General features: G+C 45.3%; 1 protein-coding gene across 2 annotated transcripts; it reads right to left on the bottom strand.

The window, feature by feature from the left end:
* Positions 1 to 7,166: 7,166 nt before the first annotated feature.
* Positions 7,167 to 50,799, bottom strand: ECE1 (endothelin converting enzyme 1). Of its 2 annotated transcripts, XM_075605877.1 has the most exons (19): positions 50,638 to 50,799; positions 37,041 to 37,127; positions 29,648 to 29,789; positions 29,027 to 29,236; positions 21,899 to 22,023; positions 20,938 to 21,084; positions 19,754 to 19,819; positions 19,368 to 19,556; positions 18,890 to 19,032; positions 18,683 to 18,797; positions 16,525 to 16,635; positions 16,189 to 16,287; positions 15,200 to 15,277; positions 13,648 to 13,751; positions 11,491 to 11,601; positions 10,979 to 11,046; positions 10,660 to 10,850; positions 9,594 to 9,689; positions 7,167 to 9,100 (listed from the first exon to the last, which is right to left on the bottom strand). In XM_075605877.1, exons 1-19 carry the CDS (start codon positions 50,638 to 50,640, stop codon positions 8,924 to 8,926), a joined length of 2,262 nt encoding a protein of 753 aa, XP_075461992.1. In that variant the 5' UTR covers positions 50,641 to 50,799; the 3' UTR covers positions 7,167 to 8,923. The 2 variants fall into 2 exon arrangements, with proteins under 2 accessions (XP_075461992.1, XP_075461991.1); XM_075605876.1 differs by lacking the exon at positions 50,638 to 50,799 and having other exon boundaries at positions 37,041 to 37,184.
* Positions 50,800 to 107,991: the final 57,192 nt, after the last annotated feature.

Here is a 107,991-nt window from a genome sequence, read left to right as displayed (position 1 = left end):
CGGCGAATCTGTATCCTGCGGAGGTACGGGAACACGGACGCGGCTCACAGGGGGGGGGGTACTTGGCGGCTCACTGGGGGGAGGGGAGGGTGTACTCGGCTCACTGTGGGGGGGGGGGGGAGAGGGTGTGCTCGGGGTTGTTTGGTGGCTCACTAAAGGGGTGCTCGACGGCTCATGGGGGAGGGAGTTGCGCGTGTTCGGCAGCTCACTAGGAGTGGGGGCAAGAGTGTGTGCTCGGCGGCTCACTCAGCGGGAGTTGCTTGGTGGCTCACTCGGTGGGGGTGTTTGGCAGCTCATGGGTGTGTGTGTGTATGTGTATGTGTGTGTTCCTCCTGCTGCTGGACGCTGGCAAAATTCAGTGGCTGTGGATGTTGCTGATGTGGTAGGTGCCGCTAAAGAAGTTTCACTTCAATAAATGTGGGCGGGGTTGCTGCCTTAAAGCATCATCTATCCTTCTGAGGGTTAGAGGATTCTTTCTTTTTTTTTTAATGACTTCTTAGAACTGCGAAGCCCTCTCCATCCTCCTTCAGGCAGCAACCGATTTCCTGGTGAATAGGGAATTCAAAATGGCGACCAGTTCCCTAATCCCTGCAATGATTGGGTGCCATGGACTGACGTTCCTGGGGCGTATGCCCTTATGAAAAAGCCAGTTTAAAAGGTAAAATTAAATTTAAAAAAAACTTCTGTTTCTGTTTTTATACGTTTACACACAACAACTTATTTAACAAAAGTGAACGTGCTATCTGAAATGCCCCATTGCATGCCTTGGAAATACAACAGCTATCAACATTGTTGAATAGGCAGCATGGAGCTGTTTGTAGATGTGACAGACTGTATTGGAATGACATAGCTGTCAAGGTCAAAGGATTTCCACAACACTTGCCAAGCCTGTACTAACATTAGTCCCATACTATGTTAGCTGAGAATCACGCCTACAGAGTACTCTGCCCACTGCAGATGCACTTCCCTATATGCTTGACCACCATGCACTATAAACCAAAGCCCATTCAAGCATTTCCCCCTGGCTCTTGAATTGAAATAAGATGTGCTTTTCCCCTCATATATACTTATGTTTGATGCACTCTTCCTTATTTTGCATTGTATCCACATAATTATCAAAGCAAATCCCAGCAGCAATTCTCTATTCTCATTCATATTACTATTGTAAGATAAACCGGTTTGCATTTGTAGGGTGATGGGTTGAAATTGAGTGGCAAAAACATCAGAAAATGACATTTTAGTTATTGCAAATTGTTAACCTATAATTCCCATGGTCTTGTCCCATACTCTCTCTGTGAAGCTTTGCATACGTGACTGTCCCCCTATAAACTAAAAATAATAAAACAAAATAAAAACACTCAACATTACTGAACGAAACACACTCACTAAATAAACATGAATATATATATATTTTTATTATTAAAAAAATAATAATAATGGTTCTGTAACAACGATTTAATGAAAAACAAATCCACGAGTCTTGTTGTCTGAAGACCGAATTCATGGGGCAGAGAAACTAGTCGCAGATGTGAAAAGGCCCCTACTGAAAAGTAAAAGGTTACAAGAAACCCAATACCACCCCATTCCCAGCTGCCTGTAGGATCCCATGTGGGCTCGCTCTGTTCCATCCCACCACATTCCTGTGCTTTTTGTTCCCCGTCTAACCAGATCAAAAGCAGATGTGGGATTGGGGAGCTGAAATGAATCCACTCCCTGCCTGCAGCACCAGAAGTGAGTCAGCCTTGAGCCCTCACTCCGGAAAAGGCAAAAGGCTGCAGAATATTAATAACCAGCTGCACAGGTTACAGACAGGACCGGGTTTAGGGCCTTCTTCAAAATAAGGGGTGATGCTACCCTGCTCAGGACATGAATCTCAATACTAATAGACCCCCTAAGTGTACAAACAGGCGGTTAAAGATTAATACGGTTGCATTAGCAGCAGGGGATGGATAATTAGACCAAATTACCAAGCATGGGTTATTAAGTAGTTCCTAAGTGAATGTCTTGTGAATCTCCCTGCTCACAAAAAAAAAATGACTGTGCTCCAGTCTAATAAAGTTATTGAATGATCCACAAAGACCCGTGTGTCACAAATAATTATTCCATTCAATGAATTAGTCTTCACAAGCAAGGAAATACAAGCCATACCATTGGAGGGCATTATATCCTCAGAGAATCTAGAAGCACTTTTGTCTTTTTGTCCTCCTTTCAGTTACCCTTAGTTGTGATCACACAGGGCATATTCCACTTTTAAAAGGAACAGAAGTCACTTTCGTGTATAAAAAAAATATGTTTAAAACCAAAAAAAGTTACCAAAAAGCCACAGTTTGCCATGATAACATCAAGAGACATTCAGTAGTTTAAAAAATATGGCACATCAGAGGTTAATTTTAGTTGTAGGTTGCCGTAAAAATACATGTATTGTTCTTATGGCCGGTCAAACCACTGACCAGGCCTAGTTTTATGTTTTTCCATAGACTCAGCTTATCTGGGGTCAATGCCTTGTTTTTCATATTTTCTTTAGTAAACAGGGACCAAAGACCCTGCAAATGACTATTTGATAATTTTTTGGTGGTGGAAGTAAAGTTAAAATATATACTGTGACGGATTGATGGTAAATATTACACATTTGAGGATGCCCGCGGGGAGATAAATATGTCAGCTGGATAGCTGTGTGTATTAACCCTTGTCACATATACAAGTCACATGCTCACAGGTATGCGTTTGTGACAATAATTTAGTAATTTTTGTATATTTGAGTCAGACAGTTGTGCCGTTTTAAACATATTTGGAAGAGGCACAGATGTTGTATGGGACTTCTCTTATTCATGCAGTTGTAGATAAGGGATGCAATAGGTGCACATCTCATACGGTACTTGATGGCAAGATTCTTCATGAGGGTTAATTCTGTGAATTCCAGAACACACTGTAACTACGAGAGACACTTTCCTGTGGTTGTGTGGGCACATCTCCTTGAAATGGAGCAGTTGGGACGTTCATCAAGAAGCAAGCTTCCCAGATGTTGGAAAGCTGTGCCCTTTGGCAGGGGTAGTCTTGGTCTACCCGATTGTTCGGATGTTGTAACAAACCGTCTGACGAGGAACCGTCGGGGGCCACAAAAGCCATGCTTAATCATGGTTCGGCTGTGGGAAATTTCTGCCTTCTATCTTATGGCAAAAAAAGTGGCGATTTTCAGTCTTGGTCTTCCTCTGAGTAGAAACGTTCTTTGACATCTTCTGGGTAGGGAAGACTATTTTTGAGGATACTTAATTGAGAATGAGATCTTTAGTCAGTATGTACTGAAAATGTTTTGGGTTATTTTTTCTTTTGTAGCCAGAAAGATAGTTTACATTATTTAACTACTCCTTATGCTCTTCTATGCCTAAGGCTGCAAAGATCCCTTTAATTCATTTATCAATAACTTCCACATTAAAACTGCTTGGATCTTCCTTATGTTTACCCACATCAGACAATGAGAGGTACTGATCAGACAGACTTCCTCTTCCAAATCCTTGGAAGAAACGTCCAACTCTGATTAGACATGAATAGAAAAAAAGGGGGGGGGGGGAGAAAAAAACCACAAAAACTCAGTGTAGTATAAAAATTGTGGCAAGATACACATACAACAAGATTAGTTAAAATAAGCATTGGTGGTATAAAAACCAGAGGAATTCTCCACAATTGAACAGACCCTCACACTGGCACCCGGTCAGGAACACCATGGAAGTCAGAGGTAAGTTGCTGAAACCACGATCCCAGGAGCAGTGATGGACAACGGTCTTCTCATGGAAACACCTGTTGTCCAGGCCGGGTAAAAGTTGCTGCAACACACCTCTAAAAAGTGCTCCACTCAAACCTCAGGCAACCTGCCCCCCCGGGACACACGCCGATGACGTCACCGCCAAAACCAATCCATAAAATGTTACACAAACAAACTGGGACTTGTCCTTGGTATTAAAGTTCCAGAGAAGCGCTGCAATATTAGGGGATGTTCTAAGTGTCCAAAACCTGACACTTTGTTACTATATGTAACTTTGGACATCCCTAATATTGCAACGCTTCTCTGGCACTTGAATACCAAAGACCGGTCCCAGTTTGTTATGTAACATTTCCTGGATTGTTTATCTGGCGGTGACGTCAGTGTGTGTCCCAAGGCAGGTTGCCCGAGGTGGGGTCCTCAAGCTCCCCCAACTGGTCAGGTTTTTAGGATATGCCCACTTCAGCACAGGTGGCTCAGAGATTGATCCACCTGTGCTGAAGCAGAGATATTCTGAAAAACTGGTCTGCTTGGGGGAGGTGGGCCTGTGGATTGGAGTAGAGCAATCACTTACCTCTCTGGCTGTTAGAGTGGCATTTGCAGTGTCTTTCCCTGGCCTGGACTACAGCGGTTTGCCCGAGAAGAGCGTTGTCCATCACGGCTCCCGAGATCGCAGTTTCAGCCACTTACCTCCGACTTCCATGGTGTTCCTGACCGGGTGCCAGCGTGAATTTTGGAGAATTCATCCGAACTGTTTTTATACCACCAATGCTTGTTTTAACTAATCTTGTTGTACGTGCATTTTACCACAATTTGTACAGTCCCAATATAATTTCTAAGGCTGCGTCCATAGGTGGAGCCGCGCGGACGCTGATGCTCACCTGATCAAGCATGAGCGATTTTATGCACATGCAGGCGAGCCAGCGTCCGCGATCGGGAGGCAGGGCAGTGATGTCGCTGGGCCAATAGCTCGCGACGCACCAACGTCACGGCACCGTGACGTTGACGCTACTTCGCGCTGATTGGATGTTTTCAACCGACAGCGCGCTGAAGAACAGCTTTGGCTGTCGGCTGAAAAATCCAACTCCAGAGCACAACTGCGGACGCTCGCGTGAGCCCCCTCTAAAGACATCCTCATTGAGGATGCCGGGGCTCAGCGCTGCTTGTCCATCTATGGACGCAGCCAAATGCTACACGAAGTGCACATTTCTTGTATTGCTCCCATGATTATTGAACAGCAGCAGACTAATTTCCCCAAGGAAGAAGGTTTTTCAACCAAATTACTTTATATTTTAACCATTTGAATTATTATAATAATTCCTCATTTATTTGCACCATTTTGTGCTTGTCACTTCATATTTGCACTACCCTTATACTTTGCTATATCCTTATAATTCTGCATTTAGTGTGCATCACTGTTTTTCCTTTTTAGTCAGATCATCATGTCTGAATCTATTAAATATCAAAATAAAAAACCATTTCCAAAAACGGGCACTCCAGTGGAGCCAATAAAACACGTGAAACTAAACAGTCGGCCTTCACACGGTCCACTCAAGACCAGAAACACAGGCCAAAATGTAGATTTTGTAATTTTTTGCTTCAAATGTGCAGTAGTGCCATAGTACCTGTTTTCGGACATTGAAATACGCTGTTAAAATTCTCAATTTGAAAATAATAATGGATTACATTTCCCGAGTGCTCTTTCAAAACCATACACGGGTCTTTTAGTTGCCATCTTGACTCATTTCTTGTCAACGTTCACATTTACTATGTTAGAAACTTTTACAAAAAGTGAAGAATTCAACCATTTAAGATGAGCCTTGCTTTAAGGCCAGCTCCCTTAGGCCTTGCCCCCGCTGCATGCTACAGCGTTCGCTGCGCTCACGAGAGCCCTCCCCGTAATGGCGCCGGGCCCGCTGCGAGGGGGGGCCGCAGCGCTCGCGCGAGAGCTACTCAAACTCGCGTCGAGCGGCTAGGCACGCCCCCCGGCGGTTCAGCCAATGAGGGCGAACCTGCCGGGTGACGTCATGGCCGCGCCCCCGTCACTCCTCCGCCGCGCCCCCATCACGCCCCGCCTGTCTCTGCTCCTGCAGTGAGCTGCAGACCGGGGAATCGCCGGAACGCGCAGCCAAAAGCGCGGGCACGCATTAAAGCACCGTGACCGGGGCCTTAGCCTTATGCTCACTCGACAACTTGTTAGAGGATCCAGGAGGCAGTTTTGCATTGCAATTTAAGCAACTCCGTTTTGCCGTACACGTCTTGTGTCTGTCCTCAACAGCTAGAGATTCTGGTTCGTTGCCAGAAAGAGGGAGGACTTCCCATGCATTTATCCACTCAACATTACACAAACAAAAAAAAAACCTCATCCCAGAAACCAGGCAGCTATTAAAAGAGTAGCCATGGCAGTCTCATTTCAGAGCCAAATGGGAACAGCTGAAACTAAATGAAATCTATTTTCTAAAGCAACCTGTGAGCAGCACCGATTGCCGCTCTTCCACCTTGTGACGAGCCTGTTCAGCTGTGCTTTATTCCCGACACGTTTGTTGACCTGGCAACATAAAGACACTTGGTGATTTGATCTCTACCATTGAACAGCTTCATGGAATTACCGCCTGTTGATTTGCAGGCCAGTCATTTAGCACCTTGCTTCTTTCTCCACTGAAAACAGACGATTGCTGGAGACCAAAGTGCTGCCAATATTGCACCCGTCTAGAAGCTGCGTGTTATGCTTTTGAACATTTTGCTAGCAGAGGAGACTACACCATAGCCAACACAAATCATCCATTCGTCAGGCGCGCAGTGACTATTGTTTGGGTGGTGGTGCTGTACATACAAAATCAGTAACATACGTTTCCATAATGTAAAAATGTATGAACCCAGGAGGGGCTGTAGCACCCCCCACACCCTTAATTCCAGCCCCCATAAAGACACCTTTAGAAGGAAGGAAGGAAACAAGGTTGGCGTTACAAGATTGTTGGCTCATTGGAGCAGGGCCGTCCTTACCTTCTGTACCTGTTATTTTATTGTTGTCTTCCTCCCACTGTACTGCAAAATATATCAACTCAATACAATAAATTGCCTACACTAGTGGTTTCTCTTTGGGAGGTTACATGGATCCGCACGGTATAAGATAAGGATAACACTGGCCAGCAGCACTTTTAATAGGAAAGCTTTCATTTGCAAACATCTGCTCTAATATCCACCACAAGTGCGGTCAGATGCTGAACCCTACAAACCAAAAGGAGGCAACATACCAAAGAAAGAAGACTAGCTCAACCAGTCCCAATGAAATGAGAATCAATGGCAGCATGTCCAAGGTATTGTCAGCAGCGAGTGTGTTGGGGTGTTATCACCGGCGGAGCAGGCTGGTTCACGGAGCGGATGCACGATAAATTAGGGACACCATGTACACAGTGAAGGGCTTGCAATTTATTGGGCATCACACTCTGAATACAAGATAGCGTGGCCAACATGTCTCATTCCCATCGATCTTTCCTCAGGGCGTCACATGCAGAAATGAGAAATAGATGTGTAGAATGCAATGCACAAGTAATGGCTTTATTGATGTAATCATTTGTGCCCATCATTTTCCCTGCAAAGTCCAGACAGAGTTTTAATACAAAAACAAACTATTGGCAATACACACTGGTTCCACTATGACAGCCATAACAAATTAGAGCCCTTTTATTTAATGAAAGTGATGTACTGTAGTTTTTTTTTGTCCTGGATACATAAAAAAGTGGAGCTGTGATCTACATTGATTTTTTTGTAATTTTTTTTGCATTTTTAAATACGTGGAAATGGTGTCAGACTTATTCGGCACATTTTTACCCTTTAGTTAGTTACCAGAAAAGCCTTCAATGCATGGTTTTGGAGGCCTACCTAGTAGCAAAAGGGTCAACTTGATATTTTCCCTTCATCCTTTCTCCCTTTACAGCGGTCAGACATATATATATAAAAAAAAAAATCCCATTCCAAATCTGAGACATCCAGACGTGGTATAAATATTTACAAAAAAAATTAAAAATATCGCACACATTTATATACACATGTATAGAATATATACATTAATACAAACCACAGCAGGAGAGAGAACTCGGTTTGGGCACAAGTGAGGAGTATATTTCACAGGGTCTCTTTCTCGGGAGATGCCCAGAGCTGCAAGAACAGCCGAAGAAAAACGCGAGGGCCAGCGCCATGTTAGCAGAGAGTTTTGGGAAAAAAGGCGAGTTCCCTCTCTGTCCCCTCTGTGAGGAAAGACCAGAATACAGAAACTGTAGAAATATTGAAGTCGAGTGCCTTACTCTCAGCGGTGGATTTAAAAATCGGCCGCCCCTGGGCGCTTACATGTGTCGGCCGCCTTCTTGTTGCCGCCCTACTGCTCCTTTAGAATCCCAGCGCCAAACAGTGCTGCGGACGTCAACGGGATGGCGCATGGTGTCGCGTTGCCATGGTAATGTGACGTCATGCCACCATGTTACCATGGCGACAAGACGCCGCATGATGTCATGTTGGGACGTCCGCGGTTTCATTTGACGCTGCGGTTCCAAAGGAGATGGGAGCGCTGCAGCTTTACCCCATGTAAGGGCCTTCCCATTAGGTCCGATAGTCCCGAGCGTGCGGCAAATGCACAAAATTTCGCCGCCCTAGGCCCAATGGGAAATCCACTACTACTTACACTGGCCTATCCCTTCAATATGTACACATGTGAATACACCGGTACAAACACAGACCCATATTTACCAAGCAGTACTATTCTAAAAAACACACCCTATGGCCAGAAGACCCCTCACAGCACATACAAGAGAAAGTCCTGCAAGGCGTGTTCCCGCAGTGGAAGGTGTCTTACCGCCGTTATTCTGCAAGTAAACAGGACTCACAAAGAAATTAAGCATTGAAACTGTGTACAAAGAGGATTGTCTAAAGACTAGTGCACCAAGTTGCTTTTCACTTACAAAAAAAAAGGCTAAAAAAGTTACTGCAGCTATCCTGTAGCAGAGATCATCACTGCAGTCATCTTTTACACCCCCCCCCCACAATTGTCTGTATTTGGAGGGGTGTTGGCATGCTGCCTTGTCCCACCCTGCTACTCTCAGTGGTTACACCTATGCACACCCCCCCTTCTGCTCCTCCGACCCCGTCCCGATGGCTGCAGATGGGGGGGTTTCACCAGACTTCACACTTGCGCTGCGGGTTCATGGGTGAGCCCAGGGGACACTGGAAGTGCCGGGAGAAGTCTTTAGAGTTGGAGACGGAGCCGATGACGCGGAAGCGGGACGGGCTGTGCGGGTCGGTGATGAGACCTTCGTGCGAGCTCTCCGCGGTGCGGGCCGAGCACCACACCTGCAAAAAAAAAAAGGGGGAGGAGGAGAGGAAAAGCTCAGTGGTAATGTAATGTAGCTCTGCATTAAGCCGAGGCAACGAAAACATGAAGTGCTGAGCATCTTGCAGGGAAGAGGGAGAGAGATTAGTCTTAGTCCTTCCACCAGAACAGGCTTATCTCCCTCCCGTCACATTCTTAGGGCACAAATAAGTGTCGTGAGCTTTACGATCATTAAAAAATAAAGTTCGCACGATGTGAGAACCAAAAGCAAGAAGTCTATTAGTTTGAAGAACTACACAGCTACTTTGCTGTATACAGTCACGTTGATTGTATTCTGACGTGCCGTCTGCGGTATTGTTATATTCATATCTTTGAGTTTCGTGGTTATATCCCCACTCACCAAATTTTTTTTATTTTTTTGCCATTAAAAGCGGAAAAGAAAAAAAAAAGGTAGACAAAAATAAACAAAATAAAAACACAATAGGGTAAATAAGGCGCTTTTCCTTTATGTACCTGTGCAAAGCCCACAAAGAAAAGCTGGTTGTTGGAAAGTCCGAGTGTCGGCAGAATCTGCTCCTCGCCGTTGCTCTTCACCCAGTTCTGGTACGCCTGTGGGAGGAGGGGAAGAACAGAGGGTGAGGCTTTGGCTTCCTTTACACCAGGGGTGGCCAACTCCAGTCCTCAAGGGCCACCAAAAAGTCAGGTTTTCAGCATATCCCTGCTTCAACATAGATGAGCCACCTGTGCTGAAGCAGGGATTTCCTGAAAACCTGACCTGTTGGTGGCCCTTGAAAACTGGAGTTGGCCACTCCTGGATACACCATCTACAGTCATCAAGCAAAACCACTTGTGGTAGGAGTCACTTTGGGGACATCTAGCAGATTGCTTTGGAAAAACGTTATTTAAATATGTACCCTAAATAAATGAAATCCGCATTGCCGACTTCAGTTATTTTTGATGGACTATTATGGGCTGGAAAAAAAAACCCCACTATTCTATTACACGTGAAAATCCAACCTGGAAAGATGTTTAGCAACAAGCTTCATCAAAACGCCAATATGATCATTGCATGTACCAGGCATTTTCATGCCAAGAGATGCAGATTTTAAAAAAAAAAAAGAAGAAGAGAAAGAAAATTACTTCATAATTTTAATACAAAAAATGTCTATATTCAGATGCTCCCAATATTTAACAAAGCCAGGTTCTCAGCGCCCCCCGCCCCCTTTTCAGGGGAACCACAACGAAGCCACTCTTTGAGGCTATCCACTTTATACCAAAAAAAACAAAAAAGTAATCGGTGTGTCTTTTCAGATTGGTCAAGTCCTTGATCATTTGTAAAAAAAAAAAACCTGGTCTAGCTGAAGTTACCAGGTCAAGTGGAAGAAAACTCCCTAGTCTAGAGCTTTAGGGAAATCCCCCCAAAAAGGGAGATCAAAAGGGACTGCTCATTTGCACATCCACCCCCAGAATCCTAATTTTTGCCATTTAAAGCTCGTATGATATTATGAGATTTTGAGACAGTTGCGGGGATTATATCAAATGTGGATGGAGTCCCATGTGGACGCAACTGGAGACTTACCCGATACGCAGCCTTTAATCCTCCATTGTCGGCAATGTTCTCTCCCAGGGTGTGCTTGCCATTCACCGACTCGCCATTCACAGTGTAGTTCTCATATTGCTCCATCATGCATTCCGTCTGCTTCTTGAAGGCCTCCACTGAGGAGTTGTTCCACCAGGGGCGTAGGTTCCCATCTTTGTCGTACTCCCGACCTGCAGAGGAAAGGAGGCAAAGAAGCAAAAACATCAAAACAACAACCACCCCCCACCAAAAGGAGAAGAGCAGCATAAAAGTGAAAAGAAACCCAAAATGAGAAGGTTTCCACTTCTAAGGAACATACCTTGATCATCAAAGGCGTGGGTCAATTCATGCCCCATCACAACACCAATCCCACCGAAATTCAATGACCTGATGTAGACAGTGGTTTGCTCAGTAACTAAAAAGTAATAAGCACTCAACTACAGTCTTAAGTGATTGTATTCAAGGCCATTGCATAGCATCTTCCCATGCTAGAAAGTATCACAGTACAAGCAAATAACGATACAAATCCACTCCCTGCAAAATACCCCTAAAAGAAAAAAAAAGTAGTGTGTATGAAATGACCCTCATTCATCCTCATCACATACTGCATCGGAAAAAATGTTTTTGCTAGAAATATTGGTGTGAAAACATTTTGCCCCCTAACTGCTTCGCCATGAGTCACAGAATATTGGAATATTGCCTGTGTGTGCAAATTAATGTGAACAGTCTTAATTTATGGTTTTGTTTGCTCAAAGCATCAAATGACATTGAAAAGTTTGTTACAGGTTTACGTGCGTATGTGTCGTCAAAAATATAGAGCGAGGATCTTACGTGGGGAAGGTGCTGGTGTAGAATGGAGCCTGCAGGATGCCTGCAGGGAACACAATCTCATTCTTGGTGGGAGAATAATAAGCATTCACTGTTGGAGGCGTCATACTCCACCTGAATGGGCAAGTGAAATAAAAATAGATAGAACTGTAGCACAGAGCATGTAAAAGTAAGTGCCCCCCGTTACCTTTACACTCGCATGGTTTCAAATGTCTCAAGTCCGGCTGCTGGTTTTAACATTCTATACCAGGGGTGGCCATATCCAGTCCTCAACAGGTCACGTTTTCAGGTTATCCCTGCTTCAGCACAGGTGGCTCAATAAGGATTGAGCCATCTGTGCTGAAGCAGTGATGGCTTTAAAACTGGACTTCTTGGTGGTCCTTGAGGCTTGTGTTAGCCACTTATGTTCTATAAATTTCTTCAAATAAAAGCCCACAAGATACAAACTAACATTGTGAATTGCTGCAGTATAAAAATAAACCAAAAACAGTTTAAAAAAATTAAAATAAACTATAACCTTTATAGTGCCCGGATTCAGCAGTTCCAGGGTGCCAAAGTACCTTTGGGCCATGTGATCTCTCCTGCAGAAATCACATGACACAACCAGGCCTGTTGGCGGGAGATCTACTTCCATTTCCATCAGGCTGGCCTGATCACACCCTACAATAAGAAGCGCGAGCGCCCAACGTAGCAGCTGTGCCATTAGGGCTCTAACAATGGGGTCATGGAAATCGCACTTTTAAAGCATCATATGTCTGTGGTATTGCTGAACTACAGGCAAAAAAGTTCCGCAATTAAAAATTATCCTTTTGCCGACACCCCTCATCTTACCAAGCAATTTGCATTAAGATTCATGTAATAATTGAGAGAATAAACCTAAATACCAAATCACCCCTACATTCTACAATTGTAATTGAGTTTAGAATTGGCGTCATAAATGTTTCTATAACAAATAACTTTCGAAACTGGCCTTGGAAAGATATGGGGCTAAAGTCGAAGCAGGAAAATATATATTTTGTAAACATTGTGACATCAAAAGTTGGTGTATACGTTTGCGAGTTCCCCGTTTACTTGGGAGGGTGCTGGTATTTTGCTCAGATTCTAAAACCTCGTTCAAGAGTCGGACTGACACCTTAACGAAATGTCGTTATTTGCGATGCTCGGATTTCGATCCCGCAAACCTTCCCATCCTAACCAAACAATACCTAAAAGAACAGTGTGTTCTATAAGGAACTGTGCAGTTCATTCCAAGGCACCATTCCAAGGCAGCTGCTTTAAAAATTCTTCAGGTGTGATTATGCCAGGTACCCGCCCGCACACTTGTAAAGTGCTTTACTGCTATGTAAAGTGCTTTACTGCTATGTGACAAGTCAGATCAGAAGCACGCACAACGTCTGGATTTGCACTCTGCAATATGTTGTTGTCTTTTTCAATAAAGAGGTTGAAACGGGGCAGTCAAATACTGTCCTGTATTTCCGCCTTACAAAAAAAAACCTGAACTTAAATGCCAAAGTACGAGTAATGCAGTCATCCTCCACAGAGGGGCGTCAGAGCAACACCGCTTGCAAACATGCACAAACCTGTGAATGGTTTCTTAAGAGAACATAAACAAGCATGCAGTGTGTGTTTTTACAGGTATCTGGGATTCTCAACAGCTTGCAAAAACAACCTAAATATATTATCCTTTACTGTCAGGCCTGACTGCCTGCAACGTGCAGTGTGGCATTATTTACATGCATGTCTGACACAAAGAAAATGATAAAAAAAAAATTGTGTTAAAGGAAGATACCTCCCTACTCCTCCTTACGGCAGGCAGGCCAGGGAAGGGATACTTTGCAGCACATACCATGTAAAAGTGTAGTTAGGTCTAAAAACACACAGTACTGCAAGTACCAGGTCACTTTTGGTGGCAACTAATCTCCTTGTGCAAAAACCCGTAAACCAAATCAGTGTGTAGATTACAAGTTGTTGGGGTCAGGGATCTCTGCAGTTTACTTGTTAGATCCAGCGGTTTTGTATTTTGGTCTGTATGCAAATGTCTTGTTCAAGACAATGATTAATCACGCCCATTGTTTTTCTGTATATCAGAACTGTGGTGCATACGTGTTGCCCTATTTTAGAAATAAGGCAAAAAACAAAAAAAAAGTCTTGTGGCCCTACTGGTCTTTGTTGGGGGCCTTGCGCAGCTGGTCGGCCGTCACTCTGGCGGAGAAGTTGTAAAACATCATGACGTTCTTGAAGTAGAGATCAGATGTCACTTCGTACTGGGAAAAAATAATAATACAGGCAGCGTCAGCCACTCGGATCAACAGTGAGAAGGTGTACACACACACACACACACACACACACACACACACACACACACACACACACACACACACACACACACACACACACACACACACACACACACACACACACACACACACACACACACACACACACACACACACACACACACACACACACACACACACACACACACACACAGCTGTGAAAAGGTTCTGCCGATTCCACAATATTCCGCAAGACAACAAGGTCATCTTATCAGAGAAGGCGCCCTTGCAGAACGGCTACATGCATAAACAAGAGCCATGCCGGCAGCCCCAGCATGAGGGCAGAGAGAACATTCTCAGAACCACCACGTGTCGGGAGTTGTAGAAGCAACAAAGATGAAAGCTCCTTTCTGCAAAAAGCTTGAAGCCACGATTCCCATTGCCCCAAGCAGTGAATTTTCAGGCATGAACACGCTTTCACAAGCCAAGGAAGTTTGAATTGTTCTTTGTTCCATGCATCCGCTATACTCTCTTTAGCAGTTGCTACCATGTAGCTGAATACAGATAGATGAGTCAAATGCCTTTATTTCATTTGTCAAACTCTATGCCAGATGTGGCCAACTCCAGTGCTCAAGGGCCACCAGCATGGCAGGTTGTCAAGATATCCGTGCTTAAGCACAGATGGCTATCAGAGGCTCAGTCACCTTTGCTGAATCAGGGACTGAAGCAGGGATATCCTAAAAACAGCCACCTGTTGGTGGCCCTTGAGGTTTGGGAGTTGGCCGCCCCTGGTCTTTTATGGCCTAATTTTTAACACTCCCGGGAATCTCATGAGCAAAAAACCCTTTTGATTTATGTAAGAAGGAACCATAAAGGGAAGTGTGGGGGTCTTACAAGGACCCTGGTTTTGTCATTAACAATGATCTATTCTGACACACACACGCGCACTTTACTATAGACCCTGCTCAACAACACAGGCCTCCGTCTTGTTAAATAAAGAATGACCCAGTACCCCCCCCACCCCCATTCACAAATCTCATGCTCTAGGTCAGGGGAGCTTAACTCCAGTCCTCAAGCCCACTATACAGGTCAGGTTCTCAGGATATCCCAGCTTCAGCACAGGTGGCTCGGAGGCTCAGTCTTAGACCGAGCCACCTGTGCTGAAGCTGGGATATCTTGAAAACCTGACCTGTTGGAAGGGGCTTGAGGACTGGAGTTGAGAACCCCCTGCTCTAGGTAAGATCATCAGACAAAGTAACAACTGCCTGCACATCCAAGAGACCCCATATACTATGTGTCTGTCCTCTGCATCCCTCATGCCTGGTTACTGTTACACCCCCTCCCCCAACCTTACACGCCGATTATATACAGCACTAGATGGTTTGAGGGCAGCCATTTTGAATTAAACCCCCATAAGCATTACTCCCCAGACTTACATCACTGAACACTTTGTCCAGCTCCTTTGGGTCCATGATGAAGTTGGGGTACCCGATCATATCGTAAATTGCTTCGGCCTGGAGCAGAGATATGAAGTAAACACGATTAACATGGCCGCTGCCTCACCCACTGCTCATTTGCAATACGAAGCGCTGCCCTTATGTGGGGCGCTGTACATGGTATTCTACAGGAGCAGTTAATGTAACAAGTGAGGAAGCAGACGTCTTCAACGCTGGGAGATTCATGCCGCCTCGTACACAGAACACTCCGAGCGGAGACCATTACTACTTCAGACAGATGTCACATGCACGGAGTGTGCACCGGTCATCCTCAAACCATGAGCCGCCAACGTGGAAAGCGACGCGAACGCAGACGCTCCCCAACCTGGCCACAGAAGCAAATGCTTCAGGGTTAGCCAAGACTGACAATAGTTAAAGAGAATGCATTTAAAGCAGGTGAATGTGACATTTCTACGTGGTCCCAAAGAAATAAAGTGCTGCTAGGATTTCACCTCAGAGATGACGGCATGTATGGCGGTCATGCACAGCTATACTCATTTTGGAACATCGATGTACTATAATCAAGCTAAACTTTACATTGTTTCCACTACAAAGTTCTGACAAGTCTCCTTTATGGTCAGCAACTAAGGCTTTCTGTCAAACAATCTCACAACAAAGAGGATAAGTGGGCACTGTATGCAGGAGTTGTGTGGCCCTCAGATATTGCTAAAGGAAATTGCTCTGGTGGCAACCCAACCCAGTGTCCCCCCCTGCTGAAACACCCAACCCTCTCCATCTTTTTAGACCCCAACAGTGATTAAGACACCCAAACATTTCCAAGAGAGTTTGGGGTCTTTCGGTCTCCACCTGAGACCAAGTAAGTTTGCACTGTCCCTTGCAAGATTCCTCCGTTATCTCAGGAGTCACCACAGCAGAGGGATGTGTTCACATGCCATGATCTCGGTTGGGTGGTAAGTGGAGAGGCTCACCTTCTCTCTGGCTGCCTTTCGTGTGTCCTCATCCATCCAGTGCAGGCTGGTCAGGCTCTCCTCAAAGGCAGTCTTTATCTCCCGGATCATTTGCAATGCCTGGGAAAACAGAAAATGGGAAGAGGAGTAGTTACCGTGACACCCAAAAGTATAAAAAAAAAAAGGGGGGGGGGGCAGATTATAGGGTGTGTAAATACCAACAACTCAAAAAAAAACCCCTTTCAAATATTTTTACAATCCAAATCCTATAAAAGAAACACTATACTAAATACAATAATTTGATTGGAAGGGTGGCCATGCAGACTTCCCAAAGGACCGAGGAAGAACCTCACTTACCCTCGTCTTACTGTCCTCAGCAAAAGTTGCCTTCACAAACATGGCCCCCAGTGCAAAGCCGAGGTTATTATCTGTGTCAGTGATGCAGAACTTCCAGCGTGGGAGACAGGTCTGAGGGGTGAGAGAGAGAGCGATGTAACAGAGACGCCAGCTCTGCAGAAAAGGCTTTAACAATCCCCACTGGCGGTACTCTACTCTCCCTTAACCCCCACAGTGCAGGGGCGCTGGCCTACTTCCTTCGTCAACTCTCAACAAGCCAATGCCCCAATTAATCTCCATGAGAGAGAGAGACACCGGTAACTTTAACCACTAGAGCACGGGTGGCCAAATCCAATCCTCAAGGGCCACCTACAGGTCAGGTTAAGGATATCCCTGCTTCAGCACAGGTGGTTCAATCAGGGGCCCAGTCAGAATGATTGAGCCACCTGTGTTGAAGCAGGGATATCCTTAAAACCCGACGTGGCCCTTGAGGACTGGAGTTGGCCACCCGTGCTCTAGAAGGGCAGGCTAGATACTTTCCATAAAACCATTGCACGTCATGTCAAGGAGCAATCCACTCCAACTACCCTTTTTTTTTTGTTGCGCCCGCCCCGTGTGCCGGCTCCAGAGCACGCGCCCGCCGCCCCCCCCCCCCAGTAACCTGTCAAATTACGCCGAGGGTCACATGACCCCACAGCATCATTTGACGCGCGTTTCCATGACCACGCGCTGTCGTGGCGACGTGACCAGAAGCTGGCTGACAGGTTGCAGAGACCTTGTGTGGTCCCCCGGCCCTCGGAGGGGTGGGGATTGGGGAGGAGAGAGAGCGCGGGCGGTCCTCCCAAGAAACATCTCGCGCCCCCCAGTTTGCGCACCGCTACCCTAGAGAGCTCAACCGCACTATCTTCAGCTCCTGGGACCACCTTGTTCCCAAAATACTTACTGGTTAAGTTACCTGTTTTACTTCCTAATTTCTAAAGGGGATTTAAAAAAGGGCCATCATCCTATAGGAAGCAACAACTGATGTTCCAGCTTCCTATTGGCCAGAGTTTTGGCAGCCATTTTGTTTCCCCACACATTTTAAACCTATAACTTCACCAGTAATTATGTCGGGAACCAGAGGGGGTCCCCAGAGCTGAAGGTAGTGGCATTTGGCTCAGGCAGACATCTGGTTCACACCGTGTAAACAGGAAATGGGGTGTTAAAAAAAAACTGTGCTCCTTTAAGAAAAGGTTGGCATACCCTTCTAGGTTGACCTACAAAGCATCAATCTGTTTCCCAATGTAATGAGCAAAACCAGCAACACTAATCTTCAGTGTTAAGAGGTTTATGCCAAAAAAAAGTCATACTCCGCAGTGCAGCACCTCTATATGTAGTTCACCCCCACATTATCCAGCAGAGTTTGCCAATGGGACATTGAGAGTGGCTTTTTTGAGTACTCATGAAATGAACAGTAGGAGAGGGTGATGTATGGGTGAGCGATAGCCCTTTGCATTTGCTGCTTTCACAATAAACTGTTTGTACAGTTAGTCTAGGGGCAATCTTTAGAAACGGAAAGCGGTACATTTATGAGAAGTGGGCTTAAAAAACCCCCCCAAAAAAACAACATCAGAGGAGGATTAGAATCTCACGCATATTGCATCGCAGCAAGGAAAAAATGTGCATTTTAAAGGAAAGAAAAACAGTCTGAACACAAAGCTCCTCTAATTGAGACATCAGCTTGGTTTCCTGTAATTCAATGTCTGCCACAGTATCAGGGCAGATAAGGGCCATTTCTTTCTGGCATTCTGGGGGAGGGAGACAGGCAGGACTGAAGCGGTGGGGGGGGATGGGGGGCTGGAAGCCTGGAGTAAAGTCACAATGCCCAGGTCTACAAAACCATTTCCTGCGCGTGTTAAAAGCAACCGCTTCCGCTGCAGGCACACAACTCTTGGCGGCCCTGCCACCCACTCTCAAGCCTCTCCAACATGAGCTTTCTACTTCCCATGCCTACTGCACACAGGTCAGGGTAGAATAAGAAGATTGAATGATTTCCTAAGTGAGATGCAACCTAACACACTCCATTATGATAGATCAGCTGGTTTATTCCTGCCAAAAACCAACTTGCCCCTACTGTATTTTAGGCCGAGAGACCTAGAGGTTGATCGCTGGAAGTTTCAAGGATCAGTGTAATCCTCACCTTCTTGGTGCCATACATGACTTCCATGAACTTCTCCTCTGCATCCTGGAACCTCTGGTCCAAGAACGAGCCTGCCTTCCTCACCAGGTTCCATATGATGTAGTTATTAAGGAGCCTAGGAGGAAAGAGAAAACAAGTTGAGGTTGAACAGGCTCTCAAACAGCCACTGGTAACCCACTAACCCCAAACAGGTCTTCCTTTTCGCACCTCTTGTCCGTTGAATTGATGAGATTGGACACTTGCACAAGATACTCTTGGGCATACACCACCACATGCTCAGACTCATTGATCTCCACTGGGTAGAAGACTGTCCGAAGGAAAGGTATCCAGTCAACTACAGGCACCAGGCCCTGCAGGGAAACCGATAGAGAGGACTTTGAAAGACCTTAAGATTCAGCAATACCATAACCCCAACATTATTACAGGAGGTGAAGGTATTTTCATTGATGTTTAAGGCCCTCACAAGTGCCTCCCTCTTTTGAGGCCATACCTACGGCATCAGAGGACGCACAACAAATGGATTCCACAAGCTAATTGTAAGAGGTGATCACAAGACTGGTCCTTCTCCCATGTAAACACATTAGGGCTTGAACTATTGGGAACAGGTTTCCGAGGATGTGTGACAGCTCGGATTGCCAGAGATGCCGTTCCAAACACCAGGTGAAAATCAGAAAATGACCAGTACCTTTAGTTCCGCAGCAGTAATCTTGTGGTAGATAAGCTCCTCGTCTCTGCGTTTGTCCTGAGGGATGGTGATATTGGCTAGAGCCGTTTCAAAGTCCAGAATCTCCTGCATCTGCTGGCGCGTGGTGTTTTCCTCTCCCCCCAGCAATACTCCCAGCTGGACCATGAAGTTCAGGTAACCTGTAAGCACCTGAGAGAGAACAACCGGGTTGAGCAGAGAAACAGCAAATGACAGATAAGCAGACAGAGAGCGGCACCCAGCTTAAGGCAGGGAACAAGGCAGCAAGAGACGAGACATTAGATGAAGGAGTAACTGGTGGGGTTGGACGGAGAGGGGATGACAAGAAAAATGGGCAGACACCATGTAAACACGTTTACCATACGCACCTTCTCGTTCTCCGTTTTATTCAGATAATAGTCTCGTGATGGTAACCCCAATCCGGACTGGTCTATCTGTATCACAAGAATAAAGCTCTCTCTCAACACACATCGGTACACATTGTAGAACACCTACCCTTAAGAACCAGAACCTGCAATTACATATTTCCGATTTTGTTTTTTTTCCGGTTTAATCTTAAGGAGAAAACAAATATAAACACAGCGCTTCTCCGTATAAGGAGCATGCAGCTAGGGAAGGAATTGGCCATACAAATGTGCAAAACAGAAAGAGAATCCCTGCGCTTCTCCCTTTGGGATAGCAATCAATGGGGTATGTATACATATTATATATCTATAAAGAAAAAAGGAGACTTTTGGTTTAATCCTTTGATCAAATAATGCCAAGCCTGCTAACCACGTCAAGGTAAGTCTCTTTAGCAGGTCCCTACGCTAAATACATACTAGTGTTATGTGAAATAAGCCCAGAAGGGGTTAAAATATCAAAGCACATGCTTATATAACCTAGTGCAGTTAAAAACTGGTATATACCAGTAGAGATACTCACATGTCTGCAACACTACTATGGTGTAATTTAATATATTTAGCCAATCACCTGCAACTGCTTATTGAGCAGTTTGTGGCAGGCCAGCCCCTCCTCTTTCTAGGTATATAATCCCAAAGCAAGGTCCCATTATTTCACTTCACTTGCAGACATGTGAGTATCTCTACTGGTATATACCAGTTTTTAACGGCACTAGGTTATATAAGCATGTGCTTTGATATTTTAACCCCTTCTGGGCTTATTTCACATAACACTAGTATGCATTTAGCGTAGGGACCTGCTATTGAGACTTACCTTGACGTGGTTAGCAGGCTTGGCATTATTTGATCAAAGGATGTATACCAAAAGTCTCCTTTTTTCTTATAGGTATTTACACCACACATATACACACATTCCCCATTGATTGCTATCCCAAAGGGAGAAGCGCAGGGATTCTCTGTGTTTTAATCTTAAGGAGAAGACAGAATGGCATTACCCTGCCTCTGGCCACAGTTAATAGGGACACCAGTACCCCCTACTATATAAACACTATAAAAGAGTGTTTAGCACAAATGAGAAGCAGGGAAGGCTTGGACAGGTTTCATACCCTGTGGTCCTAGTCATTAGGTGCTTCCTACCATACAATATTTACCTGGATAACATTGCTGCTGGAGTTTTTGGAGTCAGCGCTAACGTAGACAGAGAAGAAGGGAGAGGTTCGATAATGAGCTGTAACCAGCTGCAGAGTCTCCTGGAAATTATCCTTATCCCATGGGCCGGTAATATTCCAGCCGCCGATCTGTATAATAGATGGAAGGTGTTTGGAAGGCAGGAATTTTTTTTTGGTAAAATATTTTAACCATGAAATACTTTGAGAATTACCTCTCGTTTTCATGCATGTCCTGGGCACAACAATGTTGACAACATTACAAGTTATAATTTTATTTGGAGAACCTGTAAATTTTGCAGTACATGTGGTTGCCGTTTGGAGCCCGCGGCTCAAGAGAGGTCCAGAAAGAGCACAAACACTTCTCCCAATATCTGTATTGGCCAACCCACCGAGCTCTGCCGAGCACCTAAATCCAGCACCACAATGCAGAAGACCAATACTGTAATAGCCGGTAATAACAGGACAATCCTCTCCAACTAGACGGGTCTGTAATGGTCAGACATTGGAATGGTGGATGTTCCCAGCAGTAATTGTTCGACAAGACCTAAAGACGCATTGTGTCCGAGGGCAGGAATCTGCACACTACTTCAAGTGGGCACTTCTATGCACGGAGGCATTCACTGGTAGGAAGTCCATTCTAAGGTAATTTCTGCAACGCAACGACTACACCCACCCTACACATGGCTCTACCACTGCACTGCAAACCTGCAGCTGTCCCTTTCCTGCTATTCGATTGCTTGCCTTCCCACCACACAATATGTACATCCCAATGGCCTAAATGTATTTAAGTCACCTCAACTGACTCAAATGTAGCACGGATTGCCCAATTTATGATTACTTTTTAAACTTGGACAGAAAACAAAACAAATAAAATTATTCCGCGTTATCACATTCACAGGCTGGAGACAGAAGCATTGGGGCTTATACACATGACTACGCTCACCTGTTCAATCAAGTTTTGCAATGGTTTGGAACCCAGCTCTTCAATTTTGGTCTCGTTCATGCATGCCTGGAAGTACCTCTGTGATTTGTACTCTGCTGTACTGCTGATGTTCATAGTGGCATTTTCTACAACAGGAGGAAAAGGAAAATTAATTTGAACCACTCCTCTGAATTATTCTTGTGCAAATTCCAGAGAATTGAATCTGGAGTATGCAATGCTATAAAGACCACCAACATACTGGACAAAAATACTAAACATTTGGCACGTTGATAAAAACCCCATTGGTGGCAAAATACAGGACCAACATTTAATAATTTGTGTAATTTACATGTAACAGAACTAGATTGGTCATCACTAGAGTCTAGGCGCAAAGTTCACCTTTCCTGTCTTGCCTTCAAATACTTTCTGGGCAAGCTACCCACCTATCTGAACAAGCTCCTCACCCCTACCACATGCAGCACTTATCTGAGAGCTGACTCCAGAAGACTGTTCATGGTCCCAAGGTTCAGCAAAGTATCCGGCTGCTCCTCCTCCTCTTACCGTGCACCCCAAAACTGGAACAATCTACCGGAGACTCTCACATCCACCACCAGTCTAAGTTCTTTCAAAACTAAAGCACTAATTTAATCTAGGCAGTAACTGTTATATACGCCTATAATATATATTATCTTTAACTTTGGATGTATATAATGTACAGTATAACCCTTTTCACTCATTGTAACTATGTATTTGTAACCATGTATTTGTCATTATAACTGTGCCCAGGACATTACTTGAAAACGAGAGGTAACTCAATGTATTACTTCCTGGTAAAGCATTTTAGAAATAAAATAAATATAGCCATCGATCCACACGCTTGAAGACATCCATTTTCCCACGGTGTTACATGTGTTTCTTGCAGTAGCTCAGTCGTTAACCGAGCCACCTGTGCTGAAGCAGGGATATCCCTAAAAGCTGGCCTGTTTGTGGCCCTTGAGGACTGGAGTTTGCCACGCCGGTAACGGATTCACAGTTTACAAAAAAGGAGCCTGTGGAGGAGATGGATTCACACATACAGAACCAGTACACCCTGTGGCAAATGAACAGTTGCTGGTTCTGAATTCAGCGGGCACAGAACAGAACTGGTAAAAGAAATACACAAACTAAAAACCATCTGTGAATGGGTTCACCCAGGACACTGCCCCAGAGAGCCGGAATATATAGCATAGTGTTTGTTCCCAAGTCCGACCTAGCCGTTCTTTAATGTTATTAACACTCTGCAGAAGAGTAACTGCTGGAAGTGCCTACTAGGGCAAATCCTGTGCAGACTATGTGGGAAGCAGCAGTGTCCGGACAAAACTGGGGCCTCATCCCAGGCATTACTGGCTCCTAGAGTTGCACGTGAGGGCAGCCTACCCCCAACATCAATACACCCAAGCTTTGGTCCTATACAGCCCCCTTCCCCCCATTCTCCTAGATTCTTACGTTGCCTGGCTGTGGGAAATGTAGGAAGCGCACAGGGCCCCATAACCATAACAATATGCAGCCTGACATCTCTAGGGCATATCTACCATGCGGCACCTTCTGGTGCAAATTATTGGTCCGGAAGGTGTCTCATGGCAAAGAACCATTGATTAAATATGCCCCATATCTCTAAGGGAATGGATAGAGGGAATCGGGGCACATGGCGCCTCGAGTGCTTGTTTTTGGAATGTGTGCAGTGTTGCCTCATTGACAGAGCTCACACGTACAAGGACAGAGGATCGTCACCTGTAGAACTAGATGTCTAATGGGACAACTGCATGATTAGAGCGCCTATAGTGTCCATTAATTTATATTACATGAGGAAGATGCAGGATTAGAAAATCTGTTTCTATTGCCAGCTCCCTGTGTACACGGCCTGTACCCCATTTATACCAAACACCAACATGGAAATGCACCCCTGTAAAAAAAAAAGGATTCTCCTGTTCCTACTAATGGTGCAGGGGATAGGACATACAGAGCATGTCACCTCCAGGTGCAATGTATTCATATAAGAGAGAGAAATGGCAGAGCACAACCGGAATCATCCCAACAAGAAATTAGGAGGAAAGTGCGTTATCCATAAAAAAATGTAATAGTCATGGAAGGAAAAAGGGCAAGGCATTACCCTACCAACATGTTTCGTGCTACACAGAGCACTTTATCAAGGCATTATCAATTGCCTTGATAAAGTGCTCTGTGTAGCACGGAACATGTTGGTAGGGTAATGCATTGCCCTTTTTCCTTCCATGACTATTACATTTTTTTATGGATAACGCACTTTCCTCCTAATTTCTTGTTCGGATGATTCCGGTTGTGCTCCGCCATTTCTCTCTCTTATCTGCATCCATCTCCAAGGACGGAGGCGCACCCAGAGGTCTGGTGGGATCAACGTGGACGCTGCAGCAGACGCGCGAGTTTTCTTGCTTGCTACATGGTCATATCATTATTCCACAAAAGGATTGGGGTACTATTCATTGGGGTGATCATTAGCCTTTGGGTTCCTGGACAATTTGAGTGCCATCCATGGTGGTTTACCAACTAGGATACCACACCCAGTACCCCCCTACAATCAAGAATATATCCCAGACCTCATATAGGATTCATTATCTTCATAACATTATCATTATAGCTGTATACAGTTCTTAGCACCACGCATTATACTTATGTGCAATGTATTCATAGAATGGGTGCTGGGGCTTTAAACCGGAGCATAGAGCAGAAAAGGAGAACTCGACACCCAAAGAAAAAGAGAAACATCCAACTTATGAAATAAGGCATTGGGACAACCATTAATTATGCCTTTTAAAGTAAAAAAAGATGGTGGCAAAGAAAATCAGGTCCAGTGCCTGTTTCTATATCCCACCTCTCAAGAGGCATGGTATTCCCTTAGGAGTATGGCGAGCATCTATTCTAGACTTTCATTGTGCTGGGACACAGAGCCCGACAGCTGTAGTGGAGGACCGTGCATGGTATAGTTTTTGGGATACATACCTAATCTACCAAGCTAATGGATGCAAGCAAAAAAAGGTCTGAAGGCTTTAGGTTAAACAGCTCAAGAGATGGGTGCATGGATACAGAACCTGCAACCTTGTATTGATGTTTAAAAAAATAAAATAAATAAAAAAATGGTACGAGTGCAAGGATACAAAAACTGATCAGTTTGGGCAACTTTACAGAAAAGTGCAGAGCTTCAGGTCCTTCCCTTGAAACAGACCAACTTGGCAACACAGAATTTTAGGCAAACAAAACTGCCTCTTATCAGCAGTGTTGACACAGGGAGGGCTGTCCAAACAAGCACTGGGAGAGCTGCAGCTGCTATGCTGTTCCCTTCTCACCCAGAGGTTACAGACAGAGAAGAGCCAGGCCTAGGCGCTATGAAGGTCGTAACAAATGCAAGCAAAAATCTATGCATTCAAGAGGCAGAAAAGCTGGATCGAACAGGGGAGTAGCACCTCATATTACCACAGTATTAAACAAAAACACTGTAGATGTGCAGATTAGCAAGTGCACTTCCAAGGACAAACATCTGAGTCGAGGCCCAGTGCACTACCTCTTCTGCTTCATGTATACATCCATCCATCCATCGTCTTCACTGCCAGAAATATAATCTTCAGATTTATGCTTTGAAAGCCAACACAAGGCAGCAGGACACGCATATTGTGGAAGAAACGCTGGAGACACTCGAAAAAGTCATAGCAATCAGCACGGACTTAAACCTTTGGGTTTCACAAGACGTAGCCGGTACTTCATGGGGTCAGGCACTCCAGGTATAGTGGCTGCATCTTGCCCTTTGAGGGCTCGTATTCTAGGGGACATGGATGGCGTGATCACCGAGTGGTGGTGTGATCAAATTTGCTAGGGGGGGGAGGGGGGGAGGCAAACCTCCTACGGCAACCACACGATAAAAGGGCCACCCCCTGCTAGAAGCAATGTGTAGTGATGGCAGTGACCTATTTAAGTGGCTGGATCTGGTTGACGGATGCCATTTTTACCAAAATCAGAAGCCTATAAGAATATAAAAATATTTAAAGCAGCAGTTCAAGCAATATCCTACGTGTTTATTTTATTTATTTTTTTAAATAAATCAGTTCTGTACTATGAGAAAATACTTGTAGCAGCTAAAAAAAAAATAAAAAATAAAAAAAAGTATTCCAATATAACAAGCATTTTAGTTTCTATAGCAACTATTTACAAAGTCACATCCCCTTCCTCTTCTGAGACAGGCTCTGGCGCCCTGCCCTCTCTCTAGCAGTGCACCAATTGTATCTAGTAACTGCCTGGTCACATGATCTTCCCCGCAGAACTTTGCATCTTGGTTAATCTTCTGCAGCCCTAACAGTGATCTAAAGCAGGGGAGCGCAAACTTTTTTCCCTGCGACCCCCTGCCGGCAGTTCCTTTCTCTCCGCGTCCCTCCCCCCTTGGCTCCGGCACATCGCCATGGCAACGTGACCTCGCGGCGTTGCCATGGCGACGCTTCTAAGAAGCTGCCGGAGCCAAGATAAGTGAGGTTTGCAGAGGCCTTCGCTGCTTCCCCGGCACTTAATTTAAAGTGACTTTGGGAAGTGCGCGGGCCCTCTGTAAACCCTGCGCCCCCCGCAGACAGCCCAGTTTGCGCACCGCATCTAAAGAACCCCACGCCGCATCTTCAGCGATCTATTACAGGAGAACGGATCGATCGGCAACTTAGCTAATCGCTTGTCGGTGTGCAGATTGTATTGATGCACAGATTGAATGGGGATAATAATAATCATTTTTTTTTTTTTTTTTTTTTTTTTAAAGGGCAGCTTTAAAAGTTGGTTTGTAAACCCAGCGAGCAGAGAAGCGGGAGGGATGTGGGTTCCTCTGGCTGCTCCCATTAGTCCATGCATCCATGTGTTCAACAAGAGTTTGCAAAACATACTCTCCCTACTTCTCCCCCTCTCAGCCTTTATCTACCAATAAGGAGAGTGCGGGTGAAGGGTAAAGAAAACATTTGACCTGACAACTTTTTCTCCATTAAGCGGCCCCTAATAAATGCAATTTGCAATTAATTGAGAGAAAACCCCCCCCCCCACACATTCATGCCTGACCGGTCTGCAACCCGGCGCCTCCCCATTATCTCTTAGCATACAGTGCTTCCAGTGCAGCCAGGGATTCTTATCCATTTGAACATGGACCCCTATGAGCTTATGCCTGCCACATTACACAGCTTTTCAGCACAGCCTGAGTTTAAGTGCAGAGCCAGTAACCCTGCTCACAGACAGCTCCCTTTTGTACTTGCCATGTGTCATTCGTTTCCAGAAACTAAAGAAGTCAAAAAAACAATGCTTTTAGGATGATTAGATTAGCTTTTACAAAAACTTCAACAGTAAGCCATTTAGAGATTGCTACATTTGTTCACAAAAAGGTTATTTTTCTTACTTCCGGCTATGTAGGATTGCACCTTGAAGGCGATGCCTCCCAAAAAAGGACATTCCAGCACAAGGCCACCAACCCACACCTCTCTGGCCTCCGAAGTCAGACCAGCTGAATTGCACGTTCAGAACACCCAAGATTTCACATCCCCTGCCATGGACAAGTGATAAACAGATCTAGGGTTCTCTGAAAACACACTTGTATTGTACTGTATGTCTATTTACATAGCTCCAAAAGTGTACTCGGCGCTTCAGAGAATACTGTACGGGAATTATAATAATACAATAAGCCAGCAAAATCAGAGCGTCCTCTGCTCCCGTGACTGCCAGGACTCCCTGCTCGTGCACAGAACATACGCAAGATGACACAAAGGCTGGCCAGGCAGTGTGTTCATAGCATAAAAGAAAACGCTGCGACAATCAGGCAGCCAAACCAATTAGAAATGGGTGATCACGGCCCACTAGCTCTGCGTCCCAGTTCTCAGAGAGGCAAACACAGGCCTTGCACGTGTGCGCAGACAGCTGGACTGAGTTTCCTGTCCCTGCCTGAGAAGGGCACGGAGGGGAGGGAGGATGCGCGCGCCTTTGTTCTGATTTTGCAACAGCTGCAGGCAGATTGTCCGGGCAGCAAACCCAGCAACATCGCAGCCTCATAACGCAGAGTCGCAGAACGCCACAACCCTAGCCAAAGCCAGCCTTTCACTTAGGCTTCTACATTACCAGTGTGGTTTAAATGCCTTGGTATAGGTTTCCTGAAGGGCAGCAGTAGAGTGACTAACCAATGTGCCCAACACGTCACAGGAAGTCAGCTAGAGAATCTGGAATGGTTTCTATTACAAATTCAGGATTTATAAAGCAAATAAAAATATCAAATGGGAGCACATTCACATGTCTCAGACAGGTTTGCAACCCTGTCTTTCCCCATGATCTCTTAGCATACACTGCAAGGGATTCTGGGTAATGACATGCTAATGAGCAGTGCCATTTTTGCTTCTCATCCATTTTAACATGGACCCCTGTAATCTTATGCCGGCTGTAGTACACAGCCTTTATAAAAGTGCATAGCCAGTAACCGTACTCAGAGACAGCTTCCTTGGGTCTCAATGCAAGGCTGGTTATACTGGCTATGTTTCCAAACCTATTGCAGCTTCACATTGCAAACAGTTAAGAGCCGTCATCCACGCTGCTTGCCATCTGTTTTTAGAACTGAACAGTGAACCCGATCCGTGGTCCCCTGAAACCAGAGATGCCCCCCCATCCCCCCGTCGGTTCCTCGATCAGTTTGTACACTGGTAAAGAAGAAGACTTGCCCAGTCAACACACAACCGCCACAAAGTCAGGACTCACTCCGGCAGTCAATAGAAAATTGCAGTATGATTCGTTTTGCATCAATACAACTCTCAGGAACCATGGGGGGGAGTCAATGAAGGTTCACTGATCAGCTCCCCGATTCAGGTAAGCTCTTTTTATTTTATTTTTTTTAAAGTGGGGGAAAATTGCTGCTTTACGAGCATAAAAATATGTGCAATTGGTGTACTAGGCATAATGTATGCCTCTATATACAATCCACCTACAGTACAGGGAACACAATACCAAGGTGCACCTCGATGAATACTGTATTTATTGTAGCAAATGTTTGTTCAAAGTGCACCAAAGCATGAATATGGCAGAAATTGCTGTGAGCAGCAAAGCATGAGAAAGGGATCAGCTCTCCCCTTCTCCGCCACTCACCCAGTAAGTGTTTCATGATAGCTTGGTTGTGCTCCCAGAGATCGTTGAAGGTGCCCCAGCGGGAGTGCCCATCAGGAACAGGGTTGGCTTTGATCCACCCGCCACAGGCATAGCTGAAGAAATCCTCGCAGGGATCCACGGATCGGTCCAATGACTGCAGAATGGAGCTGGTGACGGAGATACAGGATTCAGACAGGCAGATGCGATGCTCTGTAACAGATCAAAGTAAAATGTGAAACCTCTGCACTGCCCCAGGCACGGTCACCAACCATACCCATAGAGCAGGCTTCAGTCCCATAAGTAGCTGCTCTACTAGAGACCATGTCCAGTTAGGTCACTGCCCTTAAATCCAGAACAGCAGAGCCTACAGCCATCTGGAGAGCTACCTGGCACCGATGCTCACTACAGATCCTGGAGTTATACACTGAAGGCTCATTATACATCAGGTTGCTGCTATCCTAACTTACGATGACTAAATTACTAGTATGCATAATGTAACACATCACCTACTAAAATGTGGCCCAAGCAGACTGGGGAAACCAGCTGCAGGTCATTCATCTCGACACACAAATATCAATTGAAATTGTTTTTTTTTTTGTTTTTTTTAAATATAAAACATACTGTTTCTGTATTGCAGTGCCAGGGAGATGAGGCAGGCCAAGAGTCCAACAGACAGAATCAGAACCACGAAAATAAGGCGTTTCTCTACATGCGTCCGTTCTGTCCAGCAGCTGCTCCTGTGGCGAACTCCACGCAGGTTTACCTAGAAACAGTCACTGTTAAAGCTTTAACATGAGGCAACAGGAACAAGACTAAAGTGTTTCATTCATAAAGCAGCGGATCAGTGTATGAGGTTAGAAGTGGTCCGGTCACACCACTGGCAGTGTGTTTCTAGCTGTCGTAATACAACAGGGAAGGGGAAAAGGGGGTTGGGGGGGGGGGGGAATCAGAACTCTTTGCCAAGCATCAAAAGCTGCACCAGAGTGGTCATTACATAGACATGCCAGCATCACAGTATATTTGCAGGAAATAAATCACAATTGAAGGAAACCAGAGATAACCTGGGGAAAAACCTGAAGAATGTCTCGGACGTCAACACCTGTTCCTCTATCAGTATGCACATTCCTAAAATATTTAACGTAATGGCAGGGAGGAAGTGCTCAACCAACATACAGTATTGGGAATCCATGTTTCCTGCACTTAGCTTACCCCTCTCAAATGAAAGCACGGTGCAGAGGCTTTGCTCGGTATCTCTGCATTGCTGCTGCTCATGTAGGTGGCAAATGAATGACGTTTTACATTAATTTAACCCTTCACATTTGTCCCCGTGGCACAATCCAAATATTAAGGAGAGAGATCATGAAATTCTGCAAAAGGTAAATTGTATTGTATGTCTTTATTTATATAGCGCCAAAAGTGTACTCAGCGCTTCACAAAGAATACAGTACAGGGAATTAAAATGATACAATAAGTGCAGCAAAATCAGACAATAGGAAAGGAAATTGTTCTGTGAACATGGCAGAGATATGTGTATAAGAGGGACAAATGTATCAAAAGATACACGGCACTCTTATGGAGGCACAGACTTTGCTTCTATCAGTTATACGGTCAAGGAAACAGCATAGGTCCTTCATATAGGCCGTCTGCTGCTTCATCTAAATTCTAACCCTAGTTTTCTTTTTGTAGAGTTATTGGCACTAGCCTTCCCTACAATGATTAAATCTTCCATTTGTCCCTCCTTCAACTGGCCATTAGCTCTTCATGAGGCCTCACCAGCTTGGGTTTCGCCAACACGTGTAAGCCGAGATGGAGGAGTTGTTTATGGATGTTTGGATGGAGGATTAAGGAACATTGGAGGAGCGCCAGCCAACATCTACTTCGAGGCTCGTTTCAATAAAAGGCACAGGAAAGGAGAAGAGCCAGCCAGAGTATCAAGCGAAGTCTGGGAATCCTGCTGGCTCCAGTTGCTGCTTACAGGTTTATACAGCGCCAAGTACCAAGGCACTGAAACTGTTATAGATTTATTTACTGAATTCGGGTAGCTGTACGGTGTGCTGCAAACCACTTCAATGCACGTGGTTTAGCTGCAGCCATTAGAAGAAAGGCTCCAATGGATTAATATCATAAATGAGAGCAGTGACAGGGGAGGTTTTAAATAAACCATTTTAAGAATGCATTACAAAGACCCGGAAGAGTATTTGGTTATAATGCTACAGGATGGTCCAGCAAGCTACATTAATCAACGGCTCGCCAACAAAATCTTTCTAGTCATTCTAGACAGGAAAGTAAAGTTGGACCAGGTATCTCAAGGTTGTTTTAGTATCATCCTAGCAAGACTGTATTCTGTCTTCACAACTAAGCACTTACATTACCTGACCAGCACCACACTCACTTCCTCCATACTGGGAGACTGCGCCACAGAACATGTACCCCAAAACACCAACAACCACCACATCATCAAATGCTGCATTACATTTAACCAAGGTTATGCCATTTTGTATGGGACTTGTTAAAGGTCCAGTCAGCTTCTAGAATGCTCTTCAATGGCCGTGTAATCTACACCAACAGCTTGAAGACATGATCTTTGAACCAGAAGGCACCAGAACAGGGAAGGCTCCAGCACTGTGCAATTCCATTTACCCCCTTGTGCTTCAGTTACCAAAAGTAAGCTTAATGGCATGCTATTCACATACTGGTAGCACTGTTAATACCTTAAATGCAACGATTTGCTCTCAGACAAGGTTGGTTGCTTCTCATCAGTACTAGAATCAGGTTAAAAAGAACCACAATTAATTGACATGGTCTTGGGGGACTGAAGATGTGGCATGTCTACAATCAGTTATAATGAGCGCATGTCACAAAAGCCCGAGGCATATTGCCGCCCTCACATGCTCAGATACCAGACACTTGTGGTTTTAGCTCTTATCGTCACAGCAAAGGGAAACACATTTCTGCTTTGACAACACTATGTAAAAGACTGTCAGGGAAACCCGCAGCTTGCTGCACAGTTAAAATCACCCCATGCCTAAACAGGATGAGAAGGGAGACCAATGCTTGCATGGTACCAAAACAACCACACCTTGTTTCAATGACCACTATGATAACTTAAGATGGCAAAAGCTGTCAAACTGCAGGGCACGTGGAAATGCCCCATGGCGATAAAAGCAGTAGTTGGACTACAATAAGTTTAAAGCACAAACCCATAGTGCTTGGGATAAACAAGATCGTAGTGGCAATCGCATATATGTATTTCCTTTCAGAGAACCAGGGAAATGGGGTTACGGGCAAGTAAGGATGAGACCAGGGCATTTAAAAATAATAAATAATCACCCTGAGCTTGGTTACAATGTTTACAGGCATTTCCATGGTACACATTCAAAAGGGGTTGTACCTGCCCGAGATAGTTTTCCTCACCTACCGAGTTTTAACCTATTCAACCATCAGAACCCTCTGGTCTGTTGTTCCAACATGGGAATGCATCTTAAAATGCAGCCTGTATGTTCGCTTCCTTATTTATCCACCCCACCCACTTGCCAGGGGTGAATGCTTTAAGTGAAGAATTCAGAAAAGAACAGCCAATACCGCTTCTCTGCACACCTACAATTTATTTGTTTTACACAATTAACCTTTTATTGGTCACAGGAGTGAACGAAACGTAAAACGGGGAAGCAAGCATCCCTACTCTCCATAATGTACCGACACCGCAGTTGGGAGAGGGGGGAAAATGTTACGCAGCATCCCTCATACCTAGAATACCTTCAGTTCAAGGCCTCCTGCTTCACAGTCAAACCACTGCAGGGCCCTCTGTAGTAAGCAACAGATGAAGGATTTTATGGACATCTGCCGATGTTTTCTACCAGTAGCAGCTGCGATGTCAAACAGAGGCATAAGTTGCAAGAGCTAGGAAGTTTATTTTGTCGAAGCCAAGCACAAGGAAACATTAATACACAAACTGCTCCAAGACACATTTTGGAATTAAGTATCACTCATTAAAAATCACACATTCTTATCTCAAAATGAAATAGTCTCTCACGAACAAACAGGAATACCGCCGTTACAATGTCTGCTTCGTTAATACCCCTACACAAATACTCAGCCTTGGTTACACATTGGTTCAGTAGTTCCCTTTTATCTATTTTAATGCCAGTGTTATAGGAGTTCATGACAGTGTAAAGACAGCAAACAAAACCAGTTCCAGGGCTGGCAAAGCGTTAACAGCCTCAGGATAGTAGGAGCAGATCTGACCTAGATCACTTTGCATTGACAAAATTAGAATCATTTACCCAGAAAGGTCACAGATTCCCATATAAAGCCCCAGGACACTAGTGTAAGGATCCGCGAACCGCGCCGGCCTCCCTGCTTACCCCAACCGGGTGCTCCGCTTCCTCCACCACGTCATGTGCGCCAGCCACTACCAGCCGCTGTGCTACGGGCGCACGCGGGAGGTAAATACTGAGCCTTCTGGTCCCGCCTCCAGGTTGCAGCCACGTCACCGGCACGCAGCACGCGGTGCAGGGTCAGCGCACCACCTGTCATCAGGGATCCTTCCCACACCTGTGTCTCCTGCATCTGAACAGCCTACCACAGTCAGCCTTACTGATGTGTCTTATCACAGCCTGAAGTTCTCATTGGTCATTGCTCCCTATATATGCTCAGCCTGCCCTTTGAGATTGGCTGAGCATAAACCTTTGTTGTTTCGAAGTGTTCACTGCTACCCTTGCCTACACAGTCTTGTCTTGAAATCTTGGTTCCTAGCAACTCTGTTCCTGACCCCGGCTATCTCTTGGACTCTTCTAAACTCCTGACCCTGGCTACCAACGACTACCCGTACCTCTCCAACCCCGACAACGTGACATGATTATCCTCATCCCTCCAATCCTGGCCACGGCTAAGTACCTGCAACGTTCCGCACCTCTCCAACCCAGACCTCGTCAAGTATCTTGACTATCCTTCGCTCCAACCCCGACCCGGCTACCTGACCAATCTACACTCCAGATGCGCCCACGCGGCTGTGGGTGGTGTTAAATAACCATCCCCACCTCGGCCACACCTTGTTTGTGGTGAGCACTCGTTACAGCTAGACAAAAATCGCTCACTTCAATGTTGATTAAACAGCTCAGTTTATCTACATCCAGAATAGGAGTAGACGAAAAGGATCCCGTGGTAAAATTCTATTGATATCAAACCTGTTGTGCTTTTCAAAACTATACACGAGTATTTCCTGGTACGTCACACATCCCGGGATATATAAAAGCATACAGTACTTCATCCAGACCCAGTAGTTGGGAGAAAGACCAGCAAGATCAAGGACGTGTTGTTTTGTACAATATACTTTTTTGATCACTTACCTCTGATATGCGGTGTCTACCTCCAAACTATTGGGGCTGTGTGAAGTATGCTTATATTACTTTTCAAAAAGGTGTGTATACGTGCACACACACACACACACACACACACACACACACGGCAAAGGTCTTCAGACCTCAAAACTTTAGTCAGGAATTACAAGCACAATATGGGTTTGTGAGTTGGGGCCGTGCTCCTAGGCCGCTCACTGCTGTATAATGCATTGTATGCACCCGCCAGTGAAGGGTTAAAGCATTACCGTGGAGAGATCCTCCACACAGCTGCATTTAGCTGCAGCAGGAGGGATTCATACCTCACAGTGCTACTTCATACCCATCACACAAAGGAATGAGTCTGGCTCAGATTACCTGTTTGTTTCCTTGTCTGACACATTAGGAATGCAAACCATCCCCTTTTATATACACAAACACTCCTCCGCATTACGCACTCATGTTCTAATGTAGTGAAAGACTGACCTGTATCCATGGTTCCTGCTTCAGCTGTAGTTCCCACCCACCTTTGCGCTCCATACCCCTCGTATGTGTTAACATCGGTCTACTTTTTTTGTCCTAAATCTTTATTCTATTAGATCTCTACTTGAAAAAGTAGCAGAGAGCAGAAAACAGACCTAATTAATTCTAGTCCGAAGAGCTTACAGTCTAATTTTTCATACCAGAGTCACAGCCCACATTCAGAGGCCCAGACCTAGTAAATCAGTACTAAGCGGTAGCACTTGTTAACTGCCACTGAACAGGACTTGGGGCATGCAAAAGCTTAGCAAGTCTTGGCCAACCTGAGTAAATTACTGGGGCTTAAACCAAAACCAGAAGATTGTGCATTAAAAAACACCATTCATTTTTGTACTGCTTACTTTTTAAATCAGGACTTTAAATAAAAAAAGCAAAAAAATCCCATTTCCCACTAAAGATAAAAGAGGCCTGTACAATTAAAATTGTTATTTTAGGATATCCAATAATTAATGAGCTCAGACTTCTTTTCCTTAGGTTTTGGAGCAGATGCCGACATTTTCCTCCATCACATTCAGGTCCCCTGGCAGTGGAAGAGTTAGCCTTAAACTCTAGGTCATTTGATTGAACCAATCCAGTGTTACTTCTCTTTCAATAGATGCAGATTTGTTAGCTCAGTTTGTATTCTAAACCCCAAATCAGGCACAATCTTCTAAACCAGAGGTTCCAAACTCCAGTGCTCAAGAACCACTAACTATGCAGGTTTAAAGTATACCCCTCATTGAGCACAAGGTGGAACAGTCAAAATGATTGTGCCACCTGTGCTAATGAGAGGATAGCCTTGAAACCTGCATGGTTAGTGGTCCTTGAGGACTGGAGTTGGGAAACTCTGTTCTAAACTATCCATCTCCAGATCTAAATTGTAGATGTAATGTAATTTGTGCCTTGAGCGAAGGAAAGCCAATCAAGTGTGTGCTGACCTACATCTTGCTGATATGTACTTTACTTACATACAGCCGACATTCTCGTGCTGTTGTGGTGTTCTAGATGAACCCATAAAAAGGTGGACTCAACTGTAAACCTTTTAGGAGGTGCCGACCCATTCACCCAGTCTACAAAGAACCTCCGCTTTTCCACTTGCTTTCATGTTAAAACATTCCAGAATGTTCTACTCCTGAGATGCATGGAAAGCTGTAGAACTTCAGGGCTTTCAAAGAACAGCCACCATTGAGAACTATTTCATATCTCAGCCCTGATAAAAACAGCAAAAATTCCCCAGCTCATAACCAGCCCCCAAAACAAACACTGTACATATATATACCCGGCTATTTCCTAAAGAAGCAGCAGTCCTAGCCTAAATGACGTCAGATCTCTGGTTTCACTGGCATAGTCTTTGGGAAGGGCAGGTTTTGCTCAATGCTAGAACGTGTTGTGAAGTCTACACAATAACCTGATGCCAGAGGTCACCCTTACCCTGCAATGCATTCCTGCACAAATCTGTACAAATGAGGGACTCGACCCAGTAGTCGTCAAGGATGTACTGCTCCAGAGCACAGTTAGTACAGTGCGATTAGAAGTTCAACTTTTATTTTATTTTTCAGGGTTTCCCCATTTCCCAACTTTTACCTTAAACACCTGCTGCTCGTCTGCTATGTATTGCAGCAGTATTTTCCTTTGTCATTACCGTTTAAATTGTACTTTGTGAGATTATAACGCTTAATGGGGGGGGGGGAGGAGTGAGAGAGGGAAACCACACAACTGGGTCCCACTCGCAATTTGTTCTACAAATATGCTGTATTCAATTGCTGAATTGACAGATCAATTTAAAAATGTGAAGCAGCGGTTGTAATTAATATTGCCCCCCCGTTAAGTACACCTTTACGCCCAGCCCTCAATTCACGCTGCACAGTACTGGGCAAAATTGACAAAGGATCTCTGATCAAAAGATGCATCCGTATATAATGCAAGTCCTTTAAGGCTCTTAAAGCTCCTTACAACCAAGGAAAACTACAAAGGACTGTGGCAGTGAAGGGGTGTACCTGGTACAGACATGAAATATTCATATTTCCCCATGCTATCATTTTCATAAGCTCTTTAAGGGGCAGAAAGGGTTAATTGCAGATGTTTAGATACATACACATAAATAAAGAGGCAGTTCAATTTTACAAAAAAAAAAGTACAATATTTTAAGTCATTCTTACCTGAATGCCATTAGGGTAAACCTCTCCTTCGCTGATTGAGTCTACTAGGTCTTCTTCATCAAGCGTAGCCCTCTTGTAGGTAGACATCTGAAAGGTGAAATGTACAACACATTCTCTTAGAGTTTCCATTGGGACGACCGTAGGGGAAGCATCTACAGTACAAGGGGGAACTCCGACTTCCAAAAAAAAGCGCGGGAGTCTGATCCCTGTGCTTCAATTCTAAAACCCACACCAGATTCATCTCCAAGACTCCCAGGGAGCCATTCCTCCCAAGGACTCGCGGTTTCACAAGCAGTGGGAAGGGCAGGCCAAATGTTCTAATACCCCGTTTCCTACTGGACAGCATTCAATTCAGAACAGCAAAGACTAGAAGGGCCTAAAGGAAACAAAATCTAATTAAAACATATACACAATGAAACTGGAGAGCCAAGGGGGACCACCCAGAAACACCGCTCACTTATGTAACTCCTCTCCAGCACACTTTGCACCCTTGGGGGGGGGGGGGGGGGGGGGGAGGGGGAGGGAGGAAGGGGAAGAGAGAAGAGCTGACAAGCTGGGAACGGACACATTGACAATGTGTGGACTAGGAAGCCAGGAAATGGCAGATGCCCAAAAGCAGAGTTTCTAGCCCACATTCCAGAGTAGGATTTTAAAAGCGCAGCAGTGTCAGTAAAGCTGTCATCTCTGTCCCTGCTCTCTACACCCTCTTGTTTTCATTTCCATCTTCGTGGATAACTCCACCCTTCCTCCCATTATTTAGGGTAAGGGGAGGGAACGGAGAGTCACTTCGGCAGCCAGTCATACACTGGAGGAAGGAGAGATCACACCCAGCGTTGTCTATTAATGACATCTGTGCGGTCTGGGAAGGGGCCAGGTAGAGGGGACATGCATCCTTGCATAAAGTCTTAGAATAATTTTATGGTAAAAACCTTTCATTTGAACCAACATTTTATAGCTTATAAAAGTGAAACTTTAAAGTTGGTAAGTGTGGGGAGTTGTAACGTTGTAGCAATATCACATTGACCAGTGTAAGGGTTAAAATAGCATGTGCACACGTTCTTAACTACGCAAGAAAAATTGGGCTCTGGAATTGTTTTAATACCATTTATGGTAGGTACAGTTGTGGATTAAATGCTTTTTTCATCATTACTGTACTCTGAAAGTTTGTCACTTTGTACACGCTCCGTAATTGTGAAAATGGTATGTAATCACAACCAGCGTCACAAAGCTAGGCCATCAGCCATCCCCACACAGGTGAGACCCAAATAACAGCGGTCAGTTAGCCGGGCATGCACTTTGACCCATGCGGTGCTTTAAAAAAAAAAAGTGGTGTGAAACCGCAGGCAAGGGTATACAATAATTCACGTTAAAGTGGATAAGAAGCAAAAAAGTGAAGCCTTGCGAGTGCTCATTTGCATGTCATTACCCAGAAGCCCTGGCTGCAGTGGAAGCCCTGTATGCGGTGCGATTGAGGGGTGGGTAGGTAGGGCAGATTTGGGAACCTCAGGTTGGGACACATCTGAATGTACCCACGGTGCTCAGAAATGTTCATCATTACTTTATCATGGCTAGTTAAAGCAAATACCCGTTAAAGGAAATGAAAAAGTTACTTGCGTTAACCCTTTCACTGCTAGTGAATCTTGTTGCCGTTTCATAAACTGGGATAAAATGAGAGAAAGAGACCTAGTGCTGGCACTCATCTGCTAAGTTATGGTGGTATAATTTAAAAATAATATTTGTCAAAGATAAAATATTGGGTATTAAAACAACTGTGATGCAGCTGTGATCCTAGTAAGAGTCTGAGGCTGCGGTCCCCGTGCGTTCTACAGCTGTGCGCACAAGCACCGCCCCCAATCTATCCGGGTCAAGTACATGCGTCGGCGCGCATGTATGTGGAACTTGCGACGGAGGCGTGGCTACGTCCCCGCCGGCGGTTCAGCCAATGAGGGCGAACCAACCGTGTGAGGTCATGGCCACGCCCCCGCAAAACCCCCACCACAAACTCGACCTCTCTCCCAGGACCGCGATTAAGCGCACGCGCTGCGCCCGCCCCCCCCACCCGGGTGCGCGTGCTACAGAACGCACTGGGACCGCAGCCTTATAGATGTGCTCTGGATCCAGTGCAAATAGGTGCGGTGACTCAAGTATATCAGTCACCAGCTAATATCTTAGGTAAAGATGAAATCAGTGAATACTGACCACTCGGTTTCCAGTATAACAAAGAATATATGGTAAGGAAGGACCAGAAAGACCTTCTAGCTGGAAAGCTTAATCTGTTGATTCTTTGTTGTAATCATTAGGAAACAACAATTTGCCCTCGTCTGATGTCTTTCAGAAATGCATATAAGGGAAACAGAGATATTCCCAGAAAGATGGGGATCTTTCTGGGAATATATCTCTCTGTTTCCCTTATATGTTTTGTCTGTCATTACTATCCCCTTGCACCAGCTGTAATTGAATTTCCATGTGTACATTATCTTCAATGGTGGTGAGCGGTATCTCATTATGTTATATATATATATATATATATATATATGGCTTTCAGAAATGGCCGACTAAATGTAGTTCCAGTGGTGAAGTCCGAGTACATACAGTATTTAAACTCCAGGTGAGCTTCAGAGTAAAATGCTAACAGGGTTTCACAGGTGGTGGAATAATCACAGTGTGATAACCTCTCAACTTTTGGAGTGAAGCAGACAAGGTGTTAGCTTTAACAAGGTCCCTCAGGTGGAGCGGTGGGAGGTCCCTCAGGGGGAGCGGTGGGAGGTCCCTCAGGGGGAGCGGTGGGAGGTTCCTCAGGGGGAGCGGTGGGAGGTTCCTCAGGGGGAGCGGTGGGAGGTCCCTCAGGGACCTTGATAAAGCGCAGTTTGCGCTTAACAGGTTGGTCTTCCTGTTATTGGCCAAATAAACTGGTTTTATTTTTGGAGTTGCCCTCTTTGTTATTTGCTGTGGCGGCGCGTCGCAGTTTTTTCATTTTTGTGCTGAAGCAGTAATAAATCGCAGACAGCACACCGGAGGAGCCTGTTCCTCTGATTTGGAGGACAAGGATTCATTCTTTACATAGCAATTGAGAGTCCTTTCATATTCCTGGATGTTGCTAGCTCTGAGTCAGAGTAAGGCCAGGTAGACACCATCTTATCAAATACCAATTGTCAGTGTTCGACAAACCTATACATTTGCTCGCCCCGGGCGAGTGGATTTAACCCCCGGGCGAGTAAATATTGGCCCAAGCAGCACACGTTTGGTACTAGGTGGTGAGTAGATTTTTTTGTGTGGCGAGTAGATTTTTTGGTGATTTGTCAACCACTGCCAATTGTTATTGGATCCCCACAGACTGATAAACCTCCTATATTTGTGATATACTATACCTTATTGCAGGGCAGCGCAAGCTTTGTGCTGCGCCCCCTGCCTGCTCCCCCTCATCTTGCTCGGCGACATTTGACGCCGCGTCACACCAACGCTTCTGAACCCCGGCTAGTTTGTTGCAGAGGCCTCACGCGATCCCCGGGCATTTCATTTTAATTCCTCTGGGAGGAGTGCGGGACCTCTGCAAGTGCCCCCTCCCCCCCCCCAAATCTTGCGCCCCCCACTTTGCATACCAGTCTTATTGGACAGAATCAGATACATACATGGAGTGGAGACTTTGTTGGTCTGTCCTCACTCTGCTGGATTACTTTTTAGAGCCCCAGTTTCCCATGAACTTTATACCTATTGAGTTCAAGGTATGAACTGCCAGAGGGGTTCATTGTACTGGTATAATAAATAGGGGCAGGAGGAAGATCCAAGCTCTGATTGATTTTTGATCTTGGTATAACCAAATTACGCCTCCAATTGTCCCCTACAGATGCAAATATTGTATATACAGTGCCCAGAAGGCTCTCAGCGGTAGAAAATATTAGGTCAAAAAAGCGCTCAGAAAGATCATACGGTCTAATATTAGAGCCTCAAAGTAAAAAAGCAGAGTGTCACAACAATGTAGCAGCGGGTTAAACAAATGTGTGCGCTCTTAGTAGAGATTCTGCTGTTGCATGCTCGTGCAGGAGCAAAAATGGCCAACCGGTTCTGTTCTAGTGTATTTAGTTTCATAAAACTAGTTATTTTCTTAATACGCCACACTAGTAAAAGCCCCTAAAATGTGCTGCAATTCCCTGAAAACAGAAAGCACACCTTGAAATCCAGCGAGTGTGTAATGGCAATAAACCCCCTGCCCTGTAATTAGCAGCACAGCAGTGTGTTACAGCAGCCCTGAACTTTGCAACATCTCAGTAACCAAGTAACAGCACAGAGCTGGGAAATGTTCCCACTGCCAGGAAAACAAAGCAGGTGCTTCATAAAACATGCTTTCCGGGGACAAGGGCAACAATTAGCAATAAACAGACTACACCAGATTTACAGGGGAATTAAACCATAATCTTATTAAAAGGTCTAATCCGTCCAATTTAGCAGGGGAAAGTAGCAAAAATTAATTACTTTGTATTCATCTACAACGTAAAAGTCTCATTATCGTCAATTTGTAAAGCGCCAACATATGCCAGAGCACGGTACAGGGAGTTGATGATTATATAAAACAGGAGTTACAAATAAGGACAAAACAGGCACACAAGATAATGAGGGCCCTGCTCATGAGTTTACAATGTAGAGGGAATGAGGGACAATGTTGAAACAAAAAAAAACAAAAAAAGGTGAAGTGGCTGCTCATTGTGGGATAGAGTATGCCTCAGGATGGAGTATGGTCCAGCTGCACCGCTGGACCCATTAAGGTTTCAGGGTGGGGATGTTAAGGAGTGTTACATAACATGGAGAGTGGTCCAGCCACACAACAGGGGGGAGTTGGATGTTACAGGTATGCCAGATTTAAAAAAAAAAAACCTTCCCGAAAAGGTGAGTTTTTATTTTTTAATTTTATTTTTAGAAGGGTCTGATAACTGGAGGAAGAGTTTGATGGTACATGGTAGTATATTCCAGAGAGTGGCCAGCACAGGAGAAGGTGTGTGTGTGTGTGTGTGTGTGTGTAAGAGGAGGCGAGAAGGCAGAGATCGTTGTCAGAATGTAGAAGTGAGTTATACGAGTCTGGCAGCAGCACTGTCTGCCTACCCCAACCCCAATCCAAAAGGGGAAATGCCAACTAGGAGGTTGCAGTAGCCCAGGCGAGACAGGAGGAGCGTGCGACTTAGGATTTTAGTTTCATCACGAGTCAAAATAGGGCATATTCTCTCAATATTTAAAGGTGGAGACGGCAAGACTTGGTGAGGGATTGAATGTGAGGAATGGCATAAAGGAGAGATCAGAGTCAGATGACCCCTAGACAGCAGGCTTCAGGCACTGATGAAATTGTGGTGTTATTGACAGTGAGGGACAGTCAGAGTGTAGCTATTGCTCATATAAAAAAAAAAAAAAAAAAAAATCATGATACATTTTACGCGAGGCAATATATCATTTCACAAGAGCAGCAATCTTCTACAATCGTCAACAAAACGCAAAACCAGCAGGTTCATCTACGCAGCACAAGTTAAATATTACTATGGAAGATATAAACATTATTATCTACGCCACCTGCGCCAACACGCTGCCAAGTGTAACATCTGCACATTTGACAGCCTACGATTCAACCACTTCCAGGCTTCTTTCATTTGTGGCAGATCCTGAAATCTGTGAAAAATGTTTTACCTTCACCCACCAAAGAAAATACACAATTCAGTACTGTATAATTTCTATCCCCCCTCCAGGAAATTCTACGAATCTGAATCCTTGGTTAGCACACATACGGCAGTGATTCATGGGCGACCACAAACTTTTATGTCTGATGCACGTATTGCATTGCTGCTCCTGCATTGTAATTTTACTTTTTAAAATCATTGTGTACAAGGCCAACACTAATAGATAGAGATAGAGAGACACACACACACACACACACACACACACCACACAAACCTTATAAATAATACAACAAAAGATGTGATTTAAATAATCAAAATAAAAAGTAATTTTTAATGAAACATCAAACAATAAAAAATACTAAAATAACATACACGAAAACAGACTGAAAAAAAAAAAAAACCTCCTAAAGCCAATAAAATACAATAACGGACCCACTCGGGGAAGAAGCCCAGCAGGGCGAAACGCGCAAGTGGTACAAACGGACGCTTCCTCTTGCCATATTATGGACTTTTATTGTTAAAAGACTGCTCGACATGCTGGAAACATTTCATCACCCCCAGAAGGAACTTTGCTTCTCATCAGAAGTATTTGGACTATTTATGAGCGAAGTATTTTTGCTCTTGCTTGGCTAGCGTGGCGCTTCTGTCACTGGACTATCAGATGTGAACACACTTTTACACAGAGCAATTGCTCTCTGCATCAATTGAAGCAGTCACGGCTCAGCCATAACAGTTGACATTGGGCAGTGGGAATGTCTGCAACTTTAAGATCATTGGGGGCCACTTCTTATAACGTCTGTGAGACGGCTATATTATATGCAGTCAGTTTGTTCCTTGGATTATACATGTAGGGTTACCACTATCTAGACATGTCGCTCTTTGTCCTTTCAGGGCTCACTTTACCAGCATTTTCATTGGTATAGGGAAATGTAGGAGGGTGTGGTATTTACCGGTTTGTGGATGACCGGCCAGTCAGAGGTCACTCTGGGAACTTTGTCCCCAGAGTTGTCCTATTGAGGTTCACATCCCCACGTTGTTTTCCTTTATGTCTTGCATTTTTTTTCAAATTATCTTATGGTCCGTTGTTGTATTTTGTTGGCTTTAGGAGGTTTTTTCCAGTTTGTTTTCATGTATGTTATTTTAATGTGTTTTGTTGTGTTTGATGTGTTTCATTAAAATAACTTTATTTTGATTATTTAAATCACTTCTTTCATTGTATTATTTATAAGACATGTCTGAGTGCTGTCTTAGTGTTTTTTTTGTTTCTGTGTTTCATATAGAGATACACTCACAATAAAATAAAAAGTTTACTTCTCCTACATGCAGATTTGCAGGCGCTAATACAGCTACAGCAACTGGCTGACAGAATAGGTATCTGTTATGGGTCTATACAGTGCACTGTGAAGCGGTCTTCATCTCGCTCCAAAAAAATGGAAGCTCTACTCAATTGAACGGGCCTGAATTACTCCTCCGCAGGAGAAGACAGATTAACAGAATAGGCTGCAAGAACCAGTAACTTGCATTAAAGATGCATTGCTCGGTTTGGCACGGGAGCTGCATAATTAATGCCTCCTCCCCCCCACTGAAAAAAGGTAGATGTGTATAGTGCCCCTAAAATCTACTTTTGTGGCATGTGCACCTGGTACAAACACGCCAATCGCAAATGAAGCATTTGAGAAACTGTTTTACCACCAGAAATTAAACATGATATATATATATCTATGATAAAAAAAAAAACACAAAACACCACGAGTGTCTGGAAGCAGAAGAGAAGCCCAGAACCCAATTTTTCAATAGCAAATGTATTATTTGTTTGTGGGAGGGGGGGGGGGAAGGGGTCAAACAGTGCTAGACAGCACCGTGTTCATCTCCTGCTCTGCACCTACAGCCCGAGCACATTTATACCTATTAAGTCCTTGCTGGTCTGGTGCTCTTATGAAATAAGTGATGCTGCCCAATACACACAGTCTGTATAATTGCATTTGAAACCACTAAATCAGATTACTGCTGTGTAACGTCATTACAGAAAAGGCTCCTTGAAGGAGTGGCAGAATAAATCTCTTTATGTAAACTATCCTTTTAGTCTGGTATGGTTACAGAAATAGTGGCACAGTTGCTGAGAAGACTGAAATAATATTCTGCGTACATTTAGGCTAGTGGTAAAGCACCAGTCTTCTGAGGGTCAGACCATAATTTAAAATTAGTGCCTCTTCTAAAAGATATTTTCTTGTAGCTCAGCTGCTATTAAAAAAAAAAACCACACCCCCCCAAAACTGTCAGGAGCCCTTTCAAGTAAACATCTTGTGTGTGCATTATGCCACGCAAAGCACATACAGATATACAAGTTTATAGTGTTATTCCAGATCCTAACTTCACCTCTTAATTGCCATCTGTGCTTGCAAATTATTTACTACAAGATCAGATCCTGTGGAGTCAGGTAAGCCAGGAATTTGTGCCTTCAGGGCCTAATTAACACTGCCAGAACAGTGGGAAGGGGGAAGAAAGCCACTTAAAAGGGGTTAGCACTGCAGTGACTTCATCCTAATTAGAATGATTTTGGAACTCTCAGATCTGACCTCTGGCTACAAGGTTGAGGGAGGTGTGATAACAGCAGTCAAGGAATGGAACCCTTCCAGCAACAGAGAGGCCTGGAACAGAATGCTTGCCTGAATGGGTTACAGCCTAGCACCACCCATGCTGTTCAAAAATACATGTTAGGCCTGTTCTATATACTGGGTGCGGATGTGCGCGCGCCGCATGCTTTTTGTTGGTATAGTGTCTCAGTGCTGCAGACAGAGAGACACACACACAGAGAGACAGACACACACAGAGAGACAGACACACACAGAGAGACAGACACACACAGAGAGACACACACACACACAGAGAGACACACACACACACACACAGAGAGACACACACACACACAGAGAGACACACACACACACAGAGAGACACACACACAGAGAGACACACACAGAGTCAGGGAGACCTGGAATAGCATTTCCTTAAGGTCTCCCTGACTCTCTGAGTTCTTAGCTCTATCTGGCAATATTGGTCTAGTATTAGCTGGACAGTGTATGCCGATTCCTCCCTTCAACAGATACAACGCGCTGACGTCATACTCGCAAACCCGCGAGACTGGAGGGATAGCCAGGACAACACTGGAGGCAGCTGTAGACACATCTGAGCCTGTGCGGAGTCTCTGCGTTCCAGGTGGAGCCAGAACCAAGTAGCCGCCATACAGATCAGCAGTGAGGAGAGGATCTTGATATCCTACATGCCTGTTTTATCTGCTACTTTGTAAGTAGCCTTTTGCGCATTCTGAAGAATACAAGCATACGTCACCATATGTTGCTTCTTTTTTATAATTTCAGATTCATCTTCATTGGTTTTGTCCGTATGCTATTAATTCTTCCCTGATACTTTGCAACAGTTTTCACGTGCGTGCGATAATGGCTTAAGATTAAAAAAAAAAAGTGTCGAATATATAATTTTTTTATTTGTGCACTCATTGACACACACACATATCTATACAAACACACATAAATTTCATCGGCAGTAGTAGCGCGAAATCTTTATTTTCTGGTCTTCCCCACGCCCCTGCTGTGTCCGTGCGGCCATTGTATAGAAGGGCTGACTAACCTAAGCCATCTATAACTGTCGCACGCAGTATAGAAGGAGCCTTAGAAACCACCATTTCTTCATCCCAACACTAAATCGCTTATCTGTGAAGCACCAACATATTCTGCAGCGCAGTACAATGGGGGTACAGAGTTATGTATATTACAAAAGACAAACTGCTACATACCAGGGAGGACAAAGATTTGCAAACAGATACAAAAGAGGTAATGAGGGCCCTGCCTGGGAGAGTTTACAATCTAGAAGGAATGAGCGAGAATGTTACTTGGTCCAGCCACACAGCTAGTCCCAATGGGGCTGGAGGGGGATGGGAGTTGGATGTTAGAGATAAAGCGAGTTGGCTTCCTTGAAAAAAAAAAAAAGGGGGGAGTTTTCAAACATCTGAAAGCTGGGGGAGAGTCTGAGGTCATACCAAGCATCTGCCCCTAACTGTAGGAAATATATATTGTTTTATGGTCAAAGCCAATTGCTACAAAATGCCCTACAATTCAGTCCCAAACATTGCAGCATTCAATGGTAAACAAACAAAAAACAGGTATAGGTCTTGTACATTCTGATAACATAGGGGTACAGTCGAGCACACATGTAGAATGCTTATAAGCGTACCTTGGATTATGCAGTTAAATGTCAGACACAACATGTTCCCACGTTATTGCACATCCATTACATGCTGCAGAGGCAATGATTTTAGATACTGAATTCCAGTTGGCAACATCTTAGAGTTGAAATAAATGAAAGACCTCTGCCCAGACACCTATTTTAAAACAGTGGCTTCTCAATTTAAAGGCTTACATTTCTATATATTTTTCCAAGTTTAGGAGAGAAGCCTTAACGGTGAAGCGCAGAATACCAGTGTTTACAACACACACTTTCTGCCCTAGTTCGGAGCTCATGTTCTAAAAAGAAAAAAGGAATGCATCAAACAGGCCAAAGGTGCGGAAAGGGGGTGAGATTTTAAAGCTTTTTTTTTTTTTTTTTTTTTTTTTTTTTTAAAGAAAATTAAAGAACAGCTTTTACAATAAATAGACCTCACCAAACAATGTTACCTCAATGCTGTAAATTAAGGTTATTAAAAAAAATTTAAGTAATGCAACGCCAAAATAATAAATGTGAAACACACACACACACAAACAAATAAAATATGAATATTTCTCCTAAACCAAAAACCTAGGCGATTTCAAGAAGAACAAAACAAGCCAAACTAGGGGGGAACAATAAAATTAAAGTAAAACTTGGACAGTCTAGCGGTGTTATGGCATAAAACACCTGCCACTGGTTTTCTGGCACCAGAAGGCATCTTATAGCATAGCACTGCTTAATAAATATGTGCCTACGTGCGAGAGCCTGTGCGCCCATACTTTTCCCCGTGCGCACCCATGCCTGCGCTCCTCTGTGTCTCGCACCCCCTTGCTCGACCCCGGTGTCAAAATGACATGCGGGTCATGTGACGTCACGTCGCCATGGTAACGTGACCCAAATGACGCCAGGTTACCAGGACGACTAGTCGCTGGCAGGGAAGGCGAGTGTATTATTGAGGCCTCGCGCGGTCCCCCGGCAATTAATTAAAGTGCCTGGGTGGAGAGCACGGGACCTCTATAACTGCCACGCTCTTCACCCCCCTCCCCCTGAAAATCTAGCACCCCCCCCCAGTTTGCGCCCTGCTGTGCTATGGAACCATGCTGGCAAAGGCTTCGTCAAAGGCTGGGGTGCAAGGTACAGAGAGCATCACTGAACGTTGTGATGGATACCACTAGAAGAACAAATATGGTTTGCGGCTTACACCTTTTTTATGTCCCAATGTATAACCAGACATACAAAAAAAAAAAGTTGTTGCATATATAAATAAAAAATGTAAAAAAATAAAACAGCCAAAAATCCTTCACCATAAAGCAAATTAAAAAAAATACACTTGGTGTGTTTGCATGTCTCAGACAGGTCTGAAACCCTGTACTTCCCCATTAGCGCTTAGCAAACAGTCCTTCCACTGCTGCCAGTGATTCTGGGTAAAGAAGAGCAGTGTGTCACTCTACTTCTCATCCATACCTGTTAGACATGCAATGCACCACAGGTGGTATTTTTATTTAATGTTCCTATGTTAAACTTTGCAGGGAGACGTTAAGGCCCCAGGCTTCTGTGCAAACTTCCTTTATACACGATGCTGAGCCTCTGATAAGTTCCCCCGTTAACATGCCATATGGTGAAGCGAGGGTTTATCCTGGCTGAATAATCAGTGTTGCAGGAAACATCCGAAACGCAAACGAAAGTTGGATTCCCAGAAGTGAATGCTAGAGCGCCAGTGTATACATTGTTATTTGCTAAATTATCTAAGTAAACATTTTAATTTGTTTGAAAAATTATATTGTATATCTTTTGCTACAGATGGTATTTTTTTTTTTATTGCCCATTACTAAACATTATGTGGTTGTACAATATACTAATAGAATACGAATAGAATAAATGCTTAACCCCCTGGCTGCCAGAGAAATTAATTTCCTACGAAAACGTACATGCTCAGAACATGCTCATTATCACAAAGCTGCAAAAGAGGGAAGGTTTACTCCCGGGAGCTTGTAAAATAGTGATACAAAAAAAACAAAAACAAAACACATGACGACATTACTACACATAATTTGTTAAAACCCGTATTATTGCGTTAACAGCTTGTAACAACTCTGGTCTAACAGGCCATGTACCAAAAAGGCCATAAAAAGCATCAGTGAGTGATCCAGTACCACTTAAACCTTTTCTGCCAGGGAGGGCTGCAATGACCTTTTGACAGCCAAGAGGTTAAGTAGGGACCCGTCCTCCTGGAAATTATTTTGTTGCAGTCCAAAGTTCCAGAATCCTTATCGGTTCAGAGGAGGCGCAAGGTTTGTTACTGGGCACAATGCCGGCGCTGGGGAGGACGCAAAGGTGTTTGTTACGGGGCCCAATAGCGGCACTGGGGAGGGTGCAAGGTTTGTTACCGGGCACAATACCGGCGCTGGGGAGGGCGCAAGGTTTGTTACTGGGCACAATACCGGCGCTGGGGAGGGTGCAAGGTTTGTTACTGGGCACAATACCGGCACTGGGGAGGGTGCAAGGTTTGTTACTGGGCACAATACCGGCGCTGGGGAGGGTGCAAGGTTTGTTACTGGGCACAATACCGGCGCTGGGGAGGGTGCAAGGTTTGTTACTGGGCCTAATGCCTTTGCAATGTCCCGGTTCCCGCATGGATGGGTTGTTTTTTTTTTTTTTTAATTAATGCATTTAGGGGTTTCACACGCTACAGAACAGATTAAGGAATACATTTTATAGATCTTATTTTCAACAATTTAATTGAAGGATCCTCTAAAAATTAATTTGGATTGGGGGAAACCCCAGCATATTGATCCTTTGTACCAAAAATAGCATTACTCTACCATAGGGTAAGCAGATATATTTGTAAAATAAACATGTTATGTATATTTTGTAACATCTGTATCACGTGTTAAAAGCCTTTTCAAGTGTTAAATTAAAAACAAGACAACCTCATAACACCCCCCTACCCCAATGAGGTTAGAGAACCTGACGAAACCGCTTAACTAGAAAAACTATTCTATTCGTGTAAGGTTTAAAATTGATACATTGGGAATGCAGGACTAGGAAAGACACCCGCCTCTCCCCTACACAAAAACCAGATGATTAAAAAAGACAAGTTTAAAGCAATATGGTGAACATCCGACAATGTAATTCTGCTTCAGCATAGAAACCCGTATGTGAGATCTGCTTGCAAGTAGGTGTTTGAGGACTAGGAATATTTAAAGAGATACTTTATGTCCATTTATAAAACAGCAGATACCCCTTTTTTTTAAAAAAAAAAGGGAGGAGGGAATTATTCTGTGACTAATAACATGCTTATTTCCTGATATACAGCAGAAGCACCGCTGCTGAACACAGATATTCGCAGCAATAACTCCCAATGACCCTAGAGACCTTGATTCTGTCATAATTAAAGTCACCCGGGCGTTAAAAAAAAAATACCCCCTTAAAAAAAAAAAAAAAACACCCCACCCAGTGGGTGACGTCCTTCCAGGGAAAGCAGATGTGAAAGAGCTGCCACCCACGTGTTAACACACCAACCACCTCCTCACCCAGACAAAGCAGCAGTCCCACCCAGGCTCTGAGTGTGCAAGCCCCCCTAACACTTCCCCCCCCAGTCAATAACCAGGAGACATGCATCCTTAACAAGAGATCCCTGGCGCCCCTGAAATGCTGGGGTTACATGTGAATTCCAGGAGGTTCAGTGTCCAAAAAAAAAAAAAGGGGGGGGGACTCACCATTACCCAGCTCCTTCCCAGGGTCCGGCTGCTGAGGCGCTGGGGGGTGTTGGTGTCCTGCCCCTGGGCAGAGGAAGCAGCTGGTTAGATGCAGCAGGGTGTTCTCTTCTCTAGGAAGCTGCTCTGCTCAAAGCACAGGGCAGCGCAGGCAGGAGCCTCCTCCTCCTCCCCCCCACCTCTGTGATTGGCAGCTGTCACAGCCTATGAGCAGAGAAGCCGGGGCTGGAGCTGAACCAGAGCGACCAATCATTACAGTAGAGAATGAATCTCCCCCCCCCTAACGTATGGTTAACCCTTCGCTAACCCTGTAACTGATCACCATGGGGAACTTTGGCTGATGTGAAAATGAAATGAACACACATACATTTCTCATCAAACTCCTGCTGGGAAATGGAGGGGGAGAGAGGATCACTTTTATCATTTACAAATAAACGATCAGAATAATTAATAATAATAATTATAATAATAATTTCAAAAGAGTGTGCACCTTTCAAGACAAATATCCCAACCACTAGTCCTATTATCTGAATTGTAACACTTTATTTATTGATCACATATAATGGTTATAAAAAGTGAAGAACCGATTATTATTATTTTTTTGCAGGGCTGTTTTGACATACGTTTAAGAGAAAAATATTCACCAGGCTCTGTTTCCTGTCTGAAAATGTATTGATACTATATTCCCGCAGCCCAGGGTAAGTGTGCACTGGGATAGCAGCCTGCATTCAGATGTAGGGTAGGCACTGTGACAACAAATGGGGGTTTCTTTTAAGGGTATCAGGTAATCCATTCCAGGAGAGGGGCCCAGCAACAGAATGAACAACTAGCTCCCCTCTTAAAACCCCACTGTACTATTGTCAAACTAATAATAATAATAATAATAAATAAATAAAATAGTGGCGCCAGTGTAGTCAGACAGGACTGAAACGGATTAACTCTTCGACACTAAGGGAATAGTCCTGCCCAGCAGGAACTCTTAACAAGCTTCTGTTGGCTAATTACGAACTTGTGGGAAACAAAAATCCCGGAGCCCCCAGGTCAATCACCCACTGGTTTGCTAGTGCCTCTGGCCCAGGTCAATCACCCACTGGTTTGCTAGTGCCTCTGGCCCAGGTCAATCACCCACTGGCCTGCTAGTGCCTCTGGCCCAGGTCAATCACCCACTGGCCTGCTAGTGCCTCTTGCCCAGGTCAATCACCCACTGGCCTGCTAGTGCCTCTGGCCAACCGAGCAGCCCCTATTTGGGGAGCATATGAGGCAGCATAATAATATAATAAGTATAATTCCAATTCGCTGTACTGTATTCTTTGTGAAGCGCTGAGTACACTTTTGGTGCTATATAAATAAAGACATACAATACAGCATGGTTCAATGAATAAGCTTTCATTTTGAGGTACCTCAAACAGGTGTGGCCAACTCCAGTCCACGGGCTACCAACGGGTCAGGTTTTAGGATCTCTTCTTCAGCACAGGTAGCTCAGTCATTGACTGAGCCACCTGTACTGAAGCAGGGATATCCTTAAAACCTGACCTGTTGGGGGCTCTTGAGGACTAGAGTTGGCCACACCTGCTCTAGAGACTGTGCTCCTGGACAGCTTGGGACTGGACTGTCAGCTGTTAATGGTTTGCATCCTGTTCATTAAATCCCCAATTTGGTCAAGCTAGAGTCAATTTTCAGTCTTTTCACAGCCTTGCACAGAAGCAGAGTATTACAGCTAATAGCACACAAGGAAGCAAGCCTTCCACTTCAAACGGCTACACCAGTAAACGTGACATCTGGGTGATTGAGGCCTTCATCTAAAAATTGGACAAGTATTTTTTATTCATGTTTTAAAGTTCGTTGTAAAAGTGATGAGAGAACAAGATGGAACGGACACCTTCAGTGGCTAACCAATGATTAAAAACAAAGAGTGCAACCTTTCAGGACTGGGTACCTGAGGGGACCTGGGAAGTTGCACTTTATTTTTCCAACCATTAAAGTGATGAACTTTTGTTCTGTCTAATCCACAAGGTACAATCCTCTGTGTAAACATGATGCATGGAGACTTGGAAGAGGTTTCATTTCCTCTAGCTACTCCCTTTTGTCAGATGTCACAGTGTTCAACAAATGCTCGCACAGCCAGAGTTCTCCCCCCCCCCACTCCCATATCTTCATTGGCTCTGAGAAAAGCAGTATTAAAATAACAAAAGGAGGGAGAGGGAGTAGATATTGTGACCATGTTTATTGGGCCAACAGATTTATTTATTTATAAAAAATGTTTTACCGGGAAGTAATACATTGAGAGTTACCTCTCGTTTTCAGGTATGTCCTGGGCATAGAGTTATGATAACAATACATGGTTACATTAAATGAACAGGGTTATACATTATATTTAAAGACAATATATCTTATGGGCATATGTAACAGTTACAGACCAGATTCAAATGTGAGGCAGCTTTAGTTTTGAAGGAATTTAGACCGGGGGGCGGTTTTGAGAGACTCGGGTAGATTGTTCCAGTTGTGGGGTGCACGGTAATAGGAGCGACCGGATTCTTTGTTGAACCTTGGGACCGTGAACGGTCTTGTGGAGTCAGATAGTTGATAAGTTGTAGGGTTCTTCATTACATAGGGCAGGGTGGAGAAAGCCGATACGGAAAAAGAGAACTCTGGATTGACAAACACTTCCCTACTAAAAGGCTCATAATTCCACCAAAAAAGAAAAAAAAGACAAATCCTTGCTTTTAGTGTGATTCGATTTGTTTAAGGAAAAGGTTTTCTGACTGGCTCTCAACATCTCTCATGCCCCATTGCATCTTTAAAGCTGCAGTTCAAGCAATATCCTACATGTGTGTTTTTGTTTCTCATTGTTCTTTTTATTGGTTTTTCAACATTGCTGGTAAACATGACAGATTTCAACACATCTTTACAATTTTCCATGTTTAAATTATACTTTAAAAAGATTAAAAAAAAAAAAAAGTATAAATCAGACGCTCAAACGTAACTAAAAAATACACAATTTTGAAAATAAATAATTAACTCACAGAATGTACAAAACATAACTTTAGTCAGACACATATTACAGACGTTAGGTTCGGATATACTGTTCTCCTGTCTTGATACCCATTTAACCTGTTTCTTTTCTCCCTCTGTTTACCTCATCTATGACCTTGTGCAATTTGCCGCAACAGGATGTGTGTGCGAAAGCCTGATATATTCGGTCCTTTTCACTCCGTGACAGCACGTCAATAAAGGGTTCCTGGTTTGTAGAAAAAATTCTCAATTTTTTATTCCTTATTGGTTTCCTTTTCCATTTAATCTAAGGTCATTAGCTGAGTGAGGTATGTTTTAATCGTTTTTCAAGTTTGGAGGGTCACACTTCACCCATTGCACCATTATAGACTTTCTAGCTGCCAGGAGTATAATTTCAGCAATACTTGGGATTCCTGAGTCCCCATTAACTACTTTCCACCCATTCCATGTTCCCAATTAAAAGTGATCACAGTTACCACTTTTGGCATGTATATATATATATATATATATATATATATATATATATATATATATATATATATATATATATGTATATATATGTATATATTAGAACCTGGTTCCAAAACTCAGATATACTGTACATGGGCATTTTCAAAGGCAGTGATTTAGATCCGCTTTAATAATTTTTTTTTTAAATAAATCAGTTCTGTACTATGAGAAAATACTTGTAGCATTTAAAAAAAAATAATAATAATAAATAATTTAACCTGAAAGGGAAAAACAAAAAATCCATTAGGTGTCCCATCCATTTTCAATATCTGCTAGGGGTGTCACCATGAAAGTTGAGAACCACTGATGTAGTTATGGGCATGTATATAATCACCAAGGTTACATCCATTAGCTCACTTATTGAATTGCTACATCTAATCATATGTTAAATACGCCCATAACATATATTGTCCCGACATGTCTGTAAATATAACGTGCAACAATGTATTGTCAATATTTGCCCTGCACAGTATTGAAAATGAGAGGTAACTCAATGTATTATTTCCTGGTATATATATATATTTTTTATAAATGTATGTAGTTTAAATAGAGTGAAAGGTATGAATAAGAGTCCAGGCAATTATTTTCTATTAATTGTGTTCACAGGAGAGAAAAAAAAAAGTTACAGACCTGCTTTATTATGTCGCAGCCAAGGGGGAGATCTGAATGATATGGATATCCTGAAAAAAACATTTAATTTAAAAATAGGTCCTGGGAACCAGACATTATTTTCATACATATGGCACAACAACAAATTAACGGTTTAAACGGGAGATTGATCACTAGATGACAAAAAAAAAACGTTCTCAGGGTGCAGAAGACATTCATTGTGACAGGTTAACCTCTTGCAAAAGCACACGGCCAGATCGAAAAACAAAACAAAAACAAGGTCTCATCCATGGACATGCTGGCTCCCGGCAGATCTCCGCTGGCAATTGCGGGGTTGAGCTGGAATAAATTGGCGGCTTGTGCAGTTTTTTTATTAATAGATTAATGGAATATTCCAGCGTTAGCCATGCTAATCAAGACAAAACAGCCAGGATCGGTGTCTTTAGTCACATGAGACGCGTCAACGTGATCATCTGTCATTTTACAGATGTGAGTGAGCTACAACAAGGGGGCTTAACTCCAGTCCTCAAGCCTCCACCCCAACAGGTCAGGTTTTCAGGATATCTCAGCTTCAGCACAGGTGGCTCAATCAGAGGCTGAGTCAATGACTGAGCCTTTCATTGAGCCACCTATGCTGAAGCAGGGACTGATTGAGCCACCTGTGCTGAAGCAGGGATATCCTGAAAACCTAACCTGTTGGGGGAGAGGGCTTGTGAACTGGAGTTGAGCACCCCTGAGCTACATAAGGGGTGATCTTTAAGGGAGAAAGGCGATGGGAGCTGCAATTGTTATTTTTTTTTAAACTACAAAAAATATCTCCGTTTTAGATAAAGAAATGTTAGCAGAAGCCTTCATTCACACCCAGTTACCATTACAGTCACCTCCCATGAAGTCACATTTCCAAAAAGTTTGGATATCACAGGTATAATATCCCCTATTAGGCCAAGGGCCCAGTGCGCTGGCCACGCACGCAACGGGGAGCCTGGCGGTGCTCGTTCCCGGCAGAAGCACGACCTGGTGGACTCCTGGCGACGTGGGGTCGTGGCCATGACATCACGCGGCTGGTTCGTCCTCTTTGGCTGAGTCGCCCCAATGACGTGGCCAATGCTCGGCTGCTGCGCCAAAAGACAAAAATCTTGTCTTTTGGCCAAGGCGGTGGCGCAATGCGGCTTGTGCGCGCGCACACACCATGACTGGGGCATGGCCCATAGGGGGAGGTACCTTGTGTGCAGCGCACACGCCGTCGCAGGTGCAGCCGCGGCCACCGGGGATCCAGCCTTAATTGCAGCTGAAACGTTCCATCACAATGCAACATTCGAATGCGTCCTCAAAAATGGCATTCCATGTGCAGTATGGATCAGCCCTGCCACCCTGAAGTCACACGGGCACATACCTTGCACACCTTTCGGCAGATGCTGAATATATACACACTTACCACTTTCCATTAACTCAGACATGCTGGGACACAGTAGTTTGAAAAGCCAATCAAAATGGGGCCAGGCATTAACCAGAAGCAGAAACAACCTGCGCAGGTCTAATTCATTCTGCAGTTCTGACAATCTCAAACTTGTCAGAAGCATGAGTGGGAGTGGTACTAAACCAGATGTGGGCACTAGCAACGATATTATAACTCCATCCTCTTGCATACCTCTCCTCACCACTGAGGTGTTCAACTAATATTTTGCAACCAATACTTTATCAAATTCTAAATGAATGCACAAAGAAATTGAAATCTCTTCAACAATGCAGCGTGTGGGCCCTACTGGCAACAAAATAATTAAAGCTGCAGTTCAAGCAATATCCTACATGTGTGTGTGTGTGTGTTTTTTTTTTTAAATAAATCAGTTCTGTACTATGAGAAAATATTTGTAGCATTAAAAAAAAAAATGTTTTAAAGACATTTTTAATGTTTCTAATGTAGGAAGCATTTCCAAAGTGACAGCCCCTTCCCCTTCCGATAGGCTCTGGCTCTTGAGCCCCGCCCTCTCTCTAGCAGTGCACCAATTGTATCTAGTAACTGTCCAGTCAATCATATTCTAGAAACTACATTGCCCAAAATGCCGTGCAAGAACTGAATTAAATAACCCAGAGCAAGCGATCGATTACAGGAGAACGGATCGATCTGCAGCTTAGCTAATAACTTGTCAGTGTGCAGATTGTATTGATGCAAATATTGAATGGGGAAAATATATATATATATATATATATATATATATATATTAAAACGGCAGCTTGAACTGCAGCTTTAATATATTAGAATAACTGCTAATGGGTTGTAAAAATATCCTTAAAACATATCTCGTCTAGTGGAACAGCTTGCATAGTTTATGTAGTTTGCTTATGTAAAGACACCCTTTATATAAGAGGAGGAGGAGGGATGTGCAGCTCATTGTGTGGGGTGAACATTCTAAAGCTGCAGCTTATAGCTCTCCTTACAATGTGCAGGACTCCTGTTCCCATCAATAATTGAGTATATGCCATGTGGTTCTAGTCTGTTTGGCCTTATGAGATTTGTTTTCCACATCAGTGCTCATTTGAGGGGGAAAGTGCAGGCTGAACATTAGCGCGCGTGGCTGCATTTAAAGGAGCAAGTCATGCTATTTCCTGCATGGTTTTTTATTTTTATTTGAAATAAGTCATTTCTGTTGTAATTAGAGGATACTTACTACATTTTTTTAAAATTCAACTCTTAAAGCAGCAATACTACTTCCCAACTTTTTTTCTTTTAACATTATTTGTATATGTAAAGCGCGTGACAATGTATTATTCTACCTTCTTACCTAACCTGGCAATCGTTTTGGTGCTCCTGTTATAAATCTGTAAAAATTGTGATTGTTCGCCTAAAATCTGCTTCAGTCAGTGTAACTCAGCAGCTACCATATATCCTTATGTTAATAAGATTATATTACTACGGTAACATTATCTATTGTTACAGTTTGCAGCTCAAACTGCTGGGAATATTTGCAACAAATTATCCCAAAAATGTTGCAAATATCTTGCACTGCTTGGGAGGTGGATTAAAACCTGCTATAGAAATCAAAGGACACTTTAAAACTAATTTAAATGGCATTAATCGGTGAATAAATAACAAACAAACAAAAAACAGGTCACTATTATCTAATACTAGAGAACGGATTTATTAAAAAAAAAAAACAAAAAAAAACATATAAGATTTCCCATTTGCTGCTTTAATACCATTTTTAAGGAGTTTTAATATACTGAGCATCCTTTGATTTCTAAAGCATGTTTTAGCCCACCTCCCCAGCAGTGCAAGATCTTTGTACTTTCCTGTTTGTGATCATTTGTTGCCAATGTTCCCAGCAGTTTGAGCTGCAAACGGTAACAACAGATAATGTTACCTTAGTAATATAAGAATGCATTGTAGCTGCTGAGTTAGCTGACTGAAGGATCGATTTAAACGGAGTGGCAGCAATTTAGTAAACCCTAGGAAACAGGATCTTTGCTGATCGATCACAGCAGGATCACCTGCTTAAAGAAGCATATGAGTAGCTCTGCGGCTAATACTATACACATGATACATAAAGCTTGTCCCCTTGCAGATGCACTTACCAGAATGCCCTCCTACTGTCTCTGTACGACCTTCCTACTTACCAATTAGATTGTAAGCTCTTCGGAGCAGGGACTCCTTTTCCTAAATGTTTACTTTTATGTCTGAAGCACTTATTCCCATGATGTGTTATTTGTATTATTTATTTACATGATTGTCACGTGTATTACTGCTGTAAAGCGCTATGTACATTATTGGCGCTATATAAATAAAGACTTACATACATACATACAACAGAACGAATCGATCTGCAGCTTAGGTAATTAGTTTTCAATAAAAAGTAATCAATCAAAGGCTGCATAGATTACATTTCTTTTTCCTTTAAAGTGCCGCTTGAATTGTGTCTTTAATAGGGACAATGATTTTTTTTGTTTCCATTGGTAGAGGAAGGCAGGTTAAGGACTGTGCTAAATTACCACCCCTTTCACTTGACTCCCTACCCCCATGAATAGATTAAAATGTATCACAACCTACTATTAAATCAGCAAGAGAGTGATCACATGTACAGCGGTTTCCTGTACTGCAGAAGAGTCCTGTGAGGTTTTAAAAGCATCCCACACACATCTATATGAAAACGTTTGCATGCAATATTTAAGTATTAATCCCCGAAGGGCAGGGCATTACTGACCATTAATGCCCAGGGTGCAGGGGTTCAACCCACCAGGGCAATATTGTCAACATGTATTATTTGTCTTAACTCTGTGCCCAGGACATACTTGAAAACGAGAGGTAACTCTCAATGTATTACTTCCTGGTAAAATATTTTATAAATAAATAAATAATAAACAATATTGGCCAGTAATTCCCTGTCTTTAGGGGATTGTAACTATTATAGGACACACACACACTTCCAGTGGGGACCGAAACATTGAGCTGATAAATCTCACTACTTTGAACATAGGAGTGTCTGCCCTGTAGATATTATTTTTTCTTTTTTCTTAATTAAATACAAATAAAATAACCAACGGCCCACCACCCCTTGCCGGTTTACCAATAGCCCTTCCACACCAGCCCCCCTTCCACTCAGGTTGCCCCTCTGCTCCCTCGCCCCCTCCCCCCGCCAATGAATCAAATCCCTGGATTGGCGTGGGGGCAAAAATTCCAGGCATTACTAGCTATTACGGCCAGGAATTTTGACCAGGGGGCGAGGATTTTATCAATGCCTAAATTCTAAACAGTTTAGCTTATAATAACTCTTTGAAGCACTATTGTGATTCCATTAAGAGGTCACAGTCGACAGTGAAGTGACGTTTTTAGGGCAAATGCAGCAACTAAAACGTGTTCACCCTATTCACTGTTAATGTATGCAAGTTGTAAAGTTCAAGGGACCTCAAACAATTGATCTTTTTTTTTTTTTTTTTTTTTTTTTAAAGGGACCACCAGTTTTCTGAAAACCCAGCTGAGGGGAGAGCGCTTGATTCACTTTTATATTTTGCATTAAAAAAAAAAAAAAAAACTAGATGTTCACATATTATGGTAATGATCTTCTGACATTTTAGACCCAGATGGAGCTTTTAGTAAACACATGGATTGTTTGCTGATTTTTGGGGGGTTCGAAATAACTTCAAGCTGGATAGAATACCCCTTTCTGGGATTACGATTTCCTTAAAGGGTTAACTATATGGTCTCAGGCAGTGTAACTCCCCTAGTCTGTCACCTGGCATAGAGTGACTGGGTATAATTCAAGCAACTACTCTGTAGACATCGTGACCAGTGATGTCCCTAGTAGGTATATATAGTGAAAGTAGAACATTCTAGACTCTGGTCCCTGGAGGAGTGACAGTGGAGGAGCCTCACTGTAAGTAATATTTACGTATATAGTAAATGTACTATTATTTTATAGTTGGGGAACGTGCCCATCATAGCCCATAGTAGTGATCAGAGTTTGTTAGTCAGCCCTGAACGAAAAAGATGCATGGTACTCCAGGGGGAGGGGGAAGAGAGAGGGGAAGTTTTTTTGTACACCCCTTTTTAAGGGATCCAGAGCACCACAGGATTGGTCCGTAGTGACAAGTCTCAATGCAAGCCTAATTACTCCGATATGTAGTAACAAGGAGGGATATGACCAAATGACGGGATACTGGTCCCCAAGGATAGGAGTATCCATACCGAGGGTCCTGCTGGGAAGGAGGCAACGTCAATCACACACAGACCAATACAAAAGGTAACAAGCCCAGTACCTCCCTATATTGTAGGGAGACCTGTCAGGGAAGAATGTATGTGACAGTATTATTTGACACTTTGTCTAAAAAGCAGACGTCTTTGTATGTGGAGCCTAATCAATTAAATAAATAAAGCTCTGGTTTGTACCAATAGAGCTCCTGGCGTCGTTCATTACCACCTCTTAGCATACTCGCCCAGCTTGCACGGGTCCAGCACCCGGAGAAAGGTAATGAGTGAGTCCGAGCACCACGGCAGTGTAAATGCATCACCTCAATGTACACTCCTTTTGAGCCTGGTAAGGAGGGAGTCCCACACTCACACAAAATGGGACAGTGGCTTTATCTAACGAGGTGTTGAGAACGTACCAGGATGGCTACTGCACTGCTTGCCGATATCCAATGGAGTAAGTGGCACTGCTGCTTCAAATTTAGAGGAAGAAGCGGGGCTAGCAGAATAAGTGTTTGGAGGAGAGTGGAGGGGAGGGAGGTTAGGTAGATTTTTTGTCTCTAGGCTCCCAGGATGTGATACTCTAGCCCTGGTGCATGTGGTGCCTTGCACTTAGACTGCTTTCACAGAACAATAATTATTTCTCTCATGGTTCAGTGGAAGTACATGCAGGTAAAATGACTCACACCATTGCACAATAACATCCTGACTGCAAGAGGGGAAATCAGAAGCTCAGTGATGTCTGAAGTAAAAGAATAAACCGAACTGCCTGTAATTACCCTCTGCCCGTTATCTGCCGGAAGCCTCTGCCAGCTTCCTTAGGTCTATATCTGCAAAAAGATTTCAGCCCATTCTTCCCTAGCTGTGCTAACTTCAAGGCAGTGCATTCAATTAAATGGGCCCGAACCATGAGCAGTCTTACAGCTTACAGCTCTTATTAGTACAATGCAGACATTAGTCCTGAACCCTCTGACCTGAGATTGAATTGTCCTTCATGGAGGCACTGTCCCCTAAAGAAAGAGACTGAGCATCAACTCTTCGCAATGTTGATAAAACACAAATGTCCCTGTGTAAGAGATGTGTGCAGAGTTATTGCAAATGGAGACTGTTTTAGGGTGAAATTATATCTTGGATTTATTGAGCCTGTTCCTTTATCCAGAAAAAAACATACAAAAACAACAAAATAAACCCCTATCCCTTTGTAAGGGCTAACTTATTTCCCCAGACCCTATCTGCAGGACTGGAGGGATATTCCTATCACCAGCCTATCACCCCAAAGTCTCAGGAGGTACCTTAAGCAGGTGGCCCTCCATGTCAGTCTCTGGCAGGTTCCTCTGTGTCCAGGAAATATAGGTTTCTGGGTGTCTGGATGTCATGATCTCAGCACAGCCTTTGTGCTTAAGACAGTGTCTGTGTGCAGGCTTCTCTGAGCTAAGGAATCTCTCTCCTGTTTCCAACAAGAGGCTTTACTTACAGACTTAATTGGCCAGGTGGAGTCTGGTTAATCGCCTGCTGCACTTAACCAGATCCCTGCTGGATTTTAAAGATAGTTTCTTCAACAGGGATAAGTCCCTGTTACATCCTGTCTCTATGGGACCAAAATGAATAAATATGGAGACATATTGCACTTTGCTGGTTTTGGTAACATTGAAAATCAGAAGTAATAATAAAAAAAAAGACTGTCATGGATCATTAGGTTGACTTGGAATTAGTTGGCAAGAACATGGCACTGCTGGTTTAGGACACACTGGTTCCTAAACGTTTACAGGGACTGAGGGCATCAAAAGCGGAAACTTTCCTGACACATTTATCAAAAGGGGAAGCAGGGTGCATCTGGGGTATGCGGAGGAAGGAAACCTTCCTCTCGTCATTAGTCGTGGTCACATCTGCTGCACTTCGCACTTCCATGTCCAGAGTACAACATGAACTGGATCTTGGTGCAAGGAGGAACAGCTAATCAATGACGTGTGAAGTGATTGCACTTTTAATCTCTGCAGCACAAACTCTTGGCTGCAAAACCGGGCTGGAAATAGAACAAAGCAGTCTTGACTGTTGCCTGAAGTTGGGTGGAAAGCACTCGCCCTTACAGACCTAAAGAGAAACTTCTACAGGCACACCCCGCATTAACGTACGCAATGGGACCGGAGCATGTATGTAAAGTGAAAATGTACTTCAAGTGATGCACTACCTTTTTCCCACTTATCGATGCACGTACTGTACGGCAATCATCATATACGTGCATAACTGATGTAAATAATGCATTTCTAACAGGCTCTATAGTCTCCCCGCTTGCGCACAGCTTCGGTACAGGTAGGGAGTCAGTAATGCTGTTCAGGACGTGCTGACAGGCGCATGCGTGAGCTGCCGTTTGGCTATTGGGAGATATGTCCTTCCTCGCAAGTGTACTTAAAGTGAGTGTCCTTCAACCGGCGTATGCCTGTACTTGACGACATTTTGCAAAGGTTCGGAACCGTGCAATGTGGGTTTTCAATGATCTTGCTACCATAGTTCCTCATTCCTGGCTGTTTTTTTTATTTTTATTAATGGGTCAACGGAAACCAGAATGGAGGTCTCTTCCCCATTTCTGACCTCAACTCCTACAGTGGTTCAGGGTCCAATCCAGCACAATTTTTAGTACCGTCAGAAGCTTGTCATCAGAACGTCACAGGAAATGACATCATCAGGGTTGATGGTAGTACAACTGAAGATGTGAAAATTAGGAAATGATCAAATACAGTTGCACGAATAGAAGAATAGTTCCTCATCTATTATGCATTTGTAATAGAAGAGGAACTAAAATTACAATAAGATGAGCCTGTGAAGCAGAATAGAGTACGAGTAGGTAAGAATAGAGCCTATTAACATGACTGCACACAATGGGGAACAGGTGGACATTTAACCAAGACAGAAAAATGGAGGAGGTTACCGGATTGTATTCTGGGTCCCAGGAGCAGGTAGGAATTTACCACCGTTATGTGATCTTTATACTCCATTTGATACCAGATTTGCCCTTGCCAGAGGCAATGGCCATAATCCCGTCTCTTCCTTTCAATGTAGAAAGAGCTGCATATTAAAGAAACAACGTCCCCCCTCCCCAAAGAAAGATGAATTCATAACAAAACCTGGTAGAATTGGACCAGCACAACAAGTTAACATTTAATGTTTCCTCAAAAATGTTTTTTTTTTTGCTGAGTATTTACCAGTTTATTATTTCACTGGCATCTAGGGTTGCCAGGTGGCTTCTCCAAAAATACTGAGCACATTGGTGAAAGGTGCGACACGCTCGGGACACACATATGCTCACACGCACCTCTCCGCTTTATGCTGTTTCTGCCTCTCCTTGACTCCACCCTCGGGCTCCTGACACCATGTCCTAATTGGCATCATTAACCAGCAGCAGCCAATGAGGATAGAGGAAGCTTCCCATCCTCCTAGCAACAGTCCTGCTCTCTCCCTGCTCTCTCCCTGCTCAGGCCTCCCAAGCCGGTCAGGTCACTATGTCCAGGTCACATATGTGTCCAGTATTACCTCTTTACTGGACAGTGTCCAAATACCGGACAGTCCGGTTCAATACTGGAAACCTGGCAACCCTACCAGTGGCATCAGCCATTACCATGACAACCTATTACCTGAATGAATGTCCGGCAAGCGCCATTTTAACTTCCCAGGGAGGCACATTTTCCTCAATGGTTAAAAGGAGACATTTATTTTTCATGGAAAGTAGAGCGGATTTCCATTTTAACTTCCATGAATGTGAATGGAAGCCAATGAAATGTTAACCATTATCCCGTCTCTCAGTATTGAATAAAGTGTTTGAGTAACTGCAAAGCATCGGATTATTAGGACATTAGGCCTGGACCCCGCTGGCAACTGCAGCGCCCGCTGTGGCGGACGCTGCAGGGATGAGAGCCCTCCCCTCAATAGCACCGGGCCCGCTGCGAGGGGAGGCCACAGCGCTGTGGCGCGAGTTGCTCCTGCCCTCAATAGAATTGAGAGCAGGACTTGCGACGCAGCGCTAAGCCACGCCCCCGGCGGTTCAGCCAATGAGGGCGAACCTGCCGGGTGAAGTCACGGCCGCGCCCCCGTCCCTCCCGCGTCATGCCCTCCCCTGTCTTTTGGTCTGCAGCTCCCTGCAGCCCGGGGAATCGGCTGCACGCGCCGCCAGTCTCGCGGGCGCGCGTGCAGCGGAGTTACCGGGGCCTTAGCCTAAGGGCACAGGCAGAGCCCCGTGCAGGACAAAATAGGACTAAAGAAACATTGGCCCCTGTTATCTGTTTCATGCTAGTTCTCTGCACGCGGGGAGCAGTAAAAAATCTGATGACCTTTTAATGGCGTTGGTGGAAACAAGACAAGCACACGATCCTCAGATTTTTCTCTGTAAACCAAAGTGTGTGTAATATATATATATATATATATTATACAGTATATAATATTAAAAAATACTGGGTGCACTCAAATACATTTCGCTCAATAGGCAAACGACAGCTCACGCATGCGCCTGTCAGCACGTCCTGAACAGCAATACCGGCTCCCTACCTGTACCGAAGGTGTACGCAAGCGGGGAGACTATAGAGCCTGTTACAAATGCCGTATTTACATCAGTTATGCACGTACATGACGATTGCAGTACAGTACATGCATAAAAAATGAAAGTCATAAGGGCTGGGGAACGAGACAAGGGAACAGGTAGCAACAACAAAGCAGTACAACAAACTGGATGCTGGTACTCAGATCGCCCTAATAACCCACCATGAAGTGGGTTAAAGTCCCGCACCTTTCAAAGAGGGTAAAAGGCCAAGCCAACCGGGGAGCCAGTGTAAAAAAAAAGATATATATGTTATATGTACCACGTGTGGCTATTCTAGGACACACAAAAATAAGATACACGGGAATACCCAGGGTTAGACTCTATGAGCCCTACATGTGCGCTGATCCGGAACAACTCGCCATGAACACAGACTCAAAATGACCCGACATAGGGGCGAATCACTGAGGTCATCGCTGACCACCCCGGCTGAATCACATAATGATCAATCATCAGATCATAATGACTGAATCAATAACCTGCACAAATATTCCATAGTAACAGAAAGAGTCTAATAGTCAGAGTCCCGTCAGATCGTAGTCTCTGTTAAGACCCTGGGGATGCATAGTCCCCAAGTCGCGGATCCAGAAGGCCTCACGTTTTCTAATGATAAGTATCCTATTGCCCCCCACGTCTAGGTTTGGGGACATGATTTATCACTTGCACCCGCAGTTGACTAATGCTGTGCCCAGCCAGTAAAAAGTGAGCAGAACTCGGCTGATCCTGTACCCGACATCTGATCGTAGATTGATGCTGGCTCACTCGTTCTTTTAGTTTTCTCGTCGTTTCCCCAAAGTATGCCATGCCACAAGGGCATTTTATTAAATATACCACAGAATCGGTATTGCACGACGTATAGTATTTCATGGTGTGTAGATGGCCAGTTAGTGGGTGCGTGAAAGAGGAGCATTTTTCGATGCTCCCGCACAGCGCACCAGACAGGCAAGGAAATGTACCTTTAACAGGTGTCAAGATGTCTGTAGCAGCTATAGACAGAGAATTTCTCTTGCGTCCTAGGCTTACAAATACCCTCACTGGCAGGATCCCGTTTGTGAGTACATTTTCTTCAGCAAGTTCTGAAATCAGCCGTGTGATCCGGAAACATTGGTATCTCATTGAAGCGGATGGAAAACTTAACAAAGTACTGACGGCTCCACCACGTATGTCTTATAGGAAGGCACCTACTGTCAGGGACTCTGTAGTTAGAGCGGGCCTTGGCTCTAACAAACCAGCAACTACCAGATTTTTGGGAACACCTGTTAAAGGTATCAAACAAAGAAGAAGTTACAGTACAATGCATCTGATCTGAGACGCGCTATTAGAGAGGGTTGGGGTTCCTTACAATGCATCTGATCTCAGACCTGCTATTAGAGAGGGTTGGGGTTCCTTACAATGCATCTGATCCGAGACGCGCTATTAGAGAGGGTTGGGGTTCCTTACAATGCATCTGATCTCAGACGTGCTATTAGAGAGGGTTGGGGTTCCTTACAATGCATCTGATCTTAGACCTGCTATTAGAGAGGGTTGGGGTTCCTTACAATGCATCTGATCTCAGACGCGCTATTAGAGAGTGTTGGGGTTCCTTACAATGCATCTGATCTCAGACGCGCTATTAGAGAGGGTTGGGGTTCCTTACAATGCATCTGATCTCAGACGCGCTATTAGAGAGGGTTGGGGTTCCTTACAATGCATCTGATCCCAGACGCGCTATTAGAGAGGGTTGAGGTGCCGCAGAATCTCCCAATATAATTATAGGGTTTCTTAACAAAACAAGTTAAAAACACTGATCTATGGGATGCACAGAACATTCTTTGGAAAACAGTTTATTTTCCAGAATATGCTAATCACCATCCTCTTGGGGGCAGGGATTCCTTTTCCTAATGTTTACCTTTATCATTTATTTTTATTGCTGCTGGAAAGCGCTCTGCACATGGATGGCGCTATACAAAAAGATATACAGTATACAGTATGTCTAGCGGCAGTGTTGCATTAGGGCTCCACCTGGTGGGAAAAGTGTAAAATGAGTGAGAGAACAGCAGCGTGTGTGTGTATGTGTATCTTCTGTATACATTTTATTGGTCCTGTGTTAATCACTACTTCAAACCCCGCTGTACACTTACTGTGACCTTGATCAAGTCATGATCTGCATGGATCTCCGGCACTATGCATCGTGCTTCTTACAAAGGATTGGTTCAGTTGCAGTTCTACAAACCTTGGAGCGCTATAACATAGGGTCACCACACGCCCGTATTTTCCCGGACATGTCCGGCCTTTTGGTCCTTAAATCGCAGCCCGGAATGTTTAAAACTCTAAAAGTCCAGGAATTTTTGCCATTATTATTTTTGTATTATTGTGGAGCACGGTGAATGTGATGTCACCGGCGAGTTCACGCGCTCTCCACCCCGTGGAAGAACACGTCATCACATCAGCCTCCCCTCTGATGCGGTTTAGGTCTGTGATGTACTGAACGTGCGCACGATCTCAAGCGGAGGGAGTGAGAAACAAGAGAAAAGGAAGATGACGTCTAGAGGAAAACGCGCCCGAACCAGGGAGCCTGTGATTTGGCAGGAGTCAGAAAAAGGAAACAGCGAGCCGGGGGGCTGGGTGGGTCGCGTGGGCAGGAGGGAGAGGTTGTAGTCTGAGGGGGATAAATGCGTGAGACAAAACATACATTGGGATTCCGGTTTCAGGTGAATGTTATACCACCACCGACTGATTATCTTGCATTTCCAGTTCAAGCTGCCGTTTAAAAAAATAAAATAAAATTCCATTCAATATGTGCATCAATACAATCTGCACACTGACAAGTGATTAGCTAAGATGCCGATCGATCCGTTCTCCTGTAATCGATCGGCGAAGATTCGGCTCGGGGTTCTTTATATCACTGTTAGGGCTGCAGAAGGATACCCAAGATGCAAAGTTCTGTGTGGAAGATCATGTGACCAGGCAGGCACTAGATACAATTGGTGCACTGCTAGAGATAGGGGAAAAAAGGGGTTTACCAGAGCCTGTCTCAGTAGAGGAAGGGGATGTGACTTTGTAAATGGTTGCTTTAGAAAAAAAAATGCTTGTTACATTAGAATACATTAAAAATGTCTTTACATTTTTTTTTTACAAAAAAATGCTACAAGTATTTTCTCATAGTACAGAACAGATTTATTTAAAAAAAACAAACAAAAAAACAAAACACATGTAGGATATTGCTTGAACTGCAGCTTTAAAACCGATGGAAAACGGAAATGAAGCATTATTTCCAATGGAGTTCCACCTCTTGTGGCAGCCCAGCCACAGATCGGACACGAAAGGCAGCACAAAGGGAGTATGGAAATGATAATAAATAAGTACAAAAAGTTTAAATAATTAATCTTCACTTTTGAGGCTATATAACCATTTCTTATAGATCCTCAATATAGACGATGTAGTGCACAGCACATATAACACATTAATAAAACGCGAGTTGGTAGATACTGGTGAAAATACCCCCCCACTCCCCCTCCCCCACTCTGTGGTATGTCCGCTTTGTTCAAATAGGGTAACCCCACTATAGCATGAAGTGGAAAGTACTGTAAAAACTGTTTCGACCCAAAGGAGGGATCAGAAACGTCTAAAGAGGCCAAAGTATTTAAAAATAAACAAAATTAGAAGAGATGGATTTAAAAAAAGGGAATGAATATGCTATTCAGCCCATGAGAAGTTGGCAAGAATACTACATGAAACCTAAACAATAAATAGAAAATAAAGGTAGAAATAAGAAATAGCCTAGTGGGTTTAATAAGAAGATTGGCAGCAACAAAATGCATTTACAAAGTTAAACCCAGGCTCGGATCATCATGATCAAAAACAGATCAAATTCGATGTTGGCCATGGATATAAGCATTTTCTTGGCAGGTGCGGTCTGTTCCTGTGGAAAATAATAATTTTAACAGAAAAATAATTTTGAGGGTAGCGCATCATAATACAAGTACATATTAGAATGCAATTATAATGTTAAGCATTTGACAGAAGAATCATTTTTACTGGGATATAAGTGTTTGTTCGGTTACCACCTACAACATTTAATTGTAATTTAATTTTTTTATTTGCTGTGGAATATGCACTTTTACTTTTTACAAAGGATAAATCAGAGTTTTTCAACTCTGGTTCTTGGAACACTTGGATTACGTGGGCAATTTGCAGGCCATTTCAGTTCAGATCTGTTTTTGGTGCGCTATTGGAGAGGATTGGGGTTCCTTACAATGCACCTGATCTCAGACGCGCTATTAGAGAGGGTTGGGGTTTCTTACAATGCATCTGATCTCAGACGCACTATTAGAGAAGGTTGGGGTTTCTTACAATGCATCTGATCTCAGACGCGCTATTAGAGAGGGTTGGGGTTCCTTACAATGCACCTGATCTCTGACGTGCTATTAGAGAGGGTTGGGGTTCCTTACAATGCATCTGATCTCAGACGAGCTAATAGAGAGGGTTGTGGTTCCAGGGTTGAGGGTTGCAGTAACACAACAGCTACGTAGCAGTCTTCTGCCAGATACAGTCTCGTTAGAACAGCTCACACTGGAGATGGTCCCTGGACCGTCACTACAGGCCAAGGGCACCTGCAGCCGTCCTAGCTCTTCCCCACCTCCCTAGCGGAGGCAGAGGTATAATCACACTCACTCCTCCTAGCAGGGAAGAGCACATGGGTAGCCCCAATCTCAGGCTCCCAGACGTGTGAAGGAACAACCTAACCAAATTTAGGGCGGTCCTGCCCTTAAGTACAGCCAGAAGGCAGGCACCCCGTTTTCAAAGCTACAACAGGAAGTCTCTCAAGTGCAGCACCAAAGGTGAAGGGGAACACCCCATGATGACTACTGCTTATACCAGGACTTACTGCCAGGAGGGAAGCAAGCTAGTAGCCACAGATGGCATGGCTACATTTACAATGCATCTAATCTCAGACATGCTATTAGAGAGGGCTGGGGTTCCTTATGTAACGGGTATTCCCTCTATCCCAATCACAGATACAGTGTGTATGGGTGGAAACCTGTGTGTTACCAGGTGTGGTGCAGTATACCTGTCAGCTCACAAGAGGTCTGAGCCTCCGCCAGTGAGAGCCTGGGGTGAATCCTCTGGAACGTTCTCGGTTTCAGCGCCTACACCTGTGCAGGGTTCTAGAAATGTAGAAGGTTGCCTACACAGGACACACATATACAATAAGTACATACACGAGGATGTATATAACCAGTTTATATATATGCAGGAAATAATACACCCTAGGGGGTAACTCCACAGTCTATAACGCAGTCCCAAAGTGTCTTTCACTCCACTAGGAGTGTACCTAGCCACGACCGTGTATCCCCACACCGTGTCCACAGCCTAACCCCTTTGTCCCGTGGTCAGCGCTGCCACTATGTGTAATTATAATATGTATAGGATACGTTGGTGCACTTAGGAAGGTACCTGCCGAGCGCTCCTGCACTCGGGCCTGCAAGCAACTTCGACAAGGATCTGCCGCTTGGTGATCCCATCTGATCCGGTGTTTCCTCGCACGAGGGTCCGCCAGGGGTGATCCCACCCTGGAGATAGTCTCTGTCTCTTTGGGCACAGACTTGAGCCCAAGTCTCCTCTCTGGAAGCGCAGCGTCCGCTGTGTCCCTATCTAATGCTATTACTACTGTGACAGGGTCCCTAACCTAGGGCCTGTCCCTGTAGCACCAGAAGCTGGGGAGTTAGGACCTATCTGGGGCCTATGGGGCTACTGGCCTAATGCAGTGGGTCACTGACCCCTGCACTCACCTCCTTCCCCTTGCTCTTCCCAGTCCAGACTCACTAACTTCTCCCTAATACCTGCAGCAACCCACTGCACTAACTGTACCTGCAGCAAACGCACTGCAACCAACCTGGTACCTGCAGCTACACTGCACACTCACTGTGCCTATTTGTCAGCACTCACAGCACTGACAGCCGTGACACTGACAAGACTGCACACACACTTAACAACTAGAAAACAACCCCCTTTCTTCCTATGAGGGGCCACTCACTAACACAGCCAGATAACTGCTGTGGCTGCACTTCAAAGCCACACTGTATTTCCTAGTCAGAGCACACAGCACTGCAGCTGTGTCACTGACTAGACTTACACACACCTAAGGGCAGGGTCCCTATCTAAGGGGCCTTCCCTAAGAACTTACCCACTAACCTGGTGGGGAGTGGGACCTACCTGGGACCTGGGGGTAACCTGGCCTAGTGTAAGAGCCTTGCTCCTTACACACTTCTTCCCCCTTCCTGCTCCCAGCTCCAACTGCCAAACGTGGTCCCCGCAACATTGTATCCTTCCTCCACAGGACAAGCTGCAAAACTCTATTTGCTGGCTGGCTGCACGTGATGCGCGTGAAAGGGCAATCCCCCGAGGCTGCTGGGAATTGTAGTCCACTCAGGACCTCTGTAGCATTGGGGCCGCGTGCGCTATCTTTACTGCTCACGCGCGATCCTGTAATGGCTACCGCGGTGGTAAGGGGGCTAGGGGGAAGCCTGCTACACTTACAATACATTTGATCTCAGACACGCTATTAGAGAGGGTTGGGGTTCCTTACAATACATCTGATCTCAGACGCGCTATTAGAGAGGGTTGGGGTTCTTTACAATACATCTGATCTCAGACGCGCTATTAGAGAGGGTTGGGGTTCTTTACAATACATCTGATCTCAGACGCGTTATTAGAGATCAGATTCATTGTAAGGAACTGCAACCCTCTGACACACTATTAGGGTTGGGTTCTGCAGAATTTCACAATATAATTATAGGGTTCCTCATCAACAACTAAGTGAAGGTTGGAAAACACTGCATTACATAAACATAATACAATAATTTGCTATGTGTTTTTTTTCTGTATCATTTATATATGTAGTCCCTTCTTTGGGGATTACTAGTTTCTGTAAGGGGTTAAATGTGTGTGCTCCCTCAGGTTACTCCCCTCCCCACCATGTGATGTAAATAAGGGTATATATAGCCACCCCTTATGTTCTAGAAGCAGATTCTTCAGAGTTCTAACTGGGATCCTCATTGGGAGTTCTGTAAATAGGTTTGTGTGTTTAGTAATATATGTTAAGATGCAACCTGTCACCTTTGTTGTTTTTAGTTAGTAAGGTGCCCTTTAAGATAGTGCCTGTTAAAGGAACAGGGTCTTTAAGCTGTGCGAGAGGGATTCCACTTATCCTGGTGTCGTAGGGTTGCCCATATCGCAGCCTGACCGCCACTGTCCTTACCGGGTTGCTGACACTGCAGCTCGTATTCATATGGAACCCGCACGTCCAACGTGTTCTCACTGCATCATATCCTCCCTGCAAGCCGTTCCCGCTGCCTCCTTTATGATGGGCCGTCAAGTTATACACCTTCCCTGAATAGAAGTGAGAAAGAACTATCAGGGGAGGAAGTCCAGAATACTATTGTTTGCCACCAGTTCTGTCCAGATGCAACGTATGTCAATAAAGCCCATTTTTGTTTTATAAAAGTTCCTGGCGCCCCTCTTTTTCCTATCTGCTTATTCACGCCTAGCCTGCACCTACCCAGCACCCTGCAAAGGCCTGAGAGACCGCGCACTGCCATTGTACATAACCAGTTTGATCGGACCTCCCATAGAGCCGGTAAGGATGGTTACATTTATAAAATAATTCATTGCAAATGGCAAAAAAATTAAAAATGTAAGTATGAATAAGGCTGTAAAATAAGTCAAATGTATTTAATCAAATGCTCGGTTTGCAAAAGTTCCCCCAAAATAAGGAATTCTGCATTCACCCGAATGAGACCCAGAAGGTAGACACACTGACTCAGTACGTTTGTTGGCCATGCACTTCAACTGTAAAAGTGGTGTAAAAACAGCAGTATAAAAGGGTCCAAGTGGATAGGAAGCAAAAGGTAACACTATGAAGGCTCATTTGCATATTATTACCCAGAATTCATGGCTGCAGTGGAAGCATTGGATATGGTGTGATTGATGGGTAGGGCAAGTTTGGAGACCTGTCTAATACATGTGAATATGCTCCTAGGTGTTTGTAACAGGGAAGCAACCCTGTCTCAAAAAGGCTGCAATAGAAAGCCTCAGTGGTCTGAGGAATCCAGCAGGGAACTGGTTGATTGCAGCTAAAAACAATTAACCAGTCTCCACCTGGTTAATCAGACCAGTTTAAAAGCCTCCTGCTGTGAACAAACTAGGAGATTATTCAGCACACAGGATTACTGTGTGCTAGTGATGTACCGAGTACTCGGAAATTACCCGGTACCCGGCACTATTTTAACTACCCAGAAATTACCTGGACCCGGCACTAGGGGGCTCGACCCGGTACGGGTGTCGTTGTTTGCAAACTCAAATTTATATGAGCAAACACGGGTTCTTAGATAATGAGTAGTTTATTGCTTGTACAGCATAGAGTATGATCATACACACACAAAGTCAATGAGACTCTCAGCCAGGGGAGGGCCCAAGCAGGCTTATAGAAATATTAATTTCCTTTGTTTAACATAGGGCAGGGGTGAGCAAACTTTTTATGCCGAGCCCCTTTTTTCATCCATGAAATTTCTCGGGTCCCCCCTGCCTGATGTAATCAAAATCACATGAAAAAAAACCCCTTTATTAAACGGTATACAATGTAAATACAAATATGTCTAAATACTTATTTCAACAACTCGCGCTTGCAAAATTAGGCTGCGTCCACGCTGCAGCTGAGAGCGGTGACGTCACCAACTCTCCAAGCATGAGCACAGGGTATTCTGCATAATTTTGCAAGCACGAACGGGGGGCATGGATCGGGGCTATTTCTGTGTGTGTTTGTGTGGCTGTGTGTGTGTGTGTGTGCATTGACTGCTGCTGAGTGTGCTTCAAAGTCAATTTTGTTTGTCTCCCCAAGCGCCATGCTTGGGAGAGCATACGCCCCCCAGTTTGTACACTGCTGCATTCAATCACAACACCCATACACACACAATCACAAGACAGACACAGCACACATACTCAATCACAACACACACACACCCAGACACAACATACAATCAATCACAACCAACACAGACAACACACACACACAATCACAACACACACAATCACAACCAACACTCAATCACAACACACACAGACACATCACAACCAACACACACTCAATCACAACCAACACAGACACAACACACAAACCACACACAACACACACAATCACAACCAACAAACACTCAATCACAACACAACACACACAAACACAATCAACACAGACACACCACACACATATCACAACACAGACACAATCACACACTCAATCACACTATCACAACACACACCACACACACTCAATCACAACACGCACAATCACAACACACACACCACACACTCATATCACAACACACACCACACATACTCAATCACAACCAACACAGACACAACACACACAACACAGACACACAACACACACTCAATCACAACACACACAATTACAACCAACATACACACACAAACACAATCACAACCAACACAGACAACACACACACACACACTCATATCACAACCAACACAGACACAACACACACTCAATCACAACACTCTCTTCCCCTCCCCTCCCCCCCCTGGTGAAAGTACTACTACTGTACTGCATGCTCCAGTCCGCCACGCTGCTGAACACTGGAGCGAGTAAACAGACAGGAAGAGAAGGAGGGCTTGTGTTTGTGTGCCCCGCCCCTGCTGCAAGCAAAGGGAAGCATGGAGCTTAGGCTGCTTGGCCGCCTGTGCACTGCTCTGCCCGCACCCAGGTTTCACCGCACAGCCTGCACCGCCCCTAAATAATTTTGCGCCCCCCCAAGGGGGCGTGCTCCCCAGTTTGCGCACCGCTGACATAGGGTACTAGGCAGAATATAATAACTACTCCCTACTCTAAGCCAATCATCTTACAGATCATTAAAAGCTGGTTAAAACTGGATTAAAACAGCTCTCTATAGAAACCAGGTACTTCTTGATACCAGGAATGTAGGCGTTGAGCTACAGGCACGGTCGTAAATCTACTGTCGAGCGAAACTCATTGATACTACACACACATTGTTACACACAATATGGACACTAAAGACATAACAGAACAGACAAAATGGAAACTGAATATCGCCAACAAGTCTTCTGCACAGACCCCCCAGTCCTTTCTGCTCTGCTCCCTCCGTCCTCCTCTTGGAGAACGGCAGGAGCAGAGCAGCAGAACAGTACAGAAACACTTGCCTGCAGCCGGCAGCGGAGGGTGAGGAAGACTGTGGCGGAGGGTGAGGGGGACAACGTCGACATCGTGGGAGCAGCGGCAGACATCCTGGTGGCAGCGGTAGCAGGGGACATAATTGTTGAGGCGGCGGGGGCAGCAGAACACATCCCATCACAGCTGATAGGTCCTTCTCTCCCTCCACAGTGGTCCTCCTCCCCCACCACCGCCAGCTGCAGGTAGGCAAATTTCACCAGCTACCCGGCAATCCTCAGGACCACACTACTGTGTGCTGATTGAAAGACACAAAGGGAACAGACCGTTCTTCCAGGGTGCAGCAAACCCAGGAACCGACCAAAGAGCTGGACCTCAACGAACACCCACCCAGAACCAGAGACTGACCTGAAGGGCCACCTGCTTTGAGGTACCTTTTGAGACTTTGGGGTGATAAGCTGGTAAGGGGCTTTTCTTCAAAGACTTGCAGATAGGGACTGGGGAAGTCACTTAGCCCTTACAATGGATACTTGTTGGTTTATTTTGTATATTTGTTTTTGCTTTGCATTGTTGAAAGGGACAGGCTAAATAAAGCCATGTTTTAATTTCCCAAAACTGTCTCCTTGTGTGTACGTCTGCACCTGCCTCTTACAGTGTTCATCATCATTGCTATATTACTTTTAATTTTGTATTTTTAATGTAGAATTATTCTCAGAGCACAATTTGTACACTTTATTTCCAGGAAGGAGCAGAGAGATGCAGCAGGATCTGGAAACTAGTGTCACATATCAAGCTGCAGTGCCAATCTTTCATAAATGACCTGCAAGACCGAAGAGAGAACGTCTAGAAACGTATTTAAGGAGTTTGTGCCTTGTGCTAGAAACTAATTTTTTTTTTTTTTTTAAAGTTCAAAATGATAAATGATTTATACCAGGGCTCAACAGATAAGCTTAACAAATGAATACACCTACTGTAGATTATATTAAAAAGCAATGTTTCAGATGCACAAAAGCAACCTTGCTTCCTCAGCCGTCCTCCCCACTTTTTACGACTGGTCTAACCTACAAGGAACCTAAACAAAACCCAGTTTTTAAAGGGTTCAGTTCCCCTCAATATGACCATCGTGAATGTGCCCTCCATATGAAGTTGATTAAAAGCAACCAACCTTTTTCTTTTCCCAGACCTTTCTGATTTGCTTTGCTTAATTATTTTTTTAAAAAAAAGGCCCCTGTTCCCGTATGGCAACGCCTGCTGTTTATTCTCACTTCTTCTCCACCAGACAGCAGGGTGTCGTTTTACATCAAACTACAAAGGATCTGATCAGGGGAAGAAACAAAAAAACGTCTCATCTTAACCTTCTCAGATAAGGTTTCTTTGAGGTTCACCAATGTTAAGTGAGAGAGGATTATCAATGTAGGTGTTGGGCGCTTTAAATCTTTTTTGAATTTACATCAATCTTGGTCAAAGCAGATACAAATAAAGATTGTTCAGGAAAAACGGCAGAGGGGGGGAATATAGTACATAACACCTCATCTATCGCAGATTTTGGCAGTGCAGGCAAGTAAACTAATCAAAATCTAGAGTCGAAGTAACTAAGTAACGAAGTAGGTGTGTTACACAATTGTTGTTCTGATTAAACCAAGATTGCCATATCATGGTGAATTTCTATGTTGACATAGAGACTATGATACAATTTCTCATTTTGTCCTCTATCCTATTTTTAGCCTATACTATATAGAGTGAGCACGGAGTGGTTTTTGTTCCATCTTCTGCCAACTTCACGCATTGGAATTCATGATATACGGGTCCTGGTTTTCCATAGAGGTTTAATCTTTGGATAGGTCCTCAACATGTGGTGCAGAGAGCCTGTGTCAGCCAGCAGAGGGAAGAGAAGTTGGATGAGAAAGCGTGGATCTTTGTGCGAGTCTTATACCACCTATGGTGCATCTTAATGTTCCAATTCTCTCTCGAATTACAGAGCCTATGGACAATGTCGCATTTACTTTCGAGATCTTCCCAGTCTTCTGGATCTAGAGCAGAGCCTAGATCTACCTCCCATTGTTGAATAACATGACAGCATCTGGAGAATTAAAGAAGGGTCGCAGGCTTGAATAGCGCTGGCAGAGATTGTGGCAGCAGACAATAGACAGCTCAGCTCTTCCGCACTGTGGAGAGGCTGTGCAGACCAGCTTGTCTACAGTCTCATGAAGTGTTCTCCCAGTCACGATGTGAAGAGTTTGCCTTCTTCTCTGATAAGACATCCTCCATGCAGGCTGGTATTCTGACAGTGCTGTTTAATGAGTGTCAGGTTTACAGGCATGTGAATACGGGTTCTCTGGCTATATGGACTAGTGTTGACCATCTGGATGTGGTAGACTTTGCGTAAACTATCCAGGGCTTGTACTCCACCAACCTATTTGGATCCAGGCCCAACATGTCTTCTTACAGGCTGTGTTGATGTAATTGTCCCAGTATTTGCCAAAATAAAAAATGAGCGCTCTTTGCAGACCGGGATCTTTCCAGGACCGCTGAAGAAAGCAGTAAGACCTCTTCTAGAAAAAGGCCTTCCTTATACCCAGGGTGCATGGCTAATTTCAGACCCCTATATAAGAAAGTTTGATACAGAAGTTTAAGAAAGTGGTTGCAACCCACCTGGAACACATCTTTCAACACATGATATGTATGACCCATTCCAGTCAGGATTCAGACGATGCATAGTACTTAAAAAACTCTAGTTTGGGCTTGTAATTGAGCGCTTGAAGGATTTGTGTGGACTTGTGTAGACTGGTTCAATTTTTTTCGCACTGGCAGGTCACAGTATCTTCAGAAATACACTCCTCTACACCAGTGCCCTGTCATTTGGAGTGCCACAGGGTTCTATCTGATCTCCCATGTTTGCAGTGTACATGCAACCATCAAGTGACATTATCAGACAGCAGCTGGGTCAGCCAACTGGCCTTAAGCACGGAAGTTCCCAGTTGGCAAACTCTGACCATGTAAGAAACCTTGGTGTTGTCCTTGATTGCAACTTGACACTTAAACATCAGGTATCAGTCGTGATAAAATGCTCATTCTTTCATCTGAGGAACATACTCAGCAATAAGCACTTTATTGCCCCAGAGGATCTCCCTACACTGGTGCTGATTCATGCTTTTGGGTCATCACACCGGGCCTATGGGCAATGCACCTTAACTGGGACTTCCGGATACAGAGCTGTGCCTCCTGCAGCCGGTACAGAATGCTGTGGCCAGGTTGTTTACTAACCAGGCCCATTCTTGCCACATGACACCTGTTCTCTATTCTCTGCACTGGTTGCCTGTAAGGTGGTGAATCGGTTTCAAGATTGGCTTGCTGACATTCAAAACCTGAAGTGATCCCCTTATAAGTGCATGCAGGAGACACACACGCACTGCCCCATGACTGCCTCCTCTCGTGTGTGTTGAGGATGTAACTTGTGATTGACAGGGCCTCAGCCAATGACATTGGACTCTGGAGAGGAGGGACTAAGGGAGAGAATGTTTAAAAGAGTGCCTGGCAGAGCAAACAGGGGCAGAGCGTTTGCGACAGAGGGACCTCGGGTTAAACAGGAGCCGTGAGCAGTGCAACTCGATGGACGCTGGGGGCCCAGATCACAGATCAGCTCCAGAAGTGGAGCAGCCATCTGCCCGATAGTGAGAGGCACACGTAGCAACAGAGGGGATCCTTACCGGAAGCCAAGTAAAAGGGCACCGCAGTATTTGCGAAGGACAGGCTTGTTACGTTCATACACTAACTAAGAGCTCCAACTATGTCCGGAACCTTTACACCGGCCCCTACATTCAGGGTCAGGTGAGGACGGGGAGAGACACGGGTACACACCTGCACAGCGCATTGTATGAAGTGTTTATATCTGTGTATGTACTGACTTATCCTCACATTTGCGGATCATACTGTTATATTGGTGCCCAACGATAATTACATTATAAATATCCTTGTGTTATTTACACCCCCGTGTTATGTTTCCATTTGTCTGACCTATGGCTATGTGTTGGGTAAGAAATAAGGGAGGAGGACGGGCTCCCACCTCAGTAGTGGGTGTCAGTCTAAGGGAAAAATAGGGGTTACACCTATGTATAGGGTGACCAGATTCTTACTTTTGAAAATGTAGACAAATTAACAAATTATTTATAAAACAAATGACATCACTTAAAAATAAATATTATAATGGTATTTGTCTAATTCTCTCCCCCTCCCTCTCTACTGTCTCCCTACCTCCATCACTGTGGCATTCCTGGCAGACCGCTGGGGTGGGTTGGGGCCCCAACCCCTACCCACCTCCTCAGCCAGTCTGCTCTAATATTATATCCCAAAACCGCTCTATTATCTAACACTCCCACCAGATATGAAGCATTGTTCCGACCTCCTCACAACCTTTCCAGCGTTTATTGGAAGTTCCTGTGTAGCATTCTTTCAGTTTTTGTGGTGTGTAATACCACCTTACATGGTGTTCTTAAGCATTGTTCTCCTGTAAGGCCTTTTTTAACCCACTCAATTGGAGTTAAAGGCGGAGGAGTGGGGTTTGGCAGGGGGGAGTTTGTCCGGCATCTTCAGGCCTAAAAGGGAGATAACTCTGTGGCACTTTCTGATGTAGGAGGAACAAACCTGTGCACTTGGGTATTGGTCGGGTGACCAGACGTCCTGGTTTAGCCGGGACAGTCACGGTTTTTAGGCCTTTGTCCAGATTTTTTGGCCACTGTGCAAGTTTTTTAAATCGGCGCCAACCGCACATGCGCGACTGACGTGCGCCGATCGCGCAGGCACGCGAGCAGCCGGCAAGCTTTTATTGTGCATGCGCGGTCGGCGCTCAACGTTCGCGCATTCTCAAAATTTGTCCCGGTTTTTCCGGGACAAAAATGGTCACTATACTGTATACTGTAGGATGAGGTGAATCTTTAGTTAGTGGTGTGAGTCATTTACAGTTTTTGTGCAGAGCTCTCTGATCAAGCAGCCATCAGCATCACAAATGCAGTTTGGTTTTCTTGCGTGTTGTTGTTGTTTTTTTTAGAGCGTGTAAGAGGCGTGTGCAGAGTTATGCAATGGAAACCATTTTTAAGGTGAAATTAAAATAAGGCTTTATTGCCTGTTCCTTTAATTAGCACAGCAAACACAAATATACAAAAACAACAAACGCCTATCCCTGTGTAAGGGCTAACTTACTTCCCCCGTCCCTATCGGCAGGGCTGGAGGGATAATCCCATTACCAGCCTATTCCCCAAAGTCTCTCTAGATACTTTAAAGCAGATGGCCCTTCATGTCAGTGTCTGGTACAGTAGGTTCCTGGGCCCCCTGTGTCCAGGAATATAGGTCTCTGGGTGACTGGGTGTCTTGATCTCAGCACAGCCTCTTGTCAGCACCCTTGTGTACTGAGGAAAATCTCTCTCCTGTTGGAAACAGGAGGCTTTTCTTTACTGATTTAGGCTGCGCTTATAGTGCCTTGCGACGGCGACGCGACGTCGCTCCAAAACAAATTAATTGACTCTGTCGCAAGCGCTTATAGTAAGTGGGACGGCGACAGAGCGTCTAAAAATTTGGAAGCCTGGTAAATTTGATTTTTTTAGAGACAGTCGCCACATGTGACTGTTTCTAAACCAATCAAATTGCGCGGCCCGCCCCTTTTAGTGACGTCACTGGCCTTGACGTCGCTAAAAGTAAAATAGCGCCGATGGCGGCGGTGACGGGTGATGTTATCGGTCGCCGTTGCCAGCACTATAAGCGTGGCCTTAGGCTACGCTTATAGCGGCGGTGACGCGACAGCGACCGTGACGTCAGGCTACGGTCGCTGGAAAAATCAAATAGAGATGACTTCCAGAGATCGCGACCAAGCTGTCGCTCCATCGCGCTGTCATGTCGCGCTTACTAAAAGCGCTCGCGACGGAGGCAATGCATTTGTTTTGGCACAACGTCGCTGTCTCCGTCGTCGGCACTACAAGCGCAGCCTTAACTGGCCAGGTGGCGTCTGGTTAATTGCTTGCTGCACTTAACCAGATCCCTGCTGGATTTTAGAGAGAGTTTCTTCAGCAAGGGATAAGTGAAAACCAGACACCGCATTGTACAGTATGGGGAAGGGATTAAAGAAAAGTAAACATGCAGCGGGGACAAACCGCTTTTAACCAGAGAACTACAAAGCATTGTTTTAACACTAAATTGCTGTGTGCTCTTTTCCTGCATCTCAGAGGTTCTCCGCCACCAGCGGGTGAGTTTTAGCCCAGATTCTAACAGAGATTTCTATTTGTGACACTGCGCCCTGCCTAGACTAGAGGACTTTGGCTGTGAATAGCAGATCTAACCAGCAGGGGGAAGCAGCTGACCTGTTAACAGGTCATTCTGCAAGATTGGGAATATAATTAGCAAAGGGGAAAGGGCAGCAAAAACCCCCCAAAAACCCCCAGTTACAGGACATTTCCAGCAAATAAAAAATACCACTCCTGAGCACATTCACACATCTCAGACAGGTCTGCAACCCTGTCTTTCCCCATTATCTCTTGGCGTTCAATGCTTCCACTACAGCCAGGGATTCTGGGTAATGACATGCAAATGAGCATGCAGTGTCACTTTTTGCTTCTTGTCCATTTTAACATGGACCCCAATCAACTTACGCCTGCCGTATTGCACAGCTGTTCAGCACAACCTGGGTTGATGTGCACAGCCAGTAACCCTACTAATTTTCAAATTAATTTGAAGGAGATGTTCGCCACACATTGCCCACAATGTATTGCAGGCCTTGTGGCACAGAAATGGCTAATCCCAGCATTTCATGCATTTGCTTAGCATTTATGGTAATAATGCAAATAGCTCGGCACCCCAAACCCACCTTAGCAAACTTGACACCTCTACAATTCAATTTGGAGTTTTGTTCTCCAATGCAACTACAACACACATCACTGCGAAATGCTCAAAGAACTAGATTGGTCATCACTAGAGTCTAGGCGCAAAGTTCACCTTTCCTGTCTTGCCTTCAAATTCTTTCTGGGCAAGCTACCCAGCTATCTGAACAAGCTCCTCACCCCTACCACATGCAGCACCTATCACCTGAGATCAGACTCCAAAAGACTGTTCATGGTCCCAAGGCTCAACAAAGTATCCGGCCGTTCCTCCTTCTCTTACCGTTCACCCCAAAACAGGAACAACCTACCGGAGACTCTCACATCAGTTTAAGTTCTTTCAAAACTAAGGCTGTCTCACATTTTAATCTGGTCTGTAACTGGTTACATAAGCCTATAATATACATCTTCTCTAACTGTGCATGCAATGTATTGTATATAATGTATACCCTTTTCCTTTATGTAATTGTATTTGTAACCATGTATTATTTGTCATTTTAACTATGTCCAGGACATACTTGAAAACGAGAGGTAACTCTCAATGTATTACTTCCTGGTAAAACATTTTATAAATAAAAATAAATAAATAAATAGGTCAAATCTGCATTTCCCCAAATCAAATTATGTTAAAAAAATATATAGTAGTTCAGTATTAGGTGATATCAATTGTTAGTAAAAAAAAAATAATAATAAAAAAGTATGTATAAAATAAGCTTTTCGAGAGTTCGCTCTTCCGCAGGCCGAGAAAGTCCAATTTACAAGGATTCCATACATTTAACACAGATGTAAAAATCCAGATAATGGAAAACAGAAGATGTGTAGGAGTCAAGGCAGAGGGGGACGGTAAATAAACAGACAGGGCAATAAATGGATGAAAGGGACAGTGAGGCATGTCAGAGCATCCATCAGCAGTGTGAGGGGGGTGGGAGGCTTTGAAATGTAAAAGGAACAGGACAGCAGGGAGAGAAATTACAAAAAAAACCCCCATATTAACATTAACCGGGCAGATGTCCCGGTTTAGCTGGGACCATCCCGGGTTTTAGGGCTCTCTCCTGACATTTTGGGGTACTATCCTGAGTTTTGTATCTCGTTGGCCGTGACCGGATAGCTCCGATCGCGCATGCGTGGTCGGCATGTGCTCTTCTAGCATGCGTGACATTTCTCCCAGTTTTTGCTGGGACAAATATGATCACCCTAACATTAAGGTCTCTTGTATCATTTTCAGTTCAAATATTTTCCGTTCTTGAGTACTTTTAAAAATATACAATACACTCTATACTCACTGTATAAGTTTTTTTTTTTAATATAGCAGCAGTCCACAAAGATGGTCTTTTAAAGAAAATAAAAAATGACTTGGAAAACTTTTTTGTCTTCCTAACGTGGTTTTTAATTCTGATACTCAGTTCAAGAGATACATTTTTCAGAACGTTTAGGTGCCTGGGAGATAAAAATGAAGTCGTCCGCAGGGCACAGCACAGTCTAAAGGATACCATGGGAGGCACAGAAGCTAAAGATTTTTAAAAAAAGTCATAAAAAAAACACATTCTCACAGGGCAAGATATTAACATTACAGGCGTAAAAACTCATAAGGTTTCTGGGTGAGATTGTTGCTTTAACGGAAATTCCTGCAGATCGCTCCTAAAAATCCATAAACATTTCTCTAGAAGAAAGTTAATCTGAAACACCCTGTTGTCCAGGAAAGAACATTGTTTCGTTAAAGCAGATGTCACTTCCCTGACTGATCCAAAAAACCGTACAGATTAAACAAACAGGGGATTCTGGGAGATAAAGGGTCATTAATGGAGTCTCCCTGGTGCTGTGCTAACCATTAAAACTAAAATACTGTAAACATCAGTAGATTTGAGGTTAGTAACTGATTAAGTTAAACGTAGAGTGGCTGAAGTTTTTCTTGAGTGGGATCGCACCTTTTAAAACTGGGTAATTGATCAGACTGTATAACCTCCGTTCTTTTATTGTAACCATGTATTTTTTATAACTCTGTGCCCAGGACATACTTGAAAACGAGAGGTATCTCTCAATGTATTACTTCCTGGTAACACATTTTTATAAATAAAATAAATAAATAAGATATCGGTCACTATGAATGGACAAAGTACATTGCTACTTATGGGTACAATTAGAGTGTATGTATTGCAAAAGGTGACTGTTGGGCACTGGAAAACAAGAGGCAAGTTAAAATAGCCTTCCATGTTTAGCTATAAGACCTCGTCCCCCAAAGGCAGGGGGGCAGAGAGGCCAGGGAGGCAGAGGAAGGAGGTAAGAGGGGAGTCTGGCCCCCCAGTCACTTAGGGTTCAAGGCAGCATTACCAGATTTCCCCCCCCCCCCGCAATATTTCCACTGAATACAGTTTGAAAAACCCACTACACTTAGATAAGTTACTTATGTTTATGTAGATGTTTTTTCTTCTGGTGTGTACATTGAAACACTTTGAGGGCGATGTATAACAATTTATTTTTGAAAACTAATTGAACGGGTGCATTGCGCCAAAAGTCAATATCTCCCCTAAACTCCTTAGCGACCTGTCGCTAATCACTTCTAACACATTGCAGGCCTATCCTACCTCTCCTAACACAATGTAATCTTGTCTGTGCATGTTACATACGCCCATCATCAGTGGTGTAGCTAGACATGCGCGGGCCCCCGGGCAAAAAAAATTCCAGGGTCCCATTAATATTAATACTGACTGCAATTTTTTTCTCCCCCATCCTCTTCCTGATCCTCTCTTTCATTATTCCTCATCATCTCTCCCCTCCCCCTCCTCCATCGCCCTCATCATCTCTCCTCCGACCCCCATCACCATGATCTCTCCTCCTCTTCCTCCTCACCATCATCATCACCATCACCATCAGCTCTCCCCCTGATTATCACCACCACTCCCCCTCATCATCTTCACCACATCCCCCCCTCACCATCGTCACCACATCTCCCGCTCATCATCATCTCTCTCCCTCCTCCTCCTCCTCCTCCTCCTCCTCCTCCTCCTCCTCCATGCCTACCTGTGGGTGGTAATAGAGACAGGCAGGAGGAGATGTATGCGGCGGCGCCCCCCGGCGTTAAACAGAGGATAAGCCAGCAGAAGAATGAGCAGTTGTAACACAGGCAGTAACAAAAAGCTGTATGGTGCTCAAACATGAGCCACTGGCTATATAGCCAAAGGATATGAACATATAATATAGTATCCCTGGAGGTCCCAGACAGTCCAGACCAAAATATTCCAACCCTGCAATAAAACCACTTCCACTAGATACCGAATAGCTGGAAAAAATCCCACTGAAATAATGTGGGACCTTCACTGGCTAGTGACCAGACATAAACATCGGTTGGGTAAGTATAGGTACATTCAGGGGAACAGGTTGGAGTGACTCACATTTGTGGGGTCTTCAATGGAATTTCCTCCGTGGGTGCGTGCTGCCGTTACTCCACAATGACCGGACATCCAAAGGAAGGAGAGATGGAGCACAGCTGAAAGTGAATAAACTACTAAGGAGAGTGGGACCCAGATAAAAATTGTTATATTTAATGGATCAGTGCAAAAATACAAAAAACGGAGCCCTCAGGCCCCCACCAACGTGTTTCGAGCTCGTGGCTATTTCTCAAGGTGCCTTGAGAGCAGGACGGTGGGGGAGGAGCACGCTCCTGCGGTCTAACCCGGAAGTCTTTCTTACTTCCGGTGTCTGCTGCTTGAGCGCGCTCCTCCCCCGCCGTCCTGCTCTGCCTGTGTTACAACTGCTCATTCCTCTGCTGGCTTATCCTCGTTTTAACGCCGGGGGTGGGCCGCCGCATTGTATTGTATTGTATGTCTTTATTTATATAGCATCATTAATGTACATAGCGCTTCACAGTAGTAATAGACGGGGTAATCAAATAAATAACAGATAATATAAATAACAGGTCATGGGAATAAGTGCTTTAGACATAAAAGTAACATTAAGGAAGAGGAGTCCCTGCCCCGAGGAGCTTACAGTCTAATTGGTAGGTAGGCGGAACGTACAGAGACAGTAGGAGGGAGTTCTGGTAAGTGCATCTGCAGGGGGCCAAGCTTTATGTATCATGTGTTCAGAATATTCACAGTGCTATTCATATGCTTCTTTAAGCAAGTGTGTCTTAAGGTGGGTCTTAAAGGTGGATAGGGAGGGTGCTAGTCGGGTACTGAGGGGAAGGGCATTCGAGAGGTGTGGGGCAGTCAGTGAAAAAGTTTTAAGGCGGCAGAGGGCTTTAGATACAAAGGGGGTAGAAAGAAGACATCCTTGAGCAGAACGCAAGAGTCGGGATGGTGCATAGCGAGAAATTAGGGATGAGATGTAAGGAGGGGCAGAAGAGTGTAAAGCTTTAAAAGTGAGGAGAAGAATGGAGTGTGAGATGCGGGATTTGATCGGAAGCTAGGAGAGGGATTTCAGGAGGGGAAACGCAGAGACAGATTTAGGAAAGAGTACAGTGATTCTGGCAGCAGCGTTTAGGATAGTTTGTAGGGGAGACAGGTGAGAGGCAGGAAGGCCTGACAGCAGGAGGTTACAGTAATCAAGACGGGAGAGAATGAGGGCCTGAGTCAGAGTTTTAGCAGTCGAGCAACAGAGGAAAGGGCGTATCTTTGTTATATTGCGGAGGAAAAAGCGTCAAGTTTTAGAAATGTTTTGAATGTGAGGGGCGAATGTGAGAGAGGAGTCGAGTGTGACCCTTAGGCAGCGTGCTTGGGCTACTGGGTGAATGATCGTAGTTCCAACAGTAATGTGGAAGGAGGTAGTAGGGCCAGGTTTGGGAGGAAGTATGAGGAGCTCTGTTTTAGCCATGTTGAGTTTAAGGCGGCGGAGGGCCATCCAGGATGATATAGCAGAGAGACATTCAGAAACTTTGGTTTGTACAGCAGGTGTAAGGTCGGGTGTTGAAAAGTATATTTGTGTGTTGTCAGCATAGAGGTGATATTTAAACCCAAAAGATGTTATTAGGTCACCTAGAGAGAGTGTGTACAGAGAAAAGAGAAGAGGTCCCAGGACAGAGTCCTGGGGTACCCTCACAGAGAGATCAATAGAGGAGGAGGAGGAGGTGTTAGCAGAAGAGACACTGAAAGTACGATGGGAGAGGTAGGATGAGATCCAGGATAGAGCTTTGTTCCGAATACCAAGAGTATGGAGAATATGAAGGAGAAGAGGGTGGACCACTGTGTCAAATGCTGCAGAGAGGTCGAGTAATATTAGCAGAGTGTAATGACCTCTGTCTTTGGCAGCATGGATGTCGTCAGTTATTTTAGTGAGGGCTGTTTCCGTGGAGTGAGCAGTGCGGAAGCCAGATTGTAGAGGGTCTAGGAGAGAATAGGTGTTGAGAAAATGGAGCAAGCGAGAGAATACAAGACGTTCAAGGAGTTTAGAGGCATACCATCTCCCCCCGCCTATCTGAAGAGAGAGCTAGGGCGCCGACAGGGGGGGGGGAGAGCGGGCACCCCCAAGTGCGTGGACCCTGGGATTTGCCCGGTCTCCTCGGGCTATAGCTACGCCCCTGCCCAAATCATATCCAGCTGTCCATGAAATGTCTGTTCACTTAATGTAACCATGTATTATCAGAACTCTGTGCCCAGGACATACATGAAAACGAGAGGTAACTCTCACTGTATGACTTCCTGGTAACACATTTTATAAATAAATAAGAAGCCAACTGCAGTTTCTTCTAAAAAATATCACAGCTCTGGATTCAGGACTAGCTGAGCCCGATTGGTATGCACTAACCGAAATATAGGACGTGGACATTGACAAAACTACTAATGTTATCTATGTGGAATAAGTGTGAATGGGACATTATAATAATAATTGTGGTTAATGTATTGATCTACGTCTGCAGAAAGAAGGGAAGTCAGGTTCTCACTATAAATCCATGCATATATATTTAGTATACATGTATTTTCAGTATACATGCGATTCATACAAGACCAACTTGCTGATATATATTGTCCATTGTGATCAGCATGGACTTCCAGAACGGATAGGAAAAGTTGTTACATTTGGTTTAAATTATATTTATAGATCCAGTTTATGTATTCATCCATTTCCATAATGCATGAATGTGGTAGAAAACCCCCCATTAGCTCATCTGTTCCATAAATATTTTTAGCTTCGAATCGACCATAAACCAGAGGGTCCCCAGAGCTGAAACCAACATGGTTCAGTTCGGGAACCCCCTGCTTGCCACCCATGCAGGAAAAAATGGGGTATTTAACTTGGAATACTTGGAGTACCCCACACAGATCTGATGTTAACCGCAGATCAAATGAATAGCCGATAACGCCAGATGGAAGTCCGATGCCCTGCATTGGCAGACCCTTCAACATCTGCCACGTGAATAGATGAACTGTAGTTCCTCTGTCAAATGTGGGATACAGGAGCTTACAAGCAAGTGTGCACCATCTATGAAGGAGCCAGAACACATGCAATTTAATTTATGCAAATATCATTTTACCAATACCATCAAAAAACACTTCTATTTCTGGATTTGTGCGTACTGATATGCATAAAATAGAGATCAATTCTATATAAACCACTCATTTATCAAATGTCATTTATCTTCAAGCTGTAACGAGTTTATCAGAGCTTGAACAATGAGACATGCTGTGCAGCTCTCCTCTGTCTCACACGCACAGTGCAGCTCTCCTCTGTCTCACATGCACAGTGCAGCTCTCCTCTGTCTCACACGCACAGTGCAGCTCTCCTCTGTCTCACACGCGCAGTGCAGCTCTCCTCTGTCCCACACGCACAGTGCAGGTCTCCTCTGTCTCACACGCACAGTGCAGCTCTCCTCTGTCTCACACGCACAGTGCAGCTCTCCTCTGTCTCACACGCACAGTGCAGCTCTCCTCTGTCTGACACACGCACAGTGCAGCTCTCCTCTGTCTCACACGCACACAGTGCAGCTCTCCTCTGTCACACGCACACAGTGCAGCTCTCCTCTGTCTCACACGCACAGTGCAGCTCTCCTCTGCCTCACATGCACAGTGCAACTCTCCTCTGTCTCACACGCACAGTGCAGCTCTCCCCTGTCTCACACGCACAGTGCAGCTCTCCTCTGTCTGACACGCACAGTGCAGCTCTCCTCTGTCTCACACGCACAGTGCAGCTCTCCTCTGTCTCACACACGCACAGTGCAGCTCTCCTCTGTCTCACACGCACAGTGCAGCTCTCCTCTGTCTCACACGCACAGTGCAGCTCTCCTCTGTCTCACACGCACACAGTGCAGCTCTCCTCTGTCACACGCACACAGTGCAGCTCTCCTTTGTCTCACACGCACAGTGCAGCTCTCCTCTGTCTGACACGCACAGTGCAGCTCTCCTCTGTCTCACACACACAGTGCAGCTCTCCTCTGTCTCACACGCACACAGTGCAGCTCTCCTCTGTCTCACACGCACAGTGCAGCTCTCCTCTGTCTCACACGGACAGTGCAGCTCTCCTCTGTCTCACACGCGCAGTGCAGCTCTCTCGTCTCACATGCACAGTGCAGCTCTCCTCTGTCACACGCACACAGTGCAGCTCTCCCCTGTCTCACACGCGCAGTGCAGCTCTCCCCTGTCTCACACGCGCAGTGCAGCTCTCCCCTGTCTCACACGCACAGTGCAGCTCTCCTCTCTCACACGCACAGTGCAGATCTCCTCTGTCTCCCACGCACAGTGCAGCTCTCCTCTGTCTCACACGCGCAGTGCAGCTCTCCTCTGTCTCACACGCACAGTGCAGCTCTGTCTCACACGCACAGTGCAGCTCTGTCTCACACGCACAGTGCAGCTCTCCTCTGTCTCACACGCACAGTGTAGCTCTGTCTCACACGCACAGTGCAGCTCTCCTCTGTCTCACACGCACAGTGCAGCTCTCCTGTGTCTCACACACACAGTGCAGCTCTCCTCTCTCACACGCACAGTGCAGCTCTCCTCTGTCTCACGCACAGTGCAGCTCTCCTGTCTCACACGCACAGTGCAGCTCTCCTCTGTCTCACACGCACAGTGCAGCTCTCCTCTGTCTCACACACACAGTGCAGCTCTCCTCTCTCACACGCACAGTGCAGCTCTCCTCTGTCTCACGTACAGTGCAGCTCTCCTGTCTCACACGCACAGTGCAGCTCTCCTCTGTCTCACACGCGCAGTGCAGCTCTCCTCTGTCTCACATGCACAGTGCAGCTCTCCTCTGTCTCACACGCACAGGGCAGCTCTCCTCTGTCTCACGCACAGTACAGCTCTCCTCTGTCTCACACGCACACAGTGCAGCTCTCCTCTGTCTCACGCACAGTGCAGCTCTCCTCTGTCTCACGCAGTGCAGCTCTCCTCTGTCTCACACGCACAGTGCAGCTCTCCTCTGTCTCACACGCACAGTGCAGCTCTCCTCTCTCACACGCACAGTGCAGCTCTCCTGTCTCACACGCACAGTGCAGCTCTCCTCTGTCTCACACGCGCAGTGCAGCTCTCCTCTGTCTCACACGCACAGTGCAGCTCTCCTCTCTCACACGCACAGTGCAGCTCTCCTCTGTCTCACACGCACACGGTGCAGCTCTCCTCTGTCTCACACGCACAGTGCAGCTCTCCTCTGTCTGACACGCACAGTGCAGCTCTCCTCTGTCACACGCACAGTGCAGCTCTCCTCTGTCACAGGCACACAGTGTAGCTCTCCTCTGTCTCACGCGCACAGTGCAGCTCTCCTCTGTCTCACACGCACAGTGCAGCTCTCCTCTGTCTCACACACACAGTGCAGCTCTGTCTCACACGCACAGTGCAGCTCTCCTCTGTCTCACACACACAGTGCAGCTCTCCTCTGTCTCACACGCACAGTGCAGCACTCCTCTTTTTCACACGCACAGTGCAGCTCTGTCTCACACGCACAGTGCAGCTCTCCTCTGTCTCAGACGCACACAGTGCAGCTCTCCTCTGTCTCACGCGCACAGTGCAGCTCTCCTCTGTCTCACACGCACAGTGCAACTCTCCTCTGTCTCACACGCACAGTGCAGCTCTTTCTCACATGCACAGTGCAGCTCTCCTCTGTCTCACGCGCACAGTGCAGCTCTCCTCTGTCTCACACGCACAGTGCAGCTCTCCTCTGTCTCACACGCACACAGTGCAGCTCTCCTCTGTCTCACACGCACAGTGCAGCTCTCCTCTGTCTCACACACAGTGCAGCTCTTCTCTCTCACACGCACAGTGCAGCTCTCCTCTCTCACATGCACACAGTGCAGCTCTCCTCTGTCTCACAAACACAGTGCAGCTCTCCTCTGTCTCACATGCACAGTGCAGCTCTCCTCTGTCTCACACGCACAGTGCAGCTCTTCTCTGTCACACGCACACAGTGCAGCTCTCCTCTGTCACACACACAGTGCAGCTCTCCTCTGTCTCACACGCACAGTGCAGCTCTCCTCTGTCTCACACGCACAGTGCAGCTCTCCTCTGTCTCACACACACAGTGCAGCTCTCCTCTGTCACACGCACACAGTGCAGCTCTCCTCTGTCTCACACGCACAGTGCAGCTCTCCTCTGTCTCACACGCACAGTGCAGCTCTCCTCTGTCTCACACACGCACAGTGCAGCTCTCCTCTGTCTCACACGGACAGTGCAGCTCTCCTCTGTCTCACACGCGCAGTGCAGCTCTCCCGTCTCACATGCACAGTGCAGCTCTCCTCTGTCACACGCACACAGTGCAGCTCTCCTCTGTCTCACACACAGTGCAGCTCTCCTCTGTCACACGCACACAGTGCAGCTCTCCTCTGTCTCACACGCACAGTGCAGCTCTCCTCTGTCTCACACGGACAGTGCAGCTCTCCTCTGTCTCACACGCGCAGTGCAGCTCTCCCGTCTCACATGCACAGTGCAGCTCTCCTCTGTCACACGCACACAGTGCAGCTCTCCCCTGTCTCACACGCGCAGTGCAGCTCTCCCCTGTCTCACACGCGCAGTGCAGCTCTCCCCTGTCTCACACGCACAGTGCAGCTCTCCTCTCTCACACGCACAGTGCAGGTCTCCTCTGTCTCCCACGCACAGTGCAGCTCTCCTCTGTCTCACACGCGCAGTGCAGCTCTCCTCTGTCTCACACGCACAGTGCAGCTCTGTCTCACACGCACAGTGCAGCTCTCCTCTGTCTCACACGCACAGTGTAGCTCTGTCTCACACGCACAGTGCAGCTCTCCTCTGTCTCACACGCACAGTGCAGCTCTCCTGTGTCTCACACACACAGTGCAGCTCTCCTCTCTCACACGCACAGTGCAGCTCTCCTCTGTCTCACGCACAGTGCAGCTCTCCTGTCTCACACGCACAGTGCAGCTCTCCTCTGTCTCACGCACAGTGCAGCTCTCCTGTCTCACATGCACAGTGCAGCTCTCCTCTGTCTCACACGCGCAGTGCAGCTCTCCTCTGTCTCACACGCACAGTGCAGCTCTCCTCTGTCTCACACGCACAGTGCAGCTCTCCTCTCTCTCACGCACAGTACAGCTCTCCTCTGTCTCACACGCACAGTGCAGCTCTGTCTCACACGCACAGTGCAGCTCTCCTCTGTCTCACACGCACAGTGTAGCTCTCCTCTGTCTCACACACTCAGTGCAGCTCTCCTCTCTCACACGCACAGTGCAGCTCTCCTCTGTCTCACGCACAGTGCAGCTCTCCTGTCTCACATGCACAGTGCAGCTCTCCTCTGTCTCACACGCGCAGTGCAGCTCTCCTCTGTCTCACACGCACAGTGCAGCTCTCCTCTGTCTCACACGCACAGTGCAGCTCTCCTCTGTCTCACGCACAGTACAGCTCTCCTCTGTCTCACACGCACAGTGCAGCTCTGTCTCACACGCACAGTGCAGCTCTCCTCTGTCTCACACGCACAGTGTAGCTCTGTCTCACACGCACAGTGCAGCTCTCCTCTGTCTCACATGCACAGTGCAGCTCTCCTGTGTCTCACACACACAGTGCAGCTCTCCTCTCTCACACGCACAGTGCAGCTCTCCTCTGTCTCACGCACAGTGCAGCTCTCCTGTCTCACACGCACAGTGCAGCTCTCCTCTATTTCACACGCACAGTGCAGCTCTCCTCTGTCTCACACACACAGTGCAGCTCTCCTCTCTCACATGCACAGTGCAGCTCTCCTGTCTCACATGCACAGTGCAGCTCTCCTCTGTCTCACACGCGCAGTGCAGCTCTCCTCTGTCTCATACGCACAGTGCAGCTCTCCTCTGTCTCACGCAGTGCAGCTCTCCTCTGTCTCACGCAGTGCAGCTCTCCTCTGTCTCACACGCACAGTGCAGCTCTCCTCTCTCACACGCACAGTGCAGCTCTCCTCTCTCACATGCACACAGTGCAGCTCTCCTCTCTCACATGCACACAGTGCAGCTCTCCTTTGTCTCACACACACAGCGCAGCTCTCCTCTGTCTCACACGCACACGGTGCAGCTCTCCTCTGTCTCACACGCACAGTGCAGCTCTCCTCTGTCTGACACGCACAGTGCAGCTCTCCTCTGTCACACGCACAGTGCAGCTCTCCTCTGTCACAGGCACACAGTGTAGCTCTCCTCTGTCTCACACGCACAGTGCAGCTCTCCTCTGTCTCACACGCACAGTGCAGCTCTCCTCTTTTTCACACGCACAGTGCAGCTCTGTCTCACACGCACAGTGCAGCTCTCCTCTGTCTCACATGAACAGTGCAGCTCTCCTCTGTCTCACACGCACAGTGCAGCTCTGTCTCACACGCACAGTGCAGCTCTCCTCTGTCTCACACGCACAGTGTAGCTCTCCTCTGTCTCACACACTCAGTGCAGCTCTCCTCTCTCACACGCACAGTGCAGCTCTCCTCTGTCTCACGCACAGTGCAGCTCTCCTGTCTCACATGCACAGTGCAGCTCTCCTCTGTCTCACACGCGCAGTGCAGCTCTCCTCTGTCTCACACGCAGAGTGCAGCTCTCCTCTGTCTCACGCACAGTACAGCTCTCCTCTGTCTCACACGCACAGTGCAGCTCTGTCTCACACGCACAGTGCAGCTCTCCTCTGTCTCACACGCACAGTGTAGCTCTGTCTCACACGCACAGTGCAGCTCTCCTCTGTCTCACATGCACAGTGCAGCTCTCCTGTGACTCACACACACAGTGCAGCTCTCCTCTCTCACACGCACAGTGCAGCTCTCCTCTGTCTCACGCACAGTGCAGCTCTCCTGTCTCACACGCACAGTGCAGCTCTCCTCTATTTCACACGCACAGTGCAGCTCTCCTCTGTTATCACACACACAGTGCAGCTCTCCTCTCTCACATGCACAGTGCAGCTCTCCTGTCTCACATGCACAGTGCAGCTCTCCTCTGTCTCACACGCGCAGTGCAGCTCTCCTCTGTCTCATACGCACAGTGCAGCTCTCCTCTGTCTCACACGCACAGTGCAGGTCTCCTCTGTCTCACGCACAGTGCAGCTCTCCTCTGTCTCACGCAGTGCAGCTCTCCTCTGTCTCACACGCACAGTGCAGCTCTCCTCTGTCTCACACGCACAGTGCAGCTCTCCTCTCTCACACGCACAGTGCAGCTCTCCTCTCTCACATGCACACAGTGCAGCTCTCCTCTCTCACATGCACACAGTGCAGCTCTCCTTTGTCTCACACACACAGTGCAGCTCTCCTCTGTCTCACACGCACACGGTGCAGCTCTCCTCTGTCTCACACGCACAGTGCAGCTCTCCTCTGTCTGACACGCACAGTGCAGCTCTCCTCTGTCACACGCACAGTGCAGCTCTCCTCTGTCACAGGCACACAGTGTAGCTCTCCTCTGTCTCACACGCACAGTGCAGCTCTCCTCTGTCTCACACGCACAGTGCAGCTCTCCTCTTTTTCACACGCACAGTGCAGCTCTGTCTCACACGCACAGTGCAGCTCTGCTCTGTCTCACATGAACAGTGCAGCTCTCCTCTGTCTCACACGCACAGTGCAGCTCTCCTCTGTCTCACACGCAGGCAGAAGTAGGTACACCTGGTTTTAAAAGGTACAGGACAGAATAGGTACCTACAGTACCCACCCTTTGTTTCTCAGTGTGAGGATGCTTACAGATCATGCATTGGGGCGCTGGTTGTGAGAGGAAGCCAGGTACATTAATAAATTGTAAAGAAAACAATAGCAATAGACAGCACTCTGAGAAAGTAATAAATAGACTGTTTGCAGGGTGACAAAAGAACAATGGAGGACTCTAATTCCTCCTAAAACAGTAACCAATACAACAAAGTGTTCCAGCACTCGCTGACTCGTTAGAAAAATGTCAAACAAGGAATATGCCAAAATGAAAATGTAATATGAAGACAAATATATATAATAACTTGGAACAATGTCACACATGCGGACAATAATAATTTGTATTTTTAGGTTATATTTAGGGTCCATTTTTATTGCCCGCATGTGTGACCTTGTTCCAAGTTATTATATATTTTTGTCTTCATATTACATTTTCGTTTTTGGCATATTCCTTGTTTGACATTTTTCTAAAGAGTACGTGAGTGCTGGAACACGTTGCTGTATTGGTTAATAAATTGTAAGTACCGTAATGATAGTGTGAGACACAGCCATAAACTTAAAGGATCCATGTTCCAGTGGATTAGTAACAAACATTATGTACTAGGAGTGCTCATTTGCATGTCATTTCCCAGAATCCCAGGCAGCAGTGGAAGACGTGTTTGCTGTGCAATTTATGGGGTAGGGCAAGTTTGAGGACGTATCCGATAAAGAGCACTTATGAGCATGTTTATCACCAGTGTATTATGGAGGGCTTTTGGCACTTTTTTTTCCACTCGCCATAACTTGTAGTGGGATTTTTTTTTCTAATTATTTGTGCCGTCTTTCTAAACAACCCAGAATAGCCTATTTCCTACACTATAAAAGGCTCTGATTTTCAGGTCAGGCACTTTGAGCCACAGCTGTCAGTTACAGATTGCCTCTACGAGGGTTTAAAGCTGCAATTAAATGACACGCATGATTCCGCCTAGTTTTCATAAACCAGCAGGCAGATGGTACAATATATATATTATATATATATATTTTTTACAATTTTTTTTAAGGCTACTTAGGCAGCAAATAAAAAGCAGCACAATTTTCTGCAGCTGGCGCCATGGCTGTATATTTGTCTCTCGAAGGTTTATTGATATCTGTAAAACCTTTCCGGAGAACCCGGGGAGGTTTTCCAGAGCTGGAAGTACAGCGATGAGGAACAAACTCAATGCAAGCAATGCAAGGGAAATAAAATACATTTTTGTTTTTTAAAATGGGGTCTGGGTGGGATGTTGGTTGTGTCTTTGCAGCTTTCCTGCTCTAAGCCTTTCGTTGCCCACATCAGCGGCTTGTAATGTGTCTCCCAGCATTGGAAGGTGTCTTTTGACAGATGTTTTTTGCAGGGCAGCCAACAGTTTCTGGGGCCCAGGATTGAACTTTTGACTTGGGGCCCCATGCAAGGAAGGGATCTGGGAGCTCACCAGTGGTTGAGAGGGGGACTGGGAAGGGATTTGGTCCCCAAGTTGTCTCCCCTCAGGGGCAATTCACACAGACCGGGGATGTAACTCTGCCCTCACTGGTGCCCCGGATCCGACTCTGGAAGGTCTTTGGGCTGCCTGTCCCCGGTCAAGCCTCTGGCCTACCATTGTGTCCACTCCCTGCATGGTGCTGGATGGTTTCTGCCCCTGCTCACGGGTACCAACTTCTCCCTCAGAGTAAAGGCAGGGCAACTCAAGGTTGTTGAGCGGGTGTGGGAGGGAGCCCCGCCTAGGAAAGGGCAGCGCCTGCGGATCGGGTTCCACTTCCAGGGTCACCTGGTTTGGGTCCCCCTCCTTCGCCGGGCCCAGGACACAAGTCCCATGGCTTCCCACATCAGTAACCCTGTTATTTTGCAAACTGAGGGGAAATCCTCCAACTGTGCCTGTTGTTAATGTCATGTACCTACTAAAATCCAGCTGTTCCTCTTTCTTCCCATGTGCAAGAGTCATGTAGCGTTGCACTGACTCATTAGTTGAAGCTCAGAACCTTGAGCTAATTAAAGTAGTTTGAAGATCAATTACCAATTGGTTGGGGGGGGGGGATTATGACTACTTTTTTTTGTATAAACTGACATATGCAAATAAGTGCAGAAACACATTTTTTTATTGGTAAAATTATCTTTATATAATTAATTGCATGCATTATGGTGCCTTCTTAGGAAGTGCTTGATTGGCGTATGAGGCTGCGGCCCTGCTGCCTGCGCTGCACGCGCGCCTGCGAGCTGGCGTGTGTGCAGCCGAGTTCCCCGGTCTGCAGAGAGCCGCAGGGGGAAAGACGGGGAGAGTGATGGGGTGTGGCCGTGACGTCACCCGGCAGTTTCACCCTCATTGGCTGAACCGCCGGGGGGCATGGCCTAGCGCTCCGTCGCGACTCCTGATCTCAATTTTCTTGAGAGCAGGAGTTCTGTCAGCGCAGCGCGGTGGCCCCCCCTCGCAGCGGGCCCAGTCCCATTGTGGAGTGGCTCTTGTCCCTGCAGCATCTGCCACAGCGGATGTTGCAGTAGCCAGCGGGGATCTGGCCTAAGATTCTGTGTACTACAATGACAAATGAATGTTGAAGGGTTCGACAGGGATTGTAACTTCAAAAACCCTTTTGATCCTTAGATAAGTTCCAAGGCCAGATGCAACAATGGCATTCCATAGCCCCAAGATTAAAAGGTAATCGGGTTTGCTTTTGGGGAGACATTGTATTGTATTGTATGTCTTTATTTATATAGCGCCATTAATGTACATAGCGCTTCACAGTAGTAATACACGTGTTAATCAAATAAATAACAGATAATATAAATAACAGATGATGGGAATAAGTGCTTTAGACATAAAAGTAACATTAAGGAAGAGGAGTCCCTGCTCAAGACATGATCATGGTATTGTTCTGAATGGGGAGTGAAAGTTCTGTTAATGTAGTGTCATCATTCAGAGAATGGGTAATAAGTAACACAATAACGGATATCTCCTAAATGCTTCATATGCATGGTATGCCTAGAATATGTAGAGTTGTACAAGAGGGTACAAAGGGTACAAATATGCCAGTGTGGTTCATACAGTAAATGAGTAGTAGGTATCAACTAAAAATACACATTTCAATAGGTATAGTTAAATTAAAGCACATATGGAGCAAATAATTAGCCGGTTCTCCTTGGCGTAGTGGATGTAAAAAGAGGGGTTGATATCTCCCTCTGATCAGAGCTGTAGATAGTTTATAAGTACAGTATGTGCCCTGCTATCTAATCTGACACAGAGAGGAGGGTCTGGGTTCAAGCTCTGTGCTTTACCCACTTCTCGGAAAGGATACCTACGCGATAGATCATATATCAGAAGGATAATGTTGCAGTTTAAATACCGTATTTCCTCGGTTGTAAGACGCCATCGTTTGTAAGACGCACCATCGATTTGGCCCTTACAATCAAGGAAAATTACTACATTTACTTTTTTGCTTACTATGTTTCCGGAGAGGTCACATGTCAACGGAGGATGAAGCGGGCGGCGGCGGCAAGAGAGGTCCCACGTCTGCAGGGGGTTGAAGATGGACAGCGGGCGGGAGTGCGGCGGCGGTAGGACAGGTCCCAAGTCTGCAGGTGAATGAAGATAAGAAGACGGCGGGAGGCGGCAGCGGTAGCGGAAGGAGAAGAACATCGTAGCAGGAGAGCTGAGCAGGAAGAGGGCTGCATAGGGGAACGGCTGGGGAGGAGCGCACTGTAACCGGAAGTCAGACACTGGTCAACTTCCGCGCCTCCCCCGCCGTTCCCCTATGCCGCTCTGCTCAGCTCTCCTGCTATTATGATCTCCTGCTGCCGCCGCCTCCCGCCCACTGTCTTCTTATCTTCATTCACCTGCAGACTTGGGACCTGTCCTGCTGCCGCCGTCGCACTCCCGCCCCCTGTCCATCTTCAATCCTCTCCAGACGTGGGACCTCTCCTGCCGCCTCCGTCGCCCGCATCATCCTCCGCTGACACGGGACCTCTCCTGAAACATGGTAAGTGAGAGCGGAGAGGGGATTAGTACTGTAGACACTTTTAATACAATTTTTTAATACATCGATTCTAAGACGCACCCCCATTTCAGACATGTTAAAATCGGGAAAAAGGTGTAGAAATATGGTAATTCTGAGCTGTATCCAAAAGCCAGGTTATATGCACCTGTGTGTCCTGTGGTAAGAAGGGCAACCATGTTTCTATTTGAAGGTAAGCCTCTTAGTAGTTTGACAGTACTTTCTAAGGCTGAGGCCCCAGTACCTCCGCTGCACGCGCGCCCGCGAGACTGGCGGCGCGTGCAGCCGATTCCCCGGTCTGCAGTGAGCTGCAGGAAGAGAAACCGGGGGGGGGGGGGGGGCGTGGCGGGGGAATGACGGGGGCGCGGCCATGATGTCACCCGGCAGGTTCACCCTCATTGGCTGAACCACCGGGGGGCGTGGCTTAGCGCTCCGTCGCGAGTCCTGCTCTACAGCAACTCTCGCCACAGCGCTGCGGCCCCCCCTCGCAGCGGGCCCGGCGCCATTGAGGGGAGGGCTCTCGTCCCTGCAGCATCCGCCACAGCGGGCGCTGCAGTATCCAGCGGGGACCAGGCCTGCGCTCAGGGTGCCGGGGTCATTACGTGCGAGCGCACGATCGGCACTCTTACCTGTGTTCCTATGGTAGTATCTGAAGAGCCTGCGGCGCTCTAGCGTGTTGACGCTGCTACATTTTGGCCCGATTTGTGTTACGGGCTGCAGTCGTGTGACGTCAGCATCACGTGAGCTGGTTCAGCCAATGAGGGCGAACCAGCTTCGTGACGCGTCCGTAAGGCTTTCGCCACGCCCCTGATCGCCCCCCCCCCTAATCTCCTGCAGCCTTTGTGCACATATCGCTGGGGCTGCAGGAGCTCACGTGGCGGTGCGCACGTGGCGGAGCACACACGGCGGCGTGCACAGTAGCGGACACATGTTCCGGCACCCTGAGCGCAGCCTTATAAAGCAGCAGAACAGCACATTCCCCTGAACCAAGGGGGATAATGGTAGTATTTGATGTTGCCGTAGGTCGCATGGTTTGTACGTAGCTCTTGTAGTTGATAAATTGGCTGTACGCTTCAGTTTGATAGAGCTGGCGTTTCAGTGCACTTACTGGAGTATCGCTCGTAGGTAAGTCTCCTAAGCTATGGCCCCAATCATACCTGCAGCACGCACGCCTGGCGACCTGGTGGCACGGGCACAGTTTAAAGCCACGATCGGCAGTCTGTAGGGGGAGCTGTAGGGAGCGCGGGGGGAGGGGCGGGGCAGGCCATGACGGGGTATATCTGCCCTTCCATTGGTGCACGCAGACCACGTGATCGCGTCGCATCACAGCACTTTGTGCGCCCACACACACATGGCCACTGGGGCCTGCCCATAGAGGGCTGCGCTGAGGTGTGTGGCGCGCACGCCGTAGCACGCGCTGTAGCACGCACCGTAGAATGCGCCGCAGCAGCCATTGGGGCCCTGGCCTTAGTATTAATAGTTTAGAGATAGCTGCGGCTATCAAACTAAATACACGGCAGAGATATAGAGAGGTCCAAACTCCTAATCCTACATACGGCAACACCAAATACAGCTCAACTCCCTTATAACGCTGTGGTTGGGGTCCAAAGAATCACATTGCGATATAAGCGGATCGCGTTAGAAATAACGTACAATTGTATGCATTGTACAATAAAGTATTTAAGATACCAATAATCGTGTTGCAAAGTATTCATAAATACGAAAATTGGGAGCCACACTTGCATCGCGTTATAAGCGGATTCGCGTTGTAACGGATCGCGTTATAACGGGGTTGATCGGTACTACAATTAACCCCCTTGGTTCAGAGGAATATGCTGTTCTACTGCTTATAAGACAATAGTGTCAAACTACTAAGAGGCTTACCTTCAAATACAGTAGCAACATAGTTGCCCTTCTTACCACAGGACCCACAGATACATATTATCTGGCTTTTGGGTACAGCTCAGTATTATTTCAAATGTAACAGTATCTTTCTGATTTACGATCTCTCGGAGGTATCCTTTCCCAGAAGTGGGTAAAGCATTGTGATTAGATTAGATAGCAGAGCACATACTGTATTTATAAACTATCTACAGCTCCGCCCAGACGGTGATAATACTCCTTCTCTTTTCATCCACTACACCTGGGAGCACCGGCTAATTTGTGTGCTCTATTTGTGCTTTGTTTTAACTATACCTATTAAAATGTGTATTTTTATAGTACTCATTTACTGTGGCAGTGTGCACCCCACTGTGTACCCTTTGTACAACTCTACATATCTCAGGATAATTCCCAGGTAGCACCCCTCTATTGACCAAACTTTTGACGTTTCGAGTTTGAAGCGAGGTTATTTTCCCTTTAACTACCAGCAATATGAATCCATTTCAAGTGGCACTTCTCTTTTCAAACCGGTTTTGAAAGCCTGAATATTTATGACACTCTAAAAGTTCAAGCGTCTCATTCACGCCACACCCAGTGTCTCTATCCCAATTATAAGACACTGTTCTCTTGCTTTAACAACCCTGCAATGCTCTTCCTTTACCTGAATGGCTGGTAAGCAGCAGAAATATGTGTTGTCTGGAATATTTATATATATATATATATATATATATATATATATATATATATATATATATATATATATATATAAAAAGAACACAATATTAAGGACTGTAATATAAAAATCAATACAGGGAGGTGCTAACCAGTGACTAAAACTTTCCTTAATTAATGCAGCCAATTAGGTCCTTGACCCCACAAGAGCCAAGAGAATTTGTACAGTCAAGAGGACCTAGACGCAAAAAAAGAGAAGAAAGGGGATGGAGAGAGAACATAGAGTAGTATGTCTGGATTGGGCCTCTGTTTAAGGGTAATTAATGCACTCACAATTATTTGGAGAATTAGAGCATTTGTCAGAAGTCCTGGATCAGGAACGATGCTGGTTTGGAAGTGGGCTGGAACGGCGGATTCCTTTTCCCCGTTGGCGTCTTGCTCTAGGATCCCTGCTGTAGTCTGAGGATACTTGTTCTCCATCTCAGGGATACGCTCTGTTACTTTACTGATGTTCAAGCCCCTCCAGGGGAAATAAAAGGACTGCAGTTCCAGCCCACATCCAAACCAACATCGTTCCTGATCCAATACTTCTGGATAAAGATTCTAATTATCCAAATAATTGTGAGTGCAATGGAGGCCAATTCCAGACATACTACTCTATGTTCTCTCTCCATCCCCTTCCTTCTCTTTTTTTGTGGATATATACTTATATATATATATATATATATACTTAACCCAATGGATGATCATCATGATATTTTTCTCCTAAGGCTTCCTGAAGGAGCTTTGACACAATTTTCAGAATGGCTTTGACCAGGGCCGACGAGGGGAGGGAGGGGGGGGTAAGGGGGAAAGCGGTATAAGTTACCAGGGCTTGGTGGTCCGGAAGGGGGCCCGACTATGTTGCATAGTATCATTATTTGCCACTCCTTGTTGCCGCCCCCTTCTCCTTCTGAACCGCAGTGTGAAATGATGCTGCGGACGTCACCAATGCGACGTCACAAGGCATCTCGTTGCCATGGCAACACGACGCCGTGCGACGTCATGTTAGTGACGTCCGCAGCATTATTTGACGCTACAGTTCAGAAGGAGGGCGGAGGCAAGAAGGCGGCCGCCAGAGCTAAGTGCGGGAAAGAAAAGACCTGCTACGGGGCCCGAAATTGTTTTTTAACCGGGGCCCGAACCTGCTCTTGGCGGTCCTGGCTTGACCATCACTCTAAGAACTCCTTCCATGGTCTGCAGCTATGGACGTACAGGAATATTGCATGCACATGGCGGGATACGGGAACTAGAGTGGGTTTGAAAGGAGAGATCCATATAAAATGACCAATCTGTAACGGTTTACCTGCTTTTGGAACAGAGCTACTTACCCGCTGGTATTTTTCCCCACTCAATAGGCATTTTGCCCCATTGAGAAACAATTCAACAAAATGATCACAGCTGGGTAGACTTTCACTCCATACAAATCAAATCAGTTATGTCAACACAAAAGGACAGGCCAAGGGGAATATGGAAGCTGCAGACCGCATCCTTCACCAAATATAGTTATTAAAGTAGTTGATTCAAGATTGGACCCACTGTTACAAAATGTTAATCCTTCCACTTTTCGTTGGCACTACCCCACACAGTTGAACAAGATGAACCTTTCACTGAATTTATACTTTGCTTCAGTTTAGTAAAACCTCATACAAAGTGCCTTTCACTGGATACTTGAAAGTCCTTTGATAAAGCAAGCTGGTTTTATAGATGACCAGACTACAGATTGGCTGAAATTGAGACATAGCACTTGACCTGTTCACTAGTTGTCAGATGGCTGGGTTTACTCTGCAAGATTGAATGCAGCAAACCCCTCCAGAAACCTAGGAATTGGACTCCTATTATGTTAGTATCTTGCCTCCTGAGCAATCCTTGATCTTTATACATAATTTTTTTTAGTGTTAAAATAATGTTTTTCTTAGTCTCCGGCGTCTAAGATTTCCATAACAGCTACAGCCGCCAACCTCCCGAACACTTAATATTGCAAGCGCGCATCTCCTGAATAGATCGGATTTAAAAAAAAAACAAACAAAAAACACAGCACTGGAAAAAAACAGAAGAGCGTTCTTACAGTCAAATATAAAATGCAAAATAATCTATTTGTATATTTTTTAGTTTATGCAGAGTTTGATAACAAGTCACTGAAGGGCTGTTATATAGTGTGTGCGGCCGTGCGCATACGCGTGCCTGTTCGAAGGCGCGTGCACGTGCCGCATGCTTTTTGTGTGCATGCTGTGAGCTGTGAAAGTACTGGGTGTTTGTGTGTTTATGTGTGTTTGTGCGTGTGTGTGTTTGTGTGTATGTATGTGTAATTTATTATTTATTAAAAATTTTTTTTTGGTAAAAATTAAATATTTATTAAATTTGTGCAGACACACACACACACACACACACACACACACACACACACACACACACACACACACACACACACACACACACACACACACACACACACACACACACACAGTGCCGGTAGCGGCGCGAAAATATGATTTTCTCCGTCTTCCCCGCTCCGCATGCGGCCTTTGTATAGAAGGGCTGACTAACCTCAGCCATCTATAACTGCCGTGCACGCGCACGGTGTAGCACGTGGCCGCACTATAGAACCAGCCTTAGAAGAGCGAGATAACTGTAACTGTTACATACGCCTATAACATATATTATCTCTAACTGTGCATGCGATGTCTTGTATATAATGTATAACTCTGTTCACTTAGTGTAACTATGAATTTGTCATTATAACTCTGTGCCCAGGACATACTTGGAAACGAGAGGAAACTCTCAATCTATTACTTTCGGTAAAACATTTTGATAAATACATAAAAATAAATAAATAACTTGCAGCCTCAAAAGCGGAACTAAAAGCCCCAATATGAAGAATGCTCATGTTGGTTCCTAAAAAAAGCACCGCTTCCTGCAATATATCTAACATAAGTGCACTGCAAAACAGAAGCAGGCATGTCTGTTCCCTGGTTAAATGTATGGCTCGTCAAAGACAAATATTCTACTTCACTATCACAGATATTTCACCAACAGCATATTCCGCGTTAAAAAAACTTTGTATAAGGTACTAAAACCACCTGGCAAAATAATGCAAATTAACCGATTACAACAAAGATGTCAGATAAATGCACAATTAGAGTAATGTTTGATAAAAGAGAAAATAAAATAGATTGGGGGAAGGGCGTAAGGGGTAAAGGAAGAAGAGAAGTACATACATAGTACCATTACAAGTATACGTGGATGCCAAAATCGCACTAAACTTGGAATGAGTATCACTAATAAAGCGTCTTAGTTTTTCCACAATTGCTACATCCGAGGGCCAGCTCTCAGATACATTTTAGATACACTTTTCCCCATCTCAAGTGAATACATTGAGATGCAATAAATATATGGGTGAGCAATGTATCAGTGTTCATTTCTAGGCATGAAATTGGCCTATGTCAGGGGTCGTCAAACTCTTAGTCCGAAAGAGCCAAATATGAGTAGCACAACGATTTAGAATTTTTCAAAGAGCCATAAATATATTTTTACAAGTACGGTTGATTTAAGAAGACAGCGAATTGATAACACGTTATAATTATTTATTTATTGAGTGGAGAAGGTTTCCTGAATACAACTAAAGTAAATATTCCAAAAAATATATATTTCTTGGCATTGTTGACATTGTAAATGTATATAATTTTACAGAAAATAAATTACGCACAATGCACAAGCATTCCTTACAACTAATGCGAACAATGCCCTTGCATTTCCTCGGAAAGTTTTTGTATGTTTGGTGTGTAACTTGTAGTTTTTCATTTTAAGCACGACTCCAAGTTCTCATCGGTTATTTGGCTTCTGAATATACTCTTTATATGATTCATGCTTGAAAATGATTGTTCACGTGCATATGTAGAGCCGAAGATAGTAAGAACAGCAAATGCGCATTTTTTTCAACTGATCATATGAGTTCGGAAGGCTATTCCAAGTATTACAAATGATTGTGTCTGCCTTCTGTAGATCTTTCAGAGGAGCCCACTTGTGTTGTGAAATTAGATTGCATTTTTCTTTCCCAAGATTTTCAAGTTCAGTATCAAGACCTACAAATTTGGAGCTCCATAACTATCTGCTCGTTAAGTCCACCAATTGCATTTCAAAAGTGCCCGTGCCAATATCAAATGGAGAAAAATGTAATTCGTTGACATTGGCAGTGAAAGGATTTGTAATAAAAGCTGTGGTCGCTTTACTATATTTAAATTCCTGAAATCTTTGCAGAAATGATTCCCTCATATTTATAATAGCTGCCCCATCACCATCATCTTATCCCTACCCCCCACCATCATCTTATCCTCCCCCCCCCCAACCCAGACCCAAATGCTGTCCTTACCTTATTTCAAGGCAGGATGCAGACTTATGTCTCTGCCAGGCCGCTGGGGTGTGATGGCTCCGCTCCCACTCTCCTCTCGTCCACAGTGCACGGTGCACCAACCCGGCCACCGTCCAGTCTCCAAGCGCATCCGCTGCGCTCCCACGCGCTTGCTGCCGCATGATCCGCCGCCCACGCGCTTGCTACCGCATGATCCGCCGCCCACGCGCTTGCTGCAGCGTGATCTGCCGACCGCCGCCAGTGTGATTTTATACCGGACACCGGTTGAAAAACGGACACCTGGCAACCCTAAGGAGAGCCGTACGCGCGCGCCCTAAGAGCCGCAAGCGGCTCCGGTTTGACGACCCCTGGCCTATGTAGAAGGGAGACCCGGGGAAGGCGGGAATGAAGAACAGATTTTATTAAAAGAATTAACAGCTTTCCAATGGCTGAGAATTCTAGAACATGGCCCCAGATTTGTACCTGTCTAACCTCCAGGGGGAAGGTGCCATCTACATAGGATTTTAACAACTTTAATATTAGAGCCAAATGAAAGCTTTTGCAAAGCGTCCCCAAATGTACGGTTCCTCAAGTGAGATTGTAAGAACATTTCGGTTACCCTTTTGTGACAAAAATACCGTTTTGAACCAGTGTTGCCATTAGATACTTGTTGCGTGACAACCAAAATGATTTAATTTTCATTATACCTAATGACAGGCAAAGGAAAAAATAAATAAGAGGGAAAGGAACCCGTTGGAGTCGGGGAATGGTACAATTGCTAATAGAGGAACTAACTAGAGGGACTTTTTTGTAAACAACTTCCTGGAAAGAAAATATCTCATCTCAGCTTGAGATGTCTGACAAGAGAGGCTAGACTCCTTCCAATAGGAAAAAATGTTTTATTGTTTAGATATTCTTCTCAACATCAATGCCTAATATATAGATGAAAAAAGGGCAGCAGTGAGTAAAGACACTGCCCCTGGACACAGAGTTTGAATTAAGGAAACCTGGTTAAATTCCTTGTCTCAGCTCCTTGTGACCTTGGGCAAGTCACTTTATCTCCCTGAGCTTCAGGCACCAAAAACATAGATTGTAAACTCATCTGGTCAGGGACTTTGTCTGGAAAGAAGTCCTGTGTGCTACATACTGGGAGCTATACTGTAATTGTGAAGCGCTTTGAGTCCCATTGGGAGAAAAGCGCTATAGGAAATAAAGTTATTATTATTTTTAACTGACCTGTTCGGCACTGCAGATTGGGATCTCCCTGCAAAATCACAGGTTGTGTTTATTATACCAAACAAAACAGTAAACAAACTCTGGTTCCAACAGATATAAATTGTGTACTGGATAGTATATAGCGGTGCGCAAACTGTGGGGCGCGACCCCCATGGGGGGCGCGAGACTGCCGGTGGGGGGGCGCGGGGTTTACAGAGGCCCCACGCGCTTCCCGAAGGCACTTAAATTAAGTGCCGGGGGAGCTGCAGGGCCTCTGTAAACCATACTTACCCGTGACTCCGGCGGCTTCCTTCTTGCGTCGCCATGGCAACGCGGCATCAAAATGACGCAGCGAGATCATGTGACGTCACGTTGCTATGGCAACGTGACGTCATGACGCCGGAGGGCGGGTAATTGGTGGTTAGGGGGGGCGCGGAAGAGAGGGGACCGCTGGCAGGGGGGCGCAGGGAAAAAAGTTTGCGCCCCCCTGGTATATAGCATGCAACATGTTTTAAGCAATTTATAGTAGTAAACGATAGGACATGCATACATGGTGCATCAAGAGTTAATGTTACAGTCTGGTCTGATTTATGTCATGTCCTACACCGCTCCCCACCCCTTACTACCTCTAAACAATAGGATTTCATTAAAATAGTGGGAAAGCAGGAACAGCTTAAGTAGATAATCACAATCCCAAAACATAGTATCAGCCAATAAAAACATTAAACCGGTGCAGCTCCGGTAACAAGAGGAGATGGAAAGGGGAGGGCTGAA

This window comes from Ascaphus truei, chromosome 6 (genome assembly GCF_040206685.1).
Source record: "Ascaphus truei isolate aAscTru1 chromosome 6, aAscTru1.hap1, whole genome shotgun sequence".
Taxonomy (NCBI): domain Eukaryota; kingdom Metazoa; phylum Chordata; class Amphibia; order Anura; family Ascaphidae; genus Ascaphus; species Ascaphus truei.
This window is presented reverse-complemented; position numbering and strand designations above follow the sequence as displayed.

What these genes read in the sequence shown, in the direction of transcription:
- ECE1 (XM_075605876.1), bottom strand. Translation starts at nt 37,169, where the DNA reads ATGGAAACTCTAAGAGAATGTGTTGTACATTTCACCTTTCAGATGTCT. An exon ending in TTTACCCTAATGGCATTCAG is followed by an intron (nt 29,790 to 37,040) that starts GTAAGAATGACT and finishes GACTGTTTCTAG; the next exon opens with GTAAACCTGCGTGGAGTTCG. An exon ending in GGCACTGCAATACAGAAACA is followed by an intron (nt 29,237 to 29,647) that starts GTATGTTTTATA and finishes GATCTGTTACAG; the next exon opens with AGCATCGCATCTGCCTGTCT.